This window comes from Physcomitrium patens, chromosome 4 (assembly GCF_059467195.1).
Source record: "Physcomitrium patens ecotype Gransden chromosome 4, ASM5946719v1, whole genome shotgun sequence".
NCBI classification, from domain to species: Eukaryota; Viridiplantae; Streptophyta; class Bryopsida; order Funariales; family Funariaceae; genus Physcomitrium; species Physcomitrium patens.
Window position 1 is genome coordinate 20,759,355 of NC_143413.1, and position 144,179 is coordinate 20,903,533.

General features: G+C 33.6%; 8 protein-coding genes and 1 long non-coding RNA gene across 27 annotated transcripts; 4 read left to right on the forward strand and 5 right to left on the reverse strand.

Moving 5' to 3' along the window:
* Positions 1-43,495: 43,495 nt before the first annotated feature.
* LOC112281327 (serine/threonine-protein phosphatase PP2A-2 catalytic subunit) lies at positions 43,496-47,640 on the forward strand. The gene is made up of 5 exons (XM_024517710.3): positions 43,496-44,204; positions 45,618-45,732; positions 45,953-46,061; positions 46,342-46,611; positions 47,079-47,640. The coding sequence occupies exons 1-5, from the start codon at positions 43,952-43,954 to the stop codon at positions 47,250-47,252; spliced, it is 921 nt and encodes a 306-aa protein (XP_024373478.2). The 5' UTR covers positions 43,496-43,951; the 3' UTR covers positions 47,253-47,640.
* Positions 47,080-57,024, reverse strand: LOC112281326 (cilia- and flagella-associated protein 45). 3 transcript variants are annotated; one of them, XM_024517709.3, is made up of 13 exons: positions 56,149-57,023; positions 55,817-55,924; positions 55,367-55,435; positions 55,122-55,235; positions 54,849-54,962; positions 54,607-54,680; positions 54,302-54,419; positions 53,994-54,149; positions 53,465-53,650; positions 52,986-53,186; positions 52,420-52,548; positions 51,937-52,120; positions 47,080-51,035 (listed from the first exon to the last, which is right to left on the reverse strand). In XM_024517709.3, exons 1-13 carry the CDS (start codon positions 56,323-56,325, stop codon positions 50,989-50,991), a joined length of 1,677 nt encoding a protein of 558 aa, XP_024373477.1. In that variant the 5' UTR covers positions 56,326-57,023; the 3' UTR covers positions 47,080-50,988. The 3 variants fall into 3 exon arrangements, with proteins under 3 accessions (XP_024373477.1, XP_024373476.1, XP_073389497.1); XM_024517708.3 differs by lacking the exon at positions 47,080-51,035 and having other exon boundaries at positions 51,493-52,120; XM_073533396.2 differs by lacking the exons at positions 47,080-51,035; positions 54,607-54,680 and having other exon boundaries at positions 51,493-52,120; positions 54,302-54,427; positions 56,149-57,024.
* LOC112281328 (uncharacterized) lies at positions 48,587-50,884 on the forward strand. 6 transcript variants are annotated; one of them, XM_073533398.1, is made up of 4 exons: positions 48,587-48,722; positions 49,363-49,440; positions 49,996-50,096; positions 50,247-50,884. In XM_073533398.1, the coding sequence occupies exons 1-4, from the start codon at positions 48,597-48,599 to the stop codon at positions 50,335-50,337; spliced, it is 396 nt and encodes a 131-aa protein (XP_073389499.1). In that variant the 5' UTR covers positions 48,587-48,596; the 3' UTR covers positions 50,338-50,884. The 6 variants fall into 6 exon arrangements, with proteins under 6 accessions (XP_073389499.1, XP_073389498.1, XP_073389501.1 ...); XM_073533397.1 differs by having other exon boundaries at positions 49,996-50,884; XM_073533401.2 differs by lacking the exon at positions 49,363-49,440 and having other exon boundaries at positions 48,597-48,722.
* A 1,970-nt stretch (positions 57,025-58,994) lies between the features above and the next one.
* LOC112281253 (uncharacterized) lies at positions 58,995-63,830 on the forward strand. 10 transcript variants are annotated; one of them, XM_024517558.3, is made up of 6 exons: positions 58,995-59,237; positions 59,412-59,777; positions 60,516-61,386; positions 61,652-61,976; positions 62,446-62,631; positions 62,758-63,830. In XM_024517558.3, exons 4-6 carry the CDS (start codon positions 61,680-61,682, stop codon positions 62,779-62,781), a joined length of 507 nt encoding a protein of 168 aa, XP_024373326.1. In that variant the 5' UTR covers positions 58,995-59,237; positions 59,412-59,777; positions 60,516-61,386; positions 61,652-61,679; the 3' UTR covers positions 62,782-63,830. The 10 variants fall into 10 exon arrangements, with proteins under 10 accessions (XP_024373326.1, XP_073389230.1, XP_024373327.1 ...); XM_073533129.2 differs by lacking the exon at positions 58,995-59,237 and having other exon boundaries at positions 59,244-59,809; XM_024517559.3 differs by lacking the exon at positions 58,995-59,237 and having other exon boundaries at positions 59,244-59,777; positions 60,516-61,409.
* Positions 63,831-64,481: 651 nt separating this feature from the next.
* Positions 64,482-68,057, forward strand: LOC112281252 (glycolate oxidase 1). Of its 2 annotated transcripts, XM_024517549.3 has the most exons (12): positions 64,482-64,566; positions 64,710-64,862; positions 65,110-65,234; positions 65,404-65,450; positions 65,623-65,700; positions 65,981-66,105; positions 66,269-66,338; positions 66,499-66,561; positions 66,700-66,769; positions 67,122-67,222; positions 67,489-67,593; positions 67,726-68,057. In XM_024517549.3, exons 2-12 carry the CDS (start codon positions 64,720-64,722, stop codon positions 67,915-67,917), a joined length of 1,119 nt encoding a protein of 372 aa, XP_024373317.1. In that variant the 5' UTR covers positions 64,482-64,566; positions 64,710-64,719; the 3' UTR covers positions 67,918-68,057. The 2 variants fall into 2 exon arrangements, with proteins under 2 accessions (XP_024373317.1, XP_024373316.1); XM_024517548.3 differs by having other exon boundaries at positions 64,482-64,862.
* Positions 68,058-77,662: 9,605 nt separating this feature from the next.
* LOC112281188 (uncharacterized) lies at positions 77,663-80,941 on the reverse strand. 2 transcript variants are annotated; one of them, XM_024517439.3, is made up of 3 exons: positions 79,661-80,941; positions 79,240-79,506; positions 77,663-79,034 (listed from the first exon to the last, which is right to left on the reverse strand). In XM_024517439.3, the coding sequence occupies exons 2-3, from the start codon at positions 79,266-79,268 to the stop codon at positions 78,524-78,526; spliced, it is 540 nt and encodes a 179-aa protein (XP_024373207.1). In that variant the 5' UTR covers positions 79,269-79,506; positions 79,661-80,941; the 3' UTR covers positions 77,663-78,523. The 2 variants fall into 2 exon arrangements, with proteins under 2 accessions (XP_024373207.1, XP_090106246.1); XM_090250120.1 differs by having other exon boundaries at positions 79,240-80,941.
* Positions 79,310-79,845, reverse strand: LOC141045322 (NAC domain-containing protein 105-like). The gene is made up of 2 exons (XM_073533527.1): positions 79,661-79,845; positions 79,310-79,496 (listed from the first exon to the last, which is right to left on the reverse strand). The coding sequence occupies exons 1-2, from the start codon at positions 79,843-79,845 to the stop codon at positions 79,310-79,312; spliced, it is 372 nt and encodes a 123-aa protein (XP_073389628.1).
* A 42,226-nt stretch (positions 80,942-123,167) lies between the features above and the next one.
* On the reverse strand, positions 123,168-124,889 carry LOC112281019 (uncharacterized). Its single transcript, XM_024517137.3, has 4 exons — positions 124,435-124,889; positions 123,867-123,897; positions 123,583-123,660; positions 123,168-123,455 (listed from the first exon to the last, which is right to left on the reverse strand). Exons 1-4 carry the CDS (start codon positions 124,730-124,732, stop codon positions 123,383-123,385), a joined length of 480 nt encoding a protein of 159 aa, XP_024372905.1. The 5' UTR covers positions 124,733-124,889; the 3' UTR covers positions 123,168-123,382.
* A 13,255-nt stretch (positions 124,890-138,144) lies between these two features.
* Positions 138,145-139,584, reverse strand: LOC149989440 (uncharacterized). The gene is made up of 2 exons (XR_016502737.1): positions 138,674-139,584; positions 138,145-138,456 (listed from the first exon to the last, which is right to left on the reverse strand). It is a non-coding gene; the product is annotated as an uncharacterized LOC149989440 (long non-coding RNA).
* Between the last annotated feature and the right edge of the window lie 4,595 nt (positions 139,585-144,179).

The window sequence follows — 144,179 nt, forward strand, 5'->3', positions numbered from 1 at the left end:
ATACCATAAGTGGCCAACATGTACAACATGTGACAACTTGTTGGTTAAGTTTTTAACCTACCAATCACCTATAGGCACACATAAAGTCAAATCTATGTTTATGAAGCTTCTTAAAAGCATCTCCATAAGCTATTATTAAGTTTATTTACTTTTATTAATTTTTATTTATTCATATTATTTAATAAAATATTAAAATAATTATATATATCTTTAATATATATATATATATATATATATATATAATATTTAGTGATAAAAAATTTAAAAAAATATGTGATTTAGATTCAATTTTAATCTATTTTATTTTTAATGCCAATATTTATTTAGATGATGGTCCAAAATAATATGATAGAGTGCATAGAATTATTATTGTTAGAAACTATTTTTAAGTTAAATGAATTTACATTTCTTAAGTATATTCTTAAAAATTTCATGCATGATGTAAGATTAAGCTTGAAAAAAATTATAGCAAATATAACATGTAACAAGTAGAATAAAGAGTCTCAAATTTAAGTATATAAGAAGCAATTTGCTTGAATTTCTTATAGTGCTTGAATACTAAAAAATACTTATGAATATAATATTATCTAGCTTGGCAAGCCGTCATAGAATATGAATGAAACTTTGTACTAAGTCTTTTATAGTAGATAGCAATATTGCATCAATAATTGATTTTTTATATGCATATCTTTTATTTTATATTAATCTACGATAATATCTTTTTTTCTTTAAATTTGTGTATCAAGTGTTTGTTTATAGATTTTTTTATTCTTTAGCATATGAATTAGCTCTAATTGTATTATTTAAGAATCTTACATAGTTTTTTTCTTATGCCTAGCTATATTTGTAACTAAAAAAGTATGAAAGAAGTAATACTTTATCACTATAAGTTGCATATTCTACTTAAATAATTAACAAGATGTTTGTTAAAAATACAAATATATAGCATTTGTGATGTATTCCACTGATGGCATATGTTTATTTAATAATATATATTAATTTTATTTGGTTATAAATTAAAGAAAATTTATTCATAGCTCTATAGATGAGACCATTAGTTTAATAATTTTTCTTATTTTTTACTTAAATTAAAGATCTATTCTTGTTATTTTTTTATTTTTATAGTTTTTTAAATATAGAAATTTTCTACAAATCATAATTGTCTTTAAATAATCTTAATAGTATAATATATTTACTATTAAATTACAGTATTGTTATGATTTTGATATTGGAGATGTTGGAGCTTTCAATAATAAGATCTACTAAGACTTTGTGTCTCACTCAATTTTTGTGATACAATCTATCATCTAATATATACTTTTTGTATCTACATTACAATTTCATTTTCTTAATCCAAAACTTTCACTAGAAGAAAAGTGATCTCAAAGTCCTTTATTGCAAACACCATAAGATTTGGAAGAGGATTTTTGTAGAAATGAGTTGAGAAAAAAAAAAAAGAAAAAAAAAAAGAAAAATGTAGAATTTTATAGTTTTTACTTCATGCTGAATTTAGACTAATTATAAAGAGATTTAGTTTTGTATTCATTTAGGTGTGGATTTCTTATGTTGTCTTTGTCATTATAAATTATGATTTTGATACAATTACTATCTTAACAACACATGGTCTGAATGTATTTTTATCAAATCCTATGACATGTTTTGCAATCAATTCTATATAATTTGATTTCATAAAATAAAACAATACCACCCTTATGTTTTTTTAGTGAATTGTAAACCTTTGAATAATTGTAACCCCTTATGTGTGCAAATAATTTGCTTCCATTTGCTTAATATTTTTTGAGATTTTTTTTTATTTATTTTTTTTGATAGAATCTAAAATAATTTAATATAATAACCATCAGTTAAGAATTTTTTTATTTAAATATTTTATTATTATAATATTAAATATTAAATATTATATTTTTAATAAATGAATAATAAAAAAAGAATAAAAAAATTCCATCTATTTTTTAATCTTGAGACTAGAAAAATATGAATTTATATTTTCTTATTTTCTTATCTATTTCCTAAAACTTGTCCATTTTCTATTGCAATTTGAGTTGCAACATTGATTTCTACTAGCAACTTTCTAAAGATTATTTATATTAAATTTTTAATTGAAAAAAACTTATTATTAGAATCTATAATTTTTAAATTAAAATTTAGTATCTAATATTATAAAAATATATTTAAAAATAAAAAATAATAAAAATATAAGTATTTTTTAATATATCTTTGAAGAATTTTTAATAAAATTATATTTTTTAAATATAAAAACTTTGAATAATAAAGTTAAATATGTTTTGATTAAAATTTACTATAACTAAATAAATTTGTTTTAAAAGTTCTCTCATTGTAAAAATAAGAAATTTATATATTTTTAATTCGTTATTCTATTTCAATTCCTTAAATATCCTATGTTTGATATTTATATAGAATTTTATATATTACATATATATATTATTAATATATTTAATATTTTTTTATTATATATATTAAGTTAACAAATAATATTTGTATTTAGTTATCTGGTAAAGAAATTCTAATGAAATAAAAATAATTAGAATTTAGGAGATTCTTAAGAAAGAGAAGGTGAGATTTTGGTAGTAGTTTTTTGAATAGTCTTTTTTAAGAGGATACATTTGATTGATTTAGAATTAAGGAGACATACAATACTACTATGCTATTGGCTTGTATAAACGCAAACATGCTTTGTGGTGCCCCTCATTTACTCTTTTCATTGACTAGGTTGTCCAGATTCTTCTCTGATTCATGTGTTGCAATGTTCGTGGTCGATTTTTAACTTTGTTCATGTTTGACGTCAATTCCATGTTGCAATGTTTGCGTTGGCTTCAACTCTAGGATTGTGGAGCCTTGCTTGTCACCAATTCTAGGGTTTCACCAATCGTTGTGCCTTAGTCAATCTGATTTGACTTGACCTCTTCTTCTGTTGCCTTATTATCGTGTGTTGTTGGCATCTTAAACCGCATCAACCCTACGTTCTACTATTGTTCCTATTGAAAACTTTGTCAGTGCGATCCATGTCCTCCCTCTTGGTTCCTACTGCGTCGTGTTGTGCCGCCAATCCAGCCAACACCCCTTGTCTCTTTGTTGCTCCTGCGCGTCGCATTCCGGCCAACGCCCTCTATTGTTGCTTCTCCGTTGTGCGTCGCCAATCCGGTCGACGCATTCGCCCTTTCTCTTGAGCGTTGCAATCCGGTCAATGCATTTTGTTCCTGCTTCTTCGTCTGCGTTGCCGATCCAGTCAACGTACTTGTCCCTTGTACTCTTGATGCTCCCGCGCATTGCATTCCGGCCAACACCCTATATTCATGCTTCCCCGTTGCGCGTCGTCAATTTGGTCGACGCATACGCCCCTGTCTTCGTGGCGTTCCGCTACCTTGCTTCAACGTCCTTTGTTTCTCTTGTTGCCGATCGCTATTCGTTGCCGATCTGGTCGACGCCATCCACACAGCCTTGTTGGTTGCTGCCTTCATTTCCTGGTTGACGCCCTTCATCCCCGCGGTGCCCCAATATTCTTCACAAAGCTCGTCGAGTCCCCTCATCCCTTGCTGCTCCGCTGCCGTCTGGTCCATGGCCTCTCCAGCGGTAACTCACAATCCGGTTCCCTCGCTAAGGTAGTGCTGATTGGTTAAAGGGGTTGGGTTCGTTGTAGTCATGTTGGCCAGGGCTGGCCGGTACTGTAGGCTTAGCTTGTGAAAACTCCAATTAGGTTAAATTTTGAGGTCGGGGCAATGCATGAATTTCATAAAAATAATCTTTTACGGCTGTCCAACTGGAATTTTGAATAGGAGATGGAGATAAAATTCAACATGTAACTATTACGATAACAACGAAAGCTAAGAGATAAGCAAAGAGGGGTCTAGATAGTATCCAAAGAGTAATAGAATAACCATCAATTGTTTAAACAGTAACCACAAGGTACACTAGGAAGTCAAGGATAATCAACAGCAAGAAGTAGAGAAGTATAAGCATTGTTAAGTTGTAACACAATTATATATTAAATTGTATATTACAAATGAGGCTTTAGGAGGGTTGTTTTAGTATTGGTTTTAAGTGATTTGAATTACTTTTGAGTTTTTGAAAGCTTTTCAAAATCAAAGATGTTTTTAGTGATTTTGGATTTTGAGAAATAAAATAAACTTTATATGTTTGAATAATTTGTGAATCTTATAGCAAATAAATAAGTGAAATCTTTTAGATTCATAAATAAGCTTATCTTAAATGTATTTAATAAACTTAAGATCAATCAAATGATTAGATTGAAGAATATTAGAACTTGATTGGATTAAAATCTTAGATATTTGATTTTTAGGATTATTAAGATTTTTTGCTATCTTGAATAATCTTCTAGTTTGATTGAAGTAAATAGTTGTAAGATTATAATGACCTTAATTTTCAACAATTTTATCAATTTTAAAAGAATTTGAATGGTTTAATAAAAAATGATTGTTGTTAGAAGATCAATATCAAGATTAGAAAATGATGACGATTAATACTAAAGAAAATTATGAGCTCTTTTTTCCAATTGATAAGTTTAATTTTTTTCAATTTTGCTTAAAGATTAAAATGTGTAAAAAAATTTAATTAAAATTAATAATTTAATTATTAATTATTAAGGTTTTGATACTACTATAAAAAATTTATGAAAATATTTTTAGGATTTGGTTAGGATTTAATTAATATTTATTTATATTTTGGTTAGAATTTGATTAGAATTTACATATGTCATAGACATAAACATTTAAGCTAGTAATTACTTATATAAATAAATATAAGTAAGTAGAAGTAAATAAAAATAAATTAATTCTATAATATCTTATATATGAGCTTTTTAGAAGCTTCATAGATGCTGCTTTGACTTTATAGGTATTTGTAATTGACTTTTTGGATTAGAAAAGTGATCAACAAGTTGACCATGTACGACACATGTTATTAGCTTAAAGACCAAGCTAATTATGTGGTCCAAACATAGAAAAACTTACCTTATAAGTCAAGGCATGTGTCATATAAAGTTAACACATATTGGAGGTCCTATAGAATATTGCTACATAGCTTCTAGTTTAAATAGTATATATAGAGACAAGAGTGAATCCCTCTTCACTCTTGTCAACTCCTTTCTTGCATCTAGTCTAGTTTGAAGAGTCTCAAGTTTCCTTATCTTTAGGTAATAAGCCATTCTAGTTTCTTTTTAATATGCGTACTTCCTTATTTTTATTTTGTTATTCTTTCTTTGATATGAATTTTATTGATTTATGTATCATCTTTTAATTCATGTCCTTGAAAAATTGACAAGAGTATACTTATCACATCTTTGTCTTGTCTTGATTAAGAGTGGATTATCCCTTTCTCATGATAAGACATAAGTATATTAGAAGTTGCAGATTACCCTCTTCTAAACTGATATTGTTCTTAGTATTTTCTTTGTCTTCAAGTCCTTTCTTCTACTTGTCTTGAGTGGTATGAGATATTTTTTTGAGTGTTATTATGGCAGAGCTTATTGAAATGAAAAGTACAATGGCACAAATGCAAGAGCAATTGCGGGAGTTGATGCTTGCAATGCATCAATTTAGCTTACCACGACAACGATCAATAAGAATAGTAGGAAGTGAAGATATAGAGATAATTAGAGCTCTTTCAACATCTTCACCAAATCATGTCCTTCTACCCATGGTAGAACATCCTTTAAGTATAAGAGAACCAAGAGTTGCTTTGCTTGAGAAGTTTAATGGTACAAGATCTAAATTTCAAGGATTTATCAATCAAGTATACCTTATAATTGAACTTCAACCTCAAAGCTATCCAACTCTAGGATCACAAGTTAGATTTATTGCTACACTTCTTTCAGATTTAGTACAATTGTAGTTTTCATCTTTTTTTGAAAGATAATATCCAATATTGGATTATTTGGAGGCATTTTTGGCAGAATTCTGATCCATGTATGGAAAACATGATGCAACTTGTGTTACAACCAACAAGATCCATAGTTTGCGACAAGGCAAATAATCTGTAATGTTATATACTTCATAATTTTGACAACTTGTAACTGATATCAAGTGAGATGATGCTACACTTATTAGCCAATTTTTCTATGGATTACAAAATGAGATTAAGAAATTGATGCTCAACTTACCTAATCCTCAAACATTGAGTCAAGCAATTAACTTTGTTGTAAAATACGACAATGGACTTTTTGAATTTCGATCTAAGAGTTATACAAATGGACCTCAATGTTAGTACAATTTGATGGCAATATGAACACATACATTCAGAAGTGGAAGATATGTAAATTGATATAGTATGTTTTAAACTTCTTATCAAGCAAGAAAAAACTCATTGCTGTTAAAAAAAGATTGTACTTATACTATAGAGAACATAAACACACTGCTAAATATTATCCAAAGAAGTGACAAAATCACAAAATGAGGAGCACATCTGTCAAAGAAGACAATGTGTTAGAAAACGAATTTGTCCACCTACAATGGGGACCATGCGGTTGAAATCTTATACAAGTTTTAATGAAGGTTCTATTTTCTCCTCAGAATCCTCTCCTTATTTTATTTTAGATGTGTGTTTAGGACCTAATAATTATAAAGCTTTCGCCTTGATAGATTCAAGAATCTCAACTTGTTTCTTAGATGTAGAATTTATTAAAAGTCATGAAATATCGTTAGTACAAAAAATTAGACATGTTCATATAGAAGTCATAGATGGTCATCCGTTGTCTTTTGGAGATATTATTCATGAAACACTTCCTATAGATGTAGCAATAAATGGTCATAGTAGTTGCATAATCTTTAATATAATTCGATCTCTCTCTATATATATTTGAGAAGAAGAATATGGATACTCTTCTAGAACATCATCTCTATTTCAAATGATGGACTTATGATGAATTCTAAGAAAGTTCAAACGATTATAGATTACAAGATTTTAAAAATGATAAGTGATGTCCATTGCTTTTTGGATTTTGCTATCTATTATTGAATCTTCATCAAAGACTACTCTGGAGTTGTAGCTCTACTTACACGTTTGACTTGCAAAGACAAACTTGAGTAAAACAAAGAAGTTGAAGCATCTTTTGAAACTTTGAAGTCAACATTTATTTCTGCACCAATCTTGTATCACATCAACTTTTTTAAGGTATTTTTTATGGAAACAAATACATCAGACTTTGCTTTGACTGTGATATTATCACAAATGGGAATAGATGATAAACTTCACCCAATAGTTTTTCATTCCAAAAAACTTTTAGCAACCAAGATTAAATATGAAATCTACAACAAAGAACTTCTTACAATCGTGGATTCATTCCAAGAATGGCATCATCATCTAGAAGACGCTTCTAATCCAGTCACCATATATATAGATCACAAGTATCTTAAGTACTTCATGTCAACACGTGTTTTAAATCATCACTAAGCTTGTTGGAGCATGTCTTTATCAAGATTTGATTTCAAGATTACATATTGACCTAGAATACAACAAGGTTTATCAGATGTCCTATCTAGATGTTTTTATCTTGTATCAAAAGAAAGAGATTCATCTTTTGATCAACAAAAAATAATTCTCTTGAAGTTAGAGCATTTTCATCTTTAAGTAATGAAATCAACATTGATTGTTGATTTGACTCTTGTGAAACAAATCCAATCAAGTATGTCTTCTGATTCTTTTATTCATTATATTAAAAATCCTTCTTTTAAGTCTTAAGATACTTCTAGGTTTGAATTCAAAAACAACCTACTCTATTTTGAAGGTCGATTATATGTTCCAAAAAGAAAAGCATGATTACGTGTTCTTTAAGCACATCACAACTTTCCAACAACATGACATTTTGGATACAGCAAGACTTTGGAGCTTATATCCAAAGATTTTTCGTGCCTAAAAATGTGGAAGGGTGTGAAAGACTTTGTTTAGTCATGCAACATTTGTACTAGATCAAAAATTCCTCGTCATTGACCTTATGGACTTTTTCAACCATTACCTATTTCAAAACACCATGGTCTTCTATTTCTATGGATTTCATCATGGATCTTCCAATCTCAGGTTCTTATGACTCTATATTTGTAATAGTAGATCGTTTTACCAAGATGGCACATTTTATATTATGTACAAAATTTATCACAGGTGAAGAAATAGTTAAATTCTTTCTTGACAATATCTGTTGCTATCATAGATTATTCAAGGATATTATATTTGATAAGAGAACTTAGTTTGTATCAAGATTTTGGTGGACTCTTTTCAAGACTCTAAAAGTAGATATAAAACTATCTTTGGTATTTTATCCTCAAACTAATGGACAAACAGAGATTATTAATCAAATCTTAGAATAATATTTAAGATGTACTATCAACTACCAACAAGATGATTGGATAATTCTTTTGCCATTGACAAAGTTTGCTTATAATAACACAATACATTCTTCTATGACATAAACACCTTTCTTGCAATTATGGTTATCATCCATGACTTGATACTTTTGACTTTTCAAAAGCTTATAATCTTGCGGCAGAAGATTTGACAGATCATTTATTAGAGTTACATGCAACAATGAAGGCACAGTTAAAAGAAGCTCAAGAACAACAAAAGATCAATGTAGATGCATATCAAAAGGAACAACCACCATTCCACATAGGTGACAAGGTATGGTTACTTTGTCCCAATATCAAGACCACTTATCATTGTGATAAGTTAGACCACTTATCCTTATTGTAGGCTTGGACCATTTTCCTATTTCTACACAAATCAATCCAATTGTATATCATTTACACTTACTGGAGTTAATAAATATTCATCCAGTATTCCACGTATCTCTTATTGAACCATACAAGATAGTAGACATACCAAAAAGAAGATAAGCTCCACCTCTTTCTATAGAAATGGACAATAATAAAGAGTTCAAAGTAGAAGAAGTCCTAGATTCAAGTCAACGCCAAAATAAATTGAAATATCTTGTCCATTGGCACAGATATGATATTAGTAAACGCACATGGAAGTTAGTAAATGCAACAAAAGCAGTAGAAGCTTTTCATCGATGACATCCATCAAAATCAAAATGAGAACCTTTCATATAAAAGAAACAAGATCTAGGCAAGATAACATTCTACTTTCAATCCTTGTTTGTAGCTTCTTTGTAGTTGTGATGTTAAAAAGATGGAGAAATAAGAACAAGCGGATTTCACTAAAGAGCCTTTGTTTGCTAACTTATCAGACAAGACTTTGTGATTGTCACAACCTTCAAGACGATGCAATCGAAATGAAGATCCTCAAGAACGATATATTTTTCCTTAATTAGATAATGAGATATATCGCATTTGGTATCATGACCATGGAAGAGACTTTCAATGTTTGGTAATTTTATTAGAAGTAGGAACAACTCCTGAAGGTATTCTAAATATTTTATTTGAAGAAAGTTATGAAGGCCTCAATAATAATCAAATAATAAGGTGGTCTTCTCACGTTGCTATAGGACACTATCGATAGTTGAGAGGCCGTATCAACCATCTTTGAAGAGAATAAAGATTTGAATAAGTGGAAAATATAATTTGTAGCATTATAGATTTAATTAAAATTATAGAAATAAGAGTAAAGCCTTCTTTACTCTTGTCAATTTCTTTTTTGCTTCTAATCTAGTTTCAAGAGTCTCAAGCTTCCTTGACTTTTGGCAATAAGCCATTCTAGTTTCTTTTTAATATATGTACTTTCTCATTTCTATTTTGTTACTCTTTCTTTTATATGGATTTCATTGTTTTATGCATCATCTTTTAGTTCATGTCCTTGACAATATAGGATTTATATAGGATTTATTTTTTAGTATTTATTTTTGAATTCTTTATGAATTTTTTTAAAAATCTTTAGAATTTTTTATATTTTTTTTTAAAAAAATTATTTTTTTTAGAATTAATGAAGATTTAATTAAAATTGTTAAGGTTTAATTAGAATTTATTTGGAATTCTATTAGAATTGTTAGGGCCTTTATTTTTTGCAAGTTTGAGTTTACTTTCTACAACTTAGTACTAGGTGCATTCTCAAGCAAAACAATATATTATGCAATAATATACTATCAATAAAACAAGATAATTTGTTATGAAGTAATTTTTTTATAAAAGCCTATACTAAAAAGTAAAAAAAAAACCAACAATAAAAAATAGAAAAGTACAAGTGTTTGAAGGATAAAACAAGAAAATTTTTATAAAGTAATTTTTTTCACAAAAGCCTACAGTAGAAAGTCAAGGATAATCAACAATATAAGAGTAGAGAAGTACGAGTGTATGATGGATAAAACTAGACAATTTTTTATAAGATAATTTTCTAATAAAAGCCTATATATAATCCAATAAGCTAAAAGATAGATGGATTAATTAAAAAAAATTAAGAACCTAACAAAAACACAATTCCAAAGGTCAAATCAATTGAACTAGAAAGAATCATACATGTAAGGTAAATTATTACTCCAATTAAAAATGGTGTTAATTTACCATAAAATATGCAAGTAAAATAATTGCTTAATAATAACTTGAATTTTTTTTATACTTAATTATATATCATGATTTTTTATAATATAATATTTATTGAAGTTCTTAAAAATATAACATGTTAATATCTTCTTATTTTAATATTTCAAAAGCTTTAGACTAAATTTTATCAATTTTTAAACTAAATATGTTTATTTTCTAAATATTATTTAATAAACTAAGAAGATTCAATCATTTGTTATTAATAAATTATAATTAATTAATAATACTAATAAAATAATAAGGATAACAATAAATTTATCTTTTTAAAAAAATTTAAAATAACTATTAAATAATATATAAATAATTATTTAATTATAAATTTATAATATTATAATATTTTTAATTACATTAATTTAAAAATATCTTATTAATATAGTTTTGATATTTTCTCAAGTTATAATTTAAAATAAAATATAGATAAGAATCATAAATATTATATAATAATTTAAAATTTTAAGTTGTGATAAGATTTGAATTTTTTTTTCATTTGATTTGTCGAAATCAAATTATTTTTTAAAATATAAGATAACTATATTTTTTTTATAAATATATTAAAAAATAAAAATAATAATTAGATTATAGAATCTTGTATTATAAACATCCAACAAGAATATTCTTAATATATTCTTAGAATATTATATTAATTTCTAAAATATTTCAAAAGATTTTAAAAATATTTTAATATAAGGCTTATAAAATATTCTAATTGAAGATTCTAAATAGATTTTTAGAATATATTAGAAGGTTTTAAAATGTTTATAGAATATTTTTTCAAATTCTACAAAGTTTTAAGAGAATTAAAGAAGTTGTCTAAAACTTCTTTAGAGTTGTTTCATCTTTAAGAAATATGAAAAATTCTCAACAAGCTTCTTAAAGTTGCTTCATCTTTAAGCAACATAGAAACTTTTTGAGAAGCTTCCTAAGGTTGTTTTGTCTTTAAGCAATATAATTTTTTTTAAAGAAACTTCCTAATACCTTGTATATATTGGAATGAAGGTTGAAGAGATCCTCAGTCTTGATAATATATTTCTTAGAGTTCTAGCTCACCTTTCTTTGTGTTGATCTTGTAATCATTTCATTTAATCAAGTTTTTGTTAACTTTTTTGTTGAAATCTTTTTGTTCAACATCTTCTTTAGTCTTCTATATAATGCATCTATAACACCTTGAGTATTTCTTTGTGTATAATTATTTGTATTAATTTATTTATAGTGGATTCATGTTGAAGATTAACAAGATCTTGCATAGTTGCCACCACATAGATTTAAACCATAGTAAGTTGCTAATAGTTAAAAGATAAAAAAAACGGTTAAAAGATGTTATTATAGTGGCAAATAGAGTTTTTATGTAGTGGCTAGAATAAGAAGAATCTAGGATTTAATTGGATGTAAGAAAAAATGATAAAAATGATTAAGTTCATCTATAATTGATCTAAACTCTAGCTACAAGTAAAGAGTGTTGGAAGTGAGAGTAATCTTAATCCTTACTTCATTTTATATGCAACCTTATCGATGCTAAGTGTTGTGGCTTCTAACTTCTCTTTCTTCAAAAGATTATGGATCCACTTACATTCATTTGTAAGTTTCTTTAAAGTTTTATGAAGTCTTTGTTGTTGTATGGAATAGATCATATTTTTTGTTGTTGATGTTAAGGATTTGAAACTCCTAACTTTAGATTTAGATTTAGATCTAGATCTTTGTTTGTTCTTACTTGTTATTAAGTACATCTTAGATTCAAGGTTAGATTTGTATCTTATGGTGATATTATAGAATATTAGTGTTGTGTATTCTTATTGATTAAGATCCTTCGTAGACTAACTTTGTAGTTTCATATATTAAAAGAACTTAAGATGGTCAAAAGACCTCTTATGGTCCCTAGAGGTGATTTGTGAGCATAAAAATAATAGTAGAGTGATAAATCTGTTTGAAACATTTATATTCATCATTGAACTTGGAAGAGGTCCTAAAAGTGAGGTGAATAGTATTTTGAGAGTGAAAATGAGAGTTTATTTTCAAAGAGAGCATTCTCAAATTTTAAAGCAGCAATTCTTTTTTATTGATTTTGAAAGCTTTAGGAGTATTTTTCTTGATCTTTTTTTATACATCTCTTTTTTGAACATGGCTTCAAGTGACAATGAAGGCTTGAGAGCAATTGAAAAGTTTAGAGGTAAACATTTCTACCATTGGAAGGTAAAAATAGAGCTTTTGTTGGCTTCTTTGGACCTACGGGATATTGTAGATGAAAGTGAAAAGCCTCCAAGCATGCATGTTGATACAAAAGAGAAAAAAGACTACAAACGTTGTTAAAAGAATGCCTTTGGATTGATTGCATGCAATATGAATGAAGCCAAATTCTCCCACATTATCTCTTACAAAGGTCTAGTGAAAGCATAGAAGACTCTTTGCAACATCTATGAGAGCAAGAACTTATCCAATACTATCTATACAAGGAAGAAGTTCTTCACATATAAGATGGAAGAAGATGAAGACCTCATTGCATACATCAACAAGGTGAAGGCACTTGCAAATCAGCTTACAATTATTGACAAGCCTTTCGAAGAAGTAGATATTGTCATGACTCTACTCATGAGCTTGCCGAAATCCTACAACTACCTCATTATGGCTTTAGAATCCATCAAGATGAAAGAACTTAGAATAGACTATGTGACAATATGACTTAGCTATAAAGTAATCAAAAAGAAAGAAAAAGAGTCTCAAAGTGAAGATTCAATAATTATAACAAGACACGGACAATTATTCAAACTAATGAGGTAATATCAAAACTTGCTTAATTTGTGACAAAGTAGGAAATTTTGCTCAAAATTGCTATAAAAGCAAAAGAATAGAAAAAGAGAATATAAATAATATACAAGATGAATTTGAAGGACAAGAATATGCATTCACTACAATAAATGAGATCTCTATGGCTACCATGTTAAGATGGATTGTGGATTCAAGTTGTTACAAACATATGACACCATATAAGTATTCATTTGACACTTATAAAGCTATTTTAGCATCAAATCTGATTTTGAGAGATAGTGGCACATGTGAAGCCATTGGAATCGGTTCTATTAGTCAGAAGGTTGTTGTAAATGGACAAACCAATAAGATCAAATTGAATAACATCTTCTATGTGTGCAAGATGAAGTAAAATCTACTTTTGCCAAGTAAACTTGTAATAGAAGGTTTTATGATTCAATTCAATAAGAATGGATGTTTTATAAAAATATTGTATAGAAACATATTTGCCAAAGGCTCTAGAGAGAGGAATTTGTACTACCTCAAGTATAAGAAGGTCAATGGAATGGAAATAGCTACATTTACTGAGTTTACATCAAATCAAGTGAAGTTGAAAATATGGCATTGTTGACTTGGCCATTTGAACATGAAAAACATGGCAAAGCTTAAATCTATGGTAAGTGGCTTAGATCTTGATAAAACAAGCCAAAATGTAATACAACTTGTATTTGAAGGATGCATAGAAGGCAAACAACAAAGGGCCTTATGTCAAGGACATACTCATGTCAGTAAGTTATTACATATATAAATAAGTAGAAGTAAGTAAAAATAGATAAAAATAAGTTAATTCTATAGTATTTGGTATGAAAGCTTCCTAGAAGCTTAATAGATGCCGCTTTGACTTTATAGGTGTCTTTAATTGACTTTTTGGATTAAAAACGTGGTCAACAAGTTGGTCATGTGCCACACATGTTGTTAGCTTGAAGACCAAGCTAACTATGTGGCCCACACAAAAAGTTGCCTTGTAAGTCAAGGCATGTATCCTACAAAGTCAAGACAAATTGGAAGTCCTATAGAATGTTGCCACGTAGCCCTTAGTTAGATAGTATATATAGAGATAAGAGTGAAGCCTTCTTCATTCTTGTCAACTCCTTTCTTGTTTTCAGTCTAGTTTCAAGGGTCTTTAGTTTTTTTTGGCTTTTTGATAATAGCTATTTCAGTTTCTTTCTTAATATATATATATCAAGTTATTTCTATTTTGTCATCTTTCTTTGAGAGAAGTCTTTCTCGTTTATTTGTCTTTATCATCTTCTTATCCTTGACAAATTGACAAGAGTACACTTACAATATGAGAGCTTTGTCTAATCTTGATTAAGAGTAGATAACTCCTTTTTCTTGATAAGACATAAGCATATTAGAAGTTGCGGATTACCCTCTTCTAAACTGATATTGTCGTTAGTATTTTCTTTGTTCTTAAGTCCTCTCTTTTATTTGTCTTAAGCAATATTAGACATCTTCTCTTTTCTAAGTGTTATCATAGCAAAACTTGTTGAAATGAAGAATGCAATGGCACAAATGCAAGAGCAATTGAGCGAGTTAACGCTTGCAATATATCAACTCAATTTACCACCACAAGGAGTAATAAGATTGGCAGGAAGTGAAGTTATAGAAATGATCGGAGCTACTTCAACATCTGCACCAAATCATGTCCTTTCTCCTATGGTGGAACAGCCTTTTAGTGTTAGAGAACCAAGAATTGCCCTACCCAAGAAGTTTGATGGTACCAAATCAAAGTTTAGAGGATTTATCAATCAAGTACAACTTGTGATTGAACTTCAATCCCAAAGCTGTCCAATTCTAGGATCGCAAGTTAGATTCATTGATACGCTTCTTTCAGGTTCAGCATTATCATGGTTTTCATCTTTTCTTGAACGACGAGATCCAATATAGCATAATCTAGAGGCTTTTGTGGTGGAGTTTCGATCCATATATGGAAAATATGATACAATTCATGATGCAATCAATAAGTTTTGTATTTTATGACAAAGCAATCGATCAGTAATGTTGTATGCTTTACAATTTCGACAACTTGTAACTAATATCAAGTGGGATGATATTGCACTCATTAGCCAATTTCTCTATAGATTACAATATGAGGTAAAAAAAATTAATGCTTAACTTACCTGATCCTCATACATTGAGTCTAGGAATTGACTTTGCTGTGAAGTACAACAATCACCTTTTTGAATTCCGATCTGAGAACTCTACAAGTAGACCTCAACATAACTATAATTCAATAGCAACACCAACATCTCTTCAATACATACATTCGGAAGTAGAGGATATGCAAATTGATGCAGTACGTTTCAAACTTCTTACTAAGCAAGAAAAGACTCATCGTCATCAAGAAGGTTTGTGCTTATATTATGGAAAACCTAAGCACACTGCTTAATATTACCCAAAGAAACAACGCAACAATAAAATAAAGAGTACAGCAATCAAAGGAGATAGCATGTCAAAAAATGAATTTGTCTAGCTACAATAAGAACCGTTGTCGTATTACGTGCTTTCTTGCTCGAGAACGTGCCAGGCGTCTCGCTGTAGAAGGTAGTATGGAGATTCGCTGATAGTCAAGCAGTCTATCAGTTTTTGACTGCTGGAATATAAACGACTGCAATAATGTACCATAAATCTATACGGGTGCTCTTCGACTGCTTGTCGAAGTCCTTTTTGCCCCAGCCGGTAGGTCTCTAGATGTTATAGAGAACCCCGAACAACCCAAATTGTTAATCTTCAATACCGCTTTGTACTTACGATCTTGTATCCACTGACTGTCTTGTTAGATTAACCCAATAAATTTCATTCACTCCGCATACTCAATCTTATAGACACCCTTTTAATCCTTCAATCACAGACGTAACTCGATTTCACAAAACAGTCAAGAGTATTCAAACCCACTTCATTAAAAATCTCGATTCACCATTACAATATTGACTTCAGTAGCGATTGTCTCAGTCTTCCCAAAACTCTACGAAGAAAAAAATCCAAATTCTATGTCTTTCTTTCCCCGACCCAAAGCATGAAGCCCCTTCTCTCTAATCTCCGCTCCTTCGATTCTCCTTCAAACTTATTCTCCCCCTAACCTTATCCTCTTGAATTCCTTCAATCTTTCGTCTTGGATCCGAAATTGGCTCCCGCCGTCAGAGCTTAGATCCGAAATTGGCTCATGTCATCAAGGCCTTCTCCTTCGTTTTTACCTTTAAGAGATCCATTTACCCCAAACAACGTTCCCTGAAACGGCACAGAGAACAGGACAGCCTGAAACAAAATCGAAACCCCGTACTCGGGTCCACATTGAGTCGCCCGACCAATTCAGGTCCCATATTGGGAAAGATGCCTGTAGTAACCTGGATGTTCGCATAATTGGGTCAAATTGGTCCTCACGTCAGATTGGCTAAGACCCGTAGTAAGACCTGGATTTCCCGTAATTAGATTGCACTAGGTTGACCGGCCAATTCAGGTCTCATATTGGATAAGAGGACCCGGATTGGATTCTCGAAATTGGATCCAATTGGCTCTTCGAATCCGTCGTGTGAATTGGTCCTTCTCTTCCTATTGATTCGTGTTATTGGAATTGAATGGAGCATTTTAGTATGCCCCGGCTGATTGTAATGGGGTGACTGAACTTGGCCACTCAGTATTTGTACAGGAGTTAGTTGTTGCTCCCAATATTCGAGGTAACTGAATATTAATAAAATTCCCCTTTCTTTTTATTTTCACTGTATACTCGTGTTACAATACGACATCCACCCCCTCTGAACCTGTGCATCCTCCGGTATACACCAATTTACCCAATTGCTGTTTGATTCAGAATATATCCTCTACGTCTTTGTCCAGTTTGTCTTCGTCACCTTCATTATCCAAATCACTTTCATCTTCTTGCTGCGGAATCTCTATACCTTCATTAAGGTCTTCCATATTCATCTCTGCGTGTCTTCGTTTAAATATTTTTACTCGCTTCCCTGCAATTGGTATTTTCAATTTTGTACCATCTAACTCCCTCAATGAGTAAGTCGCATTATCATGAACAGTTGTTACAACATATGGTCCAAACCAACGTTTTGAAAATTTCCGCAAAGTACTATGTTGATTATCCAGACTATTATCATAAACAAGTACCCAGTCACCTTCCTCGACTGCTTTTGGTCTCAATCGATGTTGCTTATCGAATCGAGCCTTGTTTTGTAACCTTGCTCTTTTTAACCTTCCCAATGCTATCTGAACATCTTCCGTTCTTTGCTCCAATTGTCGAATCCTAATAGCCAGAAGTTCTTCTCTTGTCAATCCATCTTCCCATGGTAGCATATTCCAAGTAAGTATCTTTTCTTCAATCGGCATAATTGGTTTTTGACCTGTCATAAGTTCTACTGGCATATATCCTGTCACCGAGCTATTTGTTGTTCGATCAGCCCATAATGCAAATGACAATAGTCGTAGCCACTCTTTAACTTTCCCATTACAAGCTTTAACCAAAGGTTTCACAATCGGCGGATAACCGCGTTCGCTTTTTGCATTCCCTTCCGGATTATAAGTAGTAGTCAGTGATAGTTTAACTCCACATCTTTTAAAGAACTTACGAGCTTTTTGTGCATTTAATTCTCCACGATCTACAGTGATTTTTCCTACGCACCCGTAACGGCAAATGACATCTTCAAGCAAAAACCTACAAATCCCCTCTGTAGATTTTGTCCTCAATGCTCTTCCTTCTACTTGATTTGATATATCTTCACGAGCTAAAACCAAATATCTCATCTGCCATAACCCAACCGGCATAATAACCAAATCAACAACCCATTTAAAATGAATAGCAGAGGATACGTAGGATGAAGACCATCTCGATGTTGGATATTAGAATACGATTGACAGATTTCACATGACTCTACAAATGAGAGCACATCTCGATACATATTTTTCCACCAATATCGTTCCTTGAGTTTAGCAAAAGTAGCCCAGATTCCTCTATGCCCTATCCATAAACTATCATGAAACCCCTTTAATAATTTTAGTCTTTCTTCCTTTTTGCCAATCACTCGCTGTGGCATCCCAATTCCTTTCTTCGGTCTCTTCCATAAGAATCCATCTCGAAGTAAAAATCCATATGCTTTTTTTCTTATTTGTTTGAAATTTTCTATAGACCAATTTCCCTGCTTAGTCAAGGTATTCAAATAATGATCAACATCCAATAATTCTCCTTCATAAGATTCTTCAAGAAATAGCTTGTCTTCTCTGTTGAGATTTGATATTGAATAGAATTTCAATCCGACATCATCAATGTCTTCAACCATTTCGTCCTCCCTCTCGTATCTTGTTCGAGATAGCATGTCTGCTACTAAATTGTCCTTCCCAGTGATATGCTTAAATTCTGGATTTAGTGACTTAATATAAGCAATCCATCTCAACATTGCAATATCTGGCATTGAACAGTTAATAATCATTCCAAGCAATGGCAAGCAATTTGTTTCAATTACTACTACTGCCCCAATCAAATAGTCCTTTTCAGCTTTCATAGCCAAAACGACTCACCAAAGTTCTCTTTTGACTTGCGAATATGCACACTGATGAATACTTAAAACTTTAGCTCCAAATCGAACTGCAAATCTATTTCCACTTGAATCATCTTGACCCACAGCCCATCCAACGGCAATTGGACTAGTGTCTACAGTAAGAATCACTAGTCTATTGCACTTATAATCAACCTTCCTCAATATTGGAGGTGACATCAATAATTTCTTCAATCTTTGCATTGCTTGAATATGCCTTTCTTCCCATTTAAATCGGTAACCCTTGCGTAACAGTTCATATAATGGATCCGCTATGTGAGCAAAATGAGGGATCCAGATTCGATAAAATACACATGCACCCAAAAACCTGCGAACCTTTGTTAAAGAATCATAATCCTCTTTCATCCTTCCAATTGCATCAACTTTAGTTGGATCTGGTTTTCTTCTCTAAGATCCACATAAATGTCCAACAATTACAACCTCTCGTACTCCAAATACGGACTTCATATCCGATAATGTAAGATGAACTTCTCCAAGCCGAGTTAAAATCTTTTCACAATCTTGTATATGATCAATAACATATCTGCGACACCCTCTCGTATCTAAAGTTTCATCCTTGTCTCCTTCTCTGCACCCTTTTATAGGAACATCATCCAGAAAAGGCATAGTCTTTTCCAAAATAAAATCTCTCAATACCTTATTCATCCCATTCATCATATGCGCAACTGAGTTGGTCGCGCCTTGAGGAAGAGTGCACATTCTAACCAATCCAAGCGGTGTCCTCATTGTTGTCATATCTCTACTTTCTTCGACAAGTTGAAATTGATCATAACCTGAATACAAATCACCCATTGAATAGATCGCTCTTTCAGCAAACGCCTCAGCAAATTCATCCACAATAGGTCCAATTCCTGCATTGCTGACAGTTACAGCATTCACCGGCTGCATATCTTGAATAAACCGTAGTGACCCGTTGTTCTTAGGTACCATAAACCATCGACTAGAATACGGCGCAAATGAAGGTTCCAATATTTTCATCTTTATCTTTTCTTTCAATAGTTCCACCAATTTAGGTAAATGTACCCTCGGTACTGGAATCGATCTTAGATTCCAAGGTACATGCGGTACAGTGAAGATAACCATAGGTGTTATAATATTTGGATCCACACACCCAATTTCATGAGATTCGAAGGCAAACGATCTACCTTGTTTAGCCAACATCTTTTTGAAGCAAGTAATTTCCTCTAGTAATAAAGAACCATCAAAACCAATCTTCAATTCTTCAAAAGTCTCTTCAATAAACTGATGTCCAATACTCATAGGATCTCTTAAACTTGCTTCTTTTAATGCTTCTCCCATTTGTTCTTTAGAATCCTCTAGTAATGGTCCGGCAACAGGCTTTACCTTCTTATCTGCCGTTTTATATCTCGTCTCTACTGTGACTTCTGGTGCTTGAAAAGATTCAAGCATGGTATAAACCTCTCTCGAATGAATCTCAATAATCTTATCATTATCTCCTAACCCAATAGATGTAATCAATTCCAATGAATCTTCCAGTCCATTTCTTTCATAAACACCCAAAATCCTCTCATCATCTTGCAATGTACCTATCTTGCGTAATTGTCCTTCAATATTATACAATCTTTTTCTTTCTTTTCTTTTAAAATCATCAACTTTCTTATACACAATTTTCCATTCTCCAATATACCAATAAAACTCGCATCAAAGGCACCTTCATCTCGCGAGAGTACCTCCTCTTTTGTACCTCCATAATCTCGCTTTACAGTGGTATCTCGCCAAAATCCTTAAATCCTTCAACAATCTTTGGCAATGGTTTCTCCCTCAACCTATCTCGATTTCGTTCATGGTTACGAGGTACTGTTAGAAATTATACAACTTTCCTCCCATCTTCGCTCCGTACCCTTGCATAAGCAGAACCATCGTCAAGTACTTTTGTTTCCATCCGTGTTGCCGTGATATAAGGTTGTCCTAAAATCAACGGATAAGACGTTGTATCTTGAACGAAGAAATGTTGCTCCGTCGCAACATCCCCAATCCAAATTTTGACATCTGGACAAGCTCCATATAATTCGCCCCGTGTGTTATTAGGTGCTCGTATTGCCCATCCATGTTCCATATCAATTGGCCATTTTTGCTTCTTATAAAGATCTTTAGACATGAGATTTATTTTAGAACCATGGTCGACCAAAGCAACTATTGGTTCTTCTATATCTCCTACCTTCACCAATACCTCAGTAGTTGCCCTTGCCCAATGCTTTCGAGTATAATGGCTCAAAGTTTCTATTTCCTTGTCACTAGAATCTTCGAAACGTACTCGCTGATTATACCCATTCTTTTCATTTGTTGGTTGCTTGTAACCAATATCAACCTCTTCTTCATCTCTACATATTCTTACATCAATAGCATGACTCATTCCAGTTTCGCCCATTAATGCCTCATTCCATTGCCTCTTTCGCTTAATGCTGTCAATGATAACATCATGAAACTCCTTCTTTGCAATTCTCAAGACTTCTTTCAATGTGAATTCCACCTTAGCGTTTAATATACGTTCTTCCAACACCCCTTTCAAATTTGTTGCTACTTCAATGTCAGAAAGTAGCTTATAAGCAATTGATTTGCCCTTATCTTTTGTCTCCGTTGTTTTTTCTCCCAGTGATGATGAGGTATCCTTTACAGGCAATTCTTGTGAAGCTGCCTCCTGAGCCTTGTCTCCTCGAGTTTGCCTCTTAAAAGAATTTCCTTCTCTAGTATCATCAAAATTTCCTCGTCTTTTTTCTTCCATCAAAGCTTCATGTTGGCTCTTAGCAATATATGCATGAACTGAAAAAGACTCAACATGATCCTCTCAACCTGTTCTACCTCGTATTGTAGCTGTAGTTCTCAATAGCGCTTCTCGAGGTAATTTCCCTTCTTGCATTGTAGAAACGGCAGAAGCCCAAAACTCACTAGTTTCCGTACTTCCACCAATTTCATCATCTACTCTAGCACCATAACTTGCACTTTCTCGTGTTACTGTTTCATGCTCTTTTAAGTAATCTTGAATCAATGCTCTCATTCCTCCCTTGCCAAAATTGGTTTGAAGAAGATCCTCCCTATTTTTCAATGCTATCTTCCCATCTTTCTAGCAAATAATTCCCTGCCGTATCATATTATTAAATTCATTGCAATCTTTTCTAGTGTGTGAAGCATCATCATACCAAATGCATCTTTGTACGAATCCTTATTTTGAAACATTCTTCGAATTGTTTATAGAAGTATTCTCTTCAAGTCTTGCCAATTTGATTTGAAGATCTCGCATTCCTCGTATAATTTCTTCCATATCCATATCTGTTTTCTTTGACAAGGATGTCGAAGGTTGAATTGTAGGCATTGTCGGTGGTGTAGTACGTACTGGAGCTTTGGGTGCTTGTACTTGTTTCGGAATATTACTCCTATCCTTCCTCCTTTCTTTTTTTGTAAGCAACCCCATCGCATCTTCAACGTTCTTCCACTTCGTTGTCAATCCTTCATCTTCTTCTTTGTCTTCAAGAAGGGGTTCTAATTTCTCTTGCAATTCTCCATCAGCAGCTTGAAGAAATAGATCAACTTTGTTCGGTTCCAATGTCAATTTTTCTACCTTCGATAATTGAGAGTACTGCCTCTCAAATTCCCTTAGTAGCTTTGTTGCTTGCAAATTCTTATTGGGCCGTTCAATCCATCCCAGAAACAGCTTCTTAGTAACGCGATCAACATCTTCCAAGAAATATTTGTCTTTCAATGCATGTGAAAAATCCTCCCATGAATTCCCACAACGATCCGTAATCGATGTAATTTTTTTCCTTATCTCCAGTATCGTGGCAAGTCCAAATAGTGCAACCATTTTCTTCTCAGAAATCCGATTTAATTCCATTTCACGAACATAACATCTCAAATACCTTGAAATATTCCTCCCATCAAATTGATCAATTTTATTGACCACTGCTTGCAATACTTTGGTTGCCAAAGCTTCCTTTCGATCATTGCTTTGCTGTTGCTGCATTGACAATGAGAAGGCTTGAAACAAACTAGCAATAGACGGATCCATGTGCATACCTTGTCCTTTAGAAGACTCCTCACCAGAAACTTCTCCCAAAAATCCTTCAAAATTTTTATTTTCGTTTTCCATAAAAATAAAGATAAAATCAACCGAAATCCAATACCTTCTACCTCAAGCTTTCACGTCGGGTTCACCACTTTTGTCGTATTACGTGCTTTCTTGCTCGAGAACGTGCCAGGCGTCTCGCTGTAGAAGGTAGTATGGAGATTCACCGATAGTCAACCAGTCTATCAGTTTTTGACTGCTGGAATATAAACGACTGCAATAATGTACCATAAATCTATACGGGTGCTCTTCGACTGCTTGTCGAAGTCCTTTTTGCCCCAGCCGGTAGGTCTCTAGATGTTATAGAGAACCTCGAACAACCCAAATTGTTAATCTTCAATACCGCTTTGTACTTACGATCTTGTATCCACTGACTGTCTTGTTAGATTAACCCAATAAATTTCATTCACTCCGCATACTCAATCCTATAGACACCCTTTTAATCCTTCAATCACAGACGTAACTCGATTTCACAAAACAGTCAAGAGTATTCAAACCCACTTCATTAAAAATTTCGATTCACCATTACAATACTGACTTCAGTAGCGATTGTCTCAGTCTTCCCAAAACTCTACGAAGAAAAAAATCCAAATTCTATGTCTTTCCTTCCCCGACCCAAAGCATGAAGCCCCCTCTTTCTAATCCCCGCTCCCCCGATTCTCCTTCAAACTTATTCTCCCCCTAACCTTATTCTCTTGAATTCCTTCAATCTTCCGTCTTGGATCCGAAATTGGCTCCCGCCATCAGAGCTTAGATCCAAAATTGGCTCACGTCATCAAGGCCTTCTCCTCTGTTTTTACCTTTAAATGATCCATTTATCCCAAACAACGTTCCCTGAAACGGCACAGAGAACACGACAGCCTGAAACAAAATCGAAACCCCGTACTCGGGTCCACATTGAGTCGCCCGACCAATTCAGGTCCCATATTGGGAAAGATGCCCGTAGTAACCTGGATGTTCACATAATTGGGTCAAATTGGTCCTCACGTCTGATTGGCTAAGACCCGTAGTAAGACCTGGATTTCCCGTAATTAGATTGCACTAGGTTGACCGGCCAATTCAGGTCTCATATTGGATAAGAGGACCCGGATTGGATTCTCGAAATTGGATCCAATTGGCTCTTTGAATTGGTCCTTCTCTTCCTATTGACTCTTGTTATTGGAATTGAATGGAGCATTTTAGTATGCCTCGGCTGACTGCAACGGGGTGACTGAACTTGGCCACTCAGTATTTGTACAGGAGTTGGTCGTTGCTCCCAATATTCGAGGTAATTGAATATTAATAAAATTCCCCTTTCTTTTTATTTTCACTGTATACTCGTGTTACAACAGGACACTGTGTGGCTGGAACCTTGTACAACACCTAGTAAAGGTCCTATCCTCTCCTCAAAACCCTCTCCATATTTTACGATAAATATTATTCTAGGACCTAAATATCTCAAAGCCTCTACCTTGCTAGATTCAAGAGCCTCAGCATGTTTCTTAGATGAAAAATTTACTAAAAGATATAACATATTTTTAGTTAAGAAAACTAAACCTATTCATGTAGAAGTCATAGATGGTCGTCCGTTGTCTTTAAGAGATGTTACTCATGAAATCCTTCCTATAGAAATAGCAACTAATGATCATAGTAGTTTTATAATATTTATTATCATTAGATCTCTTTCTAATCTAATCATTTTAGATTTATCATGGCTAGAAAAATATAACCTTAAAATAAATTGGACTTCTCGTAGTCTTGACTTTTCTAAAAGTATAACTAAGAGTGTAGTTAATCAAGTAGAAAGTCATAAGTCTAGTATAATTAAACTTATATTTGTAGGTGCAGAGCTTTCTTGCATGCTGCAAAAAAAGAATCATCTTGTGTCATTTATGTCACACCTATTTCTATTGGTGGAAAAACTTCAAGTGGCATTCAAAGCCAATATCAAGATTTTTAAGATATATTTGAGAAAAAGAATGTGGATACTCTTCCAGAACATCGTTCCTATGACTACTCAATTGACCTTCAAGAAGGAACACAACCGCCATTTGGACCAATCTACAATTTATCTCAAAAAGAGTTGGCTGAACTCAAGGGATATATTGAAGAAAATCTGGCCAAGAACTTCATACGTTGTTGGGATAGAGAGAGTTTGCCTCTAGAAAATGTTGGGCTTCTGGTTGTCACTAATTATTCAATCAAGCTTGAAAATAAGAGAAGCCCTAAGTTTATATATAATTTTTCTCTTTTTGAGTAATTACACCAAATATACAATCCTCAAGTAACCCACAACTTCCAAAATATGATAAAATCTTCTAAAACCTTGTTTATTCTTATGTGGAGATTTTTTTGAACTTCAACACCTCATATCTCCTTATCCAATAGTCCAAACAAACTCAAATTTTACATGAGGTACTGATATATTCTTGGTAACTTCTACAACAATTTTCAATTGCAAATTCGTTGCAAAACTTGAGATATCTTGAAAACCCTAACAGTCACTTCAAACCCTTGTCTTCATATATCCATGTGCAATTTTCTTCATATCTCACAAAATATAAGCTCAAATTCTACGAAATTTATATGTATATCTTTTTAATATAAAAATTTATATTCTTCAAAAAGTTTGAGCCAAAAATTCATCCAAACACTTAAGTTATGGCTTCAACCATTACTACAAACAAAACCACTTACTTACTGCATTTGATTTGAAAGTGCCGCCTTCAACTCCTTACAACTCCTTCATATAAACTTCAAAAGCAATAATTCTTTTATAAAAGATGTAGGCCTTGAAATAGCTGTTCCAATCGCACCTTTTGATCTTGAAAAGCTGCTGTAAAACTCCTCGTATCCTCAAAAGAGTAACAGTATGTCTTAAATTAACACCTTAACTTCAAACGGCTATAACTTCTTCACCCTAACTCCAAATCTTCTAATTTTTATACACAAATTGTACCCCAAGTCCTAAATTTTACAATCTTAGCTTCTAATTTGTGAATGCTCTCTTTGAAGTCACAGAAACCCTTCTTATGGTCGCAGGCAGCCTCCTCAAAGCCCATTGGGCATAGTATTCGACCAATAGGGATGAAATTTCCCATTCCTTGCCTTCATCCAACCATGCCTTGCTTTCATCCCTCCCAATTAGCCTCCTACTAGTTTAGATTTGTATCCTCAGGCTTCTACCTTCTCCCAAGGCTTCATACAAAATATTTAGGTGCTATATATATATATATTTTTTAATGTCAAAATCAAAAGAAGTAAAGAAACAAAATAAAGTTTCTTATACCAACTCCTTTTAATTTAATCTACTAGCCACTCTAACACATCTCTAGATTTATCAACATATAATATGTTTTAATTAATTTTTACATACTATAAGTATTTACAATATGACAATGTCATTCCAAATCTCCAACAAGAGCTTCAATTTTATTTGTGAAGAAAAAAGATGGATCATTGCGATTGTGTGTTAATTATCGAGGACTCAACAAAATCACTATCAAAAATAGGTACCTGCTACCTTTGATATCTGGACTTCTTGATCAATTGAATCAAGCTAAGATTTATACAAAAATAGATCTACGAAGAGCATACAATTTGGTATGCATCAAAGAAAGAGATGAATCAAAGATTGCGTTTCAAATAAAGTATGGACATTTCGAATACAACGTCATGCCTTTTGGACTAACAAATGCACCAGCAGCATTCCAACATCTAATGAATGATGTCTTTCAAGAGTTTTTAGATGATTTTATTGTTTGTTACCAAGATGACATCTTAATCTATTCTAAGAACTCAAATGAACATGAATTTCAAGTTCGCCAAGTATTACAAAAACTAAGAGATGCAGGAATCTATGCCAAGATAAAAAAGTGTGTATTTTATACTACTCAAGTCGACTTCTTAGGATACATCATTTCAAATGACAGACTTATGATGGATTCTAAGAAATTTTAAACTATTATAGACTGGAAATCCCAAAAACGGTAAGAGATGTCCAATGCTTTTTGAGATTTGTCAATTACTATCGAATCTTTATGAAAGACTTCTCTCAAGTTGCAGCTCTACTTATATGTTTGACTAGCAAAGATAAACTTGAATGGAATCAAGAAACAGAAGTAGTATTTGAAGCTTTGAAGACAACCTTTGTTTCTGCACCAATCTTGTATTGCACCAATTTTTTTAAGCCATTTTTTATGGAAACAAATACATCAGGCTTTGCTTTGGGTGCCATATTGTCACAAATGGGAACAGATGATAAACTTCACCGAATAGCTTTTCATTCCAAAAACTTTTGAGTAGCTGAGATCAACTACGAGATCCATGACAAAGAACTTTTTGCAATCGTGGATTTATTTTAAGAATGGCTCTATTATCTAGAAGGGGCTTCTAGCCAGGTCATAGTACATACAGATCAAAATAACCTTGAATATTTTATGTGAGCACGTGTTTTGAATCATCGCCAAGTCTGTTGGAATATATCTTTGTCAAGATTTGAATTCAAGATCACATATCGACAAGAAAAACAACAAGGTTTATCAGATGCACTTTCTAGATGATCTTATCTTGCACCAAAGGAAAGAGATGTTACTTTTGATCAACAATGGGTAATTCTCTTGAAGCCAGAGAATCCTCATCTTCGAGCAATAAAATCAATATTAACTGTTGATTCAACTTTTATTAAGCAAGTTCAGTCAAGTATGTCTTCTAATCATCTTATTCATGATATTAAGGAAAATCCTTCAAAGTCTCATGATACTTCCGAGTTTGAATTCAAGAACAATCTACTATATTTTGAGGGATGCCTATATGTTCCAGAAGGTGAAGCTCAATTACGTATTCTTCAAGCTCGTCATGACTTTTCAGCAGCACGACATTTGGGGTTTAATAAAACTTTGGAACTAATATCTAGGGGCTTTTGGTGGCCACAAATGTGGAAAGCAGCCAAAGATTTTGTAAAATCTTGTGATATTTGCTCAAGATCAAAAACTCCTTGTTATCAACCTTACGAACTTCTTCAGCCATTACCCATTTCAGAACAACCATAGTGTTCTATTTCTATGGATTTTACCACGGATCTCTCAATCTCAGGTTCTTATGACTTGATATTTGTGATAGTGGATCATTTTACCAACATGATACATTTTGTACCATATACAAAATCTATCATAGGTGAAGAAACAGCTAAGCTCTTTCTTGACAATATCTATCGCTATCATGGATTATCCAGGTATATTATATCTGATAGAGGAACTCAATTTGTCTTAAGATTTTGGCGGACTCTTTTCAAGATTCTAAAAGTAGATATAAAACTATCTTTGGCATTCCATCCTCAAATTGATGGACAAACAGAGCGTGTTAATTAAATTTTGGAAGAGTATTTAAGATGTACCATTAACTACCAACAAGATGATTGGACAATTCTTTTGCCATTGGCAGAGTTTGCTTACAATAACACGATACATTATTCTACAAAACAATCACCTTTCTTTACTAATTATGGTTATCATCCATGACTTGATATTTTTGACTTTTCAAAAGTTGATAATCCTACTACAAAAGATTTAACAATTCATTTTTCAGAGCTACATGCAAGAATGAAGGCGTAGTTAAAAGAAGCTCAAGAACAACCAAAGATCAATACAGATGTCTATCAAAAGGAACAACCACCATTCCACATGGATGATAAGGTATGGTTACTTCGTCGCAATATCAAGACAATTCGTCCTTGTGATAAGTTGGACTATCAAAGGCTTGGACCATTTTCTATTTCTGCACAAATCAATGCATTTGCATATCGTTTACATCTACCGGAGTCAATGAAAATCCATCCAGTATTCCACATATCTCTTCTTGAACCATATAAGACACTGGACATATCAAGAAGAAGACAAAATCAACCTCCTCCTATAGAATTGTCAAGGACAAAGACTTGATGAGGGAAAATATACACAAAAAGGCTATCTCGATATAATAAGTCAAAATATAAACAAGTACGTATATTAAAAGGAAACTGGAATGGCTATTGCCACAAGAAAAGAAACTAAAGACTCTTGAACCTAGACTAGAAGCAAGAAAGGATTTGACAAGAGTGAAGAAGCCTTCATTCTTGTCTCTATATATACTATCTAACTAGGGGCTACGTGGCGACGTTCTATAGGACCTCCAATATGTGTTGACTTTGTAGGACACATGCCTTGACTTACAAGGCAAGTTTTTCTACGTGTGGGCCACATAGTTAGCTTGATCTTCAAGCTAACAACATATGTGGCACATGGCCAACTTGTTGACCACGTTTCTAATCCAAAAAATCAATTAAAGACACCTATGAAGTCAAAGCAGCATTTAGAAAGTTTCTAGGAAGCTTCTTGAAGATCTTCATCTCGATTGCGTCGTCTTGAAGGTTGTGACAATCGTAATGTCTCGTCCGGCAGGTCAACAAACGAAGGTTCTTGAGTTGAATCCGCTGGTTGTTGGCTCTCCATCTAATTAGCGTCACAAATGCAAAGAAGTTACAAACAAGGATAGGAAATTGAATGTTATCTTGTCTCAATCTTGTCTCTTTTATAAGAGAGATTTTCATCTTGGTTTTGATGGATGTCGTTGATGAAAAACTTTGACTTTAGCTGATGCATTTGCTAGATTCCTGGATGGCTCCCATGTGCGTTCACTAATATCATATCCGCACCAATGAATAAGATATTCCAGCTTATTTCGGCGCCGCCTTGAGTCTAATATCTCTTCCACCTCAAATTCTTCATTATTATCTACTTCTATAGGAGGCGGTGGCATTTGTCTTCTTCCTTGTATATCCACTGTCTTATATGGTTCAAGAAGAGACACGTGGAATACAGGATGGATCTTCATTGACTCCGGTAGATGTAATCGATATGCAACTGGGTTGATCTGTTCAGAAACAAAAAAGGGGCCAAGCCTACGATAGTCCAACTTGTCACAAGATCGAGTAGTCTTGATATTGCGACGAAGTAGCCATATCTTATCACCCACGTTGAGTTGTGGTTGCTCCTTACGATATAGATCTGCGTTTATCTTTTGTCGTTCTTGAACTTCCTTCAGTTGCGTCTTCATTATTGCATGTAACTCTGACAACCGATTTGCCATATCTTCTGCTGCAGGATTATCAACTTTTGAAAAATCAAAAGTATCAAGTCGTGGATGATAGCCATAATTGGCAAAGAAAGGTGTTTGTTGCGTGGAAGAATGTATCGTATTATTATAAGCAAACTCTGCCAATGGCAGAAGGGTTGTCCAATTATCTTGTTGGTAGTTGATAGTACACCTTAAATATTGCTCCAAGACTTGGTTTACGCGCTCTGTTTGTCCATCAGTTTGAGGATGGAAAGCCGAAGATATTTTTATGTCCACTTTTAAAATCTTGAAAAGGATCCTTCAAAAACTTGACACAAATTGAGTTCCCCTATCCGATATGATATCTTTAGGTAATCCATGATAGCGATAGATATTATCAATGAAAAGCTTAACTGTTTCTTCACCTGTGATAGATTTTGTACATGGCACAAAATGTGCCATCTTGGTGAAACGATCTACTATCACAAATATAGAATCATAAGATCTTGAGCTTGGAAGATCTGTGATGAAATCTATAGAAACAGAAGACCATGGTTGTTCTGGTATAGGTAATGGCTGAAGAAGTCCGTAAGGTCGATGACGAGGAATTTTTGATCTTGAACAAATATCACAAGATTGTACAAAGTCTTTGACTGACTTCCACATTTGTGGCCACCAAAAATCTCTTGATATGAATTCCAAAGTCTTATTATATCCAAAGTGTCCAGCTGTTGGAAAGTCATGACGTGCTTGAAGAACACGTAAACGTGCTTCTCCTTTTGGAACATATAGGCGTCCTTCAAAATATAATAGATTATTCTTGAACTCGAACTTAGAAGGATCATGAGACTTAGAAGAATTATTCTCGATATCATGAATAAGAGGGTCTGAGGACATACTGGTCTGGATTTGCTTGAGAAAAGTTGAATCAACAGTCAATGTTGATTTCATTGCTCGGAGATGAAATTGCTCCGGTTTCAAGAGGACCGTTCTTTGTTGCTCAAAAGCTGCATCTCCTTCTTTTGGTACAAAATAAAAACGTCTAGATAGGGCATCGGACAAACCTTGTTGTTTTCCTGGCCGATAAGTGATAATGAACTCGAATCTTGACAAAGACATACTCCAACGAGCTTGACGACAATTCAATACGCGTGCTGACATGAAATACTCGAGGTTCTTGTGATCTATATACACAGTGACTGGACTAGAAGCGCCTTCTAGATAACGACGCCATTCTTGAAAGGAATCCACAATCGCAAGAAGTTCTTTATCGTGGATCTCATAATTGATCTCGGCTGCTGAGAGTTTTCTTGAATGAAAAGCTATCAGATGAAGTTTGTCATTTGATCCCATTTGTGATAAAACTGCACCCAAGGCAAAATCTGATGCATCTGTTTCTATAAAAAATGCCTTGGAAAAGTCAACACGATATAAGACTGGTGCAGAGACAAACGATGTCTTTAAGGCTTTAAATGCTGCTCCCGCTTCTTGATTCCATTGGAATTTATCTTTACTAGTCAAGCGTGTAAGTGGAGCTGCAACTCGTGAGAAGTCTTTGATGAAGATCCCAAGAAACATTGGACATCTCTTACTGTCCTTGGAATCTTCCAATCCATGATTGTTTGGACTTTCTTAGAATCCATCATGAGACCATCATTTGAAATGATGTATCCTAAAAAGTCAACTTGAGTAGTGTGAAATACACACTTTTTCATCTTGGCGTACAATCCTGCATCTCTAAGTTTTTGTAATACTTGACGAACATGTATTTCATGTTCTATGACGTTCTTAGAATAGATCAGGATATCGACTAGATAGCAGACGACAAAATTGTCTAAGAATTCATGAAATACATCATTCATGAGATGTTGAAAAGCAGCTAGTGCATTCATGAGTCCAAAGGGCATGACATTATATTCGAAATGTCCATACCTGGTTCGAAACGCAGTCTTCCATTCATCTCCTTCTTTGATTCGTATTAGATTATATGCTCTTCTTAGATCTATTTTTGTATAGATCTTAGCTTGATTCAACTCGTCAAAGAGTCCTGATATCAAAGGTAATGGATACTTGTTCTTGATTATGATCTTGTTGAGTCCTCGATAATCAACACACATTCGTAAAGATCCATCTTTTTTCTTTACGAATAGAATTGGAGCTCCTGCTGGAGATTTTGAATGGCGTATGAAATTCTTCGCTAAATTCTCGTCAATATATGTCCTGAGTTCAGCCATCTCATCTTGCGATAAACTGTAAATTGGTCCAAATGGTGGCTGAGTTCCTTCCTTGAGGTCGATTGAACAATCATATGGGCGATGCTCAGGAAGAATATCTGCATTCTTTTTCTCAAAAACGTCTTGATACTCCTGATATTGACTTGGAATGCCACTTGAAGTCTTTACGTTTTCAGAAATAGGTGCAGCATAAATAGCAAAAGTTGATCCTTCTTTTGCTGCGTGTATAAATGCTTTTGCACCTATCAGTACAGGTTTTACTATACTAGACTTATAATTTTTTACTTGGTTGGTAGAACTATTAATAACGCTTTGGGAAAAGTCAAGTTTATGCAAATTCCAATCTATTCGAGGGTTATATTTTTCTAGCCAGGATAAACCTAAAATAACTGGATTGGACGGGGATTTAATTATGTTAAAAGCTATGTAGCTATCATGACCGTCTATTGTTACTTTTATAGGATGAGTTTCATAAGTGACATCTCTAGAAGACAAGGGACGACCATCTATGACTTCTACATGTACTGGTTTAGGTTTCTGTACAAAAAGTATTTTACGACTTTTAACAAATAGTTCATCTAAAAAACATGCTGAGGCTCCCGAATCTAATAAAGCAGAGGCTTTGTAATTCTTAGGTCCTAAATATAAATCTATTATAAAACAAGGAGAGGGTTCTGAGGAGAGGATAGGACCTTCATTTGGAATTGTACAAGGTTCCAGCTGCACGGTCCCTATTGTAGCTGGACGAATCCGTTTTCCGACATGTTGTTTTCTTTGACCGTCGAACCCCTCATTTTATAGTTGCGTTGTTTCTTTGGACAATGTTGAGCAGTGTGCTTAGGTTCTCCGCAATATAAACATAATCCTTCTTGACGACGACGAATCTTTTCTTGCTCAGTTAGGGATTTAAAACGTACCGCGTCAATTTACATGTCTTCTACTTCCGAATGTACGTTTGGCAAAGATGTTGATGTTGCCATTGAGTAATAACGTTGAGGTTCCCGTGAATGATTCTCAGATTAAAATTCAAAAAGTCGATTATCACATTTTACCGCAAAATCGATTGCTTGACTCAAAGTTTGAGGATCAGGTAAGTTGAGCATCAATTTCTTTACTTCGTATTGCAATCCATAAAAAAATTGACTGATGAGTGCAGCATCATCCCACTTGATGTCAATTGCAAGTTGTCAAAATTGTGAAGCATACACTGTTACTGAGCAATTTCCTTGTCGTAGAATTCGGATCTTATTTGTTGCAACACGAGTTGCATCGTGTTCACCATACATAGATCGAAACTCCGCCAAAAAAGCTTCCAAATTGTCCAATATTGGATTTCATTGTTCAAGAAAAGACGAAAACTATGATAATGCAGAACCAGAAAGTAGAGTGCCAATAAACCTGACTTGTGATTCTGGAGTTGGATAGCTTTGCGGTTGAAGTTCAATTGCCAATTGTACTTGATTGATGAACCCTTGAAACTTAGATCTCGTACCATCAAATTTCTCGGGTAAGGCAATTCTTGGTTCTCTAGTACTTACAGGGTGTTGTACAATTAGAGAAAGAACGTGATTTGTTGTAGATGTTGAAGCAGCTCCGATCATCTCTATATCCTCACTTTCTGCTATTCTTGTTCTTTCATGTGTTGGTGAATTGAGTTGATGCATCGCAAGCATTAACTCCCTCATTTGCTCTAGCATTTGTGCCATTGCACTCTTCATTTCAACAAGCTCTGCCATAATGACACTAAGAAGAAAAATTTGTTTGATACTGCTCAAGACAAAAGAAAAGAAAGACTTGATAACAAAGAAGATACTAAGAACAATATCAGTTTAGAAGTGGATAATCCGCAAACTTCTAATACGCTTATGTCTTGTCAAGAGAAAGGGGTAATCCACTCTCACTCAAGAAAAACAAAGCTCTGATATTGTAAGTATACTCTTGTCAATCTGTCAAGGACAAAGACTGGATGAGGGAAAATATACACAAAAAGGCTATCTCGATATAATAAGTCAAAATATAAACAAGTAGGTATATTAAAAGGAAACTGGAATGGCTATTGCCATAAGATAAGAAACTAAAGACTCTTGAACCTGGACTAGAAGCAAGAAAGGAGTTGACAAGAGTGAAGAAGCCTTCATTCTTGTCTCTATATATTCTATCTAACTAGGGGCTACGTGGCGATGTTCTATAGGACCTCCAATATGTGTTGACTTTGTAGGACACATGCCTTGACTTACAAGGCAAGTTTTTCTACGTGTGGGCCACATAGTTAGCTTGATCTTCAAGCTAACAACATGTGTGGCACATGGCCAACTTGTTGACCACGTTTCTAATCCAAAAAGTCAATTAAAGACACCTATGAAGTCAAAGCAGCATCTAGGAAGTTTCTAGGAAGCTTCTATATTAAATATTATAGAATTAACTTACTTTTATCTACTTTTACTTACTTCTACCTATTTCTATATGTAATTATTAGCTTACATGATTATGGCCGTGACAAGAAGTGGACAATAATCAAAAGTTTGAAGTGAATGAAGTCTTAGATTCAAGGCAGCGTTGAAATAAATTAGAATATCTTATCCATTGGCATTGATATGATATTAGTGAATGCATATAGAAGCCAGTAAAAAATCTTACAAATATAATAAAGACAGTGGAGGCTTTTCATTGACAACATCCATCAAAATCAAGATAAAAATCTTCTTTATAAAAGAAACAAGATCTACGAAAGATAATATTCTATTTTTAATCCGTGTTTGTAGCTTTTTTATAGTTGCGATGCTCAGGAGATGGAGAACCAACAACCAGCGGATTTGACTAAAGAGCCTTCATTTGCTGACCTGCCAAATGAGACATTACGATTGTCACAACCTTCAAGATGATGCAATCGAGATGAAGATCTTCAAGAATGACATGTTCTTCCTCAAATAAATGGCGAGATACAACGCATTTGATATCTCAACTTTGGAAGGGACTCTCGATGTTTGGTGATTTTACTAGAGGTAGTAACAACTCCTGATGGTGTTCCAAATGTTTTATTCGAAGGAAGTTATGAAGGCCTCAACAATGATCAAATAACTGGATGGTCTTTCCACCATGGTATGGGACACTACCGATGGTTGAGAGGCCCTATCAATCATATTCAACGAGAACAAAGATCAAAGTATGTAGCGAATACAATTTGTCGTATCATAGATTTTTTTAACATATGATGACCGCTCCGTGTGAAACTCATGCCTAGAAGGGGGGATAATATCACGGACATACTCATGCAAGCAAGTTATTTTATATATAAATAGGTAGAAGTAAGTAAAAGTAGATAAAAATAAGTTAATTCTATAGTATTTGGTATGGAAGCTTCCTAGAAGCTTAATAGATGCTGCTTTGATTTTGTAGGTGTCTTTAATTGATTTTTTGGATTAAAAACGTGGTCAACAAGTTGGCCATGTGCCACACATGTTGTTAGCTTGAAGACCAAGCTAACTATGTGGCCCACATATAGAAAAACTTGCCTTGTAAGTCAAGGTATGTATCCTACAAAGTCAAGTTATATTAGAGGTCCTATAGAACGTCGCCACGTAGCCTCTAATTAGATAGTATATATAGAGACAAGAGTGAAGTGTTCTTCATTCTTGTCAACTCTTTTCTTACTTCCAGTCTAATTTCAAGGATCTTTAGTTTTCTTGGCTTTTTGGCAATAGCCATTCCAGTTTCTTTCTTAATATATATATCAAGTTATTTCTATTTTGTCATCTTTTTTTGAGAGAAGTCTCACTCGTTTATTTGTCTTTATTGTGCTCTTTTGCTTGACACCTTATTTTGAAGTGGTGTAGTAACATGTGCTACAAAGTTATTAGAGATTATCTATTCTCATGTATGTAAACCTATAAAGAACATAAGTATTGGAAGAGGAAGGAATTTTTTCATTTTTATTGATGATTTTTTAAGAAAAATTTGGATTTATATTCTTAAAGTAGAGAATGAGTATTTTTAGAAGTTTAAGGAGTTTAAACTACTTGTTGAAAAACAAAGTGAGTATAAGATCAAGGTATTGGATATAGACAATAGAAGTGAGTATATATCTAAGCAATTTGATGTTTATTTGAAGAATGAAGGAATAGCTAGACAAACAACAACTCCATATATTCTACAACAAAATGGTATTGCTGAAAGGATAAATCAAATTATTGTGGAGATGGTAAGAAGCATATTTCATGCTCAAAACCTTGGTTATGAGTTTTTGGGAGAAGTTGTGGTGAATGTAGTATATACAAGGAATGTGTGTCCAACAAATGATCTTGCATCAATGATACAACAAGAAGCTTCGAATTGAAGACAATCTTACATTTCACATATAAGGACCTTTGAATGCATTGCATATGCAAAGACATCAAATTTTATGAGGTCCAAACTTGATGCAAAAGGTACAAAGTGTGTTTTCTTAGGATACTGTGAAAAATACCAAAAATATCATCAAAAGTCGTAATATTGAGTTTTTAGAATATCAAAGTACTTGTGAATACTTAAAAATATATCAAAGTGGAGATAATGATGTGTTTGTGGATACATCTCTAATTTAAGCAACAAAAGAAGAAGATGAAGAAAATGAAGATGATAAAGGTGTGAATGAAGATAAAGAGGCAAAAAAGATGAAAAAGAAGGCTTGCAAATTCCAAAGACTAGAAATGAAGATGTTAAAGATTATGATGATGATAATGATGAAGAGTATCAATCTTCAAGTAAGAAAAGATATGCTTTAAGAGAGAAGAAGCTTAGAAGAGAGCTTGGAGTACAACAAGCTGAATCTTCTTTAAATGAAAGAAGATATCCCTTGAGAGAAAGAAGACCTTTTGGCCAATGGTGGAAGAACCATATCTTTTCTTAAGTAACTAAAGAACATGCAAATATTGCTCTTCTTGCTGATCCATTGTCTTAGTGTGATGCTATAAATTCCAAAGATACAATGAAGTGAGAAAAGGCTATAGAAAAAGAGTATCAATTTTTTATAAATAATGATATATGAGAATTGGTACTTCTTCCAGTAAATTGATCTAGTATTGGTTGTAAGTAGATGTTTAGGACTAAAAAAAATGCAATGGATATAATGGTGATGCACAAGACAAGATTAATTGCCAATGGATATTTACAAATTGTTAGTATTGACTTCAATGAGACTTATGCACTCATTGTCAAATTCACCACCATTAAAACCATTGTGATAATTGGGGCAATAATGGACTTGAAAATGTACCAAATAGATGTGAAGACGGCCTTTTCGAATGGAGAATTATAAAAAGACATTTATATGGACCAATTTCAAGGATTTATACAACAAGGCAAAGAATACCTTGTGTGCAAATTAAAGAAATCATTGTATGGATTGAAATAATCACCAAGAGTATGGTACAAATGCATTGACACATTTTTTGTCAAAAAAGAATTTGTAAGGAGTGATGCTGATCATTGACTATATGTGATGCAATTTAAAGAATTCTTATTGATTGTAATCCTCTATGTTGATGATTTGATCATCTTGGTTAATAACATAGAAAAGATGGATTAGATGAAGGCCATATTAAAAAAAAGTATAAGATGAGTGATTTGGAAGAGCTCTAATATTACTTAGGAGTAGAGTTTATAAGAGATCATGGCAAGAAGACCATTACAATCAACCAAACTAAGTATATTGAAGAAGTATTGAAATGACTCAATATGAAAGAATGCAAGCCCATTAGAACACTTTTAGAAGCAAACTTGAAGTTGACGAAACTCACAGATGAAGAATATGCACAAGTTGAAGGTAACATACAAAGTATTTTATATAAGATAGTAGTAGGTTTACTTATATATGCAATAGTAGCGACAAGAGTGGATCTTGCATTTAGTGTGAGTGTTGTGAGTCAACACATGTTTAAGACAAGACCTTTGCATTGGACAATGATAAAAATGATATTGATGTATTTGAAAGGTACAAAGAACTTCAAATTGTACCTTGGTGGTAAGAACATTCATTTGTAAGAATATTGTGATACAAATTAGGGTGAAGATACAAACGATAGAAGATCCACAATATGATATGTGTTCTTTATTAGAGTGGGAGTTATTTCATGGAATTGCAAGAAACAACCTACCATTGCAAGATCAATAATAGATGTTGAGTATATGGCAGCAAGTCATTGTGCAATGGAAGTATGTTAGATAAAACAACTCTTAGAAGACATTGGACTAGTACAATTGGAAGCAACTCCAATAATGTGTGACAATCAAGGATGTCTTGCATTTGCTAAGAATCCAAAGTACCATTTAAGAACTAAGTACATTGATGTTTAACAACATTTTATATGAGAGAAAATTGAAGATGGAGTAATAGGTATGAAGTATTGTGCTACAAAAGACATGTTTGTTGATGTGCTTAGAAAAGCATTGGTAAAGAATAGACACTATGAGTTGATAGAGGCATTAGAATTGAAAGCCTTTTGATAATTAGCAAAGTGGAAGTCTTGAAGGTCAATAAGATCTTGTATAGTTGCCACCACATAGAATTAAATCATTGTGATTTGTTAATAGTCAAAAGATAATAAAGAATTAAAATATGTTATTATGGTGGCGACTAGGATTTTTAGGTGGCGGTAAGGATAAGAGGAATCTAGGATTTAGTTAGATGTAAGAAAGAAAAATAAAAATGATTAAATTCATTTAGAATTGATGTAAATTCTAGCTATAAGTAAAGAGTGTTGGAAGTGAGAGTAATCTTACTCCTTATTTCATTTTGTATACAATCTTGTTGATATTAAGTATTATGGCTTCTAACTTCTCTTTCTTCAATAATTCAAACATGAAAATTAATATTGTACTATCATGGTATTTGGAATAACTATACTTAAATTTTTATTTTAATTTCTATTAGAACACATTCTTGATTTATTTATTTTTATATATAATATTTATTTTTAATATTCTAAATGCATTTGTATAGTTTTATTTTTATTTTCTTTTGTTACTCAATAAATATTTTAAATTCTTTTATTGATCCTAATACAAGTAAAAGATTTATCTTAAATTTTTATTTATATTTATTTAAGACCATTAGTTTTTTAAAGATTTATAAATAAAGAGTGTAATTTATCATATATTTAAGAGCATATGTTTGGATTTGAGATTATTAGAAAATAAAAATAAATCAATGTAATATCTTCAAGAAGCATTAAAAATAAATATTAATAAAAAATTATAAATATTATTTTATATTATTTTAATTTAATATATGTTATCTTATCTTTTAAAGTTATAGAAAAAATATAAGTAGAGTATGTGTGACAATTTACACTTTTTATTGGTTTTAAAAAAATATACTTAAAAATTCTACAAAAGATCAAGTATTTAATTATAGTTTTTTTTAAAATAATATTCAATAATATAATAAAAAATTAGAAGATTTTCTATCCTTACTTTTTGTAGCCTTAAAAATAAAATGAACATAGTAATAACAAGTTGATTTCTAAGCTTATATCATGGAAATGTGAAAAATCTATGCTAAAACTTGAAAGTTTTTTTTCTAAAATAATAGATAAAACATATATTTTATAAAAATATTATACTGGTTTTACATTCAATAAGAATTAAAAGTATTTATTTTTTAATTTTAAAGAAATTGATAAATTATACATGCATAATATAATTGCATTAAAGGTTTAAAGACTATAAAAAATAGTTTTATATATTATTTTATTAGATGTTTCTACTCGGATTTTTAGTCTATGATGTTGTTGTACTACATAAAGTTTAATTTTTAAATACATAAGACAACTAGTTGTGGAATAAAACCTTTCATATTTTGTATTTTTTTCATAATTACAAGTATATAAAGTGCTAAAAAAAATATATTTATAAGCAGCTTTAGTCTTCCTTAAAATTCCAAATTTTTACAATTATAAATTTAAGAAATGCTAAATCCAAACAATAATAAACTCTATATCTTATTGACTTTGAAATCTAAACACTTTTAAATCTAAATTCTACATCTTATTAAATATTAAATATAGATAAATTTTAAATCATAAATTCAATTAAATCGAATAGAATCTTAACATATTTTAACAAATCCTAAAGATACTCCAAATTCTAATAAAGAAATAATAATTAGACAAAATTTCTAATTGAATTATTTAATTAGCTTCAAAATTTTCACAACATCATTTCTTTAAATTTCATATATGTTAGAAAATTTTAAAAAGAACTAAAATTAAATATTGGTAATTATTAGAATAAAAATCCTAATAACACTGGTTAACTTCTTATTTTAAGTTTAGTGAAGAATTTTAATAGATAATTTTCTAATTTTTATTATTGATTTTTTTTAAACTTGGTATAAATCTTAGATATAATATGATTTATTAGCAGCTCATTTTATTTTGTTTTATTAAGTTTATAAAAATCTAAACAAATAAGAAATTGTCACTTATCTTATATTCAAATGTTTGTATACAACCTTACGTATATGATCAAATATCTTCTAATTGTATTATTAAAATAATATAGAATTTAAGATAGTATATTTGTTTTGTATATTCACAAAAATAAAAAATATATATAAAATACATATATAATATTGTAAATAATTCAAAATTAACACTATTCTTTAGACCTTTTAAAACATTATTTTTTCTTCAAAACCTTGATTTTGATTGATTTATTGAAGATTTTTTTATATATTATAACTATTTTTATCTTAAACTTTTAAGATGATCTTAAAACTAATTTTTTGAGTTTAATTCTTAACCTTTTTAAAGAACCTCCATTTATAATAGGCAATATTTTTTGTGACTTAGAATCAAATTTCAACCATATCTAATATAAGATAATCTTTTAAGTATCAATCTTAATATTTTTGTAATAATTTTTATAAGATTATATCTTTAACATGATTTTTTAAAATTTTTCAATACAATATTCTAAAATAAATAGATAAATAAATAAGAATATATATATATATATATATATATATATGTTTTTGTTAGTAAGTTTTGAATAATTTTTCTTGTTGTTTTAAAAGAAGGACAAAATTATATTATTGGTGCTTAAATATAGGATTATTTCCAAGTTGTATGAAGGTGATTTAAATGTAGAATCTTTACTTAAATAAAAAGTACTTGAATTAGAAAGTAAAAGAACATGCACCAGTCATAGTTTAATAAAGTTGTCAATTTAATAAACACAATAAAGATATTAATAATATTGTTAAAGAGTCTTTTATTTTTTAAAAAATAATTGAACTTAATTTAGAGCACATACAATTGTAACAAAAGATGAACCAACTAGTAGAAATCATATCCAAAAAAATAATTTAACTCATTGAAGTAGTGTAAAAAACTTCCATCAAAGTTAGAACTTAAGATTGGTTGTCTTATTATTTTGTTAAAAATCATTGTTTCAGATCTAAATCTTTGTCATGGTTCTTGCTTGGTTTTTATGAAGCTTATAGATTATGTTATTGAAGTGATGCTATTAATAAGGAATTCCAAAGAACAATTGAACTTTCTTCCAATGATACCATTTTCTTTATTATCAACAATAATTTCTTTTAAATTCAAATTACAAATGTTTTTAAAAAACTTACACATGCAATATTTATTAATAAATATCAAAGACACTCATTGAAAAATATACATATATAGACAAATGTGTAAGATTTTATCTTAATGTACTACTTTTAGGTGTATTAAAGTTATTTATCCAAATCAGAGTAAAAACAAAAATTAATGTAACTATAATTTAAGCATTATATTAGCATAGCATAACTATAAATTGTTTATATCTTAATAATAAAATATATCTAAAATAATTACTTTGTAGCTGTACTTTAAAAGATACAGCTATAATGTACATATATTTATATAGTACAACTATTTATGCAATGTATATTGTATTGCATAAAGTACTACATATGTTTATATAGTTGATGTACTTATATTTATATGAATATGTATCTACCTAATGAAAATCATTATTAAGTATATAAGCTTATTAAATTTATTTCATTAAATTTATTACATAAAAATATTTTATGATTTTTTAAAATATATTATACATAAATTTAAAAGTGAGTGTAAATATGTATAAACTATATTTTAATGTTCTTTATAACACTGTGAATTATAAAATTTATTTGTGGTTTAAAATTTAATAAAAAAATGATAATATGTTAATGAATTACAAGTGATACCATCACATTCAAATCTAAAATATTGGTTGTTGTAATTTCGAAAAAAAAACTGTCGTATAAAATCTTATTTTAAAATGTTCAAAATATTTTGAAATGAGTTTATTTGGGTTAAAACTACATTTTTATGCATGATAGTTCACTGTTATTGCTTGAGACTTCATGTTTTATTTATTCATTAATTTATTTATTTTTACGAGGCTAAGTGGATTTGTTTGAAGTACTCAAGTTTTTTATGCACAAGAAATAATAATTTAAAACTTTATAAACCCGAAACAAATGTAAAAATATAGCTCTAATCTTGCACATATTTTCAAATAATACGCAGTACATTCTTAGTTTATGGTATCTATATATATGTATATATATATATATATATATATATAAGTGTGCTCTTATAGTCATACAGAATTACGAAACTGCAATTGATAATATGGTAAGTTTATGTTTTGACTTTTCAATGCTTGTTGTGTAGTTGGATGATTATATTTTTCAAGTAGTGGCCAAAAACATAATCGAGTAAAAATAGTTTTAGCAATGACCCATGCTTTTAAAATGTTTGTTAGGGAGTAGCATTAAAATTTTTTATATTTTGTTAAACATGCTGTGCGAGCATAATATCCAACATGACACATCTCATCTTCTTCCACGTGGGCAAACGGGTCCACGTGTAATGTTCTGTTTTTTTTTTTTTTTTTTTTTTACGTCGAAGACAAATAGTGTGGCTGGGAGAGTAAGAGAATGCGAGAGGATATTTAGTGTGAATGGGGAGTCTGGCGGAGGGCTGTCCACCCCACCGCCACCGTAGCTCCAACTCCTCAGGGCTGCCGGTTTTTCTCACCTAGCCGGCACCATGACATTGGCTCAAACCCCACGAATATCCTACGTGGAATATGGGAAAAATAGAGAAGGGAACGGGAACGGGAACGGGAACAAAGGGGAACGGAGGTAAGGCGGGGGAGAAAGAGAACTTTCGTTCCATCGGGGGTGGAGGTTTGAGAGGGGGGCTGGTGCTCATAGCCGGCTGTTTGTCTTAGTTTGGACTCCCGCGTCCCCTTTGATGCGCCAGCCCCACTCCCAGCGCCATCTCTCAAGTGCAGAGTAGCAGCCGACGGGCGCATTCGGGCGCAGGCACCGCCTTCAACAGCGACGTTACCCGTTCGCTGTGATATATTTCTTTTACGGATCGGAAAACGGTGCGGGATCGCGGTTTTCCTGCCACTGTGAGCGGGGGCGGGAGCAGATTGGTAGCTGGATCGGCGGGGTGGAGCGCATGCGTGGGAAGCGTTGAGGAACACGGACGGAGAGGATTTGTCTGCGGTGAGAAGCAGTCGGAAGCTTGTGTAGGTGGTCGACGGGAGTAGCGTTGGAGAGCGGTGACGGAGGAGCGCGGAGGAGAGCGGATCGGTTAGGGTTTGGTGCCAGGGGGGAGGGCAGAGGTTGGGACAATGCCGTCATATGCAGATGTAGACCGGCAGATAGAGCAGCTGTCGGAGTGCAAGCCGTTGTCGGAGTTGGAGGTGAAGAACCTATGTGATCAAGCTCGGACGATCTTGGTGGAGGAGTGGAACGTGCAGCCCGTGAAGTGTCCTGTCACGGTTTGCGGTGACATCCATGGCCAGTTTCATGATCTCATCGAGCTTTTCCGCATAGGAGGCAAGGCGCCCGACACGAACTACTTGTTCATGGGCGACTATGTGGGTGAGTTGGTGCAAGTTTATCCCTACTTCGGTTCTACTAGAAAGGCTTCTTCTTTTCTATTGCGGGTTCTGGCCCTCTCTTATTGTGTCTGCGACCCATCGAAGATGGCATCTGTGGCAAGTAAACTGTGATGTCGGATGGGGCTTTTTTTCCTTGGATTTCTCCTCTCTTCTCATTCGTGGGATTTTAGGATCAGCTCTAGAATCTCTGTGCCTCTTGTAGGCTTTTGCCTGGATTTTGTACTCAGTTTCCTTCTGTTCATCCTTCTGAAACTTTGCACTCTTGTGGATACAACTCCTCCCCTCTTACGAGAGCTCTGTACTATACTCTCAATGCGGGGAGGTTTGCTGGGTTTGCGTTTGCTTCCGTGGGCTCGGAATTTGTTCTAGATTTTTTCAGCTTGCTCTCTTCAGAATGGTGTGTCTTTCTGACCGGGAAGTAGATCTTTATTTGTCGAACTGGTGCACGAGGTTTTCTACGTAGTCTAAAAACCGGTGCTGATGGAGAATTTTCTTCATTGGAGAATGTCAACGTGTGCACTGTCTTAAACCATAATGCCGAGAGTGGGGTTGTAACTGTATGTAATCTTCAATCAGAAGATCACCCTAGATGTCTAATCTGTACCTGCGGCCTGGTTCCTTCTGCTCGTCTCATCTTTGTGACATTCATTTTTTTAGTCGCATTCACTTAGAAGTCACTTTCGTCTGTAAATGTTTAACTATAAGCTGAAGGACCTGGTTTTGGAGTACAGGCCTTGTACGAGAAATTCAGTTTATTAGAACATAAGCTTTCACAAGCCCTTTTATACTTTTTGTTTATTTATTTTTTCCTCTCCCTTCTCCTTCTTCAAGGTATCAGGAGGAATGCCTTGCAGGCAGGTCATAGGCAGGTTCATCTCATTTAGTATGAGTGAATGTGGTGATTCGACAGTGTGATAGTTGAAGCAGCTGGTCTAAACTACGACTTAAGGAATGCTTTCTGAGGAACCGAGTCTTGTCTTCTAGACCTGACTCAACTTCTAACGTGAGAGTCGAAACACAATCTACTGTATCCGAGGAGGCTGAATTTTTAACACACAAACTGCGGCATGTGAAAAATAATCGAGTCTGTATGTAGAGTGCGACGGTTTCAAATTGTTAATGATGGCTGTGTAGCAAAGTAAAAAATGATGATGTCCCTCGTAATCAAATATACGGTGTGTTTTTAGGTGTTCATTTCTACCTTCGCCAGGGAGGCGTTTTCAGGAGACACTGACTGAATGCTAATTTATAGTGCCCGGCAGCATAATGTTCGACTTTGGGCCTGTTAATTTTAACGTCATGAAACTCTGAGGCCTCCCAAGATACTAATTTTAGTATTTGTTTTGTTCATGGGTCTCATTAGATAGTTAAGCATTTGTTTGCTCTGTTGCAGATCGTGGATATTATTCTGTCGAGACTGTGTCGCTCTTAGTGGCCCTGAAGGTGCGGTATAGGGATAGGATCACAATCTTGCGAGGGAACCACGAGAGCAGGCAGATTACGCAAGTGTAAGTAGCTTTACTCTTCCTGGTTACTGGTGTTCCTTTGATAAGCTATACTCAAAATGTCTAACTGCTAGGGTACTGCACATGTTATCGAGTGTGTGCTGTCTTGGAGTTGTGATCGATTGTGTATGTTTATTTGAGAGTTGCAACGGCGACCCAAAAAATCCCATCAAACTGTATGTAGTTTGCTCCTAACGTTTATCTGATTGGCTTTTTGTTGCAGATATGGTTTCTATGATGAATGCCTGCGGAAGTATGGAAATGCGAATGTTTGGAAGTACTTCACGGATCTGTTCGACTACCTGCCTCTGACAGCTCTCATTGAGCACGAGGTATTGCACTAACGTTTAAACGAGGAAGTAGCAGGACCCCTTGAGAAGCAGAAAAAGGATCTAGATATACCGTTTAAATTACATCCATCTTCTTGCGAGGTTGCGTTGTCGCATCTTGTTTTTGCCCATGGAAGCCAGAAGATTCCGTTGATAGTACGTTGATTAGGACTTGGTAGGTGTAGTGTGTAGATTACTCTTCTGCTGCCGTCCAGTTTTCCTGGTTTCATATGTTGCTCACTTTTCATTTCCACCTTCACCTGAACATGCTTTTTGTGGACAGATTTTTTGTCTTCATGGTGGTCTGTCTCCATCGCTCGACACATTAGATCACATCCGAGCCCTAGATCGTATTCAAGAAGTGCCGCACGAGGGCCCGATGTGTGATCTACTCTGGTCTGATCCAGATGATCGTTGTGGATGGGGTATTTCACCACGAGGTGCCGGTTATACTTTTGGTCAAGATATTGCAGAGCAGTTCAATCATACCAATGGTCTAAGTTTGGTTGCACGTGCTCACCAGCTTGTGATGGAAGGATACAATTGGTGCCAGGTGCGTTTCCCTTACATCCCCGGTGTTGTGCTGCTTGACCGTGTACTTGTCACCCTATTGCAGTACTTCCGCTTTCAATTGCTGCCGTGCAGTTTGAAGCCATATCTGCATGGAACAAATGTAGCGTTACTTGCCCTTACATGTTTTTGGAGAATCTGTAAACTATTGATTTCGGGTCGGATGGGGTTTTATTTCTCACTTTGCGCTTACCAAGTGCAGTCTTAGTATTAGGGTGGAACAGAGAAAATGTAGTCTATTTATGTTATTCACGTGGTCTTCTGCGATTATCTTGGCCTGTCCTAGTTTAGGTGTCTACACTGAAGTGGTATTACTCATCGTTGTTTTTTGATTTATCACTTTTGTCTTGGTTCCTGAACTTGTTTGGCTTCTGTGTTTGTTGAGTTTTTGCTGAACATCCGAATTCCAGCCTTTGTGCCTTAACTTCATGAACACTTTTTGAGGTGCAGGATAAAAATGTTGTCACAGTTTTCAGTGCCCCCAATTACTGTTACCGCTGTGGGAACATGGCCGCCATAATGGAGATAGATGAAACAATGAATCGGTCTTTTCTTCAGTTCGAACCAGCACCGCGGCAAAGTGAACCAGATGTGACGCGGAAGACTCCTGATTACTTTCTGTAAACATGGCCTATACATGGTACCTTTTACTTACTGAATTGTTCTGTATAGTCACCTTCCATGGAAGCAGTTTGCCCCTGAATGAAGATACTCCCTCATGATCTAGTAGTATGAAGTTATCTTCTTTGAAGTGTTTGTTCCCTTTTTTAGTACTTGCTCCTCTGTTCATTCATAAAGTTGCCTTCAGAACAACTGAGATGTTGTGAATGTAACTGCGACAAGAGGAGCAGTGTCAATGGTTGCAAGGGTTATAGTGATTAGGGAAAGAAGGTAGCACATGTTACTTCAAATCGATCAGAGACTTCTATGGAAAAGATGACGATGGTGGAAACAACGTTCATCTCCACACCTACTGTATATGGCATGCTCTTTGAGAGCCCAGATTGTTTCACTTTGGTGTCCGAGTTTATGTGCTCATCAACCTGATTTTTTGCTTGCTCGCAGCATTCTTGATCTTCCTTTGGTTGTGCTTGTTCACTGTACATGTTCGAGTCAGGCTCTTCTGAATATTGTCCGTCTACAGCTTGAATGTATGGTTCAAAAGGAAGTTGCCCATAGGTAAAAATTCGTAGTGCTCCAGCTATAACTGGTGAGGTTATTTGTATGCTACGTCAATTATAGGAAATGGAGTTCACACTTCTGGAAATGTTTCATGACGACTTCTTTTGAACCACCCTGACGGTATCTACCTCCTTAGCGCCAATATCTCATCTTTGTGATCCGGCAGGATAATCCGTTATTCGTGACAGTACGAGATGTGGAGCTACCCACAGTTACTCTAGGCTGTGCAGATGGCTAGTATCTGTGAAAGCTTGAATAATGGCTGTGTAGGAGTCGAGAAACATATGTATTCCAGTGCCTCCTTTTGCACACCGACATTCCAACTAGTGAAGGCTGGTGCAAGTGAGTTCTCTGGATCCCCCCACCAGTGTATGAACTGGGGAGGTTAGACTAAGCTTTCTCCGTCATCTGTCTTACTAAACGACATGAAATTGCGCAACATTTGTGAAAGTCTACATCAATGAGTAAAGACTATCTTGTTCTCAGAGTGACGTGTCGTATCACCCTCAGGATTCCGTCTCGGTGCATAGAAATTGCATCCGCAATAGTGTTCCAATTGTTGAATGTCCCACTGGTAGGATGGTTTTCTGTCCCAGAGAATCCTGTGGCATTGCTATGATGAGCCGTGACATCTCAAAGAGTTCCCGCTTGCCAATCTAATTTTTACAATATTCTAATGGCCGCAGCTCATCTGTTGCCCTGCAAGCCTCATGAACGGCGCTTTTGATTGCCAACAAGAGGAATAGAGCTTCAGGGAAGGCAGAGTTTGTGGTGAACACCGCCGGAATGTCCGTGATGGGCTCAGCTTTGACGTTACGCAATTCTCCACATTTTCTTCGGCATATTCGTCCTTACCTACTACTTGTGTCTCAATATCGCTCTCATGTACCTCCTCCTCTTCAAGCACATGAAGTGAGTCTCTTTTTGTTTTATTCCATTTCGTAGCACTATTTTGGACTCCTACTTGTTCGCTGCGAAACGAGGTTGATGGATTGATAGTGTCGGGTAGGTATGGTTTGATCAATTTGCATTCATGCATGGGTAATTCAAGAATTAGGGTTTCAGAGTGAATTCGATTTTACCTTTCGTGCGCTCTACTTGTTGGCATTTTGATATATTTTGTGGCACTTGGGCAAGTTGATGTTTGAAGCCTGGTGTTTTTTTTCGTAAGCTTCTGAAAACACCCAGAATCTGAGTATGGTGTAGATCAAATAACTGGTATTTATTTGCACTGTGAGCGTACAGTATAATTTTGAGATAATAATTGTCGAAGATGCAAGCTCTGGCGAAACGCAAGACACAATGACGACATTGCAAAGAACTTGCGGCCAGAGTCGGATAGTTAGATCATCATCAATCTCAAAACTAATTCTTCAGATTAGTAATGGCGGAATCTTGTATGTCGAATCCTTTACTTTGGTCTTTGTAGGATCTCGTATTCTCGATTCGTTTACCTTCTAAACTTTTCAGTTTCGATGGCGACTTATTTTTTTCAATATTGCTGATATATTTCACCGTTTCGTTACTCTGTTTCTGGTCTATTTCTTTGCAGTTGCGTATACTTCGAGCCGCAAAACTGGAATTAGGCATTACTTTCACTCAAAGTTTTCCCAAGCTTACTCGCAGCAAGGTGCAAACCACCAAGATGCATCTAGGTTGAGATGCATCTGGGTGTGTCGGGAATGTCATGCTCTTTTCTACTCTGGGATTGCACTGAGTTCATGCTAGGGATAATGAATAGCAAACTGTCACTGACCTGGAAGCTCTGGTGGGATTTCGATGGGTTTTTATATCATTATTCCATATTCCAGGAGCTGCGATTGTGCATGGTCTGAGATACACACTTGGTGACTTGATCATTATTCTGGATACTGATCTTGCTCACCATGTAAATTTCGTTTTTAAGGTTGCGTGATAAATTTTGGACCTATAAATTTGATCGTAGAATTTAGTCGTAAGTGTGGTTATGATTTTTCTGTAAATGATTTCATATTTCATTCAATTTGTCTTGCATGAGAATAAACGTTCTATATTAGGTTTGATCAATTACACTGTTGGAAGAAGCTAAATTTGTAATCCTAATCGTATATGTTTCATCGCTGTTGATGTTTCAGTAACCTTGAGGGTCAGTAGTATTGCTGTATCAGCATCTTAACCTATGGCAAGTGAAGCTGGGAATGAACAGGAAGCAGTTGGAAACAAATGCAGATATTGTCACAGGAACTCGGTATGTAAAAGGAAAAAGTGTTCACAGTTGAGACCTGCGGCTCAAATTAGCGAACCGAGGTATTATCCGACCTACCAGGTTATGGCAATTGCATGTGTACAGAGACTACATGTCAATGTGATCCGTCATTTGAGCGTGTATTGGCAAGTCTTATTTTGTGGTGAATTATTGAAATACTGGCAGTTTTGACTTCTTTCATTTGTTTTCAGGTTCCAACCACATTCGTTGACAGGGTTTGTGGGATCTCAAAGTTCGTGGGCACAGAAATCGTTCAACATTTTGAAGGGTTTCTTAATTTAGATGGCTTGATAACCATGTGGGAAAACAGGCATGACTTGATTTTAATGCAGATTCCTCCAGATGTGGGATTTTGTTCGGTATTAAACCAGAGTCTTTTGAGGCAATCGTGTCTAGTATTGCAGAGAAGATAAGCCTCTGCCGTGGTTGGCTACGTCGAACGTCCATCTAGAGTGAAAGCTGGTTAAGGTAAACAAGTAATCAGCAGTTGGATGAACTCCAAAATGATGCTTTCAAAAGAGAAAATGGGAAGTCACAACCGCAATACCAGGTCTCGGTGCGTCCTATTGATGCCTGCAACTATGGAAGGGGAACTGGTGGCTGAAATGAGAACTCGAACAAAAACTTGAAGTCGGATTCTTTATTCTCGCTTCTTATTTTGCTCTACTTCTTAGAAGCAAATCTTTTTCCAAAGAATATGAGTCACAAGTGCACGGTACAGGAAACAATTCTTTGAAAAACACAGTGTAGTTGGAGTTTAATTTGACTGGGCTCCCAATGATGTCTTTCTTTGGCACTTCAGTTTTTTTAATATAAGGATTCAAAAGCAGCCAACTCTTGAGACCATGGAGCATGACACAGTTGCATCACTCTCCTCTTCTTTAGCATAAAAATTGACTTCAAATTTCTGAGGAATTAACTTTCTCATTTTTACTATTTTTTGAAAAGGTTTCTGGAACATTTCCATGCAGAGTAGGCTCCTGAATTTTTGAAGTGTATTCAACTTTAAAAAATATTCTTTATAGAAGAGTGTTCTTTTTCCTAGAGTGGCTTCTAGATAAGATTACATATTATAATATAGTCATCATTCAATTTGAAAGCTGTGTTTTCTATGTAAAAAAAAAAAAAACAAAAAAAAAAAAAACAAAAAAAACCAACTGGGATTGGAATGCCTTGCTATAAACTCTCTCTCTATATGTAGTCATATGTATGTGTTGCGTTTATAATATCATATCAATTTGAAAGTTAGTCATTATACATCAATGAAGTAAAAAGTAACCATGCTTCTCCATACCTTTTGAACAAAAAAAGCCCCAAATCTTACAATTATTTCATCATTTTTAGTTTTTTTTTGATAATAAACTTATTGCTAAAAAATACAAGATTTTATAGGATGAATCAATAAAAGCATCAACGATACATATATATGTATATATATAAATCTCAAATTTCATATGTATATATAAATAATTTGTTTTTGCTTCACATGTCAAAATCCCAATTATGGAGTTTTGTTAATTACTTGTTCTACTTTGTGTTGTCAATTTTACTTGAATACTTAGCTACTTACTTAATATATCAAGATCTAAAATTTTTATTCACATCTTTAATCTCAACATGAAAGTTAGAACCATCAAAAAATATTGAAAAATCTAAAAAAAGATAAAGAAAAGAAACACACTAGAATTTTGTTCAAGCAAAATAACTTTTTGCACACATTATGCATTTAAAAGCATAGTCAAGGGATACCAACTTTAAGTTTAATGAGATCCACTTGGTACTTTTGAGGTACACCACACTTAATAAGTTCATCGAGTTTGCGTTCCTTGATTTTTGCTAATTTCAATTTTTCAACACGCTTGGCTTGCTTTAGATGTTCACCTTCGAGGATTTTTTCTCTTGCCGTTGCTTTTGTGGCTTCTTCTCTTTCCTTCATTTGTTCCTTGAGGTGGAAAAGATTCTTCATCCTTGCTTCATGCAATCTTTCCTCTTCTTTCTTTTCCAATTCAATTCCTTCTTTTTGAAGTTTTAAGATCTTGTAATACTCTTGTTCCACCGCAATGGCCTATATTTAATTCATGAATCATCATGTGATGTTTTTTTTAGCTTCAAGTGCTGGGATGGATTTAGGAAAAAAAAGTAAAAAAAATAAAAATAAAAATGATTTGCAATATCTCTATCCTATTAAAATTTGGAATTATAACTTTTTACTAAAAATTTGGTTTTCTAATTGGAAATCCAATTTCATTAAATTGATTACATATTAGATTTCTCTTTACTATTTCCATATAATCATGTTTAAAATGGTATATATATATATATATATATATATCCACACATATACATGGATGCATTCACACATACCTGATCTGCAATTTCTTTTGCTTTTAGAAACTTTTGTTGCTCACGTGCAAAATGAAGTTCTGCATTCATTCGGCGCATTTTTTCTGCATCAGCTGCTTCCTTTTCTCTCCATGCTTTTTCATGGGCTTCCTATTTATATGACCACAGTATAGATTACATAAATAAAAGCACCCAGTTATTGAAAAATCTCAAATTAAAAGTTCTTTGTCTATAATTTAATTTGAATAATTTAGTTTTTTTCATTTGAATAAAGTAGATTTTTTCAAAGCTAGCATTTTAAAATCTAAATTATAAAAAAATTACGACATCCCGTGATGAATAAATGGAAGTCATTCTAATCCTATTCAAAAGAAAAAAAAAGCTTCACAAAATAAAGCACTATGTTTCATCAAATGAATCTTTTGGCAAGTCGCAATTGTGGCTTTAATATCACATTGTAGATTAAATGTATATTATTGACACATGAGATTTGTAGTAAGTGACAAATCATGTATAAACAATAGTTCATTGAAATATTAAAAAAAGTAAATAAGAGAGTAAAGAAGTAGAATTATAATTGATTTTACAAATATGCGTTGGTTTCTTAAGTCTTCCAATGCTGCTGAAGCTCCACTTGCTCTTTCTTGAGCAACCCTAATTCTACTCGCTTCTATTTCTTTTTGTTTTTGTATCCTCTCTTGTTCTTCTTTATACGCTTGCTCTCGTTGATCTTTTGCAAATATGTATGCATTTCTCTTTTCTTCTTCAATAATTTCCCTTTCTTTCATCTACAAAAAATATATATATCAACTCATGCAATGAACATCTATGAAATAGTTTTCCAATTTTTTTGAACAAAATATCTATAGAAGGATTTTTTTTTTTTTTTTTTTTTTTTTTTTTTGTCTCTTTATTTGAAATTCAATGTGGTTTTAATGGCGATTCTAAAAATGTGACATTGAGGTCCAAACGTAATATCCAAACATTTCTAACGTCTCACTATGCAAAAAATGACAATTCAATGTTTTGGAATGTGAGTTAAAATTTGAGGTAATTTATTTTCTACCTTTCTCTTTACTTTTTCTTCTTCTTTGTTTTGATCTACTATATATTTTAACAATGCTACTCCTTCAAGCCTCTTTGCTTCTGCTTTCTTTTCTTCCTCTTCCATAATATTCTTAAATTCTCGTTGAAGTTTAAGTCCTTCTTGTAATTTTTGCTCAGCTGCAATTTGCTTTTGAATTTCATTGTGCTACTCAACACACAAGAATATATTAGAAGAGAAAATTCTTACTAAAAAAATACTAAAAAATACGAAATTTTGTGAAGTGATAACCATATATTATTTTATTTTTATATTTGATGGAAAAAAACCCATATAAATATTAATATTTTTTTATTTGTTTCATAATGAAGCGGATAAATGTACAACTATCATTCTTAATATAAGTAATGTAAAAACAATTTTTTGAACACAAAAGCCTAAAGAAGTGATGAAACTCTCATTTAGTTCAATGGAACGATTTGAAAGCAATTTGGAATACTAATGGGTGAAATTATACAAGCTTCAAGTCCTAATTATGTGAAATTTGTACAGCAATTTGTTGGCGCACAATGGCGGCTCCCGCACGTCTATCAATTTTCTTTTTCTCTTCTTCATTCTCATAAAAATCAATCAATTTGTGCCGAGCAGCTTCCATTATTACATGCCATTTCTGGTTGTATTCTTTTTCTTCTTTCTCTCTATTGATCTATGTGCATTTTACATTAAAACTATAAATTCATCATTCATTTGAAGATCAAACACCCCATGAAGGTTGCTCTATAATTGTCACTTTAAAGGCACAATTTTTTAAAAAAAAATACAAAAAATAAATGAATTGGTTAGTATAAATATATATACCCTATCATTTTTTTGAGCATCGCGTTGAGTTACACATTTTGAATAGGACATAATTGAATTCATAAGTTTGACATCATCTTCTCTCTCTTCTATTGCACGTTTAGCCTCCTCCAAAGTTCTAATCCACTTGATGTCATATAAAATACCAACTTTCAATATCATGTGTAATTTATTTACACACAAGAACAATTTAGAAAATTATGGAAAATCATCATTTTTAAAACATAAATAAGTATTAAAATCAATAAAAAAAAAAAAAAAAAAAAAATGAGAAATGTTGTGTTTATAAGAGTGATCTTCCTCACAAGGCATCTTCTTGCTTCTTCAACACTTCAGAGTCAGACATGGGCCCACTCTTCTTCTTGCGCTCTGCTTCCAACTAAATTATTATCCTTGAAAATTAATAAATTAATGTAGTCATAATTTTCAATTTTCAATTTTCAATTTGTTTAAAAAAATTAAAGAAAAGGATGGTCTTCATTCTCTTGAAATCTGATTTTTCAAAATGAATTTAAGTTTGTATAATTATGATAATAAATCATGTCACCTTAATCATAAGAGCCTTTCTTTGGTTTGCTTTAACATTTCTTTCTGCAAGTAAAGCTTCTTTTTGCCTCTTTTGCTCTTCAATGACAGCTTGAGTTACAATAATTGCTTTTTTCTAAGTCACATATTTTGAATTGTTAGTCAACAATCAAAATTTGAACTACTTGCCTACTTTGGGAAACTAGAATTGAATATATATATATATATATATATATATATATTATTTATAATAATATAACTTTGTGTGAATATATATATGAAAATTATTACTTACTTTGATCAAATCAATATCATTTGAATTAATGACAACAACATTATTTTCTTTACAAAGTGTGTCTTTATTTTCATCCATTATTGGCTTTCTTTCTTCATGCTTCTTTATACTTCTCTAAACACACAATAAACCCGTTTTTGAAATATAAGTTCTCTGGTTTTTTTGCTTGTGAAAAAAAGAAAAAAAGAAAAGGATTAATTATATCAATTATTATATTTATTAAAAGTTAGGTCTTTTCCATGTACCTGAGTTTTATTACCATGAGACCCCTTATTTCCAAAGAGTTCTTCTTCAACATCACTTGTTCTTGAAAGCTACAAAATTCATACAATACCAAAACAATTCTAAGAAATAAACATGTTTGAAGATTAACTGAGCTCTATCAACTTCTTGCTATAAAATTATTGCAGAATCTGTGAATGTTTTGCTTGGTTCAATTGTCAATAGGATTAGAACATTCAAATAAAGAAGGAATTGTATTGTTCTTTTTGAACTTCCAAACAGTTATATCCACTGTGATGTTTTGCATTGCATAAATGTTTCAAAATTCTCTCTTTCTTATTTTATATTTTTTAAATTTTAAATTAAAAATATCCTAATTGAATACAATAATGAAAAAAACACAATCACGGAAGAATTCTGCAAAAGTGATGCATTTTTAGGTCTCAATTTGAGCTCCAAAACCAAACACTAACCAGAGTATATCTCCGACTGGCATTGCTCTTCTCACTTTGATACTCGCTCACACAATTATGGTGCACATTTGAAGTGGGTGTTTGTGATACCATCGTATCAATAGAACCCTAAAATCATTTGACAACAAGCATTCCATAGTGATTTGCTCTATTTTAGCCCATTTTTTTAATGAACTAGTAGAGTAAATAATCACCCAAAAATAAATAAATAAATGTCTTAGATTCAAACTTCAAAATATGTATAATTATTAGGTTTGAAAAGTAGTTGATCTATTTTTTGAAAAATTCATTGCAAAATCACGGTGTTTTGAGTTTAAGATGGATTGTCAAACCGGGTGTTTGTTCTTTGTGCCCAAATGACAGTAAAAACTTTTCATATACTCCTCTTTACATTGATTGTGGGTGTTCTCCGGTGATGGTTGTAAAGGCTTTTTTGACATGACTTGAGGAGTGCAATTAGCTTCGTGCTTTAGGCCCTTCATTGTGGATTTTGCTTCCAACTTTTCCATTCAATGTTACTCTTGAAAGCAACCTTAACTTGACCAATTTCAACAAATGTGATGAAACGAAAGAGTTAAAATAGTGTAAGATCTGGTGATTTTGAGTTGAGCACTTGTGCTTGTTTGTGCTTTCATTTAATCATGTTTTCGAGGAAACATTTAAATTTTTTGAAGGATACCACAAAATTACAAATTTCAAGTTAATTTGGGTGTTTGATTGTTTGCTAAATTTGTGCTATTTATATTTTCTTAATGTAGAAAATTTTCAGCAATTAGATTGCAAATGCACTCTATTGAGCTTTTGATGTTTAGTTTGTCATTTATTAGCAACAAAGAAAAAAGAACGTGATGACCCAAGTATTAAAAAACCCGAATTGTTGCATAATTATGATAACATGTGATTCTAAAATCTTGGATTACCTAAAAAAATAAACAGTCTTACGTCTTTATGGTGGCACAAAAAAGTTTGTAAATGTTAAATGTTAAATCTTTTATATTAAAATCATGAACTTGCAAACTCAAAAAATTTGTGCAAATCTCAAACTTGGATTATTATGTTTACATGTATTTTACAAAAAAATAAAAATAAAAAAATAAATCACTCCAGAATGTTATTATAATAAGTTACACTATTGTTTAGATGTCATCAGTCCAAAATATTGACATATATTTATTTGTGTACATACATACATTTATATACATATACACATACATGTAATTTAAAAAAGGCTATTAGAAATTATTATTATTATTATTATTATTATTATTATTTTTTAAAAAGCATTATTATATGTAAACCTTAAACCCTATTTCAAAAATAATCTAGAGCTTAAAAGTATTATTTAAAAATTCCATTGTGTGATGATCATAATATATTCACACAATTTATTAATTTTTAAAGTAACATATAATTTTATTAGTACTTTGAGATAAACAACCTCCAAAAATAATTTTATTGATTATTTTTTTTGTAATTTATATCTATGAATATATATATATATATATATATATATATGTATATAATATGTTTATTTCTCTTTATTATTATAGATTCCATAATCCAAATGATCATGATCTAGGATAAGTTTCAAGTTTTTTTTGGTCTTTAAAATTTTGTATGAAGAAAAATTCGTGAAGTATTCTGTATCTTAATGACACATCCTACAGCTTAATCAAATGTTGAAATATATACCAAATACACAATTTGATGATTTCAAATGTAGATGAATAATAATAATAATAATAATAATAAAAAATAGCACCAACTTGAAGGATATAAATGACTTTTATGTTTTATGATTTTTAAGAATTACATAATTTCAATTGTTTCTACATTAATTTTGAAAACTTCCTTAAATCAAATGAATGAATGAATGAATTAATGTGCATTAATCAAACCCTAATTTATGTGTTTGCTGGGGTGTGTGAAATTAATGACTTATTTCATACATCACAAACATTTTTATGATTATTTTTTCTTGAAATAATTCTTGCTAATTAATTATAACTGAAGTGGCTATAGTTCTTACTTTCATAACAAAAAGCTTGAAATATTTAATATTTAAAATAAAAGTGAAGAATGAATAGTCAAATGACATTTAATATATTGACGTCTCTGTGATCATTTACTTGATTGGAACAAGTAATAAAATTCTTTGTAATTTTGTTTTTCTTAGATTTTTTTTTTTTTTTTTTTTTTTAATTCTGTGAAAAGAATTTATTAAAATACTTTTCTTAAATTTTTTAGGAACCCTGTGATTTTCAATTAAAGCTATTTTTATTCTAATTAAAAGTAACATGATTTTGAAATAGGAAAAAAAATACAAGAATGAAAATGTAATGGATTAAGTTGCCAACTAAGGCCACAGAAGTCTTAAAGGAATTTCCATTCAGATTTATCAATAAGTGATTTCTTTATCAACAAGTTATTTGTAATGACCACTTCAATCCTCCAATATAACATTCAAATTACAAAGTCTATCAAACGACATAATTGCAATTTATTTCATGGAAAGGGCAATACTTCAAAATTTCAGTCTACAAAATTATGTAGCACTCATAAATGTAAATAAATATAAATTTATTTAAATATATATATATATATATATATATATATATATTTTGTATGTGAAAGCATCTAATAGCTTTGAAAGACCTTGGTGGTTATGATCCATATTGGAATATGAGCTGGTTTTAATCTCTCAAGCTTTAGATTGTAGAAAACTACACCTCTTTGATAATAGAAGGAATGTGCCAAGGTAGACTAATATAGCAAGTAGCATATAATTCAAGCCTATCCATCCACCACATCAACATACTAATTGGGCTTAATTATTTGGCTTGGAAACCCCAAGTCTTAGGAAAGCTTGCCAAATAAAGATGGAAAAGAAGGCATTCTTCAAGCAAAGAATAATTTATTGAAATTCAAGTCAAACTTTGCAACTTTATAGAAAGAATTTGCTTGAAAAATGGAAGACTAACTTAGTTTAATCTCAAGGAAGACTAACTTGGTTTAATTCCAAGAAAGACTAACTTAGTTTAAGTGCCTTAGATTCATGACCTTTGAGGTGATAATGTCTAATAAGATTGGACTTGGATTCAACCCATTTGAAGTCAATGGGTGCAAGTTTCAAAATAATTAGACTTGGCTTCAATCCACGCAATTGTCAACTTGCAAACTTTTATAGAGATAGCACTTGGTTTCTATTTAATACAATTTTTAAAATGCATGTTTTAAGCATACTAGACTTGGTTTCAACCATGTAATGTTAAGGGTTGATTTCTTTTTAAAAGAATAGATTGTAAATAATTCTTCATTCATATGAATCTTACAATGAGATTTTATTTTTTTATTTATTTATTTGAATAAATAAAAAAATATAATCCACAAATAGGAGGCATTAATACTAGAATATATGAAGGTGAAAATTTAAAAGTATTTTTCAATTATTCACATGTATAATTTTTTTGCAAAGTCAAAAACTTTGTTTCTTCTCTTAAGTTTAATACAACTATGTAATCTCTTAAGTTATTAAAACACAAAGAAGATTACATTGTTTGATGTAACCCATCTGAGCGATGGAAGTATCGCGCAGATGGGTTTTATAGAGATCAATGCTGAAAGTCCAATTCCGCTGCTTCGGTTTTCACCTCTTTTGGAAAAGAATTGGTGCGGTGCGCTTTAACAGAAGGTGGCTGCGGCCCTTGTCGGTGAGTGCGGCGCCTCTTCAAAGCCCGACGCGCTCGTGATCGCCAGGAGCAGGCGAAATGCTGTGCTCGCGGGGATTTCAGCGAGACGGTGATGGTATAATGGGATTGAGAGCACGTTTGAGGTGGAATTGGCTCTAAGGGGCGAGGTGCAGGGGTGGTTGCCATTGCCAAGCAAGGATATGACACCCAGGTGTTGATGATTCGAGGCGTTGGTTGAAAATCCGTTGGATTTGGCCCAATTGGTAGAGGAGGTGTGTTTCTGATGGGGGGAGAGTTCGAGATGGTAGTTATTACTCTGCGTTTTTGTTTGCGTGATGAGAGCTTGTGGTTTCTAAGATGAGTGACCGTTTCTTTGTGCCCATCGTCGGTGCCCGTGTCGCTTTTCTTTTGACTTTTGATTAGAGAACAATGAGACTCAGGCTGCCTTATGGTTGTCCTCTGAGTCACTGGCGGGACAGGTTGCTTTAGGGTACTTAAGTGTTTCATGATACGTTTTGGTGTGTTTTTTTTGGTTCTTGCTGGTGTCGTGGAGATGATCGTCAGGGAAATTTTATGTACGGGGAAATTTGGCATAGAATTCTCCCCCGTCATTTCCCTGAGGGGGGGGGGGGGTCTCTCCGAATGCTTTTGGATTGTAATTATGCAAGCCTCGGCTAACTCTGTTTCTGTCTCACTAATCTGGTTGATTTCGTAAGCGGAATTGAACCTTGTTTTTGTTTCTGTTTTTAATAATTTTTTGTTTTCTTCCCTCTCCTTGGCTTTGGGAACGAAGATTAAGAGAGTACGACTGTCTTATTTGATGTCTCTACTTGTCAATTCGAGACGAATTATTTTGCTGTTCTCCCAAACGCAGAGGAATGTAGGAGCTGAATATAGACTTCAAAGTTTAGGGGAGGTTTTGATGTACTAAAGATCCTAGTGATTGGTGGGTTGCTAATGAATGATGATGTTCGTTTCCGTTAACTATGGAAATTTATCTGTGTGTGTAGGACTTCAAGCCGTTGAGGGGTGTTCGTCGACAACTTCATCATGCTTAGTCCCAGGAGCATTTAGGCCAGCACATAGACAAAGACTTCGTCGACGTTATGAGTCACAATTGATTCGAGATTGTAAGGTTGGGTATTTAGGCCAATTTCCATGTAGTTCATTTGAGTCTTCGTCAGTGAGTTGTTCATGGCGAATTCCACTGAATAGAGTTCTGATGTTCTTGCACATTTATCTCAGGACTAACTCTGTTCAAATTCTCTTTAGAATTTCTCAGGGTTAAGTTCCATGCAGTAGTCGTCCTGGTGCGGCTCAGTAGGAAGCTTACCGATGCTATGTAAGGTCTTGTGTTCCATGTTCACTGGAGGGCTTTGATTTCAACCCCTTTCAACGTGACGTCAGTATCATCCAAAGAAAGCAAACACCTGCCTTCAGTTTCTTCCAGAAATTGCGAACCAGTTGATCGATTTCGTCCTTCTTGCTTTCCCGAAATGGATTGATGCATTGAGATTGGTCCTCACCAAATCGAATGGCTTGGCCAGCGTAAATCCTCGACTGTCGAGCTGGAGCGTCTTGCGTCGCAGTTTCTGCAGTATTGTCGTGGGTTCAAAATTTGGTATTTAGGAAAATCGGTGAAGGCTTCCTAGTGAGTGACTTTCCCGTGTTCAGAAAGCGTAGTCCCCCTGTGCATGTCTATGGATTTTGTTCCGGATGAAAAGCTTAAAATCCACTTGGAGATTTTACCGATTCCCTTGTTTCTGTGGTTTTATGTCAATCACCATTTCGTAATTTTAAGTGATGGTGAGAGCATTTGGATAGTTGACGGTTACGGGATTTCAATTGCAAACCCGGTGACTCAAACGAGATGTCTTTAAGGTGTGCGACCTTCCGTTCGCAATGTAATATACGTCGTTCCGATGTCTTTCAGAATCATGATTTACAGTAACATAGGCCTTGAATGATCTATCTATGTGCTACTTGTTACTTGCATGCTATACCATTGGCCATCCTGAAATGATAGTATGTGACATCGAGATCAAGGCAATCCAACGGATTTTTTCCGTGGAAATATGCTTATCTATTTAAGTTTCTGAACAAAACATATTCACGAATGTCTGGGTGTGCATTTGTTTGTTCCCAGATATTGACGTTCATTGAAGCTTTCAACGATGAAAGAGCTGGATAGGTCCGAAGCGAGAAAGGGAAGTTCGATTGGTACAGAGTTAAGGACTGAATTGACAGATGTGGAACCTGACCCCTCGATAAGCATGAGATCCTGGGGAGGGGAGGTGAAAGGAGAGGACCGATGGAGAATAGAGTTGCCAACGACCAAGCCAGGTGCTCCATCTCCATACGACCAGTTTGATATGCTAGAAAAGTCTAGACCGACGCTGCACGGGTTGCACCATCTGCATCGTGCAAGCCGCAGAGTATTCTCATGCTTTCGGCACAGTTCTATTAACCTGGTATGTCCATGCTTGCTAATTCTTTTTTGTGTTATTACGGAGACGAGTTCGGTCTTGGTGAGGGGCATGGAAAGAAAAGTGGGATGGCTCGGGCTGCTTCGAACACATGCTGATGAAGTTCAGTATCCGTTGTTCCGTTCACACCTTTTCTGGTCACTGCTTCTGCTGTTGGAAGAATAACACAACATCGTCTTTATTTAATGTTAATTGAAAGGAGGTATATGTCAATCTCATTTAATCTATGCCTCGAAGGTTCCAACCACATAGTACACACGAGTGGCACACTCATCTCCTGCGCGTTGCACTAGTTTCCATTTTTAACTTAAGGTACAATTATAGAAGATTATTCGCACATTAGTGTCTTTCGTTTACATACATCACCCCTAGAATGGAAAGATACCATTCAGATTTTGTGTTGTGCACTCGGAGTTACAGTGATATTGACGCGCTTGGCTATCTTGAATGACAGACGGTGCCTTATTCGGAACCAAATACACCACCAAAGGGTGGACCTCTAATAGCTCTACGCCCAAGTGTGAGTGGTGCAAATGGCTTAACTTTCATGAACGAGGCCATCGATTTCCACCATCATATTAACGACGATGACACGGATTCTGAGGAGCCGACCTCCCCAGTGATGAACTGTATGGGTCAGGTTGGTAGCTCCCAAAATTGGCCATATTTTAGAGTGCCGAATACTTTCCCGTGCACAGCGTGTTCCTGAGAATGAAATTGCAGATTCTTTGCATGATTGGATACTTATTTGTGTCGTGATGCACAGGTAAAACCAAAAAAGACCCTATAACATTGCAGAATGGCTCAGACACCGAAGGATAGAGACAAGAATGAAATATTCCGAAGGGCCAAGTCTCTATCTCTAGATTCAGGCTCAATAGTCGCAAAATTCAATTCATGCAAGTGGAAACAGCTGTTGCGATCCTCATCGAGCTCCATAAGTCAAAGCGGCCATCCACTGTGTGACGGGGGGATTGATCTAGGCCGGTTCAGATCCGAAAGCCGAACTTCAGAGCCCTTAAACCACTCTGCTGAGAAACGACCGGATAAAACATGTCTGCTAATGCGACAAAACAGTTGTCGAACCATCCCCACCAATTGTCACGAAAGTGGTAACACCCTCAAGCTCTTGCAGGAACAACTTGACGCAGGGAATTCTGGCAATGTTGTCAGAGGAGGTGGTTTTCAAGGGACTATCGGCGAATGTGAGCCAGTTTTCAGAAAGCTTCCTAGCTTGAAAACAGCGAGGATAAAACCTCCGAAGTACTGCGCAGATGAGGCACGGTTTAATAGGCGGCATGGAGTACTTTGTCCCGGGCTCGAGATCGGTTCTCTAGCAGATCAAGAGTACTTCCTCTACAGCATCGAGCCTCACCTGATTAGACCTCATGAAGTTCCGAACGAGCTTTTCGTCGCAGTTAAAATACCAATGTGCAGCCATTGCAAAATAAGTCGCAATGCGCACACGATTGCTAAGCATCATGCAAGGGGGAAATACGAATAATGACATTACAACAGTCTTTACAACGTCGAATTACCCATGCTACAAAAGGAAGAGAGCCGAGTCCTCAAGACAGCAAATACCCATCAAGGATATTCTGGAATGCATTAATGGGGCTGAAGCCGACGACACCTCGTCAAACGAGGTCAAGTTCTTATTTTGTGCAGAATTCTCTTGTGCATTTGTAGGATATTCTCTAGCTACGATTATGTGGCACCGCTTGTAGAGCTATTTAGACACAATTCGAGAAACTCGAAAGTATACATATAAATTAGTCAAAATCATGCAACTGTAAAGGTGGACATATGTTTCTGAGCAAGTGTACGAAATAGCAGGCACGTCGTCTATTTAAATATCGATTCCCAGAACTGAGAGAATTTGCATTGGCCCAGTTCAGCTGTGAATGGATGTGTGTTTAAAAGCATTGCATCTGGCCAAGTTTGCGCTGCTTTCAGTTAATCTTAGAGTGGCATCGTGGCTGCTATCATCGTCAACATCCAAAAAAAATATCTGATTGAACCCAGTTGCTGACCTGGTCCAATTCACTCACAAATGTCCCATAAAACGTCCCATGAAAGACCATAAGAGTATCATCTACTTGTCGCAGATTTTGCATTGACTGTACTCTGTCATCGCAAATCGAGAATGTGGTAAATTTGAATGTGCCATGCTCCAGCACCCTGTCATATCCTGGGATTCAACAGCACTGCGATGTGTCAGAAAAAAAGTTTAAATAGCACATTCCAAACGAGGGATCTTCAGCTATTTCGGAATCTTTCGAGATAATTTCCGAGTGGTGGGATCCTAATACAGTTGTCAGAGATGCAGCAAAATCCCCCCCCCCCCCCCCCCCCCCCCTCATACGAAGTGCATTAAGAGCCACTTTTAAAACTTTCCAACCGTGAGTTTTTCAAAGCTGAACGCAATCAAGATGCCGTGGTTCATTTGTAGATATTCTCCTTGTTTTTTCTCAACTTAGGCCCTCTCTCTTGTAGACTTCTACTGACGTTCGCAGTTCTAGAGTCTCGCCATCCTCGCAACAGCGTCACGATCAAGTGATTGATGAGAGATTGTGTGAGACTCTCTAAGCACACTCTGCTTCATCTGGAACTATCAACTGCGCGGAGTTTAGTTCTTAGGTCAGGAGCTTGAAAGCTGTGTCACTCGAACTGCTGTTATCTGAGACGAGGCAATCGTGGGATTTTTGTTCTGAACAGAAAAATCACCATGTCTCTGGAGGTGGTCAATGTGGACGAGTATGAATTGTTGGCCAAGGCCAAGATGTCGAAGATGGCATTTGATTACTTTGCTCGCGGGAGCGAGGACCAAGTTTCCTTGAGAGAAAATCGGGAGGCATTCTCTCGAATAAGGTGCGACAAGCAGATCACTTTTCTTCAATTCTAGGCGCCCTAATATGTAAGCAGAAAAGGGAGTGCGAATTCCCCACGGCTTGAATCAGAGTATCAATATTAGATGCAATCGAAAGACCGCTGTACATCGAGCATTTTCGCTAAATTGAGCGTCGATGTTCTTTTTCGGGTCATGGGAACCCTTCGTGCGCTAAGACTCTAATCGCATGTTTTATTTGTTGCTACAATTTCCGATTCAATTATGCAGGCTGAGGCCTCGGATTCTAGTGGATGTGAGCAACATAGATGTGGCAACGTCAGTAATGGGATTCAAGATCTCCATGCCTATAATGGTAGCCCCAACCGCGCATCACAAATTGGCACATCCTGAAGGTACACCTTGACATACTTCGCCACACTAAGAACCGTGTTAGGGTTGTAGCAGGAATCTGATGCTTTAGCACCGACATACTACTGCGTGTGGAGAGTGCTAAGAGCATGAGTTCCAGCATTATTCACAGCGTAGAATTTACAGAATTTGGTGCATTTGTTTGTGTTGCAGGAGAGCTTGCAACCGCAAGAGCTGCTTCAGCAGCTGATACTCTTATGGTCTTCCTCACAACCTCTTGAGATAATGAGAAGTTTCCTTCGGTTACTTCTTTAGTCTCTGAAGCTAGAAAATTTGAGATACTTGTTGAGGAATGATTAGATCATCAGTAGGCTACCACGAGCCATGATGCTAACAAAATTGCGGACTCTTGACGGATTTTGGTTTGCTCAGATTCTATCTTCTAGTGCTAATTGCAGCATGGAAGAAGTAGCTGCGACAGGCCCAGGAGTCCGATTTTTCCAACTTTATGTGAGTGGATGTTTACTTGATCACTTGTAGGCAGAGGTTGACATTTCGATATGGCTTACGTTGCGAAGGATTTGAAAATTAAAGCAGTAATTAACGCAGTTTTACTTCCTTCCACCCGTTTCGTTTCTGTTGATATTATGCTCGGATTTTGATTACATGTAGCGATTTAGGGTAACCTTCGAACCCATTTAGATTTTAGGCATTTGCAAGCACTACCCCTTTTCTGCCTGTATTGCATGGTTTCGGTATTAAATTGAGCTTGTGCCGTTTTGTATGAAAGGTGTATAAGGATAGGAACATCACCATAACTTTGGTGCGGAGGGCAGAGCAGTTTGGCTTCAAAGCCATAGTTCTCACCGTTGATACTCCACGGCTGGGCCGCAGGGAAGCAGACATAAAAAATAGGTGAGTAATTCAGGGTCAAGTTAACCACAATGCCTACCTAAAACACCAAAAAGCCAAGGAGAACACATGAAACCATGGGCTTGAAACATGGTGCAATGGAATGCTCTCAAGTAATGGAAAATTTTCGCTCCACGTTTGGAGGTCTTATTCTAGCTTGCTGCAGGTTCAAATTGCCTTCCCACTTGGTATATAAGAATTTGGAAGGCCTCATGAATCTAGAGCAGATGGACAAGGTACATCCCAATCCACCTCCGGAGGTCTTTGTCTTTTTATTAATTCTGATTCATGACTTGATTATAGTTAGTCCATCTCCGAGCCCACACTCGTAACTGAAAAGTTCGGAGAAGGCCAAAGTCGTTACGACCTGAATTCGAATTTTTGTTTGTGTCTCAGTCAAGTCATTCCGAGCTGGCTTCTTGGGCAGACAGTCATTTTGACAGGTCTCTCAACTGGAAGGTATAAGCTGCCAACCCTGCTCCTCTTGAAATGATGTGTTTCAGGCTGCTAAAGACCAGACTGCGCACTTTGTTAGGGCTCTACGATCAAACTTGACACGAGTCATGTTCTTAGTATCTGGTGAATTTTTCATTGCAGGACGTGGAGTGGTTGCAAAGCATTACGCATCTGCCTGTGCTTGTGAAGGGTATTCTGACTGCTGAAGATGGTGAGAACAGAGTTACTCTCACTTATAAGTTTCTACAACGCTGTGTCGCTGCGATGATTTTGTGGCAAGGAGCTGAGCATTGAGATTTACAAAAATTATTCTTTAGTGACTTAGGGCGTGGAGCTTTTCTTCAACCATTTCCCTTACATACTTGTGGATGCAGACGAAATTATTGTGACTCGAGAGTATGTCAATGAATGGTGTAGTTGATTGTCAGGGCACAGCTTGTAAATTATGATGCTTGCCTGTTTCACTTTTGTGTGGCTTAAGTACTTATATATAAAGCGTTGCTTTATTCATGTGAAAGTTGAGATGCCATGTCATGACTGACTTGAAAACTTTTCGTGTGTAGCGAGTTTGGCACTACAAGCTGGAGTTAAAGGTATTATAGTATCCAACCATGGGGCTCGACAACTTGACCATGTACCGGCCACAATATCTGTTCTTGAAGAGGTTGTTCAACTCTTCTTCTGCCTAATCTGAAAGACTTTTCCTGTATCCAAGAATCCCCAGTCTCTCGAAATGCATACATGATCATCCTGTGTTGTCAATTTCCAATATTTTTCTCCGCAAACGACTTGAACCTATTGGAGTTCCCAGAGTGTCCGCATTCTATTCGCCTTGGGGAATGTGGAACATTGTGGATTACAACTGTAAGCTCTTCGAGGACCCGGCAGAGTTCAGTCTTGGTTGTTGGTAATTGTGGCTCGGGAAAGCAGGTTGTGTACGCAGTCAGAGGGCGGGTCCCAGTGTTCTTGGATGGAGGCATCCGTCGTGGCTCAGACGTTTTCAAAGCTCTAGCACTCGGTGCATCCGGTGTTTTTGTAAGCCGCTGATGCACAACCTTTGAATAATGCAGCGGAGTGGAATGTTGCAAAACACAGTACCCCACAGGGACTAACAGTAACGAGTTCGAATTTGTCTACCGACACCCCACATTCGCCTTTCTGATGCAGGTTGGAAGGCCCGTTCCATATGCGCTAGCTGTGGATGGCGAGGCTGGCGCGACGAAGGTGCTACAGATGCTGCGGGATGAGTTTGAGCTCACAATGGCACTCATTGGCGTTCGCTCGGTGAAGGAGATACGTCGCCAGCATGTCCTCACGGAGCAGGATTCCATGAAGCTGGCCCTCATTTCAAAGCTTTGAGTTAGTTTCTTCACCAGATCATGAAGGTGACGATGACTTAGTGATGCATTACTATGTGACGATGACTTCATTGTAATTCTCTGATTGCCATTATACTAAAAAATTATGGCCATTGCAATAAAGAATGTCAGATTGGAGAAGTTATTGGTAAATGTTTCTGTTTTAAGGTTTATATTGTTGTTTTTGCATAAAATTACCTCAGTGCGTGGACTAATGTCAGTTGTTTCGCAAGAATGCTAAAGTACAAGTGCATGCTATTGTCATACTTTCATAAAAATCAAAACTTTTATAGGTAGTCACATTATTGGTCTGAGTGACTACCTGATGAAAGATTTTTTGTCCAAATAATATTGTGAATTTTTATATGTTTTGCAAAAGTCAAATTCTTAGTAAGAACAATATATATAGTAACATTTTTAGTAAGAACAATGGATTTTAATTATTATAATTTATAATAAAATAGGATTTTTTTAAAGAGAAAATAGTTTGTTGGAACACAATGTTCTTGAGTTGGATCATTATGAACAAATTGTGGTAAAATATGTTGTTGATGTATATTTGATGTAGGTTCTGTATCACTGGAAATTTCAACTTGGGATTCTTCTATAGGTTAAGAGGATTCTTTGACAAGTTATGTTATACCATTTTCTGAATCAGCTATTAATACTAAGGTTTTATATTCTTGTCAAGACTAAATTTCTTGAAGCATACATGTCAAAGTAACATCAAGTTCAACACAAAGGATTGGTAAGAAATCATACATAAGAAAACTAGGAAGATTTTAGCTTCTTGAAGATTTATCAAAACAAACATTAGAGCTTTTTGTGACATTGTTTGTGATAGGGTCTTATAGCCAATACAACTTGCTTAAAAGGAAGTAATTAAAAAATTATTGGTATATTCTTTTTGTCTAGCTTAGTGTGTGGAGATTTGTTAATATGGATGTAAGATAGATAGTCAAAAGCTTCTTAGTGTGCAACTAAGGGTTTTATTTATTTTTTGTTAATCTAAAGTTCAAATGATGTTGATGAATTCTAGTTTGATTGTTGATAGTTTGATTCAAATTGTACTAGGTAATATTAATAGCTTCAACCCAAAGCCATAAGGATAATTTTTTTTCATGTAACATTGATCATGTTGCTTTGAATATTGTGCAATTGTTTCATTCAATGAACCCATCGTGTTGTGGCATATATACAATGCTCAACTCATATTTAATAATGACAACAATAAGATATTCTCAAAAGACAATATTCAAATATTCACTACATTTGGTAGTGCAAAATTGCTTCACTTTATTATTTGTATCACATTTAATGATCTTTATTGTGTGCTAAAAGTGTTGGAATGCTTTGGATTTTGATTTTACAAAATGTATAAATTGATATATAGTGGTGTCATTTTTTAATAGCATGTAAATATTAATCATCACCAATTAACTTTTCATTGAACTTTCTCAAAATATCAATGTAAAGGAATTGATCTAGATGGTGGTAGCATTCTTTGTTTGGATTTATTGAATAGTTATATTTAACATGCTTGCCAAGCAAACAATCAAGTCATAAAGTATTATCAAAATTAACATCTCCAATGGTAAAATCTAATAAAGAATCATAATAAAAAATTTGTTTAGTAGTTAGGATGTTAATATTTGCCATTTGTTTTTTGCCAGTAGTCAATGTTTTTTATTTTTATGTTTTCTATTAAGATTTTAATAGAGGTTGTTAAAATTAAAGCCACATTTGCTGCAAAAGTTTTTGGTACTAAAAATAATGGTGGAATAACTTGAAAAAATAATTAATATAATCAATTAATTTATTGGTCTTCTAAAATAATTTCTTTTGATTTCCATAAGAGTTTATATGCTCTTAGAATTGTAACAAATAAAGTACTATCTTAGAGACAATGCCAAAAGAGATAAAATTACATGCAATAGACAAAACATAGATTACTGTCACGAACATAATCATGTAAGCTAGTAATTACATATACAAATAGGTAGAAGTAAGTAAAAGTAGGTAAAAGTAAGTTAATTCTATAGTATTTAATATGAAAGCTTCCTAGAAGCTTCATAGATGCTACTTTGACTTCATAGGTATCTTTAATTGACTTTTTGGATTAGAAACGTGGTCAACAAGTTAGCCATGTGCCACACATGTTGTTAGCTTGAAGATCAAGCTAACTATGTGGCCTACACGTAGAAGAACTTCCCTTGTAAGTCAAGGCATGTGTCCTACAAAGTCAACACATATTGGAGGTCCTATAGAACGTCGCCACGTAGCTCCTAGTTAGATAGTATATATAGAGACAAGAGTGAAGGCTTCTTCATTCTTGTCAACTCCTTTCTTGCTTCTAGTCTAGTTTCAAGGATCTCTAGTTTTCTTGTCTTTTGGCAATAGCCATTCCAGTTTCTCTTTCAATATATATACTTGTTTATATATATTTTGTTACCTCTCTTTGAGTGAAGGTTCACTTGTTTGAATTATTTTTTCATCGAGTTTTTATCCTTGACAGATTGACAAGAGTGTACCTACGATATTAGAGCTTTGTCTAATCTTGATTAAGAGTGGATTACTCCTTTTTTCTTGATAAGATATAAGCATATTAGAAGTTGCGGATTACCCTCTTCTAAACTGATATTGTCCTTAGTATTTTCTTTGTTCTCAAGTCCTCTCTTCTATTTGTCTTCAGCGATATTAGACATCTTCTCTCTTCTAAGTGTTATCGTGGCAGAACTTGTTGAAATGAAGAGTGCAATGGCACAAATGCAAGAGCAATTGAGGGAGTTAATGCTTGCGATGCATCAACTCAATTTACCACCACAAGGAGCAATAAGATTGGCAGGAAGTGAAGATATAGAAATGGTTGGAGCTGCTTCAACATCTGCACCAAACCATGTCCTTTCTCCTATGGTGGAACGTCCTTTAAATATTAGAGAACCAAGAATTGCCCTACCCGAGAAGTTTGATGGCACCAGATCCAAGTTTTGAGGATTTATCAATCAAGTACAACTTGTGATTGAACTTCAACCCCAAAGCTATCCAACTCCTGGATCACAAGTTAGATTCATAAGTACGCTTCTTTCAAGTTCCGCACTATCATGGTTTTCATCTTTTCTTGAATGACAAGATCCAATATTGGATAATCTAGAGGCTTTTTTGGCGGAGTTTCGATCCATGTATGGAGAGTATGATGCAATTCGTGTTGCAACCAATAAGATCCGTATTTTACGACAAGGCAATCGATCAGTAACGTTATATGCTTCACAATTTTGACAACTTGCAACTGATATCAAGTGGGATGATGCTGCACTTATTAGCCAATTTCTCTACGGATTACAATATGAGGTAAAAAAATTAATGCTCAACTTACCTGATCCTCAAACATTGAGTCAAGCAATTGACTTTGCTGTGAAGTGTGACAATCGCCTTTTTGAATTCCGATCTGAGAACCATACAAGTGGACCTCAACGTTATTATAATTCAATGGCAATACCAACACCTCTTCAACACATACATTTGGAAGTAGAGGATATGCAAATTGATACAATACATTTCAAACCTCTTATTGAGCAAGAAAAGACTCATCGTCGTCAAGAAGGATTATGTTTATATTGTGGAGAACCAAAGCACACTGCCCAGCATTGTCCAAAGAAACGACGCAATCACAAAATGAGGAGTATGGCTGTGAAAGAAGATAATATGTCGGAAAACGAGTTTGTCTAGCTACAATAGGGACCGTGCGGCTGGAACCTTGCACAACTTCTAATAAAGGTCCTATTCTCTCCTCAGAGCCCTCTCCTTGTTTTACATTAAATGTTATTTTAGGACCTAAATATTACAAAGTCTCTGCCTTGTTAGATTCAAGAGCCTCAGCATGTTTTTTAGATGAAGAATTTACTAAAAGACATAGCATATCTTTAGTAAAGAAAACTAAACCTGTTCATGTAGAAGTCATAGATGGTCGTCCATTGTCTTCTGGAGATATTATTCATGAAATCCTTCCTATAGAAGTAATAATCAATGGTCATAATAGTTTTGTAGTATTTAATATCATTAGATCTCCCTCTAATCCAGTCATTTTAGGTTTATCGTGGTTAGAAAAATACAACCCTCAAATAGATTGGACTTCCCAAACTCTAACTTTCTCTAAAAGTATAACTAACAGTGTAGTTAATCAAGTAGAGAGTCATAAGTCTAGTTCAATTAAACCCGTATTTATAGGTGCAAAAGCTTTCTTGCATGCTGCTATGAAAGAATTACCATATATTATTTATGCCACAGCCGTTTCTACTAGTGAAAAGACTTCAAGTGGCATTCCAAGCCAATATCAAGAATTTCAAGATATATTTGAAAAAAAGAATGCGGATACACTCCCGGAACATCGTCCCTATGATTGCTCAATTGACCTTCAAGAAGGAGCACAACCGCCATTCAGACCAATCTATAGTTTATCACAAAATGAGTTGGCTGAACTCAAGGAGTATATTGAAGAAAATGTAGCCAAGAATTTCATACGCCATTCTAAATCTCCGGCACGAGCTCCAATTCTATTTGTGAAGAAAAAAGATGGATCATTGCGAATGTGTGTTGATTATCGAGGACTCAACAAGATTACCATCAAGAACAGGTATCCACTACCTTTAATATCTAGACTTCTTGATCAGTTGAATCAAGCTAAGATCTATACAAAAATAGATCTTCGGGGAGCATACAATCTAGTATGCATCAAAGAAAGAAATGAATAGAAGACTGCGTTTCGAACTAGGTATGGACATTTTGAATACAATGTCATGCCTTTTGGACTTACAAATGCACCAGCAGCTTTTCAACATCTAATGAATGATGTTTTTCGAGAGTTTTTGGACGATTTTGTGGTCTATTATCTAGATGACATCTTGATCTATTCTAAGAATCTAGAAGAACATGAACTTCATGTTCATCATGTGTTACAAAAATTAAGAGATGCAGTACTCTATGCCAAGATAGAAAAGTGTGTATTCCACACTACTCAAGTCGATTTCTTAGGTTACATCATTTCAAATGATGGACTTATGATGGATCCTAAGAAAGTTCAAACTATTATAGACTGAAAGATCCCAAAAACGATAAGAGATGTCTAATGTTTTTTGGGATTTGCCAACTACTATCGGATCTTCATCAAAGACTTCTCTCGAGTTGCAGCTCCACTTACACGTTTGACTTGTAAAGACAAACTCCAATGGAATCAAGAAGCGGAAGTTGCTTTTGAATCTTTAAAGATAGCGTTTGTTTCTGCACCAATCATGTATCGTGTTGATTTTTCCAAAGCATTTTTTATGGAAACAGATGCATCGGACTTTGCTCTGGGTGCGGTTTTATCACAAATGGGAACAGATGACAAACTTCATCCAGTAGCCTTTCATTCAAGAAAATTCTCAGCAGCAAAAATCAATTATGAGACCCATGACAAAGAACTTCTTGCAATTGTGGATTCTTTTCAAGAATGGAGTCATTATCTAGAAGGCGTTTCTAGTCCAGTCACCGTATATACGGATCACAAGAATCTCGAATATTTTATGTCAGCATGCATATTAAATCGTCGCCAAGTTCGTTGGATCATGTCTTTATCAAGATTCGAGTTCATCATCACTTATCGGCCAGGAAAACAACAAGGTTTGTCTGATGCCTTGTCTAGACGTTCTTATCTTGCACCAAAAGAAGGAGATGCAGCTTTTGAGTAACAAAGAACGGTTCTCTTGAACCCGGAACAATTTCATCTTCGAGCAATAAAATCAACATTGACTGTTGATTTAACTTTCCTTAAGCAAGTCTTGTTGAGTATGGCTTCAGACCTTCTTCTTCATGATATCAAGAATAATTCTTCTAAATCTCATGATCCCTCTAAATTTGAATTCAAGAACAACCTACTCTATTTCGAAGGATGCCTATATGTTCCAGAAGGAGAAGCACGTTTACGTGTTCTTCAAGCTCGTCACAACTTCTCAGCAGTAGGACATTTCGGATATAATAAGACTTTGGAGCTGATATCTAGGGATATCTGGTGGCCTCAAATGTGGAAGGCAGTTAAAGATTTTGTACAATCATGTGAAGTTTGCTCAAGATCAAAAACTCCTCGTCATCGACCTTTTGGACTTCTTCAGCCATTATCCATTCCAGAACAACCATGGTCTTCTGTTTCTATGGACTTCATCACGGATCTTCTAATCTCAGGTTCTTATGACTCTATATTCGTGATAGTAGATCGTTTTACCAAGATGGCACATTTTGTACCATGTACAAAATCTATCACAGGTGAAGAAATAGCTAAGCTCTTTCTTGACAATATCTATCACTATCATGGATTACCCAAGGATATTATATCAGATAGGGGAACTCAATTTGTATCAAGATTTTGGCGAACTCTTTTCAAGATTCTTAAAGTGGATATAAAACTATCTTCGGCATTCCATCCTCAAACTGATGGACAAACAGAGCGTGTTAATCAAGTTTTGGAGCAATATTTAAGATGTACCATTAATTACCAACAAGATGATTAGACAACTCTTTTGCCATTGGCAGAGTTTGCTTACAATAATACGGTACATTCTTCTACAAAACAAACACCTTTCTTTGCTAATTATGGTTATCATCCACGACTTGATACTTTTGACTTTTTAAAAATTGATAATCTTGCTGCAAAATTTTTGGCAATTCATTTATCAGAGCTACATGCAATGATGAAGGCGCAATTAAAAGAGGCTCAAGAACAACAAAAGGCCAATGCGGATGTCTATCGAAAGGAACAACCATCATTCATCTTGGGTGATAAGGTATGGCTACTTTGTCACAATATCAAGACCACTCGTCTTTGTGACAAGTTGGACTATCGAAGGCTAGGACCATTTTCTATTTCTGCACAAATCAATCCAGTTGCATATCATTTACATTTACCAGAGTCAATGAAAATCCATCCAGTATTCCACGCGTCTCTTCTTGAACCATACAAGACAGTGGACATATCAAGAAGACGACAAGCTCCACCTCCTCCTATAGAAGTGGACAATAATGAAGAGTTTGAAGTAGAAGAAGTCTTAGATTCAAGGCAACATCAAAATAAATTAGAATATCTTATCCATTGGTACGGATATGGTATTAGTGAACGCACATGAGAGCCAATAAAAAATCTTGTAAATGCAGCAAAGGCGGTGGAGGCTTTTCATCAACGACATCCATCAAAATCAAGATGAAAACCTTTTTTATAAAAGAAACAACATCTAGGCAAGTTAATATTCTACTTTCAATTCTTGTTCGTAGCTTCTTTGTAGTAGTGACGCTCAGGAGATGGAGAACCAAGAACCAGCAGATTCGACTCAAGAGCCTTCATTTGCTGACCTGTCGAACGAGATATTACGATTGTCACAACCTTCAAGACGACGCAATCGAGATGAAGATCTTGAAGAACGACATATTCTTCCTCGAATAGATGGCGAGATACAACGCGTTTGGTATCACAATTTGGGAAGGGACTCCCGATGTTTGGTGATTGTGCTAGAGGTAGGAACAACTCCTGATGGTGTTCCAAATATTCTATTTGAAGGAAGTTATGAAGGCCTGAACAATGATCAAATAACTGGGTGGTCTTCCCGCCCTGGTATGGGACACTACCGATAGTTGAGAGGCCCTATCTATCATCTTCGAAGAGAACAGAGATCAAAGTATGTGGCGAATATAATTGGTCGCATCATAGATTTCCTCAACATATGATGACTGCTCTTCGTGGAACTCGTGTCTAGAAGGGAAGGTAGTGTCACGGTCATAATCATGTAACCTAATAATTACATATACAAATAGGTAGAAGTAAGTAAAAGTAGGTAAAAGTAAGTTAATTCTATAATATTTAATATAGAAGCTTCTTAGAAGCTTTTTAGATGCTGCTTTGACTTCATAGGTGTCTTTTATTGACTTTTTGGATTAGAAACGTGGTCAACAACTTGGCCATGTGCCACACATGTTGTTAGCTTGAAGATCAAGCTAACTATGTGGTCCACACGTAGAAAAACTTGCCTTGTAAGTCAAGGCATGTGTCCTACAAAGTCAACACATATTGGAGGTCCTATAGAACGTCGCCACGTAGCTCCTAGTTAGATAGTATATATAGAGACAAGAGTGAAGGCTTCTTCACTCTTGTCAACTTCTTTCTTGCTTCTAGTCTAGTTTCAAGAGTCTCTAGTTTTCTTGTCTTTTGGCAATAGCCATTCCAGTTTTTCTTTCAATATATATACTTGTTTATATATATTTTGTTACCTCTCTTTGAGTGAAGGTTTACTTGTTTGAATTTTTTTTTCATCGAATTCTTGTCCTTGACAATTACATTTGTAAGAATTCCAAAGAGAAATTTACTATTTACTTGGTATTGGATTCAAATATTTCTACAACAATGTGCTCAAAGCATTTGATTATATACAATAATAACTAACCACTTTCTTTTAAGAATTAGAATAATAGATTAAAACCATTTAAGACAATTGGTCATGTATTTTGTAGTAGCAAAGTTAGTGTACTAGTATTTGTTATTAAGAAGAACCAAATAAGCATGAAAAGTCATGAATGCAAAATCACTCATGTGATCACTAAAAATTTGTAAATTTTTTAATAGAAGTTTTTTACCATTATTAAAACTAGAATAATACCAATGGCCTCAAAAATACTAGTTGTACTTATTATATTTTGTGATGTAGACAGACCAATATCACATTATTAAATCAAATACAATTTGCCATCCAATTATTGTATTCCTTGCAATTGTAACAATTTCTACTTTTTAGCTTATAATAGTAATTTACATCTTTTTGATGTTGTTTACAATAATTTATTGCACTATTGCTTTGTATTTGTGCTTGGATAATAAATGCTAGATTATCAGATTTCTTCTAATTACAATGGACTTGTAATAAGGTTGTGGGTTGTTGAAGACACTCTTAAAGGGCAAAAGTTATTTACTTCTCTTTATCAACATTGGTCCACACTACAAAAAGATGTAACTTGGTGGCAAATTGGACATGCTTTTTGAAAGAATCACTTTCTTGGAAATCTCATTGTCAAGATGTTTCAACAATAAAGCTATTGTTTTAATATTTTGAATAGAAAATCTTATATCATTAGAGCAGGATATTTTGTAGTTGTAAAATTTTCCTTTCAAATAGAATACATTTTTTGCAGTGCATTGGAGATATAATTTGCAAAGATATACTTGAATTGATAAGCATCCTTCCATTTGCATTTTTTTGCTCACACACGTCAATGCACTCTTATAACTCATTGTTAGCACATGTTCCTAGAGTAATCACCGGTTGGTTTATCACGTTGTAACCATGATAATAGATTCAAATTAGTGCCAGTAAACAGATGTCTCAGTGAATGAGGCTAGATTCAGTTTGTAAAAAAGAAAAAAAAAAATACAGTACTAGAAGTTAACCAAGAGTTAGTAGAGGAGATTGACAAAGAATTAACTGTAGTAATCAACATGGAGTTAACAAGGAAGTTGACTTTGAGTAGAGTAGTAGAAGTTAACAGAGAAACAAAATGTTACATTTGTAGAAATCTGACAAAGAATGTGACAAAGAATGTCGCAGCAGAAATTCTGGAGATGTTCAGAAGTTTTTTTTTTTTTTTTTTTTTTTTTGATTGTCCAGCGCAGTAACATTTTAGAGGCCCATAACCTATTGCACTTTATCAATTCATCACAGGGAAATGCAGAAACGGCATCAAGTACAATCTGTACAAGTGTACTTTGAGTCACTTTACTCAATCTGTATTTAAGATGCTACGAACAATTTCATTCACCTCTACGCATTCAGTGATAGCTTAAGCAAAAGACTAATCTGTTTGGAGGTCTATGTTGATTTATCTACAGACACTGAGCATGTGATCAATTTAGATTTTTTCGGATGAAGAAAGTTGAATGAACGACTTCATTCAACATGTAGTGCAACACATCGCTCCGGTGTCGGTGTGCTTCACTGACGCCTCGAAGACGCCGCTCGATCTGATATCGGTCGTGTGGACTTGGATCGTGGTACCGAACTTAGGGTGCGATGACCTGGGCCCGCGCATCGTTCTGCACTGCAATTCGCGAGCTGCGTAGTTAGACCCCGTTATGGTGTGAATGGTATGTGCCCCTGATCCGCTCTTGTGTTATCGCTGTTTCCACGGCGACGATCGAAGTGCGGCACCTCATGGGGTATCTTCGGTTGACGAGGGCGAATATTGCAGCATTAGAACTAGTTGTGATCTGAATGTGGCTGCGTTTTGTTGCATGCCGAGAGATTGGCTTCCTTCTCCTGACTGCGGCTGGATCTCCCTGAATCATTTTTGGCCAGATTGTCTCTCCAGAGTAACATCTGTGAGGTTGGTGCTGATCTATGTGTCCTTTGAGGCATGAGGTCCAATTCAATACGTATACGTTGATCGATTGCACATTGTGTGAGTTTCTACCGTAATTCCAGACATCGACCTTAGTTTCTTGGTAAGACGCCAACAAACAGTCCGCTGTCGACCTCTGCATGTGCACATGGCACGTCACGTCTGCTAATGTCTGGTCTCATTGTAGGGCCAGCCTGGCGCTCTCAAACGTCCAATAATCTTTGCTCTGCAACATGACATGGAATGTGTAAGCTGCACAATGACCTATCCCGAGCGACGCTAGATCCGACATCGTGGAGGTCCGTAGGGGATGAGTCGCATCCAAGAAACCCCGGAACACTGGAGTAAGTTCCACCATTTTGTGCATTGATTCGGGATCCCTGAGGTAGGTTCCATAACGTGGTTGAGGAGCTTGGTGCCGGAGAGTGGTCTTTTCCAGCTTCGTGTGGCCTGTGTAGGTGGTGAAGGTTCGACTTGAAGGAGTTGTGGACGGTTGTGTTGTCGTCTTCCACATTAATCTCCAGTTTGCAAGTAAAATTGAAGGGGTGGTGAAGCTGTGAGGTGATGCTGATGGAGCCTACTTCTCTGTCGAGGTATATCTCTTGCTTTCGGAGACTCACAACCTCCGGTTGCAGCATGCCGATCTCAACTTGCTGGCATTCCTTAAACGAGCAATATGTGTCCAGGCTATTGGCATTAATATTCTTCGTCTTCCTGAATACGCGACACACCACCCACCCACCCGACCCCTGCATTAACGTGTCATGCACACTGCAGCTCTCAGAACACCAATTTCTATTTTAGAACTTGAATCGAGAAAATAATAGAGCTTTAAGGCGCCTAAAACGGGCAGAGCGTGAAAAAATGGAAATCTTTGATGTAATGAGAAGAAGACGCTGGGAGTATGCAAGCGGCGTACATAATTGGGGACGACACCGGGTGCTCCATCTGGACGAAATTCGTGCATTATCCAATCTGTTTTCTGGCCATTAGAAGACAAGCGTTTTGCGCATACCGATCATGTTGCGTTGCAAGTGGATGGGCTTGTTCCGCCCAGTGGCCTTCCAAAATCCGCCGGCGGTGGCTCGATTTGCACGGTTCCCGCAAGGATATTTCTTATCCTTGTGGCTGAAGAAGTACCAGTCACTCTGGTCTTCGGTGGTGACGTCCCCGATCCTGCATACCCCTGACATCGCCACAAAAATTGAATATCATCAGTATCAAGATATCCACCAATCCCAAAACAAAAACTCTATGTGGGAGAAATTCGAAACTCAAATATGTCCTTCAAATGAGCATGTTCATGCATCAGCACAAGGTGAAGATCCCAGGGCTCGAACTTGTTGAGGTCCAACTCCTGAATCAGCTGATCACTCCGCGCTCTACCCACTTTGCCATAAAGATAATGTCCCACCAGCTCCTCGTCTGTTGGATGGAACCTGAACCCAACCGGGATTCGCACATAGCTGTTGCTTCTAATTGAAAAATCGCCACTGCTTTGTTCCACTGCTTCACACAGGCTCATTTGCACACTGGGTATGTGTCCGTAGGAATCAATCAAACAACCAACCAGGTGTGTCCATCAACGTGTAAGTCTGGGAAAATGGGTCGCAAAAGACATTGGTTACTCTTGTTGGCCTAACATCCCAGCTAATCCATTTGTATGTTCTCATCATGTCAATGTTGAGCCAAAATGTTCCTACTCTAAGCTGAGCAGCGATGAAAAGCGTGGCCTGTCAAAAGCTCTCGTCAGCCAGGTTGGTATACCGTAAAGCTCTCATTCGTTGATGTCGACAGCTTCGATCCCAGATCAAGTATATCTCAAGCAGCACAAATTCCAATATCGTCCTACACTGCATGCTTCACAAGACTGGCTCTTACTGCAAGGTCTGATTTAGAGAACCTTCAATGGATTCGAACATAGATATGATTTTAATGGCAACTAGGTCAGGCTGACAGTTTAATTTTCAACATCGTTTCCAAGGAAATAACGAAGGTACAGTCTGATCTACAACTGTTCAGATGCAGCGCAACATTTATGGGGATGGTGGACTTTGGACAGCAAGACCGAGATCTATTAACCAAACCTTATTGAGCAGAGATCTAGAATATTCCGGTGCAATCATTTGTCAACTTTTCCAGTTATCAACCCTCACTAGTTGGTATGCATGGGAAATTCTGTACATCGATCGACAGGATACCTCCAGATTTCTTCAACAAATGTACAAATCTTTGTCATTCAACTCGGAAACGAGATATAGACGCATTATCTAGCTTGTGGGGCGGATTTTAGCTCCCCAAACAGTAGCTACACAGACGCATTACTATAGTTAAGACATTGCCGACAATGTTGAATATAAAAGGATCTGATTCAGCTTCACATCGCTCAATGTTTGGGCAGTAATGCTGACAGATACTGGAATATTCTTCACATTCCAGAGTATGAAGGGCAATCATCTTCACAGCTACCTGCGACTGTGCGATGACTGTTCAAGTGCAGACTATTCTGCAACTTGGATTAGACCAACATTAGGCTGGATGAGAAGTAGATCAATCAATGCCTCTGAAACAAGCTCAATTCAACACATCAACATCAACTCCAACACAACATCGACCTTCTCTGACAGCTTATAAGGGATTCACGTGCATGTCATGCTCATATCTGGTTCTACTGCAGCGTCTATACAGGGTATGTAAGCTTAATCTCTCAGATATCTTTTGGTATCCCGGCTTCTGGCTGTGATCGGTGATTGTTGCGAGTACTTTCGACGTGCGAATATAATGGTGCAAATTGCTTGACCATTGATCGATTGCTCAGCTACAGTAAATCTCTCGGCAGTGCTTGATATATATGTTATCTCTCCTTGTGTCCCTTGAGACTTCTTGGCGTACACAGTGGGGAATGGAGGGCATCCTGTGACTATGAATACACTCGGAGAAGGTGCTATTTCGACTAATACTTCGACGCTGCATTGGTATACGAATTATGTGGTAGACTCTCAGACGACCACCAGCTACTTTCGAACCTTTTACTTCCCAGCTACATCTACCGTTTACTCTACTATCAGAGCACTTAACCTGTCGAGTGCTAATTCTGAAAGAAAAAATTAATTCCTCGGCGCAGATTTAACGACCTTGTCCACCAAAAATTGCATTCAATTTTCTCTAAAACGACGCACACATGGAGGAACTATGGCAAGAGAAGCTACACTGAAATACTGCTGAAATCTGTAGACAGAGCCCAAAGCATACTTGTTAAGAAATATATACTAGTGTGAGATAAACTGAATACTTTCTATGACAAGATGTTTAAGTTACGATTAGCAATGTGGGCTGTCAAAAATCATCTTGTAGAGGATGTTTCAACATTTGGCAGTTTGTTTTACTCACTCCTCGTTTGTGAAAGTATGCACATCGTAGCCTTTGACGACTGATTATTCTGCCTAATTCATAAAGTATTTCCTTTTTCCACAAGTTTCTAGTTGTATCACAGGTACGTTATGTTGTCAGGGAAAATTGAGTTTTCATAACTACGACATATATCGGCTCTGCAGAAACCAAATGTCGCCGGCTATGGGTTCTCTCTGCATTTCTCTCCAAATTAAGACGTTTTATGTTAGAATCTAACCAATGTCCAGTTGTAGTTTTGAAATGCTTCACAAGACATGAAATGACTGGATCTGAAATGGTTGATTCTGTGTATAAGTTGCATTACTCTTTCGCAAGACTTGCTTATTTCATCCTTCTTTGAAAGAGCCATAAAAGGATAAAAAAACATTCCCAATAAGTTTTCCTGTCTATGATTGAATCACGCTAATATATCAGAATGCTTAAACTCACCGAAAATCCATTAAGTTCTGTACAGTGACGAAGAGTTCCTCGGTTCGAACATTTCAAGAGGGTTACCTTTCACAAGAAACACTCTTTGCCAGTTCAATGTAGACGCTGTAGCTTGCACGCCAGGGGAAGCATCAGATTCTTCCTGTGCTACTTCAATGCCTCTCTCTTGCAAGTACTGCATTTTTCTGGCTTCACTGATAGTGCTGAGTGGTACTTAAACACCGTCTGCTGAAACGAATGAGTGCTATGCAACTTATTTGACAAGAATAATGTGGGCTTTGTACTCTGACTTTGTTGCGCTGCAGAAAGAAAGCTTATAGCCACAACCACAACCACTTTTAGAACTAAACAGTTCAGAGTCTCTACCAGTAGTGCGGCCAGTCTGAGGAAAGTTTTCGAATCGCACAAGATCCCCTCAAACTATAATCCAACACCAGTAAACGTCGATGTGAGACTCCTCACGGCTGACTTCATTGCTGGAATGAGACGCTATGCTGTGTTGCTCTTGGCAAGCAAGATAGATAACTGAGCTTGGGGTCATTGTGCGATTTCGCTGCAAAGCTCCAACAGAGCCACAGATATTGATCGATCGACCGGAAGAGCTCAGAAAAGGACAAAGGCTGGGACCACCGATACCACTCTCTGTGTGTGCATATCTCCTTGCATCGTTGTCGTCTACAGTTTGCGACGAGCCAGGGCCACCAGATCAACAATGTGGAGTGATGCAGCAGAGCCGAAATAATTGAGAAAGGCGGAGTTGGAACACTGCTATCAACAGTGTCTGCAGCGATCACTTTCTCACTAGCTTGGTGTGAGTTCGATAAGCTTTCGCCCACAAGAGTTTCAAACTTCGGCAAGGAAGACTGCAGGTGAGGTCGGAGACGATGTGGTGGGAGCGGCAGATTCATAATCCTGCTTATGAATGAAAACGAAACCAGTTTAGTTTAGTTTTATTCAATACATGTTTAATTAGTTGATTAATTGATGTTTTACTGTAGGGATCTCTAGTGCCAGATTCCACGAGATAAGGTGGGAATTTTTTGATCATGTTGCAAATCTTCAATCTGATTTTTGGTGCAAACTGGAATATGTCTAGGTACTACTTGCAATCCTTTGACTGTGTACGATCATTTTGGGTGGAGAAAAGTAATTTTGATGCAACAATTTCTACTCAATATCAATATATATATATATATATATATAAATATATATATGATCATTAAAAATAAACTAAAAACTTAAAAGTCAAAAACAAAATATATATGTATGTATGTATATATATATATATATATATATATATGTACGCATTAACTATTTTAAACTAATCTAGAATAAATAAATATTAATTACAAAGTAATTTAAGAAATTTGACAAACTTGAATTCCATCTAAAAGAATTTTATTTTTTACAAAATAACATGCATTTATATTAGCTAGTAGATTTTTGGAATAATTTTTTGATAAATTAAAATTATAAATCTCATAATTTTATGATGAAAATAGAAAGTGATATAATCAAAATTTTAAAACATCAATCTTTATTTCAATTAATGTTAATGTTAGAAAGTCTTTGATAACTCTTATATCTTTTAATTTATTTTATATGATTATTTGAGTTTTGACTAAACTTGCAAGCTATTTGTTTTATATGTAATTATACATTAGAAAAAATTCAAAAAGAAATTAAAATGTCAAGTTTAACTACAAAAAAATACTTCTATATATAAGAGGTTTGGATACCCTTCTCTCTCCTCACTCTATATATATACAATAAAATTATTATTTGCATTAAAATAATTTATAATAAATTTATACTAATTTTTTTTAAAATAAAATTGAAAAGATATTAAAATTACATAAAAAATTACATAAAATCTATTATATATATTTTTAAATTTAAAATAAAAAAATCAAAAAAATAAACAAAAAAAATCAAAAGCCATTTTATACAAATATTCTAGTATAAATTTATCCTTAAATTTTTTAGTATGAATAAAGGTTTTATTATATATGTTTATAGATACATGGCACATTGAGACGTCTATGTAATAAAAAAGAAGCATCTACTAAGCAGTTTTCTTTTTATTTTGGTATTATATTGTCATAATATAATTTAGCTATCATATAAAGATATATATATATATATATATATATATATATAATTTATTGTACAACATAATAAGAGCTATATTAATGGATTTTTATTCATTTCAAAATGTAATTAGATTAATAATTTGATATGGTTCAATTTTAAAGGACTACTATTGAGGTTTGTCAAACCTTATTTTATTTTAATTGTGACTTTTGAGGTTGACTTTATGTTGAAGAAAACTTATCTATACTTAGTTTCATCTTTATTAGATATTATTATATTCTTAAAATCTTGTTTTATTTTTTTTATTTGATATTTAGAGTACATATTATATAAAACATATTAAAAAAAAAAAGATTAGAGAGAAATCTTTATATAGAAACAAATAGTTAGGCCACCCATGTAGATGGATGGAGATAGATGATAGAAATCTCTAATCCTATTGGCCAAAAGTTATGCCCAATAGGCTTCAATAAGATTGTCTAAGGTCTTATTGGGATTAGTTTTTTGAGGCCATTCAAACATTAGAGGTTAGAATTAGAAAGTTTAGGATTTTAGATATAGCTTTATTGTAAAACTTTAATGATTCATGTTTTTATAAAAGAAATATAAGTACTCAAAATCAAAGTATTGATTTTGAATCTAATATCATTCTTTGAAGCACAAAGCTTACATATAAAAAGAAATAATAGATTAATGACTAGGATTGAAGAAAAACCTTTCTTGACTATACTTTATATATATAACTTGATAAATTTAAAATTAGAATAAAGAAGATATTGAAAGTTGAAATTAGAGCTTGTGATCTAAAGGCAATTTGTAACTTGTTTAATTAGTGGTTGCATTTTGAGCTATATTTTAAGCATTTTGTTAAGGTTTTGGCTCAATTTTTTTTAAATATATATTATTATATTAAAAACCTATACAAAAATATTAATTGTATTTCGATTTTTTATTTTTAAGATTTGAAAAAAATTATACTTAAATACCTATAAATTAGTTTATAGGACTTAGTAGAGTTTTTAAAATATCAAACAAATAGAAGTGAATCTATGATTGGTTTTTTTTAAAATAAATATTAAGAGTATAAAATAAAATTATAAAAAATTATAGAAAAAAGAAATTATTGGATTGAGAGATATATTGGATTTTAAATTTGAATGAGAAAAAATATTTATTAGTAATAAAGGTGTTGAAAGGAGTTTTTTTACAATTTGATCATTTTTTGCTAATGAAGGAATTTTTGGAATCTAAGACTTTATGAAAGTCTAAAAGATGGATATATAGAGTTATGAAATTTTTTATATATAAAAACAAGTCTTTGAAAGATGATTATAGATTTTCTTTGAAGTTATTAAGTATCTAACTTACTACCAATTGGTTAGTTATTCTTTGGTATAATAAAGGATATTAAAAAAAAATTAGATGCTATAAATAATTTATATATAACTCTACTTAATTATAAAAGATTCTTATCAATAGAATATCTTTTAATATTGTTAGGTTTATTTGGCCTCTATATTAAAAAAAAATCACTTATTAGAGCTTGGCCAATAAGTACAAGGTAAACTTTCTACAGTTTGATACCTAGTATATTTCTAAATTAAAAAACTTGCTAAACAACAATACAATATAATTTTTTCCATCATTAGCATTACAAAATACAATTTGTTTCATTTTCTCCTATCATAGTCATTTTCTTTATCTATTATATAAGCTGTTTTTCTTCAATGCTTATTTTGTCTATGTTGTTATGTCTATTTTCCTCTTTACTAATATTTCAGTTTTAACTGTTCCCTCTTTGAATCCTTTTTCTTCCTCTTGCTCTTGAACAAACCATCTGCTTTACAAAGATTTAAAAAATGCTGGAATCACTTTACATAACCAGCCAATCTTCTTCCACCTCCACACTTATACACCTCCTTCAGCACCTTCTTCACATTCTGCTTGATCATCCTCATTCACATCCTCACAACCACACCCACATTCAACTAAATTGTCATGTGGACCAAGTTCATAATGCTGAAGAGAACTTGATTCGGCTTTCCTCTCTCCAACTGTCCTCTTCAAAAAAACTCAACCTCTTCAAGTACTTTACTGATCAGATGCATTGATTCGTGACCACCGAGCATTACCTCTTGAGATGGCTTTGCAACATTCGGCCTCATTTCACATAAGTCACATTCGGAAGCATTAAAAGATAAATTTCTCCAGAAAAAAAATTGTGCTCCGCAATGGATCAGTTCTGAAGAGGACTGCAAGACGTTGCCAAAACATGCGCCTCTTTGTTGAATCCGCACATTCTTTTGACGAGTAACTATTGTTCACAAGTTGTATAAGTGAACTTGCACAAGCTAAACCTCAATCCCTTCCCCCAGGACCTTTTAGATCCGTCAAAGTGTTGCTGCAATCGATGTACTCTCTGTACTAATCATAATCAGCCTCATTCACATAAATCCCACTGGTGGTATCTTCTTTTGATGTGTCTGTCACCTGAAACTCGGCTTGAACCGTGTAGCTTCCTCTTCTACATACAACCGCTGAATCTCTTCCTCCAGAACACTGATCACATCATGTAATGTTTTAGCATATTTTCCAGCATGACACAAGGTAATGCAAGATAAATGTTGAAATCCGGCAGCAGTTGTTCAATGCGCAACTGATCCACAGCCGGTTACTGATTCTGCTTTAGCCTCTTTCGTTCTCCTATGTAAACCCAAATTAGTGTATAGCACATAACAATGGATGAAGATGAATATTGTATTCAGTAAGTGACTAGTTACAATGAGTGGAACAATACATATTCAAGTTACCCAATGTGAATATCTCTACATGCAACAAAACATTGTAATTGTTTGCATTGTAATTGTTTACATTGTAATTGTTTATACTATTAATCCATTTGTACTAACACACCTCCTTCAGCTACTAATTAATGCACAATTGAATCATAATATTTTTAAATTTAAAGTTGACAATTTAGTCTTTAAACTTTACACAAAGCGAAGCACAACTCTTCCCTTGAAATTGAAGGAAGGCTTGAAGTTGAGAAGTTAAGAACTTATACTAGAATTTGGTTGTTGTAAGCTAAAATAAACCTTCACTTGTTGGAAGGTTACTCTAATTCACAACAAGTGAATTAACTATGTATTTTTTAGAAATTGTAGCTCTTATTCAATATGGATTAAATCACTCTTTAACCTTCCTAATTCACTCAAGATTTCAAGCAAAATGTCTACTACAACTCTCACTTACAATGATCAATTATTAAAAAAATTCATTCAAATAAAATTTTATTTATTACAATTATTATTATTATTATTATTTTGATTTATTATTTATTATTTTAATTTATTTAATTAAAATTTATTTACCAATAAAATTTTATTCTTTGAATAATAATTCATCCACAAATATCTTCTCATCTATGCTTAAATTTCATCTTGATTATAAACTTCATCATTGAGTTAAAAAAAAAAAATCATCTAAAATTAAATTATTTAGAATTTTAATCTAATTGCATCCTAATCTAATTTTTTTTAGTTTTTAATTCCATCCATGATTAAATTTATCTAATCTAGAAGTCTCACGTTTACGTGAGAATGCTTTTTGTGATTGCTTCTATATTGAAGTCTTTATTGCTATCAATGTCTTCTTGTAATAGCCAAGCTCTCAATATAACATTCCTTTAGTCTATCGTTTAAGTTCTTTTATTGTGCAGAGAAGTCAACAATGAAATTCTAGTCTTCACTTTGACTCCAATACAACATGGATTAGAGCTTGGTTGCCTTACAACAATATAAGTATTGATAGTGGCCACTAACTAATTCTATGGCTATTTTAACAACCAAAATAGGTGACCTCTAACTTGGCTTTAGCTTCTTTATTTCTCTCAAGTTTGTCTTTATATATAAGATATATAAAAAGAACCATAACTTAAGATAAGTTTTTTTATCAAGATTTGATAATAATTAAAAAATCTTAGAAAATATTGTACATCTCTTATCATTTTTGAAATCTTTTAATCTATGAAAGTCTAAACCTTCTTAGAATCCATCAAAATGCCATTATCTAAAATGATATATCTTAAGCAATGAACTTGAGTAGTATAAATTATACACTTTTTCATCTTAGCAAATAGTCTTATATCTCTAAGTTTTTATAACACAAAATAAATTTAAAGTTTATGCTTTTTTATATTCTTAGAATAGATTAGAATGTCGTTTGGATAACACATGACAAAATCATCTAGAAACTCTCAAAAAACATTATTTATTAGATATTAAAAAGAAATTGGTACATTTGTGAGTCCAAAAGACATGACATTATATACAAAATACTATAATTGGTCCAAAATATAATCTTCTATTTTTTTTTTTTTTTTAATGTATATCAAATTATATATTCTTTATAGATTTATTTTTGTATAGATATTTACTTGATTGAATCAATCAAAAGTAGAAAATAACTATTCTTGATGGTGATCTTGTTGAGTCTTTAATAGTTCACATACATCCACAATGATCAAGCTTTTTTCTTTACAAATAAGATAGGAGCACCTATTTGAAATTTTGAATAACATATGAATTATTCAGCCATATTTTTGTTAATATACTTCTTGAGTACAATCAATTCATTTTGCAATAAGCTATAGATTGGTTCAAATGGTCGTTGAATTCATTCTTAAAGATTATTTGAACAATTATAAAGACAATGCTCTTAAAAGTTATTGACATTCTTCTTTTTAAAAATATCTTGATAATCTTTGTATTAACTTAAAATATCAATTATAGTCTTTTTACTATCAAAAATAGATGTGACATATATAATAAAAAGTTATATTTTTTTTTAGTATGCATGGAAACTCTTGCACTTATCAATTAAGCTTTAATTGTATTAAACTTATGGATTTTTACTTAACTAATTGAATTTTGAATTAAACTATGAAAAAAATCAATATTACAAGAAATCTAATTCATTTAAAGATTATACATTTTTAGCCACAATAATCCTAATATCATAAAATTTGAAGAAGATCTAATCATATTAAATATTACAAAGCTATTAAAACCATTAATTTTTACTTCTAAAAGAATAGTTTTATGGTTAATATCTCCTAAATATAATAAATGACCATCTATTACTTCTACATCCATAGATTTGATTTTTTTGATTAAAGACATTTCTTATTTTTTGACAAAGTTTTTGTTTATAAAATAAGCTTAGGTTCTTGAATCTAATAAAGCAAAAACTTTGTGATTTTTTGGTCCTAAAAAAACTACTATTGTAAAGCAAGATGAGGGATCTGAGAAAAAAATAAGACCTTTATTAGGTATTGTATAAGATTTTAGCTGCATAGTTCTTATTATAACTAGAATAAATTGTTTTTCAATACATTGTCTTTTTTGGCAACCATACTCCTCATTTTTTATTGTATTGCTTCTTTGGACAATGTTGAGTAGTGTCTTTAGATTTTCTATAATATAAGCACAAATCTTCTTGATGGTGTTGAATATTTTTTTGTTCAATAAGTGATTTGAAATATATCATGATAATTTGCATAGGTTCCAATATTTATGAATAAGCTTTTGTGAACTTAGAGGTTGTTGCTATGACTTGACTTATACATCTACAACCAAATCTTTGTTCTTGGTGGCTTTCAAAGAGTCAATTTTTGCATGCAATGGCTAAATAATAAATTGCTCTAATGAATCTACGCTTGGCATTATCAACAATAAAATGTTGATATTATCTTTCAATCCATATCAAAATTGATTAAAAGAGGCTTTATTGTTTTAATCCACATTGTAAGTAAAGTTTTGGAATTCAACAACATATATGGCAGTTGAATATAATCTTTATCATAAAGATACAAGTTTGTTCCTTATTATTTTTTTTGATTACTTTTTTAAAAAGTAGCCATAAATATCTTTAAGAATGAATTCAAAACATAAAATAGATGTAAATTTTTTTCCATCAAAGGTGCAAATCAAGAAAGAATACTTTCAGAAGGAAGTGCATCTATAAATCCATCTAGGTTTTGAAAAAGATGTAATTTTAAATATAATTTTACTTATTGTAAAAATATTAAAAACTTTGATCTTATTCAATTAAACTTCTTTGGCATAATGTCACGGCCATAATCATGTAAGCTAATAATTACATATACAAATAGGTAGAAGTAAGTAAAAGTAGGTAAAAGTAAGTTCATTCTATAATATTTAATATAAAAGCTTCTTAGAAGCTTCTTAGATGCTACTTTGACTTCATAGGTGTCTTTAATTGACTTTTTGGATTAGAAACGTGGTCAACAAGTTAGCCATGTGCCACACATGTTGTTAGCTTGAAGATCAAGCTAACTATGTGGCCCACTCGTAAAAAAACTTGCCTTCTAAGTCAAGGCAAGTGTCCTACAAAGTCAACACATATTAGAGGTCCTATAGAACATCGCCATGTAGCTCCTAGTTAGATAGTATATATAGAGACAAGAGTGAAGGCTTCTTCATTCTTGTCAACTCCTTTCTTGCTTCTAGTCTAGTTTCAAGGATCTCTAGTTTTCTTGTCTTTTGGCAATAGCCATTCCAGTTTCTCTTTCAATATATATACTTTTTTATATATATTTTGTTACCTCTCTTTGAGTGAAGGTTCACTTGTTTGAATTATTTTTTCATCAAGTTCTTATCCTTGACAAATTGACAAGAGTGCACCTACAATATCAGAGCTTTGTCTAATCTTGATTAAGAGTGGATTACCCCTTTTTTCTTGATAAGATATAAGCATATTAGAAGTTGCGGATTACCCTCTTCTAAACTGATATTGTCCTTAGTATTTTCTTTGTTCTCAAGTCCTCTCTTCTATTTGTCTTCAGCGATATTAGACATCTTCTCTCTTCTAAGTGTTATCATGGCAGAACTTGTTGAAATGAAGAGTGCAATGGCACAAATGCAAGATCAATTGAGGGAGTTAATGCTTGCGATGCATCAACTCAATTTACCACCACAAGGAGCAATAAGATTGGCAGGAAGTGAAGATATAGAAATGGTTGGAGCTGCTTCAACATCTGCACCAAACCATGTCCTTTCTCCTATGGTGGAATGCCCCTCAAATGTTAGAGAACCAAGAATTGCCCTACCCGAGAAGTTTGATGGCACCAGATCCAAGTTTTAACGATTTATCAATTAAGTACAACTTGAGATTGAACTTCAACCCCAAAGCTATCCAACTCCAGGATCACAAGTTAGATTCAGAAGTACGCTTCTTTCAAGTTCCGCACTATCATGGTTTTCATCTTTTCTTGAATGACAAGATCCAATATTGGATAATCTAGAGGCTTTTTTGGCGGAGTTTCGATCCATGTATGGAGAGTATGATGTAATTCGTGTTGCAACCAATAAGATCCGTATTTTACGACAAGGCAATCGATCAGTAACGTTATATGCTTCACAATTTTGACAACTTGCAACTGATATCAAGTGGGATGATGCTGCACTTATTAGCCAATTTCTCTACGGATTACAATATGAGGTAAAAAAATTAATGCTCAACTTACCTGATCCTCAAACATTGAGTCAAGCAATTGACTTTGCTGTGAAGTGTGACAATCGCCTTTTTGAATTCCGATCTGAGAACCATACAAGTGGACCTCAACGTTATTATAATTCAATGGCAATACCAACACCTCTTCAACACATACATTTGGAAGTAGAGGATATGCAAATTGATGCAATACATTTCAAACCTCTTATTGAGCAAGAAAAGACTCATCGTCGTCAAGAAGGATTATGTTTATATTGTGGAGAACCAAAGCACACTGCCCAGCATTGTCCAAAGAAACGACGCAATCACAAAATGAGGAGTATGGCTGTGAAAGAAGATAATATGTCGGAAAACGAGTTTGTCCAGCTACAATAGGGACCATGCGGCTGGAACCTTGCACAACTTCTAATAAAGGTCCTATTCTCTCCTCAGAGCCCTCTCCTTGTTTTACATTAAATGTTATTTTAGGACCTAAACATTACAAAGTCTCTGCCTTGTTAGATTCAAGAGCCTCAGCATGTTTTTTAGATGAAGAATTTACTAAAAGACATAGCATATCTTTAGTAAAGAAAACTAAACCTGTTCATGTAGAAGTCATAGATGGTCGTCCATTGTCTTCTGGAGATATTATTCATGAAATCCTTCCTATAGAAGTAATAATCAATGGTCATAATAGTTTTGTAGTATTTAATATCATTAGATCTCCCTCTAATCCAGTCATTTTAGGTTTATCATGGTTAGAAAAATACAACCCTCAAATAGATTGGACTTCCCAAACTCTAACTTTCTCTAAAAGTATAACTAACAGTGTAGTTAATCAAGTAGAGAGTCATAAGTCCAGTTCAATTAAACCCGTATTTATAGGTGCAAAAGCTTTCTTGCATGCTGCTATGAAAGAATTACCATATATTATTTATGCCACAGCCGTTTCTACTAGTGAAAAGACTTCAAGTGGCATTCCAAGCCAATATCAAGAATTTCAAGATGTATTTGAAAAAAAGAATGCGGATACACTCCCGGAACATCGTCCCTATGATTGCTCAATTGACCTTCAAGAAGGAGCACAACCGCCATTCAGACCAATCTATAGTTTATCACAAAATGAGTTGGCTGAACTCAAGGAGTATATTGAAGAAAATGTAGCCAAGAATTTCATACGCCATTCTAAATCTCCGGCACGAGCTCCAATTCTATTTGTGAAGAAAAAAGATGGATAATTGCGAATGTGTGTTGATTATCGAGGACTCAACAAGATTACCATCAAGAACAGGTATCCACTACCTTTAATATCTAGACTTCTTGATCAGTTGAATCAAGCTAAGATCTATACAAAAATAGATCTTCGGGGAGCATACAATCTAGTATGCATCAAAGAAAGAAATGAATAGAAGACTGCGTTTCGAACTAGGTATGGACATTTTGAATACAATGTCATGCCTTTTGGACTTACAAATGCACCAGCAGCTTTTCAACATCTAATGAATGATGTTTTTCGAGAGTTTTTGGACGATTTTGTGGTCTATTATCTAGATGACATCTTGATCTATTCTAAGAATCTAGAAGAACATGAACTTCATGTTCATCATGTGTTACAAAAATTAAGAGATGCAGTACTCTATGCCAAGATAGAAAAGTGTGTATTCCACACTACTCAAGTCGATTTCTTAGGTTACATCATTTCAAATGATGGACTTATGATGGATCCTAAGAAAGTTCAAACTATTATAGACTGAAAGATCCCAAAAACGATAAGAGATGTCTAATGTTTTTTGGGATTTGCCAACTACTATCGGATCTTCATCAAAGACTTCTCTCGAGTTGCAGCTCCACTTACACGTTTGACTTGTAAAGACAAACTCCAATGGAATCAAGAAGCGGAAGTTGCTTTTGAATCTTTAAAGATAGCGTTTGTTTCTGCACCAATCATGTATCGTGTTGATTTTTCCAAAGCATTTTTTATGGAAACAGATGCATCGGACTTTGCTCTGGGTGCGGTTTTATCACAAATGGGAACAGATGACAAACTTCATCCAGTAGCCTTTCATTCAAGAAAATTCTCAGCAGCAAAAATCAATTATGAGACCCATGACAAAGAACTTCTTGCAATTGTGGATTCTTTTCAAGAATGGAGTCATTATCTAGAAGGCGTTTCTAGTCCAGTCACCGTATATACGGATCACAAGAATCTCGAATATTTTATGTCAGCATGCATATTAAATCGTCGCCAAGTTCGTTGGATCATGTCTTTATCAAGATTCGAGTTCATCATCACTTATCGGCCAGGAAAACAACAAGGTTTGTCTGATGCCTTGTCTAGACGTTCTTATCTTGCACCAAAAGAAGGAGATGCAGCTTTTGAGTAACAAAGAACGGTTCTCTTGAACCCGGAACAATTTCATCTTCGAGCAATAAAATCAACATTGACTGTTGATTTAACTTTCCTTAAGCAAGTCTTGTTGAGTATGGCTTCAGACCTTCTTCTTCATGATATCAAGAATAATTCTTCTAAATCTCATGATCCCTCTAAATTTGAATTCAAGAACAACCTACTCTATTTCGAAGGATGCCTATATGTTCCAGAAGGAGAAGCACGTTTACGTGTTCTTCAAGCTCGTCACAACTTCTCAGCAGTAGGACATTTCGGATATAATAAGACTTTGGAGCTGATATCTAGGGATATCTGGTGGCCTCAAATGTGGAAGGCAGTTAAAGATTTTGTACAATCATGTGAAGTTTGCTCAAGATCAAAAACTCCTCGTCATCGACCTTTTGGACTTCTTCAGCCATTATCCATTCCAGAACAACCATGGTCTTCTGTTTCTATGGACTTCATCACGGATCTTCTAATCTCAGGTTCTTATGACTCTATATTCGTGATAGTAGATCGTTTTACCAAGATGGCACATTTTGTACCATGTACAAAATCTATCACAGGTGAAGAAATAGCTAAGCTCTTTCTTGACAATATCTATCACTATCATGGATTACCCAAGGATATTATATCAGATAGGAGAACTCAATTTGTATCAAGATTTTGGCGAACTCTTTTCAAGATTCTTAAAGTGGATATAAAACTATCTTCGGCATTCCATCCTCAAACTGATGGACAAACAGAGCGTGTTAATCAAGTTTTGGAGCAATATTTAAGATGTACCATTAATTACCAACAAGATGATTAGACAACTCTTTTGCCATTGGCAGAGTTTGCTTACAATAATACGGTACATTCTTCTACAAAACAAACACCTTTCTTTGCTAATTATGGTTATCATCCACGACTTGATACTTTTGACTTTTTAAAAATTGATAATCTTGCTGCAAAATTTTTGGCAATTCATTTATCAGAGCTACATGCAATGATGAAGGCGCAATTAAAAGAGGCTCAAGAACAACAAAAGGCCAATGCGGATGTCTATCGAAAGGAACAACCATCATTCATCTTGGGTGATAAGGTATGGCTACTTTGTCACAATATCAAGACCACTCGTCTTTGTGACAAGTTGGACTATCGAAGGCTAGGACCATTTTCTATTTCTGCACAAATCAATCCAGTTGCATATCATTTACATCTACCGGAGTCAATGAAAATCCATCCAGTATTCCACACGTCTCTTCTTGAACCATACAAGACAGTGGATATACCAAGAAGACGACAAGCTCTACCTCCTCCTTTAGAAGTGGATAATAATGAAGAGTTTGAAGTAGAAGAAGTCTTAGATTCAAGGCAACATCAAAATAAATTAGAATATCTTATCCATTGGTACGGATATGGTATTAGTGAACGCACATGAGAGCCAATAAAAAATCTTGTAAATGCAGCAAAGGCGGTGGAGGCTTTTCATCAACGACATCCATCAAAATCAAGATGAAAACCTTTTTTATAAAAGAAACAACATCTAGGCAAGTTAATATTCTACTTTCAATTCTTGTTCGTAGCTTCTTTGTAGTAGTGACGCTCAGGAGATGGAGAACCAAGAACCAGCAGATTCGACTCAAGAGCCTTCATTTGCTGACCTGTCGAACGAGATATTACGATTGTCACAACCTTCAAGACGACGCAATCGAGATGAAGATCTTGAAGAACGACATATTCTTCCTCGAATAGATGGCGAGATACAACGCGTTTGGTATCACAATTTGGGAAGGGACTCCCGATGTTTGGTGATTGTGCTAGAGGTAGGAACAACTCCTGATGGTGTTCCAAATATTCTATTTGAAGGAAGTTATGAAGGCCTGAACAATGATCAAATAACTGGGTGGTCTTCCCGCCCTGGTATGGGACACTACCGATAGTTGAGAGGCCCTATCTATCATCTTCGAAGAGAACAGAGATCAAAGTATGTGGCGAATATAATTGGTCGCATCATAGATTTCCTCAACATATGATGACTGCTCTTCGTGGAACTCGTGTCTAGAAGGGAAGGTAGTGTCACGGTCATAATCATGTAACCTAATAATTACATATACAAATAGGTAGAAGTAAGTAAAAGTAGGTAAAAGTAAGTTAATTCTATAATATTTAATATAGAAGCTTCTTAGAAGCTTTTTAGATGCTGCTTTGACTTCATAGGTGTCTTTTATTGACTTTTTGGATTAGAAACGTGGTCAACAACTTGGCCATGTGCCACACATGTTGTTAGCTTGAAGATCAAGCTAACTATGTGGCCCACACGTAGAAAAACTTGCCTTGTAAGTCAAGGCATGTGTCCTACAAAGTCAACACATATTGGAGGTCCTATAGAACATCGCCACGTAGCCCCTAGTTAGATAATATATATAGAGACAAGAGTGAAGGCTTCTTCACTCTTGTCAACTCCTTTCTTGCTTCTAGTCTAGTTTCAAGGATCTCTAGTTTTCTTGTCTTTTGGCAATAGCCATTCCAGTTTTTCTTTCAATATATATACTTATTTATATATATTTTGTTACCTCTCTTTGAGTGAAGACTCACTTGTTTGAATTATTTTTTCATCGAGTTCTTGTCCTTGACACATACTCGTCCTTGCTTCTTTCATATTTGTAGTAGCAAGGTTTTTTGGATTTAGTAGTAAATTTGATCAACTTTCTTCTCTCAATTATAACTTTTTATAATGTAGACTTTGAATTTTATTATTGACCTCTTCTATATGCATTAAAATAATATATTTATGATTGACATCACAAATATATATATATATATATATATATATATATATATGAGATTTCTACCCTCATGATATTGTTAAGCTTTTGAAGATATATAATAGTTGCAAATTTATTTTCACTTGTGCCAAAAGTAGCATCTATAATATTTTCTTTTATAGAAAACTCAAACAAATTTAAAAATTAAATTAGAAGAAAGTAACTTATAATCTCTAATACCAAATGAAAATTTCTACAAAAAATGATAACACTCTTTTTTAAAAAAAAATCAATGTTAAAAAACTAAAAGTTTTTTTTAAAGGGACATAATCCTTAGAACCTTCTAGAGACAAGTTTCTAGAACCTTCTAGAAGTAAGTCTCTGGAACCTTCAAGAAGCTTCTTAGTTTGTACAAGATGTTAGAGACATAGTCCTTAGAACCTTCTAGAGATAAGTTTCTAAAACCTTCTAGAAACAAGTCTCTGGAACCTTCTAGAAGCTTCCTAGTTGGTAGAAGTTGCTTGAAAAGCTTCCTAAATAGGAATATATATTGGAATCGAGGCTGAAGAGTTCTTCAGTCTCGACAACACATCTCTTGGAGCTCTAGCTCACCTCTCTGGTGTTGTTCTCATCTGATTAATCTAGTTCTTGCCAATTCTTCTTGAACTTCTTATTAGATCTCAAGTCTGTATTTCTGTGTCCGTGACAGTTTGTCGAGACTTCACTTACCTCAGATATCAGAGCTAATTTCTTCTTTATCAGAGTGTAGATTACCCCTCTGCTTGGAAGTGTACTAGCATTTTAGAGGTTGTGGATTACCCTCCTCTAAACTGATACTTCTTTTGTTACAATATTGGAGTCTTATTCTTCTTGGAGAGAGTGGATTACCCCTTTTCTTGAAGCTCTTAAGGCATTTTAGAGGTTGCGGAGTACCCTCCTCTAAACCAATATTGTCTTCTTGTAGAGTCATTTCTGTCCTTCCCTTAGAATGGCCGGGGGCCAAGACATTAGTATGACAGAAAGTTCAGAGTCGAAGTTGGATGCTATCATGAATGCCCTCGCTATGTTATCGCAAAGAACTGCAGAGATTGAAGGAGTCGTGGCAAGGCTTCATAATGATGGAGCATCTAGGATGGCACAATCTCGGTTGTACCAACCTCAAACTTCTATACTTGGAGAAGCAACTTTGCCTTAGATTCGACAAGCACCATTGGTTTTACAACATTAGGAGCCCCGAGTTAGCCTTCCGAACAAGTTCGATGGTATGCGTTCCAAGTTTCGAGGATTCGTCAATCAAATCAGGTTGATAACAGTTTTACAGCCCGAACGCTATCCAACGGAGGAGTCACGTGTTGGGCTTGTTGGAACCTTACTTACAGGACAAGCTCTATCATGGTTTATTCCTTTGTTTGAGAAACAATTGTCCATACTAAACAACTTTGAAACCTTTTTGGAGGCGTTTGCGGAAGCATTTGGTGAACACGATAAGGTTCGATGGGCTATAACAAAGATCCGGTCACTACGACAAGGGATACGCTCTACATCAGTCTATGCATCAGACTTCAGGCAATTAATATGCGACATCAATTGAGACGAAGAACGTTGATGAGTCAATTCTATTGGGATTTAAGGGACAATGTGAAGGATTTACTGTTAACTCTTCTTGATCCGCAAATGCTCAACGAAGCTATTAGCCAAGCTCTGAAGTACGATAACTGCCTATTCCAACGCCGCTAAGACTAATGTTCAAGACAAAATATGGTTCGCCACGCCCCAATTATGTCGACAAGCAGCGTGAATTCACATTCAGAGGTAGAAGACATGTAAATTGATGTCGTACGTATCAAATCCCTTACTCTAGAAGAAAAAAAGCGACGTATGGAGGAAGGTCTATGTTTATATTGCAGTGAAGAAGGCCACAAAGTTGGAAACTGCCCCAAGAAGCAAAATCGACGTATTCTCAAGACTAGGAGCACATTTATTCAGGAAAACGAGGATGCCCAGCCACAATAGGAACAGTGCGGCTGGACAGTGAAATATCGCAATAACAACCAAGTTCCTTTCTTTCTGCTCAACCTGCCCTTTGTTTTACAATTCCTTTGCTTATTGGCCCTCAGAAACTGAGAACCTTAGCATTATTAGATTCAAGAGCATCTACTTGTTTCTTAGACGAAGAATTTGTGAAGCATCATAAGATTCCTTTAATACAAAAATCCAAATTTGTTCATGTTGAGGTCATAGATGGGCGACCTTTATTGTGTGGTAGTGTCACCCATGAATCAGAACCTATAGAAGTGACGTTTAAGGGCCATAGTAGTCATATTATTTTCAATATTATTAGAACCCCATCAAATTCTGTTATTCTTGGTCTTTCCTGGTTGGAAAAGCATAACCCATCCATAGATTGGAAGTTGCAAAAGATGACCTTTCCCACAAAACCACCCAAGAGCAAGCCTAGTAGAAAACCCCAAATAGAGAAATCCTTATTTATTGGAGCAAGAGCATTTATAAGATCGTCCAAGAAAGGCACAGCGTTTGTCATTTATGCGGCTCCAACTACCGGGGAGAAGATCTCAACAGCAAGTATACTGGAGCAATATAAGGATTTTAAAGACGTGTTTCAAAAGAAAAATACCAACATGCTACCGGAACACCAACCATATGATTGCGCCATAGACTTGCAGGAAGGAGCACAATGACTTTTTAGTCCAATCTACAATCTATCGCAGATGGAGTTGGCAGAGTTGTGGAAGTACATCGACAAGAATCTAGCCAAGAACTTCATCCATCATTTAAAATCGTCAACTGGAGTACCCATCTTATTTGTGAAGAAGAAAGATGGCTCATTGCAGATGTGCATAGACTATCGAGGCCTCAACAAGGTAACAAAGAAGAATCGTTACCCATTACCCTTGATTTTTGGTCTCTTAGAACAACTTGGACGTGCAAGGATCTTTACAAAAGTTGATCTAAGGAGAGCTTACAACCTTGTATGAATCAAAGAAAGAGATGAGTGGAAGACAGCGTTCCATACAAGGTATGGCCATTTTGAGTATAATGTCATGCCCTTTGGTCTTATCAATGCTCCAGTGATCTTTCAACATATGATGAATGATATTTTTTGAGAGTACCTTGACGATTTTGTTGTCATCTATTTGGATGATATTTTGATATTCTCCAAAAATGAGGAAGAGCATGAAAAGCACGTTCGTTTGGTCTTAGAGAAACTACGCAAGCGAGGACTATATGCCAAGTTGGAGAAGTATTTATTTCACTAAATAGAGATGGAATTTTTGGGGTTTGTTGTGACTACAGAAGGCTTGAAGATGGACCCCAAGAAGGTGGAAGCAATCATGTCCTGGGAGGTTCCGAAGACGGTGAGAGACGTACAATGCGATGTTGGCTTTGCCAACTTCTATCGGATCTTCATCAAGAATTACTCTCAAGTTGCTGCTCTTTTCACTCGGTTGACATGCAAAGATAAGTTGGAATGGGGACTTCTAGTGGAGAAGGCGTTTCAAGACCTGAAGACCGCATTTACTACGGCTCCAATCTTGGTACATCTAGACTTTACAAAGGCCTTTTATTTAAAAATTGATGCTTCGAATTTTGCTTTGAGAGCTGTACTTTCACAAATGGGAGAAGACAAGAAGCTCCATCCAGTTACATTCTATTCTCGAAAGTTCTCTGCTGTTGAAATCAATTATGAGATCCACGATAAGAAACTTCTTGCGATAGTGGATTCTTTCTAAAAATGGCATCATTTTCTTGAAGGAGCTGCACAACCAGTGATCGTATACACAGATCACAAGAATTTGGAGTATTTCATGTCGGCTCGAGTTCTAAATCGACGTCAAGCTCGGTGGAGTATGTTGCTATCTTGATTCGATTTTGTTATCACTTATCGACCTGGAAAGCAATAAGGACTATCTGATGCCTTATCGAGGAGATCATATCTTATACCAAAGGCTGGAGAAGCAGCGTTTGATCAACAATGTACGACGTTGTTGAAGCTAGAGCAATTTCGGCTTTGCGCTAATATTGTGCCAATTGATGCTGACTTCTTGAATCAGGTACGTGTCACGACCATTAAAGATTTAGTAGCCATTGATATCAAGCAGCGTGTCAATGATGACAAATTCAAGGTAGAGGGAGATCTTTATACTTTGAGGAACAGTTGTATATCCCAAAAGGACCAGCACGACTCCGAGTTCTTCAATCTCGCCACGATTTTCCAACTGCGGGATATTTTGGATTCAACAAGACCTTGGAGCTTATTTCTTGAGATTTTTGGTGGTCCCAAATGTAGAAGGATGTGAAAGATTTTGTCCTATCCTACGATATCTGTTCAAGATCCAAGAATCCTCGGCATTGCCCTTATAGACTCTTACAGCCATTGCAGATTCCATGTCGACCATGGTCTTCACTTTCCATGGATTTCATCACGGACCTTCCATCATTAAATTCATTTGATTGCATCTTTATCATGGTAGATTGGCTTACAAAGATGGTGCACTTTGTTCCTTGCAAGAAGACATCATCCAGTGAAGTCACAGCAAGGTTCTTTCTCGATAATGTGTATCAATATCATGGACTACGAGATGATATCATATCAGATCGAGGAACCCAATTCGTATCAAAGTTTTGGAGATCTCTCTTTGAGATACTGAAGGTAGACATCAAGCTTTCTTTGGCTTTTCATCCTCAAACTGATGGCCAAACAGAACGGGTGAACCAAGTCTTGGAACAATACTTACAATGCAGCATCAACTATCAGCAAGACGATTGGACCACATATCTGCCACTAGTCGAGTTTGCATATAACAACACCCTCCATGCGTCGACTCAATATACACCATTCTTTTCCAACTATGGGTATCATCCGAAGCTTGATTTATTCAGTTCGTCAACAAATAACAATCCAGCAGCTGAAGGATCAGAGCTTCAAAATACATTGAAGCTTCAATTACAATCCACTCAAGAATCTTACAAGGTGTCTACAAATAGATTTTGGAATCAAGCACTTACTTTCAAAATTGGAGATAAAGCATGGCTTCTTCAACAAAATATCAAGACCAAGCGACCATGTGATAAGTTGGACTATCGAAGATTGGGACCATTTATCATCTAGAAGCAAATCAATCCAGTGGCGTACCGTCTGGAATTACCGGCTTCTACGAAGGTACATCCAATCTTTCATGTTTCTCTGTTAGAGCCTTATCGAGAGTCATCTTTTCTTGGAAGAGTACAATGTCCGCCACCTAGTATTGAAATCGAGAACCACGAGGAATACGAGGTTGAAAAGGTATTGGATTCACGGCGAAGGTGGGGCAAGTTGGAGTATCTTGTTCATTGGTGCGGCTACGACATTAATGAACGAACGTAGAAGCCAGCTGAAAATCTCACCAATGCGCCAGAAAAGGTACATGAGTTTCATCAACAACATCTTCATAAACCTAAGCCGGTTCGACGATAACTTCCTTCTGAAGCTTGCTCACCCAAAAATATAAGAAAAGGGGAGAGCACCACCAAAATTTGTAGTTGATGTAGTTATTTTCTCCAAGATAAAATAGAATTTTTTTAGTAGCCATAGTTTGGTCTTCTGATATAGATAGCCAAGAGATAGATACTATGCCAGTCAGATTATCTCAGCCGACTAGCTCACGAGGGCAACTTCGAGATGAAGAACCGCCTACACCAAGACGACGACGGAGGATATCGAGTAACCGATCACTAGTGATTGTATTTGAGTCCGAGCCTGCTTACGACGGTCGGCGAGAAGGCATGTTTGCAGGACAATTTCAGAATGAGAACACGGAAGTTCATGCTTGGTCAGAAGTTGAAGGAGTGGGCCACTACCGTTGGCTTCAAGGGCCGATGAACCACTTGCCTCATAAACAACAGTTGGAGTTCATAACAGACATTATGCGACAGATCTTCATTTTCTTGCATTGGTACTGATTAACAACAACATTGCTTCTCAGAGACCTCGAAGCTAAAGGAGGGGGTGATGTTAGGGACATAATCCTTAGAACCTTCTAGAGACAAGTTTCTAGAACCTTCTAGAAGCAAGTCTTTGGAACCTTCTAGAAGCTTCTTAATTGGTAGAAAATGTTAGGAACATAGTCCTTAGAACCTTCTAGAGATAAGTTTCTAGAATCTTCTAGAAGCAAGTCTCTGGAACCTTCTAGAAGCTTCCTAGTTGATAGAAGTTGCTTGAGAAGCTTCCTAAATAGGAGTATATATTGGAATAGAGGCTGAAGAATTCTTCAGTCTCGACAACACATCTCTTGGAGCTCTAGCTCACCTCTCTAGTGTTGTTCTCATCTGATTAATCTAATTCTTGTCAGTTCTTCTTGAACTTCTTGTTAGATCTCGAGTCTGTATTTTTGTGTCTGTGATAGGCTACAACTTTCAAAATATAATAATAGAAGTAGAATAATCTACTCACTTTTAAAAATATAAGAATAATAGATTAATATTCTTATCAAACTATCAAGGATATAAATCTCAAAAAACTTAAAGATCAATATACTCTTGTGTCACTCGAAAAGATTAGAAAATCGCTCAAAGATGGTATAATATTAAACTAAAATTATTATTGCCAAAGATAAGAAGACTAAAAAGTCTTAAAATAAGACTAAAGACTAAAAAGGTATTAACAAGAGTGAAGAAGACTTCACTCTTGCCTCGATATATACTATCTAACTATGAACTATATGGTGACATTATATAAATCTTTCAATGTGTGTCTAACTTGTAAGACATATGTCTAACTTACAAGTCAAGTTTCTATATGTATGTTACATATTTAGGTTATTTAATAAGCTAATAATATATATGATATGTAGCTAATTTTTTATCTAATTTTCTAACCTACTACTTCTAAAGTTAAATATGCATCCATGAAGCTTCTAGGAAGCTTTACTACAAAATAATATCAAATCTACCTACATTTATTTTCTATCTAACACTTCTTATTTAAATAAATATATATGTCTATAATATTTGGTAATATTGAATAATCTAAATAAGTTTTTAATTATTCTAAATACATTCTATTAACCTTAAAAAAAGTCTAGATATATCATATCATATTTTGATCAATTCCAAATAAATCTTAAATAAATCAATTTTTTATCAAATCTTATTTGAATTCTATTTAAATCATTATAAATCTTAAATAAATCCTAAGTAAATTTTAAATAAATCTTAAAATACTCTAATTAAACTCTAATCAAATTCTAACCAATCTTAACCAAAATCTAATAAATCCTAGTCAAATTGTAATAGTTTAAAAGAAATAATCCAGAATGTGCTTGGATGTTGGCTAGTATCCATCTCCAAACTTGATATTGAGATTTCAATGCTAATATCTCTTTTTTGCAACATTCAATTGCTTTCAAATTTTTTCCCAATCTAACTAAAAAATTATTGCTAATCTTAAAAAACCTTGTTGCCTCTCAAAATCTAATTTTTATAATCCTAATTCACTAGAATTTTAATAATCTTTAATTTAATTCTTTGATTAAATTTAAAATTAAAGTACACATTCAAAACAACTATTATTACTAATCTATAAATTTTTACTTAGAGATCTACTACATAATTCACAAAATTATTTTTTGTCTTATTTATGGTCTTACATAGTAAATAGAGTATTTTTTTTTTTTTTTTTTTTTGTTTGTAAATAAAAGATAGCATTAGCATTTATTATTTTTATGAACTCTTTAATTATTATATTATTTTTAAGATACCTTGCTACTGTATTTTAGAATCAAATCTTTTATAATATAATAATTTTATCTTTCTTTCATCCAATAGTTGTATTACAATAAAACAATGGAGATAGCACCCTTGTTAGTAAACGTATGTTCTAGCAAAATAATAGAAAGGAAGAAATCAATCAAAAAAATATGAAGTCATAAATTTTTTAAAATCTCTTTACATTACTTATTTTAATTTCTATATTTTTTTGATTGCCGTCTTTTGTATGTTTTTTTGCTTAAATCCTTTCATAATACCAATAAATACAATATTTTCTTAATTTCGATTACTTTAATTTGTAAGCATCATCAATTCAGGTTTTTTTCCTAAATTAATTTTTTTATTACAAAAATATTCATATATAATATTTTTTGTACTTTTAATTTTTTAGTTCTTTTTTCTTTTTTTCTTTTTTTTTCTAATGTATACATATTGATGACGATTAACTTTATCTTTAACTAAGTTTAATTTTAATTTTTATAATTGATGCATAATTTTCTATAGATATTTTTTTATATTTTTTGATATTTTTATTTTATTAATACATGTAATCATTTGGATTGTTAACTTATAAGTTTTTATCTTCTATGCATTTATTTTTCTTATTTCAACTTACTCCAAATCTTTATTTTTCCATACATTACTTATTGCTCAATCTTGTTTATATATTATTTTTTATTCTACTAGTAATTTGAATCGTTTTTTACTTCTTATTTCTTATTATATTTATTTCTACCTTATACTATAGCTTTTATTTTTTGTCTTTTGTTTACAACTGCTTTGTTATTTTTTTTCTTGTAGTATTCTATTCATTACTCATATCATTAAATTCCTAATATTCTTTTATGGTTTCCAAAAAACAAGTATTTTTTATATTTATTTGGTACTCTTTTTGTAAATTTTTTTGATTCACAAAATCTTTTCTTAGTTATATAATTTTTGTTGTTGTTATGGTTGTTTTTTTTTGTTTTCTTTTTTTTTTATCATCGGTTTTTTTGAATTTTCTCCACTTTTTTTTTAAATAATGTTTATTATCTTTACGAATTATTATTTTATAAATATATTTTTTAATTTTTTATAGTCACATCTTTATACACATTATTCAATAATAATTTTCTTCTTTTCTACTTTTATTAATGTTGTTTACAACAAATGTTTGATCTACAACTATTAATATGTTGATATTCTTTGCCTTCTTTTCTTATTTCATAGGTTTATCTTTTATTTATTTTAATAAATACTTCTATACATAAAAAAAATAATGATTGTGTTTTTTTGTAATTTTTGTCTTGTTTATTTCCAAAAATTATAGTTGTCTTATTTGTTGACCATCTTCCTCTTTTCCACTAGCTTGTCAAGTCTCATATCAACTATACCTTGAAATTTTTTGTTTGTACAGAAAGCTCCTAATTAACCAATTGCATCTTTTGTTTGGTTCAACTAAATCCATTTCATGAGCAATTTTTAGAATAAAATAAAGAATTAGAGAGAATTATTTAATATTAATTTTTATAATTTAATGAGATAAATAATTGATTTAATTCTTGAAATTGTTAAGACATAAAATTCCAATTCTTTTTCTTCTATCTATTTTTTAAATGTATCAACCAAAACAAAGTTTACATGTTTTAGCAATTAAATTAATTTTGAATTATATTAAAGATTCTAATTTTTTGTTTTGATTTTAGTTTTTTTTTTTTAGTTTTTTTAGTTTTTTTTCTCGTATGATTTTATTGTTCACTAATAAACAAAAAAAGTATGTCTTCATTTAAATACACAGTATACACATACATTCCAAATACAAAAATATATATAGTATTGTTTATATTTCTATAAAAAATATTGAAATACCAAGAGATCTCCAAGAAAATAATATCTTTAAGTTTAATAATGTAGTGGGATTTGGTTGCACTTGCTACATTTTATTTTCATTGTATCATTTTATTTCATTTATATTGGTATCCTAAAATATATTATAGTATCTTTAAAGTTGATAACTTGATATCTTTGAGTTGATCTAAACTAATATTTTTAACTTTTTTGGCATTTTGGACTTACTATCTTACAATATACTTTTTCATATGTTTTTGTAAAGTAAAATATTATAGTCTTTAGTAATTATTGAATAATTGCACTTGCCTTTCTGGCATTATAGACACTATCTTAAAAAAATAAGTCAATTAATGAACTTACTTTCTAAATGCTACAACTACAAATCTTAATTATTATTTATAAACTACAAATTACATTTTATACAATAAGAAAAATAAAAAAAATAGTTATATTTCAAGGGCATGCTACATCTTTAAAATAGATGCAAAAATAATTAACATAAATTATAGTAATGAGTAAAAATAAGTCTAAAATCTAAATATATATATATATATATATATATATATATATATATATATATATATATATATATACATTTAATTTTTTTTTATGTATGATACAACATGCATATAACAATGATAATATTATGTTGTTGAAAATGATGAAAATAATCTTTTAGATATAATGTTTTATATTTAAAAAATTTATTAAAATATAATTTTTTTTAAAATATCAAAATTAGATTTTAATGTAAATCAATCAATAACAACTATTAGAAATGCATTTATAATATGTGCAATTGTATGAAATTTTTGTTATATTAATAACTTTAACATGATATTTTCTACAACAAAATTCTACCTTAATGATATAGTTGTCTTTGATATGATAATTATTTAAAAAATATATGTATTCTTAAATTTATAAAAAAAACAAATATATAGTTAAAATTTAATAACGAATTTTATTTTTCTAAAATAAAAAATCTATTATGATTAATTTAAGAATAAACATATTTATATTCATAAATAATATTAATAATTTTTTACTTGAAATAGCATTGTAAAAAATAAATTATTTATTCAAATTGATAAAATATTGATTATAAATATTGATTATAAATTGATTATAAATATTGATTATTCACAATGAATTAAAAATAAAAGTTTATTAAATTATTGAATAATGAAAGAAAATAGATTTTATCACACAAATTTATTATTATTATATTCACTTAATGATTTATAAAAATCCTATAAAATCCCTCTAACATGTATGAATATTTTTACAACTTAGAAAATAAATAAGAAAATATAGAAAAAAAAAAAAAAAAAAAAAAAAAAAAAAAAAAAACTTATAAAATAATTGCATGAAAGTTATTTTTTTTTAAATCACTATAAAACAATCCATCACTATTGTCACTAGTGTCATTAACTAACAATTCATCTTCTATTTTTTGGTGCATTTTCAATTTTTTTAATTGAAAAAAAATTAGTTCATTGGTATCAATTTATAATCACAACGTATGACACAAAATAAAGAAGTTTAAGACCTGCAACCTCACAAAAATACCTTAAAAATTACAAAGTCTCAAAAAATGAAAGCAAATAATGCAAAACCTCTGAAAATTAAAAAAAAAAAAAAAAAAAAAAAAAAAACCTACAAACCCACATGCCTACATACGTACATACATATAATAACGGCATTGCTTATACACCAATTGATTGTATCCTTTGAAACGGTTCCTGGGACATTCCAATTTTTTATTTTTTATTTTTTATCTTGTAAAGTAAGGTAGTAACGAGTTGTAATCAGGGAGAATTCGCTTCCAGGAATGCCAAGTAAACTTACTAGTGTGAGAGAGTGAGAGTAGTGACTGACTGGCTGCTGTAGAAGCGGGGCATTCCTCAATCCATGCGCCAGATGGGCAAAGGGCAATGGCGAGTATCATCGGCACGGGGCTCACAAATTGCGTTGTGTGTCTGTCGGCCGTGAGAGGATAGGCTTGAATCCCGAGTTCCGAATGCCCCCCCCCCCCCCCGCTCACCGAGTGTGGCCTACAATACAATACCCTTGATCCATCCACCCTGCTCTGGTTCTGGCTCTGGCTCTGATCGGCTCTGAATTGTCTCTGCAGCAGCAGCAGCTATGGCGTCCGCTTGCACTCTGCTCCTCTCCACCGCGCTCCTGCCCTCCTCTCACCGTGCTGCTGATGGCATCACCTCCCCTGGATCCCTTCGTATGGTCGCGTCGTCACGGGGTGGGATTGTGAGCTCCAGCGGATGCTTGGAGCAATTCGTGTCTACGACGACCCGATGGGGATGTTTTTCTGGGGCCGGGATGAGAAGGAGGGGAGGAGTGGTGTGCGAAACGGCCGTGGAACTGGGTGGGTCGAGATCCAGCGAGGGAGAGAAGAAGGTGGAGGCGGGGACGAAGATTAAGGTGAAAGGGTCGTTGAAGGTGTACCATGTGCCCAAGAACCCGGAATTGGACATCGACGGGCTGGAAGGGGAGGTGAAGGAGGTGGTGACGACGTTCAAGGGCAAGCCCGTGTCGGCGACGTTCCCCTACAAGGTGCAGTTGGTGACGAAGGGCGAGGAGGGCAGGAAGTTCTTCGTGCATTTGAAGGACGACGAATTCGTGGTTTTGGACTGAAATTGGAATGGGCGCGGGAACGGTGGGCTTGCTCAAGGTTAGTCTCACTCGGGACTGGTTTGGCGAGAAACGAGAAAGAAACAGGGCATGCTGGGGTGATTCTCAGCGGGACGCTGGATTGCGGGGCGGATATGGCGGGATACCAAGGAGAGGGGAAAGGAATATCGATGCATCGGAGGATGCCGCAACGTAGACGAATGTGGTTGTGGTCAGAGGATATAAGTACGCCAGAGCAAGATTGCGTCGCGGGCGGGGGTGTTGCAGCTGCTTGTATAGGATATAGTGATGCCGACCGAAAGAGAACCCGGAAGCGGTGCACTCTTTGCGGCCAAGAGCGAACACCCGCCTGTCCCTTGGTGTGATGTAACGTAGATGTGGTGTCAGTGCAATGTAAATTTGGATTTCTTGTACCCTAGGAGAGAAACACTTGATTGACTGGTTTCTTTTTCACATGCATGCGATTCTGGTGAGGAGGGAATGGGGGATGAGTTGAGGTAGGGGCTCTAAGAGTGGGAGATCTGTGATTGGTAACGGGGCTGTGCATCGCCATAAGTGTGCCACTGTGCAGGTGGTGTAGCGAGCTTTGCATGTGATGCGTGGGAGTGAGGAGCCTAACCATATGAAGCGACGATCGTGAAGGAGGAAGCCACAATAGAAAGAGAATTTTCTTACGTTGTGTCTTGAGTGTGCCGAGATTAACCCTATGTGGCTGTGTGTATTGTTGTGTGATTAGCGCCTCGGGAATATAAATTCTGGTGGACATTTGTTTCTCTTGTTAGGGTTTCCCTGCATAACTCGTTCCTTGCAAGTGTTGGGCGTCGGGAGTATCTGAAAGTTTAACATTGATTTTCTTTGACAGATGTGAAATTCAATATTTGTAGCGATCAAAACTGAAAAAAAATTGATTATCGATTTAGTTGTTCAAGGGTTAAGGATGAGAGCATGTTGGATTTACTGTAGAACTACATTATGAATTGTAGAATATTATATTCATATTTATGTTTAACAATATATTGGTGGGTTTCATTGTTATGTATAATTGTTATGTGTAACTGGAAGCGTCTCTTGAAAATAAGTATTCGAATACGAATTTTTTACTCAACTCTTTGCAACAATAGTAATTTTGAATGTTTATATTGGTATTAAGTTATTTAAGAGATTCTTATGATATTTTTGGCAATTACAAAAAAAAAAAAACAAAACAAAACAAAACAAAACAAAACTAACAAACAAACAAACAAAAAAACCAAAGTGGTTATGAATTTATGCTCTGGGAAATAGAAGGTTGTTGATATGAAATAGTTATGTAGTTGCCATTATTGCCATCATGTTTTTGAAGGTTTTTAAGTAATTGAATTGAAAGTTAAAATTGTTCAGCTGAAGAGATCACTTAGTGCAGATGATTTTTCATCTGATATGTTTTTATTATTATTACAAACTTGATGATGTATAAAATTGTTACAACATGTATGTATGTGAAGGTACATACATATATACATATTGTTGTTACACATATCTATTTATTATTAATTAAGAATTTAAGATAATTTGATTAGTTTAAATATCAATTTAATTCAATTTTCTTATTTTTTTCTAATTTTTAAAAATTCAAGATATTATGTCTATCTATTATATAAGTCATTACATGATTAAATCTCTTAAAAAGAAATAAGTTCTCTCATTGATCCATGCTTTTTGTTTGAAAATTTTATTAAGTTGAATAGACTAAACGAAGCAAAGATTTTAATGTAATAATTTATGCATGAAATTAATTTCAATAAAAAGAAAATATTAACAAAATATCTTTGGACATGCAAAGATGACATTACAAGGAAAAATTTATAATGAAGAAGAACACTTATGTTAATAAACTATTTTTTTGTCCAATTGTATTCAAAACCATTTGTCTTATTGCTTTCTATTTTGGAGAAAGGTCTACATTAATCAACTCTCTTTAGCAAGTTTGTATCAAGCTATTAAGTTGTAGAGTCTATGTAGTCAAGTTGCTTTTTTTTCTTCATCAAGACTATTTAATTTCCTTGAGCAACTTTGTATCAACCTACTAGTTGGTTGCTGAGAATAATCAAACTACTAGATCTTTTTTAATCCTCTTTCACATTATATTGATATTTAAACTACATTTCAAGATATATAAAAAAAAATAAAAAAATAAAAAATAAAAACTTAATGCTACATTCTTAATTGATTTTGCTACATCTTAATTAATACATACAATGACTATGAAAGAAGGAGGGTATCAAGGATATGACTTACAAAGAATCAAAGAATCAATACACTATTATATCACTAGAAATATATAAGCACTCAAAGATGGTGTAATATTAAACTAGAATGGCTATTGCTAAAGGCAAGAAAACCAGAGACTCTTGAAATAAGACTACGAACAAGAAAAGCATTGACAAGAGTGAAGAAGGCTTTATTCTTATTTCTATATATATTATCTTACTAGGAGTAACATGGTGACATTCTATAGGATCTTCAACACATGTCCACATTGCTTGATATGTATCTAACTTTTAAGACAAGCTTTTTATATGAGTGCCAAATGGCCAACTTATACCATAAGTCACCAACATGTGCAACATATGGCCAACTTCTTGGCCAAGTTTTAAATCTACCAAATACCTACAAATACATGTTAAGTCAAACTTGTGTCTATTAAGGTTCTAAGAAGCTTCTCTATAAGATATTATTAAATCTATGTAAATTTATCTTCTACCAAATTTCTTTAATCTAAGTAAATATATATATATATATATATATATATATATATATAAATATATATCCATGTCAAAGAATTAGAAAGAGCAGTAGCCTTTCTTGCAATGGTCTTGTTCATCGGTCAACAATCAAAGTAAAGAGGGAACAGTTTCAAAAAAAAAAAAAAAAAAAAAAAAACTGCTTCAAACAATCAACCTCATGGCTACATCTTTTGTTGCTACATTATGAATGACACACTTTAATAAGAAGGCAAAAACCTTCTTCATGAAGGGGGCACAAGTAATTGCACAAATCAAACTCAACAGAAGAGCCTTCATTTAGGCATGTGATATGTAAGCCTCAATTGCCATAAGTGCAGATATTACAAGAACAACAATAAGGAACAATTGCTTGGCCATTTTACATGATCAAATCACAAGTCATAAAGACAAAGAATAACTATACAAAATAGGAAGACAAGTAAATGTTGAACTTCAAGATGGTCACTCAACTAATTATGGATAGGAGGATGGCTTATATATGAAGATATTGAGGCTTCAAACTATGTCAAGTCACCGCTTGGTATCACAAAAAAAATCTTTTAATGGACTTTGTCCTTGATTATCCTTGCAAGGGTGCTATTTCTTAATCCTTGACTAGAGAGCTAACAATAATATGAAGATATTTGACTAGAGAGCTAACAATAATATATGTTCAATTACTATTATTTCTTATTAGTTAAAATTAAAACTAATAAATTACTAAAATCATGTTTTATTTATCCAATCTTTTACAAAAATTAGATCTTATCAATGGTAGTTGTTTAAAAGAAAATAATAGATTTTGCATATAAGTTGATATCAAGATATTAAATAAAGTAGTTTTATGACAATTACTTTATGTTATCCTTTATTAATTCTATTTTAGATTCAATAGCATGATATGAATGATTTTCTTACGAAGATGGTTTTTTTTGGTTATAATCGAGTTTAAATGTATTATTCATATTTTCAGTTAAAAACCTTTATTATTTATTATAATATTATTATTTGCATAGATATATCATATAGAGCCTATAAAATTTCAAGGACATTATAATATATAATAAAAACCATATTTTAAAACTATATAGTAAGATTCATAAAAATATTCTTAAATATGTTCTAAATACTTAGCAATAAATTTTTATTTTTGAATATTTCATATAATATTTTACTAATTATAAATTATTTGGGATTTTTTTTATATATAAATAAAGCCAAAACTTGATTTTTTGTCTCCCATAGAAAATAAATAAATAAAATTTATTTCTAAGATTGAAATCGCAACAATTCTTGATAAAGTTAATTTAATAAAAAAAATTTCAAATATTGACTGTAGTTATCTAAGTATAGTAAATGTTTTTACATATTGAATAATATTGAATAATATTATTCAATATTAGCTTAAATAATTATATTTTTAAATTTTGATATTAATAATAGCCTACTATTGAAAAATAACTATGGTATGGCCTTTAATTTTCTTAAGAATTAATCAATTATTTAATTTTTTTTAAAAATTTTACCAAAATATGATCAAGTCTCTTATATTAATATCCATACTTTAACTTGTGATTATTTATGTATTCAACTAAAAATATGATAATAGATATAATTATTTTCTTTTATTTATTAGTTGACAACTGAATATTGTAGAAAAGAACCACAATATTTAGAAGCATGATGGCTTAGATGTACTTTTTATTATTATTTTATTTTTTATTATCTATTAATATATAAAAAAAATTATTTTTACCATATTGCATTAAATTGTGTGGTTAACAAATTAAAATAAGAAAGCTGTATGACACAATAGATCCTTTTTGAAAAATATATATTTTTATAATTTAAGTTTTATCAAAAAAGTGCAATAAAAATTCTAATCATTTATCACAATTAGTAATCTTAATTTTATTTATTTTTATTTATGATATTTTTTTTGATATTGAATTATTTAACATTGATATTATTTTATTGAAATATACTAAAATCATTCATTATTCTAAAACTTAGTAATTTTTAAATCAATATGGTAAAAATAAAAAATTTAACTAATTACTTCTTTTCAACTCTATATATTAATTGAAACTACATTATTTAAGAAAAATTACATTTTGATACATTGTTTATTTTTTTTTAAAAGTTCAAGCAATTATAAAAGGTGGTCATATTAACAATTATAGAGGGCATATTTTCTACCTAGTTGACTATCTACAAGGTGCTTAATATAGTTTATTAGTAGTCTAATTTGTTTAAAAAATGTTAAAATCTAATATCATCACTATAATCCTTGTAAATATACAAAATATTCTATTCTATTGATTGATATGCTTTTGGTTTTTATTTTTGCTGAACATTTTTTTAAAAAATTGAAGATTGATCTTATCAGCCTAATTGTACTTTCTTTACACTATAAGGATAAATCTTACAGTTTGGTAGCAACATAACAAGTCACTAAATAGACTAAAGTTGTAGTTCCTTTCCACAATAATATAATTATAGGAGCTTAGTTTTTATATTGTTATTTGCAATAGTTGCTCAATAAATTTGATTAATAAGTGTAATACTTACTTTCTTAATAATATAAATAATATCTCTAAAGCAAAATGTATTATTAAATATTACAAAAATACACCTCATAACAACATTTGAATAGAAAAAAACATTATGTCATATACACAAAAATGAATAGAAAAAAAATATAATATAAGAAGAAATAATAATTATTTATGACAAAGCTAAGGGAGTGGAGTAAATTAAATGGACAATAGTTTAAGATATTTAGCAATTAGAATACTAGAGAATAGGTGTCAAAGATTGTTAAAAAGCAATTAATTATGAACTTATGCCTTGAATTAAATTAGGATCAATTCTGAGTCCTTAATCTATTAAAAAAATCTAATAATATTTGAAAGTAGATTTTCAATTAAAAAAATAGAAATTTTTGATAGAAAAATTAGATATTTACTTTATAATATTTTATAATAAAATTTTAAGAAAAAAAAAAGTATAATAAATTTCAAAATAAACACAGTAATTATAAAATTTATTATATTTAAGAAATAATAGAATGAAAATTAATATGAAAGAAAAAAATAATCTATTAAAATAGATAAAATAAAATAAAATAAAATAATTACTCTTAAATTCTAATTAAAAAGATTTAAACTTAAAACTAGAAAATAAGACAAAATCAACGTCATTAAAGAATACAAAGTCCTATTCAAAAGAATAGAAATTCTAATTTAATTCAAATTTTACAAAAATTTCTATAATAAATTTTGAGAATTAATGGAATTATTATAATAAAGATACACAAAGCAACACAAATATATAATCTTTTTACTTTAAATTATTTTATTAACCACTTTTACTTTATAGAACTTCATAAAATATATATATGTATATATATTTTAAATTAGAAATAAGAAGAAGCCTTTAGGTGAAAAAAATTAATTTAAAAATTATTAACCTAAGGATGTTTGTCAATAAAGAGTGTAACATCAATGTATATGATAATAGAAGATACAGGTTTATTTATTTATTTTATCATACAAAATTTTAAAAAATATATCTATGAATATTAAATAAAATAAATGATTATAAGTTAGTGAAATTATAACTATTATAGCATTAGATTTCATCTTTAACTATGGTATTTAATTGAGCAGCTAAGGACAAAATTCTATAAGCTTAAGGCTGAATTTGAGTCTTCTTATGCTAACATTTTATGGTAGAATGGCAATTTGAGTGTTATAATAAAGATATTCTATTAGATGTCTAATTCCATTTAGCAAAAAATATTTTTAAAAAATCAAAGAGATACACTAATAAACAATTAGTAAAAGAACATACTTTCATCATACTTAAAAAAGATGTTCAAATATTGTTATCTATGTTATTGTGTGGAGCCTAATTTATATCGACAATAAATGTGGAGAGGTAAAGGAAAGCATCTATGTTGGTTGGTCAATGAGCAATGTTTCTTATAGACGTTTGCAAGATAAAGCGTGTAGAAGAAATTTAGATTTTAGACTTTTAATATATTAGATTTGTTTTATCTAAAATAAAAATATTTCAAGTAAAATCCTACTCTTATAGACTCAAGAGTTTTCTTCTTTGATTTTGTTTTTATCAACTCCTTTCTTAGTATCTTTCTCATTTTGTTATGTAGATAAAAACCTAAAAATCTAACTACAATATCCACAAGAAATTGACAAGTATACTTCAAAAACAAATCATAACCATTTTTGATAATCTTAAACTATTTTAATGCTCTTATAGAACTACCTTCTTTAATTTTTGTAATACAAGATTTAACGCTATCAATGAAAATATTTTTATTAAAAAAAACTTTAATAATAAAATCTATTTAGACAAATCTTTTAAAGTCAAATTGAATAGTTTTGATGTTTGTGTTTATAATGGTTTGGTTTTACAAAGATAGTTTTATTCAACTCTATACTTATTTAGGCTTGTCTTTTTACAATTAAAGATAGATATTCCATGTATAAAAATCACTATAGATGTTGTATTGCAATGCTATTGTTGCTTTTTATTATAATTATAAAAAAATTCTAATAAATTATCAAATTTTAATTTATTTTTAAATATTTTTGAAGATATTTATTAATTATAATTCATATTATTTTTTATTTAATTATAAAAATTAAAATTAAAAATAAATTTTTTTATTCTAATAACCGTATTTTTATTTTTATTTTATTTTTTTGTGTTGTCTAAATTCAAATAATAATAATAATTTTGTCTAGTTATTTCAAAAATATAATAATTAGATATTAGTTCTTTTTTCTCTTGGATTTTATTGTATTGACCTTCTTTGTACATGAGCCTTTTGATTTGCAAATTGGAACTAAGACCATAATATTCTATATCATCTACCAAATTAGACATTGTTTTATCAACATATAGAACATATAATTTGTGAAAATATTGTATATAAAACATTGATGGTCCACAAATTCTAAATAAATAATATGCTTTAATAAGTTACCAATTTTGGAGAATCTTCAAGCAAAACACATTACATCTTATATTTGTCAATATTCTAAATTATTAGATTTTTATTTTTGATAATAATTATTTACATGGTTTTATATTTTACATAATAGTATAAGATAAGATATAAATAAATTATTATTTTTTAATTTTGTTATACAAACAAGTCATAATTTAAGTATCTATTAGAGTTATTTTGACATCAAGAAATATTTCAAGAAAAGTTGCACCATTAGAAGTTACTACATATCAACATAGTTACAAAACAATAGAAAATTTTACAAATTTCTATCAATAAAAGCTACTATGGTAGCTATTAGTTGTACTATAGCAAAAGTAGGATATTAAGTGGTGCATAGAAAAATCTTAGGCACATAAAAAGCCATCAAAGGCACTTTGAAGCCTTCTCTTTTTGAATTAGGTGATTGGCCATTAGTATAGTAATGCCTTAAGTGCTAATAGTTCCACCAAGTCTCATAGTCACTATAATTATATACCTTCACTATAGATTGTTTTATATAAGAAATAAAAGAGTCATTGGTTCTATTGAGATTGATGTTAATTTGGTACCATTGGGTTTGTATAAAGGGTCAAAGGTAGCATATGATTCCCCAGACATGTTAACAAGCCACTATCCCAATTTCTCTTTCAACTAACCCATTTTTGACTATTATGACCTCAAGGCAAATAACATCATAGATGCTTTATTTGTACAATGTGGTTTTTATATTTCTAATGTATTTTACAAAAATAACACATATGAATTATTATGATTGTATAGATGTTATTATGTTTTAAATCCATTCAAAGAAATGATAATAACAATAAGAATAAAATCCATCCATGTTTAAGACTTTTTCAATCATATATAAAATATTGTATAGTCTATATTATGGCCACTTGAAAATCATCTTTTGGTCCCAAAGAGTATGGATTTCATACACATATATAGATGTAAAACTTTTACTTTAACACAAAAGTTGATCGGTTTTGTCACTAGTATTTTTCCCATTTTATTAAAGGCTGTGCTGTTTCACATCCCTTCAAAGCATCTTTTCGTACCACTACAATGTATTTTTCATTCAGCACACTTGAATTCAATAACAATACTGTGCACACTTCCAAAGCTTGATTTCCCACAACAAGACATCATTCTTGTACTCTTGTAAAATTGTCTCCAATCCTCAGTTTTGGAGCTTTTCTATGACTAGAAACTGCATCAGATTCCAGACTCTTGACTCATTGCTTCAAATCCCAATATTTCCTTGTTCCCTTTTATTTTATGCTCTACTCTTATTCATGTGAACTTCAAACTGTGAACCTCGTCTCTTATCACCTCCAGTCTACCATCATGGAGACCACCATTTGTCCTCTTGAAATCACAAATTTCAATTGCTGGATTAACAACACAACACATTTGCTCCCTCATAACCATCTCTTCCCATTTCCCATGTAACGTTAACCTGGCTTGGGAGCGGGGAGAGAATCAATGCATAGCCCTTACGATTACACGGTGCGCATTAAAATTCTGCCATCGAGGCGATTGAGCTCATGCTCTGTCAATCACAAAGGGGCTCGCGTTTTCTGTCCCTCATCACTTTCAATATGCACGTTTGATCAATTCATTAAGAGAAAAGTGCTTACATACCGCTGCTTGTCGTCCGCAGCATTGATCGATACCTTGCCTAAAATTAGTTCGACTCTCATTCGCATGACTGAGCAGAAGTTGTCGAAGTGCCCCCTGGCCCGCCTGGTTCGGTACAAGTATCCCCATAGACCACTGGCCAACCTAAACTACAACTGCACACACGAAAGGCTCTTCATCTTGCAGTAAGCACGAAAATCAAGGACGCTTACTCGACATCAAAGGTAGAACTGCATTTCTTGGTGTCTAGGAGAGCAGACGGACTCTTCGCTTTTGCACCAAGTGATCTTCGCATTCATCTGGCTCGGATGTTCGAGAATCCTTCAACTCTCACCCCGAGGCACCGATGGACCGACTTCGGCCGCTGATGGCATTGATGTGCGTGGTTACAATACACGACTTTTGTGCGCACAATCTGGGAGTAATAAAACATAGAGACAGTCGGGCACACCATCCGTCCACTGTACCACGCCATGGCAATGCGGTACCCCTGCTGGAACCCACGCGGTCGCGTTTGGTGACACCGTCAACGTGAAACTCTGTGTCGGTGCTGCAGCGGAGAACGACATTGTGGCGGGCTCGATAGCAACATCAAAATACAAGGGTGCAATCACGATTGCGGTGTAGATGGAATCTGGAGCTCCCATAAATGACACATAAAAATATACAAATGGATTACTATGACGTATGTTACAAGAATTACAATCCATCCAATTAAATCAAGTTGTCATTCAATTCATCACTCAATATGCCACCGAGACAACTTGAGAGACTCGCATAACATTCATCACAAAGGAAAAAGAACTCAAAATAAGAAATGAAATAAATTCAGCTCAAACATACCATCAATATTCAATTGAAACCTTGATTGTCTAATACACTATCATGTGATCTCCCATTCACCGTCTCATTGAGGACAACCTTGATGTCTAATACACTATCACTCCATGATCCAAGCCCTGTCGAACTCTAACTGAGTCCAAACAAGCGACCAAACCATGGTCCCAGTGGGATCGTTGAAGATACAATACAAACATGGCACATCAATTTGACAAAAATACTTTGCATCAAGTTGAGAATTCCGCATGGATTTGCGACCTATCTCGACGTGAATCAGCATGGTTGATGAGTCTCGAGCACCCACCTCTCGATTCCTGAAACCATTCGACGTCGAGGCATGTGATCTGTGGGTCGTATGGAATCACTGCTGCTCACTGGCATTCGGATCTGAGCTCTTTCCCTGTGTTGTATCGATGTTACGGTCAGAAACCTCATGCTTGTCAACCACGAGATGAGGAGCATGTGTTGTGAGACTCGGCTGATCGAGGATGAGACCTTGTCACTGTGTGTGGCGCTGAGTGGATAGTATAGGTACGCCTGCACAGACAGAGTCGACAACGAAACAGGAAATAATGTGAATATTAAAGCGGTGGTTTGGTGTTGGGGCAGCGAGAAAGCGTAGCCACTGTTGCAGTCCAGAAGTGACGGCTGGGTTGCTAGCCTTTGCCATTGGCTGTGATGTGATCCACGGCACGCCCTGGCGGATCGGATCTACACGCAATGTGTCTCAAGTAGATTGGAATGGGTTCTCGATTCAAGCGGGAGTGAAGAAAGAGAATGCTGAGTAGAAGTCTTATCGTACTTTAACACGAGAAGCAAGGGGCCTATCATGTTATTTTCATATTGCGATGAGTGTTGTTGGCATGCATTACCGCTTCCCCAAACCAGTTCATGTAGATCGACTAGTTGAAGTCTAGGGCTAGAAAACAGGTCTTTGATTCTAGACCAATGCTGCAGTATGACTGGATAGAAAACTTCAAAGACCAGCGGTAAGCCGACACCTATAACCACCCCCACCGAAACGTACGATCGACCAAATCAAGCTAGCTGACGAAGGTTCCATGCCATCTGGAAGGCAGCGCATTTGTACTATAATAGAACTGCTTGTGAGGCACTCCCTTAACCCCTAACCTACCATCAATTTCGCCCACATCAATGCGCTCGAAATCAACGCAGTCGTCTGAGTTGATAACGACCTTCTGTACATCTTCACCGGCCTTCAACGTGAAATCCTGGTAGGTCTAGTTAATATCCTCCTTAATTTTGTGCTCCCCCCGATTTGTAGGTTAGCCAGCTTAACCGACATCCGGAAATGTCATTGCGAGCAAGAGATGTGGGAGAAGCTGGCTGAAGTGCACAAGCCAGCAAGAGTGATGATCGAGCTCTTTTTGCTAAAGAAGCTCTATAACTTCCACTACACCGACAACAATTCAATGGAGGGCTTCTTCCGGCAACACTTTGACTTCAGAGATCAGTGCATAGATACACTAAGCAAGAAAAACAGAAATCTAGAATTGACAAGACAAAGAGCACCTACCAAGCATGCAGACAAAATAAGATAATATAGAAACCATGTAGAGACCATGTAGAAACCTGTATCATTATAAATAAAATAAAATAAAATATCAATTTAAACCGCATGGTAATATAAACATAAAATGCTTAATAGAACATCATTTACATAAGTTGCTAAGAATTAATTATCACGTTAAAATTTTAAATTGTCATAAATTTCATTAAAAAATAAATAGTGTTACAAAATTATATATATATATATTTGGTTAGTAATTGTTAACATGTAGGTAATAGACTAACAAGTTAACCGGTTAGATAGATCAAAAATACTATTGATCCAAATTCAGATTAGACAAGAATACAATGGGTGAACCGGTAGTAAGAAACCAGCAGTGGTAAGGGAGATAGAAAATAGAATTGGTCTGATCAGGACCTAGCATGAAATAAATTATTTAATTTAGACTAGTAGAGATATGATTAAGATCTAATTAGACATGGAAAAGTTAAGTTTAGAGTTTTGAACTTTAAGGTTCTACAAAATAGGTTAAATAGCTGCTTTAGAAAGGAAGCTAGTAGTGTAAAGACCTTCCATGGTAGACAAGCAAACTTTACATAATAATTTATTAACTTAGTAATTTTTATTTTGTAAAATATTTGGACATCTTTGAAAATTTTCTATTCTATTGCAATTATTTTAGTTATTTAAAATTATTTTCCATACATACTAATAAGGTATTTTAATAAAATGATAATTAAAAAATATAAACTATCTAATCATAGACTATAAAATAAACACGTTATAAATTTCATAAATCATTATAGAATCTTTTATTGTCCCATATGTGTTGCTGCACTCATGTGTATTTAACACCATATGCAAATAATAATTTTTGACTGTAATAATACTATTCTAATGTAATATAATGTACACAATTATAATTTAACAACTTAATAAATTAAATTTGCTTGTATTTAACATTCATTAAATCTACTATCACATTTATTTATAACAATATGACATGGTTTGATTTTTTAAAAAATATTAAATAACATTAAATGATATAATATATTAATATTTATATATTTAGAAAAATAATTTTTGTTGAAAATAACTATCTGGATTTAAATAATAATTGGATTTTGTTAGTTTTTATGTTCATTTACATCCAAATAAATCTGAGCAAGTTGCAACTAAAGTTTTTTTCATTGTCCTCAAATGATCATAACTTTTTTCTCGTGGATCCTATGATAATAACATTTTCAGATTATTAGCCTTGTTTTCATCATGCTGTATAAGTCAAACACACTTATATTATTATATGTTGATGTAATTTGTTCTGATTCTTCTCCAATCATTCATTGAGTTGCAAAATTTTGTGATATTGCAAACTTTTAATAATTTAGAAAAGAAAACCGTTTTTCTTTAAAAAAAATGTTGACGATATTATTTTCCAGTTCACTTTAACTTCTAACGGTAATGATGACTATCAAGTATAATGACATTTTTTTAACATTTGTGATATTCTGCATTGGTCATGTATACGTTAACCCATAATTTTTTAATGTTATAATCACATACAGAGTTACCTTCATTTTTCAAATGAATCATAAGTATTTCATCCTTGATTACTTTCCTAATTCTTTTGTTTACTATTTGTATTTTGTAAACCCATTGAAGAAACATGACAAAAAACTCCTCACAAGATTCGTTGTTGTGTCGAAACAACAAGTTTTGACTGCATGACACAATTTGAACCTAGTCGCATCTTTGAGAAGGAGAATCAAGAGCGCTATGCACAGGACCCCTTAATATGAAGGAACTCAGTTTGCGCAGGTTGGCCGAATGACAGTGTTCGAGGGCATTCTTAACCCTAATCTTCTATGACTTAAAAACATTACCTGTTACAGCCACAAAACTCATGTGGCTTTCAAATCACATCAAAGGAATTATTGCACAACTTTCAGACGATACACTAGAACCCATTAGGTTAGGATTCTCCCACAGCAAAAACTTCATCGTCAACTTTAGGGCAGCAATCACAACACTTAATACGTAATTTCCCTATTCGAGCCACATCATTCATTTCCTGTGTTACAGATGCAAAAATCCAGGTAAGGAGTACATGGATAAAAATACCTATGTTCTTGAGTCCCAACTGATGAAGAGCTAGCGTTATCCTTCACATGCATCACATGACTAAGAGGTGTGAAACCACTGGTGTCGTGTCGTTGCCAATGCATTCTTTGATAAATCAGTCAAGAAATGAGAAAAACATGGACAGCTAGATATTCCTGAATGGAGCCAGTTCTTCAATTCATCCGCCTAATGTGGAGGACGAAGTTTTTGAAACCAAGTTTTTCACCCCTTAACCCTACAGGGTGAGCCAAATGATATATTTCAAACCGAGACACACACAGAAACGAAAGCTCAAGATGTATTTCTAGGCTGATAGCTTCTTTCTCCCCTTAGCAAGCCTGCGAGCAAGCACTCTGCGGCCTCCAACAGTAGATTTTCTGCAATAGACATCTCATAATTAATACTGCATCGACAAGTGAAACGTGTACATATTGCTTTCCACTCAATATGTAGATGAAAAATACATTTGGGTAAGAAAGGAAGGGACAGAAGAGCACGCGGTACCTCTCCAAATAACCATGCCTGCGCTTGCGTTTGATAGTGCTGGGTTGAAAAGTACGCTTCGTTGCCATCAACATTGGGCTGTGAAAAAAAAATATCGAAAGTAACTAGTCAGCCACATGCACTCCAGAACATCACGTTTGTAGCAAGCAGGATATACAGCAGGATCAAGCCATTGCAACATGCGACGCCACACGGTGCTGTGTTCATTCTCTGCTACGAAGTGCCCAATAGCCCGCCAGTCGATGCAATGGATTACAAGCTCAGTTCAAGAAAAAATTGAGTACCTAGCTTCTTCATCAATACTTGGGCAGATAACTGCACACGCAGAAACACATTTGGAATCAACACAACATGTTGAAAGCAGTGCTTTGGACAAAAAAGTTTCCATTCGCAAACAAAAGACTCTTCGTGAATTAAGGATGAGAATACAGCATAGACCTCGCATGAGACAATTCTACAGCCCTTTCCAAAGACTCACATGGGTAATATACCTCAATAGGCATTAAATTAAGAACCGATCTATCGCATTTGCTACGTCTAGGTACTCAAACTTATGCAAAAGCAGTTCTCCCATAACAAGCACTGTTCTAAACAGCTCACCCGTCGATATTGTAAAAGGTAAATTGGACACAAATCCAAATAATACAGGTTAAGTGTTTTGCCAATTCCCCCCTTTTTTTCTTTTTTCCGATCCTCGACGAACAATTTCGAGAAAAAAAATTCTGCCATAAATCTCTTCCGTCATTATATGCTTCTATATGAGACTCTTAATCACCAAATTTTGAGACAGTCACGCTAGACAATTGTTTCTCTAAAAATTGAAGCCGCAACACATGGATGTAGAAATTTTACCATTTTCGATGTGAATGCTTGAAGGCCACCCAAGAGGACTGAGCATAGCCATAGTTTGATCTTCTTGCACAAGGCTAGTGCATTGCGAGGGGGCTGCCAAGTGTTTGAATTCAGCCAACGCCTCCTGCAATCCTCGCGCTGGGGAGTTAGACAAGTTTTCGTGACTACATGACCATGAGGAGAGACTGTGTAATGCACCTCCTCGAGCACCTCCCAGCAATGACCACGACGACTGCCTGGTAACTAGACGTGCTACTACGGCTTGCCCAGCTCTGCGCAAACCCATCACTCCTGCCATTCCCTTCCTCCCACAATCGAAACCCTAAACCCCTAAATAATTTTCGCCACCCACAATCCACGTATTCTATCAACAAATGCGCCTCACAAACTCCAGGTAGCAAATCGTGCACATGAATTCAGTCGCGTTTGCGGATGCGACCAACCGCCGAGCTTGGGAGCTTGGATTTACCGAAGAGCAGAGGGTTTAGGGTTTTGGAGTACTATTGAACCATATTCATCCCTCAGTTTCTCATTCATCCTTCCGTTTCTCATTCATTCACTCGTGCTGAACCGTGTGTGAACGCAACTGCACACCTTTTCTCTTTCTTTCGTTGTTCTTAACTGGCTTCCAAAAGTTTGAACAATCATGTTAAACGTGACTTTTACCTCGTAAATCGAAGAATAAATATTTTCAAGTTTAAATAAAAAAAATTTGTAATCAAATAATACTATACATATACATGGCACACATTATGAGTATTATTTATTAAAAGAGAATTATAATATTTCTTGTCTATATAAAATATTATTGTTCTTGTTATCATGATGTAATTAAAACTAGTTTGCAAATTTCATTTTATTTACTTTAAAACATAGTAGTTATGCTGTTTTGTGGCTAAATTTATTATTTTTTTAAGCATAAGTTGTAGAAGATTATTAATATTCTTTAAAAATAATCCTCATCTCATTGAATAGTTTGTCTTTTAATGTTGAAAGTTTTGTAATCAATTCTTTGTCAATTGTCATAAAATATATATATATATATATATATATATATATGCATGAACAGATGTCAACTATTTTTTAAATTGACAAAAAATGGTAGTTATTATTATTAAATTTATATCTATTTTTTCCTTTAAATAAATAAATAAATAAAAACTTAAATAAAATATAGGTATACAAAATTGTTTTAATAAGTATGTGAAAAAAAATTAATTGAATTTTGTAGTAAATGCAACACCAAAAGTGTTATATCCATATTATTGCAATATGATTATTCTATATAATTTATGATCAAGAAAAGATGGTTTGAGAAATAATGATATAATTTTAAAATTAAATTTAAAATTATTTTTTATAAATTTTATTTTACACAAAGAAAACTCAAAATAATTTAATAAAACCTAATAATAGAATATTAAGTATTTTAATGACATAATCTATCAAGTAACTAAATCTACTTACTTAAATTTTTATGAATTTTATAGATATTAAACATAATATATAATAATAAAATATCTAGTAGAAAAATAAATTTCTGTTTTAGAATTTATAATGTAAAATCAAAAAAATTAATAAATTAAAGAAAAAATATAGAATCAAATCATTTTAAATTAAGAACCAAAATGTAAAATTTATTCATTTAAAAAAACCATATTGATATCATAGAATTAATTACTATCTTCCACGTACTTAATTCTTTAGTGTCTAAGTTTTTTTTTTTTTTTTTTTTTTTTTTTTTATCTCTGGACCTATATAATTTTAGGTAATTACCTTAATTAGATAATATTTTTTATAATTACATTAATTATATAAATGAATTAGATTCAAGTCAATTAAGTTAAAATAAAGTAGATATATGATAAGTTGAATGATTTTTATAGAATATGATTTTTATACTAAAAAAAGATTAATTATTAACATATTTTAAAAATATAGGATAGTCTTATAAAGTGGGTTAGATTAAGTAGGATTAAAAGAGTTTAGCCGCAAATGAAAAATAAGGAAATAAAAAAAAGTAAGAATCTCATAAAAAAATACTGAGAATCTTAAGAAGTTCAAACTAAAAAATGACTCAAACTTAAGAACTATCACAAATGGATTTTTTATTAGGATATTGAACCAAGGCTCACATGTATATTATTGACTCTAAATGGTTATAGAAAATGAAGAATGGAAATAAAAGAAAATAGCATGGTACCTACAAAAAATTGATCTACATGATTACAAAGACAAGGACATCTAAATCAAAAGATAGGCAAATTGCCAAAGTAAAACCAATATAAGTAGTAGTATTGTCTCTATAATGAGCAAGAAAGAGGCTACTTTGTTTCCAAAATTTGAGAAACTTACAAAATAGTCTTAATTAGGCCTAGAAGAGGTGACATTGACCAAGTTATTTGATGCTATTCAAGTAACCTTAGATCACCTTTGGGACATTTACCTTAGATAGCTTGGAATACTAACCAAAGAAACATTGCTTGGCATCTCTGAAGACCTAACTAAAGTGCTAAAGTTATTAATCAAAGAAATAGAGAGTCCAAAAAGATAAAATGAAAATGAATATAGGTAAAGATTCATAAAGTTTGATCTCAAAGTTAACCTAAAAGGTTACGAACTTTGAGATCAAACTTTACAAACCTTTCTATGTCAAAAAAGATGAAATCAAATAGTTCAATTTGTTGCCCACTATATAATCTAAGTGGCTAAGACATATAAGAGCTTAAAGGAGCTAATAGAGGGTGTAGTAAAAATCCTCTCTTCAATCCCTTGTTTTGGTGAGGTGGATGCACAAAAGGATCCAAAACAACTTTGCAAAATATTATTATTGAACTTGTAAGAGAGTCCTAAGGAAAAAAAAAAAATAAATAAATAAATAAAAAATAGAATAAAACTAAAATCTAGTAATAAAGGTAGAAGAAAAAGAAGAGATTTGTACATCCACCTTTCTTTTAGATGAAAATTTAAGACTATTTGTAATGGTATTGACCAAAAAAAAAAAAAAAAAAAAAAAAAAAAATGCTCAATAACATGCCACAAATCAATGATCTCGGCTTTGTCATAGCTAAGGTTCTAGATTCAATTAAAGATAAGAGCACTTAAATCTAAATCAAATAATAATCAATAAAAAACATGTTTTAATAGAAAAGATTTTGCATAGAGGTCAAAATAATCACTTATGAGAATTAAAAATATTAAAAATAACCAAATTATGCAGAAGATAGATAGATATCAATGAAGAATAGATTAGCAATAGTCTAGAAATTAGTGTAGCTACTAATTTATAATTATGATAGTAACTATGCCAAGTGAGAAGTTAATAGTTTTTAAAAACCTCAATTGGTTGCATACGAGTTTGTATGATTTAAGCAAAAAATAATAATATAAATATCAAATTGACAAAATTTAGCCAGTATATATTTTGTAGATATATAATTAAGTAGTTATTATATATATAATATTTGTAAGGAACTAATATTGTAAATCCTTCTTCCTTCATTAATCAACTTTATTTTTGATATTCAAACTTGAAGGAATATTAAATGGATTTTTGTGTTTTTAAAAAATGAAAGAAGTGATCCAATATTAAATATAAGCATTCATCATTTTGGGAAGTATTGTTATTTAATAATTTAATAGCAATGAATGATGAAATACTTAAGAAGATGCAACGAATATTTCTTTCCACACCCTTCATTGCATTCAATATCTTATCAACTAGTAGCAATCTTGAAATAATATAATATTCTCATTACAACATATAGATTCAAAGAAAGAAGCATATAAGATGATTTGTGCTTCTTGCTACTCAATTTGGAGATAATTTATGGTGTTCAAAGAAAACCAAATTTTAAAAAAAGACTAAAAATATCTTTTCTCTAATTAAGATCTTTCAAAGTCTTGAAAAGAAACAACATAATTATATAGTTGCACAATAAGTACAATAAAAAGAATCATCCTATTTAGTCTTTACTATATTTTTGAAGGATGCAAATAAAGAAATCAAGGGAGGTATGAAGTCATATGTGAGTAAAATACATTAACAAAAAAGAACTATGGCAATAATCAAGATCTTATAACCACTAATGATTAAGAAGGAAGAGAGTTTTTTTTATTATATTAGATACAATTTTTTTGATGTACTTCCAAAAGACTACTTAAATAAGAGACATAGGAGGTATAAAGTCTTGTAAAAGTAAGAATTAGAGTTGACGCACTATCTACAGGTAATTGTAAAAACTTACTAGCAATAGTATAGTCCAAAAGAAGTAGTAAGCTAGATTATAGGTCCTTGGAGTTGGAAGTTAATATACCTAAAAAGTTATAAGATAGTACATCTAAGAAAGAAGAGAGAGAATGCATTGAGATAGAAGATAGTAAAAATCTCTTATGTAAGAGTGATCTAATCTTATTCAAGTTGGTTGAAACAAATGACTTGGAAAAATTGATCATCACAAGAATAAACATGTGTCTTGCTTAAGTATTTTGGTCTCATTGCCACAACATTTAAAAGAAACTTGCTATTATGTGTTTTGAAACAACATCATTTTTTTAATATTCTTCTTTTATTAAAAAAATATTACTTCTATATGTATCTCAATCTTTATTATAAAAATAGGCATTTTAGTCTTACTATTTTAAAAAAAAATCTAAAAAATATACCTAGTCTAATCTAGTATTTTAAGCCAACCATAGAAATATATATGCATTTTTTTATGGAGTCATTTGTGGTATTTTTATTATTGCTTGATCAATGGCTTTGTTCCAACATCTTTCACCCTCTCAATTTTTTGTTTGGATTATCAATTTAGTAATTGCACATTACTTTTGTAACAATCAAGACACATTTTTTCATTAATGAATCTACTTCAATGTCCATCAATTTAGATACACAAAGTATTTTCTCAAGTAGAGTTGATAATATATACTAATATTTTATAATACAACTATATGATAAAAAATTAGATAATAATTATTTTATATTTAATATTCTATCATCTTGATTCAATAAATATTTGAGATATTTAAAAAAGACTTTTATAAAAAACTCGAAGTTTTTTTAAATTTTTAAATTTTAAAAATTAAAAAAATAAAATTTATTAATAATTTTTACTATTGAGATGCAACAATGGTTTTACAATTTTGGAATGGCCATAAATCATTAAAAATTAGGTAGATTAGATTTTTTTAAAAAATATGGTTGATTCTAAGATAAAATTAAGGATAGAAATATATTAAAAAAATCCTTGAGATTTGTTAGATTAATATCCAAGAGACAATAATTTATGGATGAAGTTCAAAATCAAATCTCTATCCATTAAAATTGCAGCATAGGATAAGATATGATACTATTATAAAATTGGTGGATAAGATTAGAGGACTAACTTGAATTTATTTTAAGTGCAGTAGATTAGTCTCTATTGGTTTTGGAATGACTTTAAGAAACCTATTCAAAATCAAGGTTTGAATTGGAAATTTAGAATTTATGCAATAAAAATAGAACTAATATTTTTGGATGGTATATATAAGCTATATAATTCCAATAGTTGAAAAATTGTGAGTATGTAATGAGTTATGTGAAATGAATATACATGAAAATTTATGTCATTATGACAATGTCAATAAGAGACATCTAATCACATATGCAAGGAGGTACTAAAAGTTAGTAGTTTGGAGTTAATTAGAGATTTTGCAATATTTAAAGATCTACTTGTTAGAAGAAGATAAAATTATATATTTGTTTATAAGAATTTAAAAATAAAAAATACATTAAATTTAAGCAAAATTAATAGTTATTGAAAAAAAAGTTGTTATTGAAATTGTTCTATTAACTTTTAAGTTGGTGGCTTAGAAACATTGGTAGAGTTATTTTAGCATATTCTTATAATTTGTAAGTTAGATGAGGTTGAATTTTTCTAGGCACATGAAAAATATTTAGTGGCATTATTCTAAAAATATTTGGACCAATTAAACAATAAAATTAGAATTTAGAGCTTATTTAAGCCTATTGATTAGGATTTGGATTTGTGAAAAAAATTGAAGTTATAAAATGATAAAGGTAACAAAGGAATTAAATTTTGTATATACTTGAGATTATTAAGAAAAGTATTTTTATGCATTTTATATTTATAATAAATATTTAAAGATTGGAATTAGATTATATTATTCTTATTAGTAAAAATCTATTTGGATTTTTGATTGGTTGCAAAATACAACTTTATCTTCTATATCCAAGTGCCTAATACATTTTCAAACAAGACCACATATAATACAACAATATTTTTTATTCTAACATTTGAATGGCCATAATAATAATGTAACATTCACAAATGTTAAATATCTACCACCTTCTTGACTTAATATTATTTCTAAAAATGCTTTGGAATGTTAAGAGGTCAAAAAAAAGAGGTCTACTATTGAAAACTCATAAGTTTCTATATGTTGCCAACAGTCAAAAGTTTACTACCATTGATGATATATTTGATTTATGATAGTTTAAAGTATAATGTCCTCCCAATATTTAATCACTACCTCAAATAATGTTACCTCACTAACATTATTTGTGATTTCTTCCAAAAAATTTGACATAAATATCTTTCATCAAGGTCTTATACATCTTCATGCAAGAAAGGCTTTTACTTGTTCTATCACCTGCATTGGCCCCATACAGGGCTTGTTCTTTGGCAATAATGACTTGTTTTTTTGGTAAATTTTCTATATATGTCAAATTTTCTATTTTTACCGCTCCATTTCAAAAGGTTCATGTGGATGTTTGCTAAAAAATCACCACCACTAGAATAGGCCATAAGCATTTTTTTCTTATCGCTTGCAGATGACCAAACTAGCAAACGGAACGGTCTCTTCAAGGCTCGAGTTGTGGTCCGCAGACATAAGCAACGCCCTCACACTGATTACAATGATACATTTGCTGCCATAGTGCGACTTGAGACCTTCCGTCTCATAATGGCTTTTTTAACTGCACAAGCTCTGAAAGCTCATACATGAGATATTACTACGGCGTTTCACAGCTCTCTCACTCAGAAGTATCTCTTGCTGTTTGCTCACCCACCTTGGGTTTATGAAACATATACTATCAACAGTCAACTTCTTGTCTGGCTTTTAGTCCGTGCTCTAAATGGGCTGAAACAGGCACCCCAACTCTGGTATTTAGAACTCCTTACTTTCTTACACACTCATGGTTTCTTACCACTTTTACTTTACACTTCCTGAGCATGAGACTGGCAATCTTCTGATATTATGGACTGATAATATAATTGCTATTGCACACGATCTTGCTGAGATATCTTCTATTTGTCAATTTCTTGAAAGAAAATATCAACTTTGAGGTTTAGGCAAGTTGGACGAGTACCTTGGCATCATGATTGATTGTGACAGATTAGCTTGCACTCTGTATTTTCATCAGGGCCCTTACGCTCACAAGATTATTACGCAATTTCATCTTCAAGATTGAATTTCTTCTACGACCTCTTCTGTTGGTCACAATTATGTCCCATCTTTCACTGATACAGCTACTCCCATCTAGCGGTTTCAGAGGCTAAGATGGGGTCTCTTTTTCATCTTTCTATTTGGACGCACCTCGATCTTGCTAAACGATGCTCACAGCTTTGGCTCTTTGCTCACCATCCCTCTCCAAAAAATGAAAGTAGTCTTTGCCAGGTTTTACGTATCTGCACGGCACAATCAATTTAGGGCTCAGATATACTGCAAACATTTCTTTTCATCTTGAGGTTTATGCTCTCAATTTCCATGGTTACTCTGACGCCGCTTATGCAGATCACCCTTCCAAAAACACTTCAGATTACTTGTTTAAATTTGCCTACGGTCTCATCTCGAAGATAAGCCATAAGCATAATGTTATTGCCGCCTCCTCGACTGAATCAAAACACATCGCATAGTGCCTTGTCAACGAGGAGGCTGTTTGGCTTTATCGCCTTCTCACAAAACTGCGCTATGATTCTTCGGACATTCATACTGTTGTCATCTACAGAAATAACAAACCAGCTCTCTCTTTTAACGCTTAACCTTGCACATCATTCCCGGTCTAAACATATAGGGGTCCCTTATCACTGTGTGCGTGAGCAGGTTCTCAAAGGCCATGTCACTTTTGATACCTGTCAACATAAGACATGCCATCTGATAGGCTGCTAAACGTTTAACGAGCGTTTGTTTCCTGCGATTCATCGAGTTACTTGGTCTACACAGTGCGCCTCCCTCAACAGTCTCCTCACCCTCCGTCATTGGTTCAGCTCCTGATGCTACGGATCCGGATCCGGGAGATAAGGGGATGTGTCGACCAAGATCTTGACCCCTAGATAACCCTTAGAAAAGAAGCTTTTCCAGTGGCTTAGAGTGTAGACCATCCTCCCGTCAACGACCAGAACCCGTTGGACATACTGAGTGATATTGTAATGTCAGAATTGTTGACCAAAAGCGAACTAGATAGTTTAACTTGTCATCGAGGTAGTGGGTAACATGAGTGGACGCTGTAATGGTCCTTGCTGAACTGTGTGCATACCCACCGTTGGAAACCAACTTTTTCAAACCAACTTCTAAAGTGGAAGTTAAGGACGAATGCGCACATATGGCAGAACATCTCTACAGGAGCTTCTTGAAAGTTGGCATTGAAACTGATCATCCAGGCACTGATGCTGGGACCAAAAACTTGGAAAAAACCATGGTGTGGCAGTGGGAAACTATTGGAGGAACACACTAGCAGCCATGGAAGAAGATGCGGATTTGACGACGAAAATGAATTCACAGATATGCCGGAATCAAAGAGGTTACTAATAGCCGTGCCGATTGTACAATTTGATGGCATGTCAAGAAATTCGTGTGAAAGCAGTAGTCTGGTAACGTCTTCAGTACTGGAAGAGACATACAATGGATTGTTCACCAGCAGTACTTACAGCGTGATGGATAGGGAAGAGAGTTGAGGACGAGCGACGTGAGTATACCAAACATTGCCTAGTCGCCCGAGGATTGCTTCGCGATTGGCGAAAGAATTCTAAGCAGGCAGCCAGGGACTCAGCGAGAGAGAAAGAGAGCAAAAACGAACACCAGGACGGTCATTGTCCAGGTTGGAACTCAACTTCTCTCGAAGATCGACAGCAGCGAAGTATTTTTTGAATTCCTCCTCCAGATCCATCTTAGCGGCTAGTAAACTCAAGGATTTAAAGAAATAGTGGCGCAGTTTCTAGAAAGCGGAAACCGTCCAACAATGACGGACAAGAGTATTCTTTGGATGGTAAAGGACACGTATACCAAAAATTACGTCACGTCTGAAGAATGGAGCGTCAGTTTGTTGGTCAGAGGGCACGAATGCAACAGCAAAAGGTTGAAAAAATGGAATTTCCCCCTCGCAGGCCGGAAGCGATGTTCGGAGAAGTGCACATGGATGTGAAGAAGTCGTTAGTGCGGTGGTATTATGCCGTGCATGTTGGCAGACATGCGAGCGTGTATACCACTTGGGATGAGTGTGAGAAGGAGGTGAGAGGTTACGGGGGAGCACAATATAGGAAGTTAAGATCACGGCAGGGGGCTGAAGATTTTTTTAGGAAGAAAGACTTGGTAGCAGTAGTGAAATCAGACAAAAGTCGAACGTTGAGCGCCGGTTTGTACCGCTCGAACTTGGTCTTGCTTAGCGCCTTCGTTAGCAGGTCCGCAAGTTGGTCGGTAGATGATTTAAAGTCAACATGAATTGTACCATCCTCGATTTTTTGTCGAGTAAAATGAAGATCAACCTCGAAATGCGTGATTTGGTCATGAAAGACCGAGTTCTTTAAGATTCTGATTGCACTTTGATTATCACACCATACTGTCGTTGGTTGATTGTTGCCGACGCCGATCTCGTAGATTAGGCGACGAATCCATATTACTTCGCAGATAGCATTGGCAAGTGCGCGGTACTCCGCTTTGCGAGTTGAGCGAGAGTTAATGTGTTTCGGGTAGCGATAAATATGTGCGGTGACTGATTTGTATTTGGAGAGGAGAGAAGAAACGTAACTTGCTTAGTGAAGGGGAGTCTCGGTGTTGGTTTGGAGAAATTTGACCCCGAGAAATTTACGAAGAGCTCCTAAATCCGTCATCTGATATTGTTGTGAAAGATGTTTGAGATTCTCGATAGCAGAAGTTGCTGATCCTGTGATATAAAGCTCATTGGTGACGTAGAGGCATCTGGTAAGTCTGAAGAAGAGGGATTAGAATTGGGATGTCGTGAGATCCCAGAAGTAGTGGAGATATTTTCTGGTTCTTGTGGTTGAGTGATCGGTGTAGGGTCGAATTCAGCTAGAAATCGGACGTTCTTTAAAAGGAGGATTCTGCGTGTCGAAGGGTCATAACATCAAAAGTTCTTAGAGTTGAGGTCCGGGCTTACGTAGGTGCATCGAATGGATCTTGAGTCCAACTTATTGTGGGAAGGGGCAGTGTCGAGGATGAAGACTACGATTCTGAAGACACGAAGTTGAGAGATGTTGGGCTTGACGCTCGTGAAGAGTTCGTAGGGAGTTTTATCGGGACGGTCTTTGGAAGATCTGAGGTTGATCAGGTTCCACGCTACTTGTACCGCTTCGACCCACAGAAAACCTGGTAGATCGCGATAAAAAAGAAGACATCTGGTTACAGTTTGTAGAATCCCGTTTCTTCGCCACAAAAGAGGAATTCTCGGTCATTATGAGATCGGAAAGCTCTAAGTGGTTGCCGCTTCGGTTTTGAATTTTTCGATGAAACAAGTGAAACGTGGAAAAATAGTTGTTCTTTTTGGAGAGGAAGGAGAGGAAGGTGTGTTTGGAGAAGTCATCCACAAATACTAGAAAATAGCGTGCCCCGCCCAAGGATGTGACGCGAAAAGATCCGGCGACATCCGTGTGTACTAGTTCGAGGATGTTGGATGTGTAACGGGTTCGTTTCTTCGGTGCTGTAGCTCGGGTTTGTTTCCCGCGGATGCAGATCTCACATGGATCATTATTGATGGTGGCTTTCAAGAGGCTGAGAACAGCACCATGTGTGATCATCCTTCTTATGCCACGATAGTAGAAGTGCTCGAGCCTGCGGTGCCATAACGAAGAAGAAGATGTAACGTAACATGATAGAGGAGTGAGGTCCGAGAGCAGAGAAGTGAGAGGTTTTTGATTTGAAGACATATTGAATTGTTGAGGGCTTTTCAAAGTGAAAGATGTACTTAGAGGTTTTAGATTTTGAGAAATAAAAAGAGGTTTAAAATTTTGAGTACTGTGTGAGTGTTGTAGCATATTGTTATGAGTGAAATTTTGTAAATTTGTCATTGTATTAGACTTCAATGTGTTTGAGAAATTTGATGTCAATCAAATGATTAGATTGAAGGATATGAGAGTTTTATTGGGTTAGGGTCTTGGATTTTTGAAATTTAGGATTAATGAAGGTTATTATGATCTTGAAAAATTTGCTAGGTTGATTGAAGTGAAAATTAGTGAGAGCAATCTAGACTTAGAAATCTACACACTAGCTATTTTTTTAAAGCAATTGAATAGTTCGGTAAGAAAAAATTGCTATTAAAAAATCAACATTCAGATTGGAGAAGGAAGGGGCAAACTTCTAAGAAGTTTAGGAGTTTTTTCTTTTGATTGGTGAGTTTTATTTTTTCTTAAATTTTGTGTGCTTGTTAAATGCTTGTAGATTGAAATGTGGATGATCAATGATTTGATTAGTATTTATTGAGATTTTAAAATAATTAAAGGAATAGATTATGATTTATTTGAATTTTTTTAGATTTGTATAGGGTTTTTTTAGGATTTCTTTAGGATTTAATTAAGATTCGTTTAGGATTTATTTAAAGTTGAATTAGAAACTCATTAGGATTTGGCTAGGATTGATTTTGGCTTTCATTAGGATTTGTTTAGAATTTCATTGGAAATTGGTTATGATTGGTTTAGGATTTTATTAGAATTTGTTTAGAATTTGATTATGATTGATTGAAGGTTGCATTAGGATTTGATTGGAATTGATTTAGAATTTATTTAGAATTTGATTAGGATTGATTGAAAGTTACATTAGGATTTGATTGGAATTGATTTAGAATTTATTTAGAATTTGATTAGGATTGATATAGAATTTGATTAGGATTTGATTAAAGTTTCTATTTTTAATATTTCTTTAAGATTTCTTCCATATTTTTTTAGATTTTTTTTATCATATATATTTCTTTAAGGATAATTTATGATTTCTTTATATTTCTTTTGTAATTTCTTTAATACTTCTTTTGGATTTGATTAAAGATGGACTTACATTGTTAAGATTTAATTAGACTTTGTTTAAGATTCTATTAGAGTTAGAACTTTCTTATTGCAAATTCTATTTTATCTTCTACAACTAGATGTTTGTTGTATTTTCAAGCATACTTCACAATATAGGACAACACAATATGATTAGTTTCAACTAAAAGTGTTTTGGCAATACATGCTTCCATTACTTGTAAGAGGAAGAGATCTTTGTCAGGAGTGTCATCAATGTGATCACAAGGATTAACTGATCGTTCTTCATTGAAAATTTCTTTGATGTTGTTGACATGATTGTCTAGTGCATGTGAGCATAGTTTTGAATGAATAGGCAACTCTAAGAGTTCAAGCTTGTGCATCATTGCTTTGATGTCATCTTCGAGGGTTCCTTTGTTTCGTTCTAGAATGTGAATTTGGTGGCGCTAGTTGAAGTTGTGCCAGTATGGGGTTGTCCTTGTGTTTTGAAACGAGATTGAGTGAGAATGATTGTTAGTATTAAAATGCCGTCTAAAGGTAGGACATTCAGATTCCAATCCAGATTGATGATATGGTCCAATGTATGATCTAGTGCCTGGACTAGATCTAGAAAAGGATGAACTAATGTTGTTGTCTGGAGAGGAGCGTCTCGTGTCGTTCCAAAATGTGAAGAGTGCTTCGCTCTCCTTGTCTTCGATTTCTGAGTAATCTCATCTCCAGATCTGCAAAGGACGGAAGTTTGTCGCCAAGAATCATTTGTTTCGTGATGTCATACTCCTTCCGGAGGTATTTTTTACTGTGTACCATACGATTACTGGTTCGGGCAATGGAACATTATCATCCTCGAGAGAGTCGGCTGTTTCTTTCATGTCCGTCAGATATTCATTTATACTGATTGTGTTAATTTTTTTAACACTAAAAAACCTATTGATAAGATAAACTTTTCGGGGATTATTGTCTGCCTTGTACCTAGATTTTAGATGTGTCCAGCAATCGTAAGGATCATGAAATCTCTTCATGATACGTAGTGCTGTATCTTTGGCATTACTGTTGAGGGCACTCATCGCTTCTTCTCAACTTTTTTTCTTCTTGTGCTGGAATCGGTGATGGAGAGACTGCGGAGGTGCACTAGCAAAACAAACCTTCCCGCTTGAGCATATGCTTCATGCGAAACGCCCACATTCCGTAGTTGTCCATGCCGGTGAGGTGGTAGGATTCGGGTGGTAGCAGATCGCCGAATCTAGCACTGTGTGTGCTCGTTGCTCCTGAAGACATGTCAGGGAGGGTGCGATTCTCCGGAGACTCTAATGATCTACTTCTAAACTGCCTACTGTTGCTAACGGTGGTCTTGGAGTCGGATCCTCCCAAAGTACAGTGAATGTGCTAAGCACTCCTGCTAAAGCTACTCTCAGTCCGATGGAGCCGATGCTCTGATACCATAAAAACAGCTGAACCTCGTGACTGGAGGGAATAATGAAAAATTCAATTAACCAAGAAACAGTACATGCTTAAAGTAATGAGAGGCTGACTAAGTACGATGAACGCAGATAAGACTTAAGAAGCTATGAATGAAACCCTAACGAGGGTAACTGCTGATAGACAACAGCCATAAACCAAGATGAGCGCCTACTTAAGAGTCTCTCTGCCGATGACAGCAAAAACACAACTGGTTTTGCTTCGAGCGACACTACTGCAAGAGAATCACTCTCAACTTAACATTCGAGGAGGCTTAGCTTGAGGACGAGGAAGACGGTCTCGTGCAGCGATTTAGTATCTGCCGAACCAGTGCCGAAGAAGTTGAGCCATGAGCAAGATGAGGCAATTACAAACAGAAAATAATACTTAATAACTCTACGAAGTTTCTATTTGCTTCCAAGAAAGGGAATAGGCCCTACTTCAGAAAAGATGGGGACACAACAAATACCATTTCCCACATACAAGGAGCAAAAATCAAAATTGCAGGGAAACACTCGACAAAAGCATGATAAGACCTCAGTTAGAGCTGAAGCACAACGAGTCGTGAACTCGACGAGTTCTAGAATCAGAGATCATGGAATTGGTTGCAATCGGTTGGGAGCCAAGGTTGTTCTTCATTCTTTCCGAAGCCATGTGAGCCGCTATAAAACCAACAGTCATTCGATTCAACGCCCCAAGGGGTTTGCAATCACGCCGTGGAGCCTTGAATGTCGATCACTTTCATTGAAAGCTTCTGGCTTTAAGAGGATCAATCCCTCTGTCGATGTGGTTACCGTTATACGATCGAAGCTGGAGGAAATTGGGGCTCAGCCCAGTGGCTCACTAGCGGGGGATCCCAACAAGCCGGCCAAACTCCATGCCTTCCTACGGCTGCTCAATTCGGGAGGTCTCCCTACCAGCAGTTGGAGAATGGTCATGGGCTTCCGTGGTGAGTGCGGCTGCTTCGCTCAAGATTCCGTTGGAACCCCTGACCATTGCCTTAGTTCATGCAGCAACGCTAGCCAGATCAGGCGTCATTTTAGCCCCACCTGGACCAAGCTTGGTCACTACCCATTGTTATCATGGAAAGAGATTTTAATTGGTATTCCAAAAGATACTCAATCGCTCCACGTCTACACACTCGATCCTCGCCGAATTGGTCTGGCGAGCGACGTGCTTCGCGTCGCACCCTCTACTGGTGCGCTCGGTGTAGTAGGACATTCGCTGGCGATGAAACCGATCCACAAGCAATTGTCCACAAGGCCTTGCGGGACACAATCTACGCTGGCATGACCCGACGTAACCACCTGTTGAGTTTAACTGTTGCTTGTGGCTCGGAAAGGAAGGCCGCCATAGTAAAAGAACTCACCGAAATATGGTGCCACAACCAAGTCTTTTGCTCTGGCATCTGAACTTCCCCAATATGGAACATCTCGCCTAGACTGGCCGACTTGACAACCACACGAGGGACCAGGTCTACTTGTAGTCTCCTTTTATAATTTAACACTGTTCCTTTTAATAAAAAAAAAAAAAAAAAAATACTTAAATCTATTTGTACTAAAGGTTTAAATGAAGTTTGAATCTAAAATATCAAAAATTATATATATATATATATATATATGATTGATATTTCTACCTAGAGTTTACTATTTCTAACAAACATTGTATTGTATCTACTACATTATTGTTGTTGGGTTTCATAACTTGTTCAAAGATAATTTTGCTTTGATCAATATCAAAATGAGACAACCCATTTTCTTTGTGTGCACTTCACTTTAATATGGTGGAGATTGTTTTTTGCAGCATGTCCAAACCATATGCCTTTACAACTTATTAGACAAGGGTGTTGATTAAGCACAAAGTTTTCTTTTCAAATACCGAAATTGCTTCAGAAATACAATAAGTCACAAAACAACAACAACAATAACAACAACTATAGTGTGGTAAGTGCAATATGATACTTGGTAGAAGGAATAAAACTTTGGGTGAAAATATCAATTTCTAAAATAAATAAATATTTTATTAGTAATATTTATAATATAAAATATTAATAAAAAAATATTTATTTAAAATAAATATTTGAATTTCAATTTAATAAAATATTTATCATAATATTTTAGAAAATAATTATTTTTAATATATATTTTATAATAAAATGAGTCTTTAACATATAATTATTTTTGAAAAGTGTGTGAAATTTTAATTTTAAAAGATCAATGACATAATATAAAATCATAAAAGGTCTTTAATTATTATTATTTTATTAACCAACAAATGAATTAAATAAAAAATCAAGATAAATTAAAATTTTCTTTTGTAAAATCATAATAAGTTCAATAAGATTTTAATTGTATTTAATTTTTTTAATAAACACAATGTATATTAATTGATTTGTTTTGAACATCAAATATATAGATAGATGAATAATTTTATACAAAACATTTGGAAGGTTTTATAGACCAAATCAAAGTATTATATAATATAATACTAGGTAATTTTGTTTCATCTATTCATAGGTATTATGTACTTCTATTAATTTTATTTTAATGTCTGTGTTTGTATCCATACTTGTTGGATTATTTAAGAACTCAGTGGCAAAGATTATAGCAAGAAGTAGAAGTTGGAATAAGACAAGCAGCACCAAAGATTGGAGAATTAAAATAAAAAAATAAGATAGTCTAATGACTGGGATAAAGAGGGCCAAAATTAAAACCCCTTACACTTAATTCTAACAATGAAATGGTGTTGCTTGAACTTAAATCATATATCTCACAGTCTAGATATGCCTATCCATCTACAATCACTAAACTATTTTCTACTATTAATTGTAATAAATGTTATAGTATTTATTTAAAAAATAAAAAAATAAAAAAATAAAAAATATCTAGCTTGTTGTACCAAATTAAAGAGCAAAGAATAGATTGAATCTATAGATTAAATAAAATCTCTTAATGAAATCTTGCTCTAAGGGATGTTTTTCCAAAGAAGTTTGTATATACAAAAGCCTACTTTGAACAACTATGATTTAGAAGTCTATTTAAGGTCCTCCACTTGGTGAAGAAAAGCCCTCCTTTAGAAGCATTGTTTTTTTGGATATAGTATGAAGTAAAAGAGGTAATGAAATCATCTAAATCATTTTTTTTCAAGTCTAAATATTTCAATTTGTATCTCGATTCAACAATCACAAGAATCATAAAGAAATTGAGATTTTTAATTTTAATTTTGAATTTATTTTTATGGTTTTTAATTTTAATTTTGAATTATACATAAAAGTATATTCCACCTCATCCTTTCCTCTTTAAACTTTTTAACTAATTTAAAAATACATAAAACCAACTTCTCAATTTAAAATTGTGGTTTCTGACGTTGTCCATCAAATATGACGACTCCCTTAAATAGGACTAACTTGGTTAAATATATAAAATATTACTTCTGGCACAACAAAATACCATACACTTATCTTGTCTGATCAGAGGGAGCTTGCGTAGGAACGAATCCATGATCATGAATGTGATCTTCCGAGCTGAGTGGCCCAGCTGAAACTGGCACACAGCCCCTGGCCCTCCACACAGCCAGCATGCTTGGGTGGAAAGAATCGAACTCGCTACACGGGACAAGTGGGGATTTTCCAGGTTCTCGGTGTTGGAGGTCCAATCGAAGCGCATACTTCCAAATTCGCGACTGAAATCGGGGGTCTAAGCCCATATTCTCGTACTGAAGGCTGGAATAGGGTAGAGGTGACGTACCAATAACAATATGGTCTGTCTACGTTTCGTGGATGCAACGATGGTGGGGGCACGCTCTGAATCGATTATAAACCACCCCAGAATAGTTGGCATCCCACTTGGTTTCCACAGGAAAGTTTTCTGCACACGGAATGGTGCCCAAATGCAATTACTACAACAAGCATGTGGTCTTCGTTGAAATCAAAGAGTAGATGTGGTTGCCAAATTTGCTTTTTTGGATGGAACGCAAAATTGTGCATCGTTTGTTTGTTTGACACAAATGAGATCTACTTGTTGCTTGAATTAAGAGGAAACAAAAGGAAACCAGAAAAGGAGCTCTGACACTTCTATTATGATTTTATTTCTTATTGAGACTTTCTTAACTTATAAATGTTTTAAAACCTTAATCAATACTTAGATAATCAGATAAACCTTTTTTTATTTATTTTTATTTAAACAATGTTAAAATATTATTTTAAAAAAAATCACCAATTGAAATGCATTGGCAGAACTCACAACCATTGACTCACTTGCAAGAGATGTTTAATGTTGAAAAAACTTCTTTGCAAAATATTTGTCAATATATTCCTCAAATCAGCAAGTTTATTCTATGACAAGTTATAAATTATTTAAAAAGTGGTTTGCCTTTTTCTTAAAGGTCAATTGTGCAATTATAAGGCTAGAAATTTTGCAATATATTAGCATTCTTTTTTTCTAACGTATTATCTTTTTTCAAATTTGTATTCATTGTATTGTAATTTTACCTCTTTTTAAGTTAGTTTTGAGCAATATGTTTTAGTTCTCTACAAAATGGGTACAATTGTTTTTGTTGATGTCAATTATTTTCTTAATTAGAAATTTGAAACATATAGTATCAATCTACATAGCTTCTATGTCTAATTGCATATATTCATTAAAAGAATTATTTTTTTCAAAATCATAGAAGTATTTAGGTGCTAAAATATAATAGTTTGATTAATATTTTAAAAGTTTGGTTGTTGTATTTAATAACAAAATCAACACCTTGATTCATAAATTAAAAACCAAGTTGAGGAATAATATATTCACATTATATTATAATTTACAAAGAAATTAGTTGATGAATGTAGCATTTTTTTAATTTAATATTAATAACTAATTGTCAAATTTTTGATGCTTAAGTTGACACAAACTAATTTTCTTGTTGTGAAATTTAGATTTTATTGGTTGTTATATGAGTAGCATTATGTTTTTTGTGAAAAGATCCAAAATTTGCAAAAAATACACTTAAGTTGTCTAATACAAGATCTTGTTATTTTAAGAATAATAAGAACAAAAAATAAAAAGTTTTAGGAAGTAAAATTTATAAAGAATCTAACTTGAAATAATTAAATTAGATAATTAAGATATTGGAGTTTCATAATAAATTATCTTTGATTGATGAATCATCAAATCTAGAATCTAATACCATCTAAATTCTTTAAAAGAACCAATTTCGGTTTTCTAGCTTAGGTAATTTATTGAAGTATTTAAATGGTGCAATTATTGAAAAAATTCATTTATCTCTATGTCTTCATGATTACTCATTTTTAATGCTGATTGATATGGTAGACAAAGTTAATACATAAAAAACATCAAATCTCTTATTTGTTCATATATCTTTATTATGGCATCTTTTATGTTAACTAAATTGTCTATATTTGCAAAGACTTTAATATAACATATCACATAAAAAAAATAAAGAAAGTTATTGAATACTCCACCTTTAACTTCTTCAAAAGAGCATAAAATTCTTTCTATAAATTTGCATAAGAATTCTATTTGTAATAGCAATATCATATCCCTATTTATATTATAATTTCTAATATAAAAATATATTATATAATTTTAAAATTGAATAATATGAATAATTTATAAAATAAGAAATAAAAATATGAATTATCATAAAGTTTAATGGCTTTGACCTTTAATCATGGATATACATATTTATCTAAATAAGAAGTCTTAGGTAGAATTTAAATGTGGGAAGATCTGATAATATCTTATGGCAAAGCTTCTTAGAAGATTCATAGATGCAAATTTGATTATACATATGTTTGTAGTCAATTGATAGGTTACAAACGTGAGCAAGAAGTTAACCATGTATCCCACATATTAGTAGTTTATTGTACAAGGCAATCATGTGGCACAAATATAGGAAACTTGTCTTGTAAGTTTGACACCTATTTCGCTAGCTAAACACATGTTGGAGGTCCTATAGAATATTGCCACATAACTCTTAGTTAGATAATATATATAAAAGCAAGAATAAAGCCTTCTTCATTCTTGTCAACGTCTT

Excerpts from the sequence above, each read along its gene's own strand:
- LOC112281327 (XM_024517710.3), top strand. The coding sequence starts at position 43,952 with ATGCCGTCATATGCAGATGTAGACCGGCAGATAGAGCAGCTGTCGGAG. Across the intron at positions 45,733-45,952 it reads AGCAGGCAGATTACGCAAGT|ATATGGTTTCTATGATGAAT; the intron begins GTAAGTAGCTTT and ends TTTTTGTTGCAG. Across the intron at positions 46,062-46,341 it reads CAGCTCTCATTGAGCACGAG|ATTTTTTGTCTTCATGGTGG; the intron begins GTATTGCACTAA and ends TTTTGTGGACAG.
- LOC112281328 (XM_073533397.1), top strand. The coding sequence starts at position 48,597 with ATGTCCGTGATGGGCTCAGCTTTGACGTTACGCAATTCTCCACATTTT. Across the intron at positions 48,723-49,362 it reads CTCCTCTTCAAGCACATGAA|TTGCGTATACTTCGAGCCGC; the intron begins GTGAGTCTCTTT and ends ATTTCTTTGCAG. Across the intron at positions 49,441-49,995 it reads CCAAGCTTACTCGCAGCAAG|GAAGCAGTTGGAAACAAATG; the intron begins GTGCAAACCACC and ends GGGAATGAACAG.
- LOC112281326 (XM_024517708.3), bottom strand. The coding sequence starts at position 56,325 with ATGGAAAAGTTGGAAGCAAAATCCACAATGAAGGGCCTAAAGCACGAA. Across the intron at positions 55,236-55,366 it reads CTCATGGTAATAAAACTCAG|AGAAGTATAAAGAAGCATGA; the intron begins GTACATGGAAAA and ends TTGTGTGTTTAG. Across the intron at positions 54,420-54,606 it reads AAGAAGCAAGAAGATGCCTT|AACTTTGGAGGAGGCTAAAC; the intron begins GTGAGGAAGATC and ends CAAGTGGATTAG.
- LOC112281253 (XM_024517558.3), top strand. The coding sequence starts at position 61,680 with ATGAAAGAGCTGGATAGGTCCGAAGCGAGAAAGGGAAGTTCGATTGGT. Across the intron at positions 61,977-62,445 it reads GGCACAGTTCTATTAACCTG|ACGGTGCCTTATTCGGAACC; the intron begins GTATGTCCATGC and ends CTTGAATGACAG. Across the intron at positions 62,632-62,757 it reads TGATGAACTGTATGGGTCAG|GTAAAACCAAAAAAGACCCT; the intron begins GTTGGTAGCTCC and ends CGTGATGCACAG.
- LOC112281252 (XM_024517548.3), top strand. The coding sequence starts at position 64,720 with ATGTCTCTGGAGGTGGTCAATGTGGACGAGTATGAATTGTTGGCCAAG. Across the intron at positions 64,863-65,109 it reads GAGGCATTCTCTCGAATAAG|GCTGAGGCCTCGGATTCTAG; the intron begins GTGCGACAAGCA and ends TCAATTATGCAG. Across the intron at positions 67,594-67,725 it reads TCGGTGCATCCGGTGTTTTT|GTTGGAAGGCCCGTTCCATA; the intron begins GTAAGCCGCTGA and ends TTTCTGATGCAG.
- LOC112281188 (XM_024517439.3), bottom strand. The coding sequence starts at position 79,268 with ATGGAGCACCCGGTGTCGTCCCCAATTAT. Across the intron at positions 79,035-79,239 it reads CCGGTGTCGTCCCCAATTAT|GAAGACGAAGAATATTAATG; the intron begins GTACGCCGCTTG and ends TCGCGTATTCAG.
- LOC141045322 (XM_073533527.1), bottom strand. The coding sequence starts at position 79,845 with ATGAGCCTGTGTGAAGCAGTGGAACAAAGCAGTGGCGATTTTTCAATT. Across the intron at positions 79,497-79,660 it reads CAGGAGTTGGACCTCAACAA|GATCGGGGACGTCACCACCG; the intron begins GTTCGAGCCCTG and ends AGGGGTATGCAG.
- LOC112281019 (XM_024517137.3), bottom strand. The coding sequence starts at position 124,732 with ATGGCAGGAGTGATGGGTTTGCGCAGAGCTGGGCAAGCCGTAGTAGCA. Across the intron at positions 123,898-124,434 it reads AAGCATTCACATCGAAAATG|TTATCTGCCCAAGTATTGAT; the intron begins GTAAAATTTCTA and ends CTGCGTGTGCAG. Across the intron at positions 123,456-123,582 it reads AGGCATGGTTATTTGGAGAG|AAAATCTACTGTTGGAGGCC; the intron begins GTACCGCGTGCT and ends TGTCTATTGCAG.